The sequence below is a fragment of the Periophthalmus magnuspinnatus genome, chromosome 6, assembly GCF_009829125.3.
Source record: "Periophthalmus magnuspinnatus isolate fPerMag1 chromosome 6, fPerMag1.2.pri, whole genome shotgun sequence".
Taxonomy (NCBI): domain Eukaryota; kingdom Metazoa; phylum Chordata; class Actinopteri; order Gobiiformes; family Gobiidae; genus Periophthalmus; species Periophthalmus magnuspinnatus.
Genome location: NC_047131.1, coordinates 3596962 through 3718857, shown reverse-complemented (window position 1 = coordinate 3718857; position 121896 = coordinate 3596962). Strand labels below are relative to the sequence as shown.

At 39.1% G+C, this 121896-nt stretch overlaps 4 protein-coding genes across 4 annotated transcripts in view; 2 read left to right on the top strand and 2 right to left on the bottom strand.

Moving 5' to 3' along the window:
* Positions 1 to 794: 794 nt before the first annotated feature.
* On the bottom strand, positions 795 to 80417 carry tmem117 (transmembrane protein 117). The gene is made up of 8 exons (XM_033968205.2): positions 80249 to 80417; positions 75790 to 76104; positions 58062 to 58194; positions 32923 to 33022; positions 28723 to 28820; positions 21096 to 21255; positions 12010 to 12139; positions 795 to 4798 (listed from the first exon to the last, which is right to left on the bottom strand). The coding sequence occupies exons 2-8, from the start codon at positions 76067 to 76069 to the stop codon at positions 4134 to 4136; spliced, it is 1566 nt and encodes a 521-aa protein (XP_033824096.1). The 5' UTR covers positions 76070 to 76104; positions 80249 to 80417; the 3' UTR covers positions 795 to 4133.
* Positions 80418 to 86932: 6515 nt separating this feature from the next.
* LOC117372235 (twinfilin-1-like) lies at positions 86933 to 103915 on the top strand. The gene is made up of 9 exons (XM_033968002.2): positions 86933 to 87034; positions 88334 to 88414; positions 89170 to 89348; positions 92827 to 92922; positions 93566 to 93670; positions 98101 to 98226; positions 100277 to 100427; positions 100912 to 101033; positions 101488 to 103915. Exons 1-9 carry the CDS (start codon positions 87010 to 87012, stop codon positions 101653 to 101655), a joined length of 1053 nt encoding a protein of 350 aa, XP_033823893.1. The 5' UTR covers positions 86933 to 87009; the 3' UTR covers positions 101656 to 103915.
* Positions 103916 to 108438: 4523 nt separating this feature from the next.
* On the bottom strand, positions 108439 to 116046 carry irak4 (interleukin-1 receptor-associated kinase 4). Its single transcript, XM_033968128.2, has 11 exons — positions 115463 to 116046; positions 114275 to 114420; positions 113773 to 113925; positions 112636 to 112796; positions 112015 to 112079; positions 111612 to 111726; positions 111423 to 111532; positions 110673 to 110859; positions 109569 to 109631; positions 109206 to 109370; positions 108439 to 108744 (listed from the first exon to the last, which is right to left on the bottom strand). The coding sequence occupies exons 1-11, from the start codon at positions 115621 to 115623 to the stop codon at positions 108691 to 108693; spliced, it is 1380 nt and encodes a 459-aa protein (XP_033824019.1). The 5' UTR covers positions 115624 to 116046; the 3' UTR covers positions 108439 to 108690.
* Positions 116014 to 121896, top strand: part of LOC117372336 (aldo-keto reductase family 1 member D1-like) — a 7183-nt gene continuing 1300 nt past the window's right edge. Inside the window, exons 1-7 of the mRNA XM_033968129.2 lie at positions 116014 to 116295; positions 117461 to 117628; positions 118319 to 118435; positions 118604 to 118681; positions 119281 to 119403; positions 120465 to 120574; positions 121439 to 121604. Of these exons, the coding sequence (XP_033824020.1) occupies positions 116203 to 116295; positions 117461 to 117628; positions 118319 to 118435; positions 118604 to 118681; positions 119281 to 119403; positions 120465 to 120574; positions 121439 to 121604 (855 nt within the window). The 5' untranslated portion in view covers positions 116014 to 116202. The remainder of the gene's footprint in view (positions 116296 to 117460; positions 117629 to 118318; positions 118436 to 118603; positions 118682 to 119280; positions 119404 to 120464; positions 120575 to 121438; positions 121605 to 121896) is intronic.

The following is a 121896-nucleotide window of genomic DNA, read 5'->3' as shown; positions in this document are numbered from 1 at the left end:
GGAAACAAGAGCTGTGTACAGTTTCAGTGTAGTTAGCTCCTTCCTTCCGACAGATAAGGCAGTGTCCACCAGAACTGAAGAAACGGCTTGGATGAGCAGCGAAATATCATCACTTCTACAACGATTTGTCCAGTTGACAGATTTAACTTCGGCCTTTGCTATGGATCAGACCTGGACGACTGAGACATTACACAGACAAGTTAAAAACTACACAAATAAAATGCTTCACCAGAGACACTTCTGTGTTTAGAGGGATATGTTTGAGTCTTAATGCTAATGCTAATTCTGAGGCCTAATAAATATTAAAACACTACCACAAACTGAAGTATTCTATATATACAATTATCGGGTAGTCTTTATTTTAATTAAGTAGAATTTTAGCAGGATGTTTATTTTATGTTTTCCGACTGTTAGCTTTGAGACACAGTGAGCTAGCTCCATGGTGATAGAAAAATATATTGTCATATTGTGGAACACTCTTGGCAAAGCAATCACCTATTCATAAATGCAAACAGCTAGCAGAACCTCCATCAGAAAAGTTACATAGTGCACCTTTAAATCAAACTTAAATGGACTTTCTCTGACCAAAATATGAGCAAACCCTGACTAAACCAGGACTTAACCAGGACTGAACAATCGTACAACAATAATACTACAGTTAAACACGGACTACAATGTGACTAAACCAGATCTAAACCAGGACTAAAACTAGGACATAACCCCGCCCCCTCCTCTGTGGGATTACATAATGAGTTCAGCAACACTGGGCAAAAATAGATGGAAAGACAACATCTGTAGGAAATGTATTTGTTTATTTGCAGTTGAACAGAAGAATATGCACACAAAAAAAAACACTGAAAAATGTTCCTTAAAAGCACAAACCAAATATAAAGCCTCAAAAGCACAAAACACAATGATACTCTGAAGATAGACCCTTTAACATCTGTAAACAACAGGGCTGCATTCAAGCTCAGCAGACCATAATGCATTTAGGATTTAGCATTAGCCGCTAACTTTAAACACACACACACACAAATTAAGAGGGTTTTGGCAAGTGACAACAAATCATCAATGTGCGTAGTGTCCACATTAGCGTGTATACTCCAGTTTGACCATTTTGTTTAGTTTGGCATTTAATATAATTTGTAGTAAAAGTTACATAGTACAGCTTTAAAGTAAGAGTATTTATACTTTTTTTTTTTTTTAACATGTATTTCACCATTTAAATTTACAGTGCATAGAGAGGTCAGACTATTATATATAACATGTCTATTTATTTATTTATGAAATTGAACAGAGGGACATAATATTTTAAAATAGGGTCAGCTGTTCATTTTTGGAGTATTGATACATGCTTTTTGATACCATGAAATAAAGTACAGTATTAGATATTATACCGATTTGTTGTCAGATCCAAATACTTTTACTGACATATTCAAAATGGTGGTTGGCCAGGCTGGTGTGAACATACTGACCACAGCGAGATCAAAGTGCAACGAAACAGAAAATCAAAGAATTTAATGATCGATATAATTATCTGTTTTGAAAATTAAGACTTTACTTACAATAAGAAACATGACGGCTTAAAGGATCACATAGAACACACCAGAACTAAACAGTCACACATGCTGGAAATAAATACACACATTTACTTGGAGAGTATTTTTCTTAAATAAATGACTACATTTGACAGTACACTTATTTGGTATCTTTGGTCAGTCAGTTCCATTCAGGTATTTTCAAATAGAGGTGCGGACTTGGATATAAATAATATAAATATGAATTCAAACATAAGACAACTATTGTCTACAGGCTGAGAAAAGTATCTCCCATTTGACCAGTAGTAGTAGTAGTGGTAGCAGGAGTGGTAGTAGTGGTAGTGGTAGTAGTGGTAGTAGCGGTAGTAGCAACAGCAGTAATAGTAGTAGTAGTAATAGCAGTAGTAAAAGTAGTAGACCAGTTCAAACCACTGAAATACATGACACATTTTGTTATAGGTATAAAAACAGGATTAGTAGATTAGATTCATATACCAATTGCAGAAGATTGTTATTTGTGAATAAAATAGTACAGGCTACATTAGTACTTTAATATGTCATTTTCCAAAAAGATAATTTGGTTAATAATAAAACCAGTATTTGAATATTATCGATTAGCATATTAAAGTTGAAGTGAATACAGTACAGGATAGAGTTCACTCTTTGTGTCAATATGTTGAAATAATTATTGATATTCAAATTAATCAACATTCATAATAAATTAAATCAAATCAATTTGTATGATAATGGACACACAATACACACAAAGAAAGCAGAGGACACAATACAGAGACAGAGAGCTGACAACCTAAATTTAGCAACATTCAATTCCAAAAAAATTCGATGCATTTTCGATACCTGCACAGCTCTATTTCAAAGCTGTTGTGGTATTTTCTGAGCTGAAAAAGCAGCTATAGCTTTGGAGGAGCTGCTGTTTACGCCCAAGGCAGATCTCACAGTCTGAGTTTGTATGCAGACCAGGTGCACAGGACAAATCATCAGGTAACGTATGCATAACTTTCCCATCCTCTGATTACATTTATGATTTGTGCAGCTAATATGAGGAGAAGGGAGGTGAATAGGTCGTTAGCGTACACGGGGGTTCATAATCATTTCATCGAGATGAGCAAAACTCACAAGGACCAATTAGTCTGAGTGCGTAATGAGGCGTAACACTTGTAGCATAAGACATGACTTACATAAAGGATACAAGTAAAGCAAGCTATAAATAGGACATCTTCAGTTTGCTGCCTATACGAGGTAAGTCCAGGAAGTACAGATCTGAGACAGTGTTGACAAACTAAAACACCTTTAATAAAAACACTGACTGATTTTCAATATGAATTTGAAGTTGTTGTTTTTTTTAATATTGCCACCATGTGTTCTCATATTAGCTTAAAACATCAAGAAAAGATTATAAAACTATTCAAAAAAGGTTCATTAAAACAAAACTATAAAACGATACTATTGTTTTGTTTCAATGGACCTTAAAACAAAACTGTAGTATTTGTTTAAAGGTCCATTAAAACACATAAATGTGCCCTGTTTATGTATTTCTTTCTTATCTGCTGATACTACTCCATTACAATAGAATCTTTTTGGCCAATTCTATATCACGACCCAGAATTTTGCAATTTTTCAACAGCTTCCATTAATAGATTATAGACTATAGTTATACATTGATTACAGTTCTTTTTGTTCCATTAAAAAGCATTAAAAAACAAGCATCCTGACTGTGAGCTGGCTCGCCTCTCCACAGACCCGACTACTAACTTACCATTTAAACATTTTTGGATCTCTCATTCTCATTACTTCCTGGACTGACCTTGTATAGACTAATAAGGTTTACTCTTGTGAATTATCAAGGCACTACTGTAGCTATTACATACATTAAATACAATGTAATAAGAGGCACCAAAAGTGTTGTCAAAAGTCGATTGTTTTTGAGTTATGAAAGTGAAAAATCGCAGGCAGCACCATGTAGACTGATAGAGACTGTTTGCATTCGACAGAGCAGTGGGGTTTGGACTTGGTACCACTTTGGAACATTTAAAAAGGTTTATAAAAATAGATATCATGTCATAACATATACGTCTGTAGCTAGGTCCATAGTAATGAGGAATACACAAGTTCAAATGAGTTGAATTTGCAATATTAATCTGATTTTAGTAGTAGATACATTTACTTATAAACTTACTTAAATTGGTATTTGACTTATTTAAAATATATTTTCTTAATTATGCAACATTTTGAGCCAGTAATGTGTTTTTTTCCCTTTAAAAAAATGTATTAACAAATTGTAAAAATTCAAAATTCTGAAATGGAAGCAAAAGTGAAGTGGAACATAACGTGATTTCAATGGTTATAAAAAAATATACATAGGTTATAGTCATGCATTGCTACATAGCTTTTAACCCCCATTAAAAGTTGAGAAATCAGATAAAACTGTATTATAATGTATATGTATTTGTTCAGTTCTAAATAGTCCCCACCCAAACTGCTAAAAGATTAATATTCTGAATTCAAGTCATTTTAACTCGTGTGAATCTTCCTTTGTAACAGTGCGCTCATAGGACTGAAAGTTTCAGTCATTTCTTACGGGGACAGTTTGTGTACATCAAAAAACACGGCTGGCTCGTCCTGCTCTGTGCTGTCAATCACGATACTCGGATGCGTCTCTTGCGTTTCCATGGAGATCGTCGAATTGGTCGAAGGAGTGGCCCCGAAATTTGGTCCATCCACGGACAGCAGCATCGGCGTTCCCGACTTTTTCAAACTGTCCATCATCGTCGCGTGCAGTTCCTCGGGCGTCGTCCCCATGTCTTTAGAGCTGTACTCCGATGGCGATTTCCTCTTTATCCTCTCGTAAGATTTATCCGGGTTTTCCGTAAATGTCTCGCTGTCCTGGAATCTCCCAAACAACCAAATGAAGAATCCAAACAGTACAAAAGCGGCTAAACTGGGGATGAACGCTAAACATTTGACGTCCAAGCTAGCCCCCACATAGCGGCTGTGCAGGAACATGTCCCGGGTTACGTAGGTTTGGTTGGTGCGTGGGTCGATGTTGCTATAGCGCCACTCGTAGGTGAGAGTGGAGTGGTTGAAGTTGGCGAGTGTCTCCGGTTCTTCGACGGTGTAGATCTTTTCGCCCGGACCCACGTATTGTCCGTACTCATAAGGCTTGTAGAAGATCTGGTTCTTCCACATGTTTAAGTCCAAGATCAGGACGAGGAAGATGATGCCATAGTTGAACCACTTTCCTGAAACGAGAGAGGAAAGCAAACACAGACTGTAATAAATGTATGTGAACCTTTTATTCTAAGGCTTAAAGATGTATTCTGCCCATCGATTTGTCAATAAAAAAGGGGGTGTGGCTACAGATCTCAAAACATATCTCTGTATCTGACCCAAGTTGCACGCACAAGACTACAACTGCACTGGGAGAAAAATGTACCAGGAACCATGGATTTATACAAACACTTAAGACAAATCATGAGTTCAATCTGCCTTTTTAAATATAAATATCACAAAACACAAATTCTTCAGCTCATTCACTCACTCCTCTGTACTGCTTTTGTCTCATATGAACCCTTATAATCAAAATAAAATGAGTAGTCCACTAATACAAGTTTTGGTTGATTAATCGACTACAGGAATAAAGGACGAAAGCCCTGCCTCCTTTCTTCACTTATTCTATTTCCAGTTCAGCAAACTTTCTGGAGATATAATATAAAAGCAGACTTCAGCTTTAGATTCACTCTTTCACTCAGCTCTTCGTTTCATAACAGGTGATGAATTTAAAAAACATCACTGTTCACTCTATGGAAAAGTAGAATGAACATCATCGCTATTTGACAGAAAAGAAAAACACTGTGTAAAATGTTTTTATAAGGGACTACGACGATAGACTCACTCAATATCTCACTTGTTTGTTGAACTTTGATAGAGGAATATTTAATACATGATCACATGACTGTATAAGACCAGGTGACCACCAGAACTGAGATGGGAAAAAGGGCTTTTGGCTGCTTTGCTTCTTGACAAATGTATACAGTTGTCCCTCGCTATACCGCGGTTCACCTTTCGCGGTTTTGCTGTTTTATGGATTTCAGCCAAATTTATATAAATGTTCGATCGGCACCAGGACAAAGAGGCACGGTCAGAGGAACTGTGAAATACACGTGAGTCACTATTACTTAATTAAACAAGAGATAAATGTGAGAAAATGTTAATGCCTGTGTGAGAAAAGTGTATAAAGTGTGTGGTGAGGGGTTTTACAGCAAAAAACATATAGAATAATTGTGAAAAATAAAGCTGATACTTCACGAATTTCGCCTATTGTGGGTAATTTTTAGAACACAACCCCCACGATAAACGAGAGACCAGTGTATATTTCAAGGACAAGCAGAACTGTACACTTTGGTGCCACAAAAGCTTTTTAATAATCTGGTGATAAACATTTTCAATCACATTTTTTAATGGACTTATTTGTTTTGTTTGTATTATACTGTATTATAACATGAAAAAGAGTCTGAGTGCTCTCATTGGACTCTTTCTGTAGAAATAAAGATAAATCCAAATTTGGTCAACCAATTAATAAAAGAAAACTAACAATGTCTTTGGTATTAAAAACATAACACCCTAAACCCCACAAAAAAAAAAAAAAAACGATTTGAATTGACAACATTTCAAAAGACCTTTTATGCATTCTGCCCAGACTCATTTTTACTTTATTTACAAATCCCCAAATCTAATATTTAGTGATATTGGCTTCAGCTTTGAAATGGGAATTGTCACTCACGACACAATAAATGCTCAATTTTCTGTCTATCAGTCAATCTCCCAACAGGATACTAGCGATGCGGCAACGGTTTTGTAAGAGCTAGAGTTGAAATAATTAGCCTCAGTTACCGCACCTTTAAGATATCTCCCTGGTTTCACATACAGCTTCATGAAATGTACATGTGTTTGTATATTATATAGTACATCATATATTATAACATGTAGTCCTCTAGTTCTTTTCCCGTATAGAACAATGGGCACATTTCTTCCCAAACGGCTGATTGATGCTGGAGTCAGGCCTGTCTAAAACATGATTTAAGAGTTCAGAGCAGACAGACTGATCCACCATCACCTCCATTTATCACACAGCCTCCTCTTTTACACTATGACTTATGCACAAAGAGGGAACTACAAGAATTTAAATGACTTACTTAGGCCCGGAGTATTTGATTTGACTATGTAGCTGTAGTCGACTGAAGACACTTTTTGGAAGACTGCCCTGAGCATCAAATTATCAACTAAAAAGGGGTGTGGCAACGTGCAAAACATTATGATTATGATCTAATGCAAAAATATAGCACTTGTAAATGGCATCTTCATAAGTGAATAGGCAGATTAAAGTGTCTAGTCACTCCCAAAACTCCAGCTAACTCACTCCACTCACTTTCTACTGTTGTCCATGGAAGTGCTTTCAACTGTAATAAAATAATTGGTCCAATAATACAAAATTTGGGCAAATGAGACACTAAATAACTTATGGATTAAAGCCCTACTACCCAACTGGCACTTCACTGAGCTTGAAGTATATTCAAACCAATCGGAAATAAAGAAGTTGTTTTAATTATGGAGTTATAATTTCCACAGTGTTATACAAATAAAAGTTCTCTAACCTTAAATATTGTGTCTTTATGTAAATGATCACTTGTAGTTCTATTTAAATATACCATATTTTCTGGACTATAAGTCGTACTTTTTTCATAGTTTGTCCGGGGGTGTGACTTATATGAGGAATTATTAAAATATATAATTTCACAACTTCATTATTGTCACACTAACAGTCACGTGAGGGCGGTGCTTTATTTACTTCCAGAGCAGGTGGAGTTGTTCAGAAGCGACATAATTCAATGGATTAAGTGATTTGGAGTGAGATCCAGAGTAAACTTGTTAGCTTTTTTATGCTTTAATTATCTGATTAACTTTTAATATCTTACGTTAACCTACCAGACATGTATTCAGTTCTGTCTAAACTTCATGTACGTGTTTATGTATTATATATTATATATTTATGTTACAGTTCACTTGTTTTACCACTAGATGGTGGTAGTGTTTGTAATACCTGTAGGAAAATTTACTTGACTCATTTTCTTTTGTACATTTCAAATTTAATGTCCCCTTATTTATTTTCTTTTCATTTATAAGACCATGAAGGTGATCATTTTTCATTTGGGACAATATTGTAAATGTTGCGTTTATCATAAGTCTAGTTAAAGGTCGTGAAAACTACTTTCTGTTTTCTGGTTTAACCTTTTACGCTAATGTGAAGTCTTACCTGACAGAGCACTATTTAAGAAACAATTGAAAAGTAAATATAAAGTTTTGGGTTCACTGGTTTGTTTACTCGCAGGCCAAAGTGGTGTGTATATTTTCCATACGTTCATGTGCAGTTTTGTGTGTATGTGTGATATGAGCCAGAGCTTATGTTATATTCGATGTGTTTGCTTGTTCTACGGTGTGAACTGTGATGAAGAAGTAAGACCACAGTAAACATCAGAGAAAAGAACTCTTGTGTCTTTAACTGTTAATATCTTACATACCAGACACGTATTCAGTTTATTGTCTGTGTTATATTAGCGTGTTGTGCTGCTATTCAGCCTGTTGTTCTCTATTTTATTGTTATTATTATAACTTACCTTTAAAGATAAAATATCTGTTCTCGGATTTTGTGAAATAAATTTTCCAAAAAAATGCAACTTATAGTCCAGTGCGACTTATATATGTTCTTTTCTTCATTATTGAACATGTTTTCGCTGGTGCATCTTATACTCCGGGGCGACGTATAGTCCAGAAAATACAGTACTGTTTTTATGAGCATAGGAAGTAATTGGAATCTGTCCTAAAAAGAACCAAACAGGAAAGGCTTAAAGAAGATGTATTGTGCTTAAGTCTGCTACATAGTTATAATCTATGACACCCATGGATCATAATGTAATTTGGACATTTTAAATCGCAATATTCATCTAAAACGACTTAATACAAGAAACAAATCTGCTGTCTTCCACGTTAGAAAACTGTGGTGCCCAATGGGAGCTGATGTCGCCATAAACGTCATCACAAACACAACTAAAAGTCGCAGGGTTGTCGGCGCCTGTGATGTATAGCTGCACATCACACTAGCAAGTTTTTTCATTTGTACCAAAATAATCTCTATTGCTGTGTTAGAGCCACAGCTATCTTGTCTTTGTGATATACATGACACGATCCTTCCTCCCCCTTCAAGGCTGTGCTGATAATAAACTTTTAGTTAAACCAATCACATGGCAGTACAGCTATCTTCATAATGTTTAATGGGCGCGCTATGCATTAGGGTTAACAACCCCTGGAGAATCACAGAGCGTTTCAATGACTCTACATGTAATAAAAGCACACAGCTTCACTGCTCCTGTGCACAGGCCAGGGACCAACTGTGGACGCAAGGAGAGGGGGTTTTATTATGATTATCTTTTTAATGTTTTATCCTGTAAGAAAATGAGGAGAACACTTCCTGACCCGATTGCCCCCACTTGCAGGGTTTCAGATGACATCACAATATTATAGGACTTTATTGCTTATTGAGGACGGAGGAAACGACCATTGTTGATATGCAAGTTTTAATGGAGGGGTTTAGTCATTTTCATCAATGAATCAGATTGAACATTTGTGAATTTTCTTATATTGAGATATTTCTCATAATTAATAGGATGCCATGTTTGAGGATTTTGACCATTCAAATGAAAGATTGTTTTGCTTTAAATTGTGAATTGGTCCTATTTTCATCACTGTGAAACCCAGAGCTACGGTGCATTCCAGGCAACTGGTAACTGAGATATTTTCCACCTCTGATTAAAAAATTAAACGCACTGGAATGTTGCTCCAGTTGGTAATAACCACTTGTGACTGGGGAGATGTTCGAGGTACTCCCACTTTACATATGCGTTACACTGTGAAATATTACAGTGCTAATTATCAAAAAAGTGGATCTGAGGTGTCGTTCATGAGTGAGGGAAGAATGGAGATTGACAGGTGGATCGGTGCAGCATCTGCAGTGATGCGGTTGCTGTATCAGTGATAAAGAAGGAGCAGAGTTGAAAAGCAAAGCTCTCGATTTACCGGTCAATCTACGTTCCTCCCTCACCTATGGCCATGAGCTTTGGGTAATCACCGGAAGGACAAGCAGTCAAAATGAGTTTCCTCTGCCGAGTGGCTGGGCGCTCCCTGAGAGATAGACTGAGGAGCTCAGTCACAGTCCTGGTCCCACCAGATAGAGGCCCCGGGAAAGACCCAGGACACACTGGAGGGACTATGTCTCTCAGCTGGCCTGGGAACACCTAGGGATCCCCTCGGAGCGGCTAGATGAAGTGCCTGGGGTGGGGGAAGTCTGAGAGTCCCTGCTCTGACTGCCCCAGTGACCCGGGCCAGTATAAGTGGAAGAAAATGGATGGATGTTGGATCTGTGTTTACCAACCACATGAACAATGTAAACAGGTTAAATCTGAAAATTTTGATTTGTTTATTATTTACATTTAGCCTTCATTTTAGCATATTGTTTACACACAAGTGAATTCAGCTGGAACACTCTGAGGTTGGAAGTAGTAATGTTCAACTGGGACCTCCCAGTTGCCTGGAACAGAACATAATACATCATAATTAGGTCAGGGTTTTACACATATATGTTTCACAAACCAATCAGGAAAGATCATTTCATTGAACTTGAATATAATTTTTAAATTTCAATATTTCAATATTTTTGGACAGATAAGGCAACTATTATGCTGTCAGACTTCTAACCTATTGCCATTTCAAAGCAAGAATTTTTTATGATATTTATCACTAAGAGTGTTTATTGTTCCATGTTTCTAATATGTTTTGGTCTGTGGGCAGGGAGATTGTTAGATTGAGCACACGTCTTTGCTTTATTATTTTAGTATTTGTGGAGCTGCATATTCAACATCATTATAGGACGCACTGGTGTGAGAAGTGATGAGATCCACCACAGGAAATAAAATGACACAAACTCCAGTACAACCACCTGCTCGTCATATCACACACACTACACACACACAGACACTGCACACACACACGCACATACACACTACATACATACGCGCACACACAAACGCACAGAAATATTACATATGCATTGTGGGGTTCAGCCATCAAACCAGCGCCAACCAGAAACGGGGACAGTGGAGCAGCGAGCCATGTACAATGATCATATGCAGAAATAGGCCACACTTCGTCTCCCGCCTGGATATTTTTATATTTTGGTGTGTTTTCCTCCACTACATCAGTTATCTGCAGCCCCTTTGGTTCATTTTGTGCAGGCACCACATGGAACAATGAATGGTGTTTTGTCTCAGCCATAATCCTAAATATAGACCATAGTAAAACACTGACCTTTATCCTGTCATTAGTCATGGATGAGCTTTTCTACTTACACTTGTATTTTAGCACTAATACTACACGAAGTCATTTTTAAGAAGGTCAAATCTGTATGTAGCTTTTGTATCTTAAACATTAGGAAAGGGTTGGGTGCTACATTACTTAAAGTGACAGTTTGTAACTTTTTAACTGAAATACATACTAAAATAAACACATATTTTTTTGTTTTGGTTGTTTTTATTGCGCTGAAAAACTTGCTTCCTTACTGCGATCGGGTTGGAGTCTAATTGGTATGAAGGATGGCCAAAAAATGCTCGTTTCCATGGAGATGTTCTTCCTTTGACTATAATATTCCACAGTATAGGATAAAACATATCTACCTCCATGGGGAATGTTCTGAAGTTTGGTTTTAACCTTCTTTTTACACAGAATTGTGCTTTACTGTACCTTTAATACAAGCATTGAGTGTAATGTTTCACAGTGTGGAATTGAACGTATCTATCTCATGAAGAAAGAAGGTGACGCTCTCAAGCCAAGTTTATAGGTCAGATCTGTGGAGAGGTGATCGCTCTCACAGAAAGAATGCACTTAAAAAAAACATGTATTTGTGCAAGTTTCTTTTACTTTACTTGAGTGTGAATCTGTATTTGAGTTTGTCTAAGTGCCATCACTGTCCCCATTTCCCTTCATGAATAATAGTGATTCCATTTCCATTAGCTCTCGAAAGGCCTGCATGTGAGGAAAATGCCATTCGCACCATTGTAAAAGCAGGTTTTTGTGAATAATATTGTTTTTTTTTATTATTAAGACCATAAAGTAACAGCCTGATGCAACACTCCACTTTGTCCATTCAGGCACATAGTTAGATATGAGTTATGTGGCCCTGACTATGTTTCTCTGTCCTTCCTCTCTATATAATGTTGTGCGATGGCAAAGTGGACCAAGCTGACAAATGTTCTGCACTTTGAGTCACATAATGATGAGGAAACACCAAAGCATAAAAGTCCATTTCACATAATATGCCCCTTTAATGTCAAATCCGCTGCTGTACCTGTGATGTGAATGTGGTACTCGTCTTTAAAGATCCGTTTGCACACCGGCAGTTTGACTTTCACGTGAGTGGTGGACATCCCGGGAAGGTTCATGTCCAAATCCCCCATAAAGTGTGGGAACTCCCAGTCCTGAAAAACACAGGAAAATGATCGTCAAGATAAGGTAAAGCGGTACAGTACGCCGCTTACACTAAAGTGACTATATATGTTGAGAACACTGAGTGTGATAATATTTTGATGTGGTTTCAGGATAACAGAGCTGCTGCCAGGCTCATAAGTGAAGCACTCTGGATGGGTCTTGCTGCAAATGATGAGGAAAAGGTTGAAGCGTCACAACAGGGGAACAGGCAGAGAAATCAAACTTTATTTAGATCCAATTGAGAGAAAAGCACAGACATCTTTCCTGTTCACAAATGCACAAAGCTCTTCCCTCTGCAGGTTTTTCACAAACAAAACAGTCCATGTGTCTCTCTAAAATATGAGCGACAGTAGCTCAGTTGGAGTCTTTGTCCACTGATCTGAAGGTTGGTGGTTTGAATCCCGCTCTCGACATAAACATCATTGGCAGAGTGGTCAGATCCACTGACCACTCTGCCACTCCGCTTGGCAGTGTGATTTCGGCTCCCACAGATGAATGCCGTTGTTGTGTCCTTGGGCAAGACACTTAACCCACCTCGCCGCCAGTGTCTTTGTACACTGTGAATGAGTGAGTGGTTAATTGATGTAAAGTGCTTTGAGTGTCTAGAAGGAGGAACACTATAATAAAATGTGTCCATTTACCATTTCAAACAGGCTGAAGCATGTCTGTTGGTGCTGCTATGTTTGTTTTGGTTTGTTTAGGCCACAATGCCCTGCCCTGTGATTGGTCTGAACTGGTTAATGGGACAATTCCAACAGCTCGAGCCGGGCCAGATGGATTCTCGGGGGTTTGTGAACTCACAGATATAGAGGATTCATTTTGCTGGTCAGGTTAATTTCAGGACTCACATTTCCACTTGTCATTCCTCATTATTTAATTCTAATTTCCCAAACAATACGTTCTCCTTTTTTCAAGCAGCAACCCCTACTAAATAAAATAAATTAGCTTGTGACAGCTAATAGCATTTTAGGACTGCATCTAAAAACCTGGCACAGGTAAAATGATGATAAAATGACCTTTAGATCAGTAAAGTCATTTCCTTCACCTAATTTTCCATGTTCATCTTCAAATATGTTTTCAAAGAATTTGGGAAAGTACAATTGCAATTGCAATTAGATTTGTTCAATTTTAAACCAAAATTCAGTTGCACTATATAACCCCAACAAAGAGGATTCACACTTGAGAGAAGACTGAAATATGAATACAAGAATCCTATGCATATTGTATATTTCAGTACAAGTGTGTAGAGGTCTAAACTATGTGATAAGGAGGTCTAATACAGAATAAGGCCTCACAGATAAACATGAACTTGTTGATCTCTGCAGAGGACATATCTAAATATTATAATGTATATAATATATCTAAGTATTATCTAAATAAATGCAGCTTTTACAATAGGTTGCATTCACATGACACCATAACATTCTACAATCCCCATAGTTTAAAACTGAGTCAGAATACTATGGTAGAATCGGCTGATTCTTGTCAGATTGCAGGTTTGTTGACTTGGTTTATTTATATATGTAATTATTACAGGCCTATTCCATAGACTATTTAAAGAAGTGCCAAATGGGATTGTGATGTCACCCACAGCATTCAGCTCCAGTCAAATGAAGCTCATGGAGACTAGAGCAGTTATAGGGGACAGTTTGGAGCAGAGGTCCATGTTTGTCAATAAAAAGTGAATTGGAAAGAGTCGATGAAGCTGGAAGTGCGTTATCCTGTTTGGAACGCAGTAGCTAGCAGGTTAGCTATGTCCATTTATATACACAGTCTATGGCCTATTCACATGAAACAAACACTGAACTTGAATGTCTGTCAGCATGGATAAACAAATAGTTTCAGAAGAATTATTCAACACCAGAGACAGGAGTCACATGGCAGGTTTATAGAGCAGACCCCTAACACATAAGGGTCAACATTTGTGAATTATACGTTTGGACATTTCTTCCAAAAACAGTGATCTGGCATAATCCAATTCTACAACATGAACACAACCTATTTGCTATTCAAATTGTGATTTAGCTTTGACTTTAATTAATACACACAACTTCCTCTTGTTCACATCTCCCTTTGGTCTTCTGCTCCCCTGTTTGCTGCATAAATTCACCACATGCTCGTATCCTCCTGTGATACCGTGAGAGGGTCTTGCGTTGGTTTGGTAACAGCTTGGCGATGCCCCTTGGATATTAATTAAGACTTCTTGTCCAATCCCTAAGCTCAAATATCAGTAGCTGTAGCACTAACAGCCATCATGGCATTTACCGCGTGAACTTTTGCTTAAATAATGAGTCTTTTCCCATATAACAAGAAGAGCAAAACTAGCAGAAAGGATGAGCCGTGCATCTGCAGCATATGTAAATGTACTGACACACAGGATTAAGAGGGGTACACTATAGCAAGGATAATATATTGTAGAAATGAAATATGCAAAAATGGAAAATGTAGCTCGAAGTGGAGACTTAATTCACACGGGTCATTATTCCAAGTATTAATTAGACCGAGAACAAAAAGAAGTGTGTTTTCTCATTGATTAAAACTGAAATAAAGGATTCTGTTAATGTATTCCAGGTTCTGTGACATGAAGGTGCAGTAAAGAGAAGCCAAAACGTAAGGGGCTCATATCACTTTATTTCCTGATCTATGTTATAATGTTGTTTCCTCATCACAAACAGACCTGGAGTTGTGTTTTGTTTCATTCACACATGTTTAACACACAAAAAACTGCATATTTAGGCTGAGTTCTTCTCTCAAATTGAAAACACTCTGTTCCACCTTGTGATGTCATGTGGTGATACAGTAAGTGCTCTTTTCTCTTTCTCTTTCTGATGATGGGGTTTGCCAGCTGTTTGTTGCAATAGAGGTGTTATTGCTTTGCCTGAAATGTTCCACCATATAGTATTAAATTCTCTATTCAATTACAGGTGTTTTAGAGCAAAAAATAAGCAAACAGGGGTCGCCTCTCCACAGATCTGGCCAGATGATGTCACCTACTTTATGGGGATACATCATTTTAATGCCGTACTGTGGACTTGCACCTTTAAATCTCTGTAGATTTCATTTTAATTTAAATTGTACTACTAATTATTTCAGGATACAATTTGCTCCAATCGATCCATGAGGTTTCAGAGTGATGGAAAAAGAATTAATTCTATCGTCCTCGAAATGTCAACCCCTTTAAACAGGAATCCATGAATATAAAAAGGTAGTTGCAGTTTGAGGAGGTGACTTGTGCTCAGTCAGAAGTAAAATGTGTGAGAGTTCATCCCTCACTCTGGAGTGCACTGCTCAGAGGCACATGGGCCGTGTAACAGCACTTAAACACATCATCAATAACAGCAGCAAATGTGCTGCTCTACACATGACCACACCAACAAGGAGAGGGGGAGGAGGACAGGAGGAGGAAGGAGAGGAGAAAAGAGGAAGAGAAAGGAGAGGGGGAGGAGGAGGAGGACAGGAGGAGGAAGAAGAGGAGAAAAGAGGAAGAGAAAGGAGAGGGGGAGGAGGAGGAGGACAGGAGAGGAGGAGGAAGAAGAGGAGGAGAAGAGAGGAGAGGAGGAGGAGTAGAGGAGAGGAGGAGAAAGAGGAGGAGGAAGAGGAGGAGAAGAGGGGAGGAGAGGAGGACGACAGGAGGAGGAGAAGAGAGGAAGAGGAGGAGAGGTGGAGGACAAGAGGAGAGGAGAAGAGGAGGATGAGAACAAGAGGAGAGGAGGAAAGGAGGAGAGTAGGAGGGGAGGAGAGGAGGAAAAGGGAGGACAAGAGTCGGAGAGGAGGAGGAGGAGAGGAGTGGAGGAGAGGAGCGGAGGAGAGGAGCGGAGGAGAGGAGCGGAGGAGAGGACCAGAGGAGAAGAGGAGAAGAGGAGAGAAGGAGGAGGCCCAACCTGCTATGTTATTTGTTTAAATTATTTTTTTTACAAATTTTTTTTTTCAAATTTTACAATTTTGCATTGTATTTTTGAGGTGTCCGTGCAGTTTTGATACTGCCCTGTGCTCCCAGTTTGTATGGTTATTTATTTACGTCTTTGATCAAATGAAAATACATTAGACTGATATTTTTGCATCTTCCAACAGTTTTATATTTGACAGCTTTTGTAGTTTAATATATTATTTAATGTATGGTCTGCAGCTATTTCCACAGGGACAGTGCACAGCAAATACAGAATTACAATAAAACAGGACGAATCAACCAACTGAAATGTTTAAATGTTGTTGTAAACAGAGCCACATCCTTCACATTCTCTTCATTATTATGAGTTCAATAAGATGAACTGAGAAATGATCATGGTTGGTTTGTACAGATAGTTTCAGGTGTTGGCCAAATGACACAATATGGTATTAACACTGTATAATTGACTTAGAAAATGTTTGTGCAATATTATTTTGTAAGTTAGAAAAGAAATCTAGTGTATATATTGTAACCAGTGGTCTTAGTATTGCATTCCCATCCTTTTCCAGGGAATGACTTGGTCTCCATTCTACTGTGGGCTGGACTGTTGCTATATTTTCATACAAAATGACAATTATTTTCTAAATGAGAGAGAAAAATAGCTCCATGTGAAGTAATTACTGGTCAGTGCAGCCATGGGCCCCTCTTTAAAATAATAAATAGTTCCGGTAAACACGAGCAGAAATCATGTTCAGCGGTGGGTCTAATAAGCATTACCAGGGGATTTCTAATGGAGTTGTTTGCAGGCTTCTGTGGTGCAGTACATTTGTAACACTAAAACAAGGCTGTTCTCTGCAGAGGGTCAGTCACTAGAATAAGTGATATATAAACACGCACTTAGGTAGGAAGTATTTGTCCTGCAATATGTACACTAAGTGGTAGCCAGATCAAAATAAGATAATGCATGTGTTAGGCAACTACTATGAGGACTAAAGAAGGAAAATCCTAGCACTAAAGTTGGTTTTCCAGGCAAAACAAAGATAATACATGACTAAATAGGTGACTACGAATGAAGTATAAATCAGGACTAAACATAGACTGTATATATAAATGGACAAAGCTAAACTGCTAGCCTCCGCGTTCCAAATAAGAAGTGAGCATTGGAGCACTTCTGGCTCTATTGACTCTGGCCCCAATTCACTTTACATTGGAAAATTGTTGCCCAACTCTCCGTAACTGCTGCTGTCAGACTCGTCATTTTGGTACTGACCCACTCTACGTGATTCTGGTATTTTTATTTTGCTGTCAAGTCCGTAACTCAAGATATGAACATTAATAAGAGACAAATCAGGCGCCTTCTTTCCCCGTGGTCGCTCCCGCTAGCGTTAACAACAGGTTTGACTGACAGCGCTGCCAAGTGGTCACTCTCTGCTAAACCAGCAGTGTGAGTGAGAAGGGGCTTTACCTTCAACAGCTTCTCTCCAGATTGGCTCTTTGGTTGCTATAATATTCCAAATCTGGAACTCGGCTCCAAATTAGCTGCTATAACTGCTAGCCTCGATGAGCTTCATTTGACTGGAGCCGAACGCTGTGGGTGACGTCACACTCACTTAGTCCATTTCTTTGTACAGTCTATGGGACTAATCCTTGTCTAGAACAGGTCTAAACTACTATCAATGAGCATCAGCACTAAACCAGAATGAACAAAAGTTTAAACCTAGATGTAAATTGCAAGCATATTTTTGGAAAATAATAAAAAAATAAATCACTTGAACTAGGTATACAGTGGTCCCTCGTTTATCGTGGGGGTTATGTACCGCAATAACCCACAATAGGTGAAATTCGTGAAGTAATCAGATTTATTTTTTACAGTTATTATATATGTTTTAAGGCTGTAAAACCCCTCAACACACACTTTATACACTTTTCTCACACAGACATTAACATTTTCTCACATTTCTCTCTTGTTTAATAAATTAATAGTGTCTCTCATGTATTTCACAGTTCCTCTGACCGTGGCTCTTCGTCCTGGCATCGCTCCGCTGTAGTGTCGATCAAACATTTATGTAAATTTGTCTGAACACATTCTGTACTGTACAGGAGACACGGCACGGAGGAGACTGATGGACAATGGTCTACAGTCCAACAGCCAATCAGGACGCAGAACACAATGCACGTTCATACCATGTAAAAAAGCATGTGAAATTGAACTAAATAATCTACAAAACAGCGAGGCCGCGAAAGGTGGACCACGATATAGCGAGGGACAACTGTATGCCACTAATTGCCCCCAGCAGCACTTTAAAATACAGACCGTGGCTTACTAGGTTCTTACGTTGGTACTTGGTCGATACTTCACAGGTCATTCCAGTGTGAGCAACAATGGTAGTAAGGGTAGTACTTTGGCTGGGAGAAACAACTGTATAGTGAGTGTTGAAAGGTGCAGTGCGTAACTTTTCTGGTGGAAGGTCTGCCAGCCCCCTATTTGTCTCCATAGAGATGCTTTTTGCCTAGAATGTTCACCATTAGTTCATGTCTTTCCTCATTGTTTTATCAGCAAATGAACTATCTGCACTTGCATAAATGCCAGACAGATTACATACAGTTTAAAGTGAGAGTATCTGGTGTTATAAAGTGACAGGTGTTATAGAGTGACAGGTGACAGTGACAGAAACTGTTCTTGTGGTGAGAGGTTCTAGTCCCCATGCGCTGTAGCCTCCTGCCCGATCTCCATGGAAACAAAAACAGCACAGAAAAGTGAAAAGTTCCATAGTTTTCTTTTAAATGAGCCTCAAACAAAACTATATTCTGTTGTTTTGGCTTCTATCTCACACTGAAGAAAACAAAAACTCCATTTTGGCTCAATTTCATCAATAACCCTCAATAAAAGTGTGTATTTGTGGGTAGAGCTGGTTATTTGCATATTCATGAGCTCCTGACACTATTATTGATGCATTCTGCTCCTTTGGGAGGAAGGACATCGTGCTGAAAAAAAACTAGGTGAGGGAAAAGTGAGAAAAAAAGCATTTGTTTGAGTCATCATTAGCAGAAACAAACTCAGAGGAGCAGCAGAGGGCAAGGGATGCATAGGGTCTAAGGAAAGGGGCTAAGACTGAGATGCAAAACAAGTAATAAATATGAGGGTATATACAAGCACAATGTCCTACAAAATTACCATTCTTCAAGGGGACTACTTTTCACTAATAATAATAAGGCATTTATCTTACATTTCTTGCTTTTCCAGAGGCTCAGTCTACACGCAATGCTGACAAACTACTGTGGCCATGAGGAGAAGTAGATCTGAACAATCTGAATGCTTAGCAGTGCCCTAGCAAACTGTTTTCTCTGAGTTTTCAAGATGATGTGATAATGATGTAATTGGTTCTTTATAGCATCCTCTCCCTTTTCTCTCAGCTTTCTTCCTCTCTATCCCCATCCTTTTCTTTCCACTTGGATGTAGGTCAGGTGTGGGAACATCATGCAACAGCCTACACTCTAAATATATACTGTATATACTGTATACAAAAGCGGTAAAGAAAGGATCACAAAAAACGACTGTAGCCACAGCAGCCCTGGGGCAGCGTAAGAAGCGAGGCTGCCAATCTGTGCCATGTGTTGTGCTGTCTGAGGAGTCTTACTGTGAGTACACATTGTCTAGTACATGACCATTCCTCTAATGTGTGACCAGCTTCATGAAATCAATCTTTCCGAATGAGAAAGTAAAGCCGACATCACAGTTTTCTTGAAGCCAGATCACGTTTTCAATTTTGTCACAATTCAGGTAAAAGTTTGTATCTTTATATTATCTTGAAGAGGTAACTAAAGTCATCTACTTCTTCTGACGGTTCACTCTTCATTGTAACTGGCTGAATCCACCTGTCACTCATTGCTTTGGGTGGGAAAAGTGTCTTGCATTCAAGTTGCATTCAAGAGAAAATGAGTGAACCATGCATCATCTCTCCTGTCTGACCTTTTCTGTTCTCTTTGTACAGAATAACAGTATGTCTGGACTAAACACATATTTGAGAATATGAGAAGTAAGAGCCATCAGCGGCCCTGTACTGAGGCCTGTCCCGTTGATGAATTGTTGTGTGGGAACAGGAAAAGGTGAGTGGAGGAGATTGGTGGAGAACCACTCCAGGGGAGTCCTGGGTTAGTTTTAATTGGCCCCAGGGGGGAGGGGCTGTTCCTGCAGAGGGAGGAGGGGGAGGGAGGGGTACCTGCTGAGAGTGTTACCATGTCCAATTTTAATTCATGTCAGTTACGATTTTAGTGAAAAAGGTCATTTTAGGATTGCTCTAACTATTGACTTGAGCACAAAATCAAACTTTAAGTTATTTTGCTCATAGATTTATTTAGTAGTTTTGTTTAGATAATTGTTCACAGAGTTTTTAATTGAAACTAAAGTCTAGTCATTATAAACCTAAATTAGTAAAAATGCATCTCTTATCTCAAAGCGCTTTACATCAAGGAACCACTCACCCATTCACTCACTAGTTCTGACTAGAACCAGGAAGTACTTCACACATGTGTCCTGTGCTCAGGTCTCTGGCTCCTGTGGCTCAGAGAATAGACTTTAAAGCAGCTCTGTGTGAACAAGTCTCTCCATGGACCAGCACCAAAGAACATCTCCCACATGAGCCACATGAACCATCTCACATAAGGAGGACTTCAGGGACCAGCCTCCTGCTGGTCTCAGAGTCAGGACTAAACATGGAGAATCAGCAGTTGGTTTTATGCAGCTAAAACCTGGAACAGTCTTCCTGAAGATGTGAGACAGGCCTTTGTTTTTATTGTGATTTTAATATCTTTCTTATTCTGTAAAGCATTTTGAATCGCTTTGTGCACAAATGGTGCTATATAAATAAACCTGGCTTGCCTTGCCACATTCATACACCAGTGTACACAGACACTAGGGGTTTACACAGCAGCAGGATTCATCTGTGGCAGCAAACCAGCGGCCTGTGTGTCTCTCTATATGTATATATGTGCATTATAATTGCATGATTGATGGTGACAGTGCTCCCTTACACACTGGGGGCAGATGAGGAAGTGTATACCTGCATGACGATGAGGAGGTCAAACACCAGGATGAAGGAAGCGAGGAAGGCCCGTGAGACCTCATCACTGGGCAGAAAGCCTCGGTTCAGATTGTCCCAGCTGATCCAGTCTGTGCTGATGACCAGGACCACCACGGAGGTCAGCGAGATCAGTACTGCCCTGAGGAATTCACACAAAGATTTCATTCCTTTCATTGTATTTACATGATTCAATTATTGTCATTATCACATTAGTATGGGACATTTCCACAGCACATGTTGTGTCTCTGGGTAAACTCCATATTACAATCAAACAAGCAAATGCATATCCTTCATTCTTTTCATATAATAACCATTGGATGGATTGAGCCTCTTCTTGCAACAACAGCAATTAAACACAAACTAATAGTATCACCTGAGTCGAAGTGTATTTCTGAGCATTTTATGAACCACAATATCCTCCAGTTAGTGGGCAAACACGTAGCTCACTGCACCACTATTTTAGTCATAGTATCGTATTTTCTGGACTATAAGTCGCACCAGCCAAAAAAATGCATAATAATGATGAAAAAACATATACAAGTTGCACTGGACTATAAGTCACATTTTTTGGGTAAATAGTAATAGTAATATTCTATATTTCAGAAAACATGGTTGTGCTAGTGTGCCTTTTTGAGAAAACATCTACAATATGTTAAAAATTAGGCACTGTATTGATCCACAAGTGAAATGACTTGGAAACAGTAGGTTCACACATTACATATAACAACAGCTCTTCCTAATAACAAAGAGCTAATAAAAGGTAGTAAGACTCAAAATAATTAAAGTAGAAAAAAGTTCAAGAAAAAAATGTATATATCTACATTTTATACAAGAGAAAAGATAAGGATACATTGCAAAGATCTCCACTATGTGCTCGCCCAGGCACAGCGGAGGTCGTCATGTGTTTCAGATCACATCACAACACGCTATAGACCCATAGATTTAATACTGACTTTTGCTGTAAAATAGTGACATCATGGGCCCTGGCATTGATAAACATTATCAGGTTCAACATTTGTGCATTTACCTTTTGAATATTTCACGACAAAGCACAGTGTAATCTATATGAAAAAATGTCTGTTGCCCCCGTCTCGCAGTATGACATCATCACCTTAGAATCTGAAAACCACTGATGGCGCACTTTCACTCGCACTGGCCCACCGCACAGATAGAACGGATCCAGCTAATATCCTCCTTCAGTAGCTCACATATTCTTTTAGATTTTATTAGTCAACATTAGACTTGTTTCTCTCTTCTTCGCGCGGTCGGCTCTTGGCCTGTGTCTTTTTATAATCCGTCACAAAGCTCACGGCTGTATTGACACGCCGTACCAAATAGAGCGTTTATCAATCACATTTCAAAAGGAGGAATTTCATACAATGCCTCATCAAATTCGGCATTGATCGTGACACAGCGAGACGCAGCGGCCGTCGATAACATGAAGAGCGGGAGAAAAAGTCCCACGCCCACACGCACACTGCATTTTAATCACAGGTAAATCAATCCAGACACACACATCTCCAGAGTAAGTCGTTTAGACCAGACAACGGTATGGATGAAAGAGCTCGGAATGCTGTATTCACACTTGTCCTGGGGTCTTATTTATAAACTGAGTACGTACAAAAATGTTATGTGTGTGACTTTGTACACCTGATTTGTTCACATATATTTGAGTAAAATCTGGCTTGCAGTACAGATATATTGTATACGCAGCTCTTGAGGTCAAAATAAGTATGCCGTGTGCTGTCTACATCTAATTAGAAAGCATTTTATTGTCCGATAATCAGGACGTGCGTGTTAGCATGCTAGGTGTTGTGATGAAAAAGTGCAGAATAACTGTGATATATGAAAAAAAAAAAAAAACTTGCTATGGAAATGTTGCGTATGATCCAAAGACTAAACATTTTGCTTGCTGGTGCTTTCAGAGATGAGGGAAAAGACGATCTGCACTCAGAGACGAGATGTGAACTGGTTTGAAGAAGCTTCTGTCTTGTTTGTGTGTACAGTTTTCGGAAGAATTCTGCTGAAATGTTATTGTAAGTTAAGAAACATATGTATTTCAGAACACCAGGGTTGGCCATTTTTTTTTTTTTTACATAATAAGACATAACCTCAAATAATCATGGGTTTTATGACTTCATGTTATATGAGGTATTGTGAGGACTTTCCCATTTTAAAAATTTTATATTTTGTTTTAAATATTTAATCGTTGGCAACAGTGCAAATATTTCAACATTCTGAACCCCATTAACTGTGACTATTAAACTTGCATTTGACTGATTATAATTTTGCAGCCCTAAATGCACAGGTGGTAGAAGTACTTTCTGGACTATAAATTGCTCCGGAGTATAAGTCGCACCAGTTTTTTCACTGGTGAGACTTATACTCCGGAGCAACTTGCATAATGATGAAAAAATGATGAAATGATGAAGAAAAAAAACATACAAGGCGCACTGGACTATAAATCACATTTTTTGGGGGGGAATTTATTTTACAAAATCCGAGACGAAGAACAGACATTTTATCTTTAAAGGCAAGTTATAATAATAACAGTAAACTTTAGAAAGCATAGACAGAACTGAACACGTGTCTGGTTTGTTACCGTAAGATATTAACAGTTAATCAGATAAATAAAGCAGAAAAAACAAGCAACAAGTTTACTCCGCCTGCTCGCGTAGTAGATGAAGGGCCGCTTCCTCTTCCATGTGGCTGTCAAGCCTAGAGTGCCCTTGTGCAGTAATAGTAAAGAGACAAAGGTCAAAAGTAACTCAAGTAAAAAGTATCACTTCAAAAAAAAATCTACTTATTAGTACCCATTTAAAATGTAAAAGTAAAAGTATTTCAGTGTTGTTAATTTGTTAAAGTGTTAAATGTAGTGTTACTGATTAGGGTTAAGGTTAGGATTAGGATTAGGGACAAATTATAAATATTTTGGTCAACTGTTGCAATATGAATCAATTTCTTATTTTTTTCTTATGAATTTTGTGTGTTTATTTTGTTTGCTCAAAGCCAAAGCTGAAACTCGAAAACTTCAGAATGTTACCACAAACATCACAAACATAATAAAAACTCCCCTCAAATCATATGAAAAGTACTTTTTACTTTTCAGTCTCCTTAAAAAATGTAGTAGAGTAGAGAATACAGATGCTTAAAAATTCTACTTACGTTTAGTACTTTTACTTCATTACATTCCACCACAGCCTAAATGTCAAAAGAGGCACAGAGGCTTTTGGAGATGTGGGAAGTTAATAATTAATGCACAAAATTGTGAATCATCTGCAAAAGTGCTAATAAGACTTATGCATAGTGATTAAGTGTTGATATAGACTCTAAAGTGTGCATGAAAGATTACAAAAATCTTGAAATTCCTTAATAAACCCTAAATGTACCACTACAGTGCCAGCATTTTAACCATGTATCTAGGTTAAGCCCTTTGCATAGTGAGCAGTTGTCAACCTCTGTCTTTTCACTTGCCCTTCATGTTTCCCAGTGGTCCTTAAACGCACCACAGGAGACCCTCTGTCTCTCATGTCTGATCTGACTGACAGCTCTGTGTGCGGCTGTGAAAGAAGACCTCTGGGAGATAACCCTGGTCTATGAAACCTATCTAAACATCTACAACACGAAAGCACCTCCTCCACTGCCTCCTGTGAATGTGTGCCAGTGTGTGACACGTGTGAATGTGAGGACCAAACCAGGACTAGACCAGGACCAAACCAGGACCAAACCAGGACCAAACCAGGACTAGACCAGGACCAAACCAGGACCAAACCAGGACTAGACCACGACCAAACCAGGACTAGACCACGACCAAACCAGGACCAAACCAGGACTAGACCAGGACCAAACAAGGGCCAAACCAGGACTAGACCAGGACCAAACCAGGACCAAACCAGGACTAGACCAGGACCAAACCAGGACTAGACCAGGACCAAACCAGGACTAGACCAGGACCAAACCAGGACTAGACCAGGACCAAACCAGGACCAAACCAGGACCAAACCAGGACCAAACCAGGACCAAACCAGGACCAAACCAGGACTAGACCAGGACTACAACAGGACTGGACCAGGACTAAACCAGGACCAAACCACGACTAGACCAGGACTGTAACAGGACTAGACCAGAACTACAACAGGACTAGACCAGGACTAGACCAGGACTAGACCAGGACTACAACAGGACTAGACCAGGACTAGACCAGGACTGTAACAGGACTAGACCAGATCTACAACAGGACTGGACCAGAACTACAACAGGACTGGACCAGGACTAGACCAGGACTACAACAGGACTAGACCAGGACCAAACCAGGACTAAACCAGGACTACACCAGGACTACACCAGGACAAAACCAGGACAAAACCAGGACTACAACCGGACTAATCCAGGACTAAACCAGGATTAAGCCAAGACAAAACCAAGACAAAACCAGGACAAAACCAGGACAAAACCAGGACAAAACCAGGACAAAACCAGGTCTAAACCAGGACTAAACCAGGATTAAACTAAGACTAAACTAAGACTAAACTGGGTCTAAATCAGGAGTAAACAAGATTTAAACAAAGACTAAATTAGGACTAAACTGTGTCTAAATGAGGAATAAACCAAGTCTAGACCAGGACTAGTCAGTTTAAACTAGGATTAAACCAGGACTAAACAAGACTAAACAATAAATTAACCAGGTCTACACCAGGACTAATCTATGTATGCAATTTGGTTTCAGAAAACATTACTCTACAGAAACAGCCGTATGCTTTCTTTTGGAAAAATTAAAACTGAACATTGACAAAGGAGGCGTTATTGGAGCAGTGTTCCTCGACCTCAAGAAAGCGTTTGATACGGTCAATTGTCAAATTCTGCTGGATAAATTATCTTATTTTAACCTATCCTCAAGCACTGTGCAATGGATGAAATCATATTTAACACACAGAAGACAATTTGTTAGAGTGAATAACTCAGCATCTGCAATCTGTGAAAACCAGCTTGGCCTTCCTCAGGGCTCAGCTCTATCTCCGTTATTGTTTTGCCTTTACATTAAGGACTTTCCACACAGTTGTCCATTCAATGTACAGTGTCAGTTATATGCAGATGATGCAATTATTTATGTTCATGCAAAAAATAAAACTCTTGCAGCTCAGGAACTAACATCTGCCATGGGCAAGGTTTCAGAATGGTTACAGAGGTCACAGCTAGTATTGAATGTATCTAAAACGGTTTGTATGTTCTTTTCTAAGAATGCCGTTTATGATGATAATCCTCCTGTATTGATAAATGGAACAATAATTGAAACAGTTAATGAATTTAAATATCTTGGAGTAATGATTGACTCAAAACTTAACTTCAAACAGCATTTAAAAAAAATAGTTAATAAAATGAAATTTAATCTGTCAAATTTTAGACATATTAGAGCTAATTTAACACTGGATGCTTCTAAACTATACTTTAATGCAATGATTGTCCCTCATATGATGTACTGTATGACAAGCTGGACTTCAGCATGTAAGACCACTCTGAAACCTGTTGAAACGGTTTATAAACAGGCCCCCAAAATTTTAGACAAAAAACAAAGTCATATCATCATTGTTTAATTCTAAAACAACATAACATATTAGGTTATGACAATATGATCAAACTGGCAGACTGCACGCTTGTGTATAAGATTCTGCACAGGTTGGCTCCTACAGTTCTGCAAGAGTTTGTCAAAAAACGTCAAATTAGATCTACAAGAGCAGGTTCCAGAGGTGACTGTATGATTCCATCTAGAAAAAGCACTTTTGGACAGAATGTTTTCTCTTTTCGAGCTTCACAACCTTGGAATTCTATCCCAGTAACAATACGTGAGCTGCCCACTCTCAGCTCATTTTCAGAACAACTCAAGTCATGGCTGTTCAATCAAACTTGTCCACACAATCACTAACTTGAATGGATTTTAGTGGTAATGCTGTGTTTTTGTCTGCACAAGGCATTGTTGTACATGTACTGTATATAGAATTGTAATTGTAATTGTAAGTTGTATAGTATTGAAATGTATTTTCTCATGAATGTATAATGTTTAGCTTATTGGGGTGTAGGCTGTGATTATAGGTAGAAGTGGTGTATGAGTGGACTGTATTGTGAATGTATGTACTGTAAGTTTGTGAGAGATCTGGTGATCTGAGGGCAGTGGTCTATGGATGGTCTATGGAGTTTTAAGATATGAAAGAGGGTTTGTATTTTGTACGTATTGTTTTTATAAGCTGTGGTGTGGCTGGGTGGTTTGGGGTTTTTTTTTTTTTTTTTTTTCTAGCAAGGGACAAAGGATGAAAATTAGCATATTTATCCTGCATATTTACAGGTGTGGGATTTGTTCCCCATGCCTCTGTTCTTAATATGCATTGTCCCTTCATTAAATAATAAACAAACAAACAAACAAATGTCTAAACCACTTCCAGGACTTAGACTCGACTTAACTGGGGCTAAACCAGTACTGAAATGGAAATGGAACAAAATCCAAACCAGGTCAGGGTCTAAACATGGACTAAACCAGAGAACGAGAACTGAGCCAAGACTGAAGCAGGTCTAAAGGCAGATGAATACAGGGCTATGTCAGATCCAAATATATAGAACCAGGACTGAACCAGGACTAAACATGTTTAACCCACATTTACAGCTATTGTTAACTAAAACTACACCAGGGATACTAAACCTGGACTAAACTGGGACCAGATCTAGAACTCAACCCAGACTTAACCAGGACTAAAAGCAGGACTAAACCACTGCTCAGTATTTGTGGATTTTCCTTTTGGATTTTCTTCTAAAAATACTATAACATTGACACAGGAATATGGGCTCATTCTCTCATTAACAAAACAGACAGCACATTCATTTAGCACAATCTGAAAACGAGCAATAATGATGCATCCTACACACTTTTCATCGTTTGTTTAGTGCTTATTTAAGGAGGGTAGTTATCTAAAAGCTCCCACCTCGCTGTGTTCATTGATTCCTTTACCCTGTCCGTCTAATTAAAGGTGAGACATTGAGTGAAGGAAGATTAACACAGATATTGATTGTGGACAGCCGAAGACACACAGCCCTCTTGGGAATACATTAAGGACACTTCAAACACGCAATGAGAGAAGATGCAGTCTGATGCTGTTTTTTACATAAACACAAATTAGTTGATGATGTTATTTTTATACAAAGCTAATGGCATGAAATATAGAATAAGAAATGAACTGCTATGTTTTTAAATGCCATGACATTGGTATAGTTCAGCAGAGTAAGATCAAATATAATTTTAAAGGTCATATATTACACAATATGGACTCTTGAAAATAGCGTAATATGGGTCCTTTAAATATGGAATTTCACTTTTGACGTTGTTGACGAGGGCTATAAAAAATCTGATACTAATACTAAAACTTATATCAAATCTATAAATACAGGTTTGAGCATAAACATAAATAAAGTACTGTTATTATGTAAAAAAAATTACATTACTATTATTATTACTCAATTCTAATTATTGTGATATCATTGGTATCAAGTATAGAACCCATTTCTTAGTATATCGTTTGAAATTTCAAGACTACTTTGACCTATAATAGTTGTGACGTCTTACCAGAAGAGGACGATGCGGTTGTTGCCCCTTTTCCAAAATTTCCTTGCAGCTCGGCCCCAGTCTGGGTAGTGCGTGTCCTGCAGCATCATATCTGTCACCTGTGGACACAACCAGGACACAAAAATGACTCAGTGAAGAGGACAAACTCAGTACATGTAATACAGGAGTTTTAAACCACTTGCATCCTGTCATTTAAAGCTATTCACCTTATTCCAGAAGTCACTACGGTGGCCGCCATTATCATTCCAGTGCTGTGATTTAGCATAGAGCTGCCAATCTCAACAGCAAATAAGATACGGACTACAAAGACATTTTCAAGTCATCCAGAGAAAATAATGGATGCGCCAAAATTATGGAAAGTGGGTTTGTAGCAGCCAGAAGTAAAAGTGGGTAGAGCAATAAGGTGGACAGCTCCTCAGTTTATCTTTCACGAGCAAGGTCCACGGAACAAGAATAAGATGCATTGTGGGACAGTGGCACAGTGGTTAGAGTTTCAGTCTCAACAAAAAGCACTTTTTTGTTTGTTTTTTTAATCAAGTTTGAGATTCAAAGTATCTGAGGATCTGAGGTCTTGTTCAAGAGTGAGGGAAGAATGGAGATTGACAGGTGGATCAATGCAGCATCTGCAGTGATGCAGTCACTGTATCAGACTGTTGTGATAAAGAAGGAGCCAAGTCGAAAAGCAAAGCTCCCGATATACAGGTCAATCTACAGTTCTACCCTCACCTATGGCCATGAGCTTTGGGTAATGATCAAATGGACAAGATCACAGATACAATCGGTTGAAATGAGCTTCCTCTGCAGGGTGGCTGGGTGCTCCCTTAGAGATAGGATGAGGAGCTCGGTGTAGAGCCACTGCTCCTCCACATCGAGAGTAGCCAGATGATGTGGCTTGGGCATCTGTTCAGGATGCCTTTTGGACATCATTTCAGTCATTTATAATTGTCAATGAGTCAATGTTTTGTGTTAAATGGCAAGACTAAAGGTTCAGGTTCAGGTTTGTCTCATGTCACCCTAGTTTGTTGTAAGTCATCAAGTTTGTAGACATCTAAACGACAGGGTTAGCAGGTTTTATACACTGCAATGATTTCGCAATCTATACAGTTTTCCAAAAGTAAATGTGGCTTTTGTTATTTTTATTTTAGCAATCTTGAAGCACTAACTTTTTATTTCCCTGTCCATCTGCATATTAGCTCCATCTCCTTAACCAGGAATTATACTAGGACTTAACCAGGTCTAAACCAGGACTGAACCAAGTGTAAACCAAGTCTAGACCAGGACTAAACCATGTCTGAACAAGAACTAAGCCACGACTAAGCCAAAGTTAAACAGCAAGTAAGCCAAGTCTAAACCAGGACTATATGTCTATGCCAGGACTAGGGCTGAGTGTGGACATAACCAGGACTCAAACAGGTCTAAACTAGGACTACTTAGCCTTGTTGCTCTGTCTCCACCTTTTAAATAGAAAGTCTAATTTCTGTTGTTTGCTGTTCACTTAAAACATGTCGGATCGCAACTTTTCTCTGATGAATTTCTTATGAGCCTATGTGAAAATATCTTGTTCAAATATTTATAGTGTTTATGCGTTAGTGCCTTAGCTGTTTATATAGTCACGTTTAATACGCACTTTTTAGTACAGTGATTTAAGATTGTAACACACAGGACGTGGAGACAAAGTTGTAAACTGCAAAGACGAGGTTGATTTGTCAATACAGCCTGCAGTGTAATATGACGGAATGGATACTGTGCGGAGGTGAGCGCTGAATAGAGTAATGTTATAAGCACAGACGCCTTCTATAGGGAACTCAAAACAGCAACGTGTAGAAAGGAAATGTACTGCGTTTTAGTCTGAGGAAAACTGTTAAATCACATCTTGATACATAATGGTTGTATTAAAGGTGGCATATGTAACTTTTCTAGTGGAAGGTTGCTAGCTGCTTGTCTCCATGGAGATGCTGTTGCTTTTTCCAGGAATGCTGCAAAGTACAGCTCTAAATGTATATCTACCTTGCGCTACTTTTTTATGCTCAGAAAAATGCACTGTCACTGTGAGTGGGCTCGCCTCTCCACAGACTTGACGTACAAATTAGCCCAAAGTCTCCAGAGAGATAGATAAGGTTATTGCCATACTGAGCAACAATCCAGACAACAGGATTTTAGACACAAGTTTTGAACACTGCAAAAGAATAATCTTGCCAAAGACCAAAGATCTTGTAGAGACATGTGTTTATCGGCCCTGAGCATCACACTACAGTTAATGAATAATTAAATAATGTTGACTGCTTAGTGGTTGCGATCAAAACAACACTAAATATGGGCTGAAATGAAAAGATTGAGTCTAAAATGTAATAATTCTAAGATCTAAAATATCTCAGTGAAATTGAAAAACATTGAAATGCCTCGTGTTATATTAATTTTTCTCAGTAACAATACTTTTTTGTTATATATTTTTTTTATTACGGTGCAGTCCTGGTGCCTTGTGAATGAAAATAAGACATTTTGAGTATTTCTGGATCTCTCTCCTTTATTCACCTTCCTCTCCTGATCTCGCTTTGGGCCAGGCAGGTACATTTCCTCTACCCCTCTTTCCCGTCTCCCCTCCCTCCTCTCCCTCCTCTCCCTCTTCAGTCTCTCGTTCTGTCTCTGAAATGTGTGTGATGGAGAATACTAATAACTGCAGTCAGAAGGCTTTATCTATCCATATAGCTAACACACTGGCCCCTCCGGAGCTACAGGCCCTCCCAGTGATCCAACCGTCAAGAATACTATACTATTCTAGCCATAAAATCCCTTCATATTTTTCCGCTCAGTACGGCTGGTAGGAACAAAATAAGATATCGTTCAAGCACCCATTAAGTTATTCAATTAGGGTCAGTAGTCTGATTGCAGTTTAGACCAGCGCAGTGGAAAGACCCTTCTTGCTTTTGTTGTGTGTGGGTGAGTAAAACACTCTGGAGCTCCGAATCACTAAAACCATTGAATTCTTCATCCTCGGTGTCACTTCTGAACCCCGCCTGCTCAGGAAGTAGATGAAGCACTACTTCCTTTTCCGTGTGGCTGTCATCAGACTCAGCAGATTTATGATTTTTTAGGGGGCATTTTTGTTCAGTCTTTCTCAGATGTCTTTTGAATTACTGTATTAATAAGGGGCAGTACTAGTAAGCAGTGAGTAGTAATACTGGTACACAAGCTTAGAGTGCCCTTGTGCAAGTTGTCAGTGTGACAATAACAAAGATGTGAAATTATATATTTTCATAATTTTACATACAAGTGCCACCCCTGGCCAAACTATGAAAAAAAGTGCGAGGTGTAGTCTGGAAAATATGTTAATGTCCCCAAAAAGCACATACATAAGTGTGCGTGTGATCGGTGGTTGGTGGGGCCGATGGTGCAAATTGGCAGTCACGCTTCTGCCAGTCTACCTCAGGGCGGCTTTGGCTATAGGAATAACATTATGTATGAGGGAGCGGATAATTAATGCATGAAATTGAATAATGATTTTGACAAGTATAACACTGCAGTATACGATGAAGTAGAATACTAATGTTACCAAAGGGACGCACTTGTCAACCCTTCCACTGCCCCAGCACAGGTGTGGAGATAGACCGTCCCTGTGGAGTTGTAGCCCCTCTTATGTTGACAAATGAACACGGAAGCCCCCTCTCTGCTGTACCCCGTCCATCTGAGACCCCAAGGACTCACCGAGACCCTCTTTAGATCTCACACTGACAACTGGACCGGGATCATTAGAGGGTCTAAAGGTAATACAAGAAAAAAACTGACCTATACAAGTAAGGATTGCACAATGAAGTATATTATAGATATCTATCTCTATGGAAACAAGCAGGTGCAACAATCAGCCCATATTAAGGTCAGATCTGTGGAGAAGCACCCCATTCACACGATGAACGATGCATGTTTTTCAATGTGCGTCTAAGCAATAAAAACACCTATCACTGACAAAAAGCATGACAAGTTTAATGCCATACCACAGATCATTCAGGGGAAAGCAATAGCATCTCCACGGAGACAAGCAGCTACAGCGGACATACCAGAAAAGTTGCATAGTGCACCTTTGATGAACTCATTCAACAACTAAGGAGAGCTATCATTTCGACCTTTCGTGAGTGTGTATAATAACAGCCATAAATAAAATATAAATGTCACAGACCTCGTGTAGAACTCTATAAATTCTCTCACCATCCAAGCAGTGACAAAATCCCCCATCCACGTCCCGACTGCGGCGATCTTCATGAAGCTCTCATTACGGATGCCCATGTACTCCGTCACCATGTGGGGCCTACAACCAAAACGTACAATACTATGTTACAACGCACATCAAATAAGGCAGGAAAATACACATCTATAAAGTAAGGTACGGCTTTATTGTCATCTGCTGGTGCTGGAGCAATCTGTCAGTGGAGTGACCAGGGACCCATCTCCAGATCCTGAGCTAGTCACGTAGGTCAGGACTAATTTAACTGGAGGATTTTGCCTATGTTGTGTGTATTGGGTTGACAGGGGAAACAAGAGTGCCTGGAGGAATCCCACCCTGAACATTCTCGCTAGTCACTCAGCCACCATTTCACTAAGGGAAATGGAACCAAATATAAAACCAGACAAGGTCAGAATATATTCAGACTCAAAAAGGATTTATTTCTTTGTATCTATGGTTTGGATGGTCCTCCGTGGATTTGTACAGTCCAAAAGAGTTTATACAGTACAGAACAAAAAAATTGGATATTTGTTTTTGCCAAAAACCTTCTTCTAGACAGGACTGAGAAAAACAGGCAGCCCAGGACAAAATGCTCACTAAGTATCACACTCCAGACTGACAGAGCAAATCAATATCAATCTAAACCAGTGAAAACAGGAGGGCTTCGACATAGAGGGGACATGGGGGGACATGAAGGGACAGTACACAGTTTAGCAGGAGCACGCAGAGGGACATGTAGAGGTACACGCAGAGGGACACGCAGAGACACCATTTTGTTTAATGCTGTAACATTTGGAAAAGGAGCCATTTGTTTGGTAAATTTGCTCTGGGTTCAGTTGATTTCAGAGCAGAGGGGGAAGCACTGTGCTCACTGCAGGAGAAAAGAGGAAAGTGATCAAAATATAACCTGTAGAGACGTATTGTATAAGCAGGTCTCGAGGTCAAAATAAATCAGCTGTGTACTGTCTATTTAGAAAGCATTTTAGGACGATCAGAATGCATTGGTAAATGAGGAATACCTTTGAACCACTGCAAACTGTAAATAGAAATAAAAATTCACGTTTTAAGGCAGTAAAAAAACAGGTACAGCACCTTTTACGTATTTTTGTGAAATATGAATATGACTTTATTTGTTTAGTCGATTAATTGGCTGATGGCATCTCAGTTGGCCAAAATTTGTGTTAGTCAAATTATTTAGATTTTTTTTTTTATATATATACATAGGAGAACATCATGGTATAAAGTGAGATTTGGAAGTGCATGAGTTTAATCTGCATTTTCTTCATATAAATAGTTTCAGTACACATCTGTATGAATGGTGAATTTTGCATGAATTCTCAGATTATAACGACTCCTTGCCACGCCTCCTTTTTAGTCAACGGCAAATATTTAGTCAACCATGAATTTCTCTATTTGACTACAGCCCTCAGCAAAACACAACAGCACACAACTAAAGCACAACAGTACCTAAGTGTCATAGTGCCTCCCCCCTCCCTCCACCCTCCCTCCACCCTCCCTCACCCATTTCATATATTACTCCATTTTGTTGAGGGAGTACAAGTAGGTCACTCTTCTCCTCTCCTTCAGTCTCTGGTCTGGAGGGGGTTGGTTACACCTGCCCCTCTGGTCCCATGTGTATTTGGATGAAGCAGGTGGGCCCCCCTAACCCCCCTCTGTACCCCCCTCCCTCACACCAAACACCCACAGGTCACTCTATCCACTATTATAGAAGGGGATAAAACACGGGGGATCGAGAGGTCACATTTCAAGTCAATGGCATCATTCGTCACTGGTGTTTGTGGGTCATTTTCTGTCCACATAAACCACAAAACAATATAAAAACATATTTATACCTTTACAGCCAATAGTAAATCATTTTATACATTACTGAACAAAACTATTACTCATGTAACAAGACCATACATTCACAGACTATAGAGATCAAGTAAAAGTACAGGGGCTGTTACAATAAATGGGAATAATCATGACAAGTCGACTGTTAAAATTAGGGATGTACTGATACTGATACCAGTATCGAGTATTGGGCCGATACCAACATAACTGTGCTGCATCTTATTTGACGTTCACCACTCACCTCTGAGCTGTGCACTCAGCTCTGAGCTCTGAGCAGAGGTGACCATGAAGAAGCACATTAAATGTCGTGCACATTAGGCTCAGCTTTACTCACATGTGTCACATGAGCTATGGAAATGTTTAGGACTCTTAAAGCTCTTTATAGTTCACAAAGGATATGAGCACAGTGCTTGTGTTTACATAATAGCAGGCTAATGTGGCTAAGTGGTGCTGGTGATGTTTACTTGTGCATGCATAGGGACTTGTATATGAAAATTATATTGGTCAAGTGTGGCCGTGGTACAATTAAGAGAAACTTCACTGTTCTACTAAAAGTGGCTCGTTAGCCGTTAGCACGGAGTGCGGTCTGCAAAGACCAATATTAAAGGTACTTGTCTAAATTATATTGAAAGTAGAGCTAACTAACTACTAGAGTGATTTTGGTATAAATTTAAGACAACCCCTCAAATAAGTATCCCAGTGAAAAAGTAGGCTATACTATAATGAAATGAAACTATACAATGAAAAAATGAATAGGATAAAAATAACACTGGATAATAAATAATGAAATAATACACTGGATTTACCACTGTAACAGAACCTCTGTTTTGGAAAGTGCTATTGGTGCATCCCTATATTTTCTATTTGGTAGCTCTCAGTCACCATACCTACTACCTACTAAAATGTATTTGAAAATGCACAATAGAAATAATCACATAACTACAGCTGACTAATCTAAAATGTCATTGCTGACAATTTGATTGCTAAAATAATTCTTAGTTCCTATAAAACCACTCACAGCCTGTGATGGTTTAGTTTTCATCTAATCTATTCTTAGCCCCTTTTTATTGGCTCATAATTTGTTTTGAAATGAGTATCAAACCCGTCTAAACGGTTAACAGCTGCCGAGGCTAATCTGTTTCACATATTAGTGAATGATGTGGTTTTTAATACACATTAATTGCTTGTGTGTTTTTATGAATGAGACCAGGGCTGAAAAGGATCGTAGGGAAAGCAGCAAAGTCAAAGCCGAAATACAATGACTGCCAGTTTAAAGGTTTTACTTCAATACTGAATGTGTCATGCATTTTAATAGAGACCAGGAGTGTTTCGCCCTGCTGTGGAGGTAAACAAGACTTCAATAACAACACACACCAAAGCAATATCCATCATATTAAACAATAATAACCGGTTACTTCATTTGGAGCTGAACACTATGGGTGATGTCACTCTCTTAGTCCACTTCTTTATACAGTCTGTGGTTCACACTTGCACACGTCAAAAGTGGTACTGGTGCTGCGGTCTATAGTCCTGGTATAGTTCCAGGTTTTGTTTCAAGACCAGGACCAGATCTACATCAGGACCAAACCAAGACGCTCCCAAGAGCTCTTTGAGACCTGTGAGAGGTGCTGACGAAAACAATTTTGTTATTTTAATGAAACATAGATAATGTACAGTGCAGGACAAACATTTCACTCTATCGTATTTGTGTAACTCTGGGGACCTAAGCTATTAAAAATGTGAGCCAACAAAGCTGTGCAGACTTTCCCTTGTTAAGCTATTTCATTTAATCTCACACACAATCTTATATAAATCTGAAAATGACCAACTGAAATCTGTGGTCCTACAGTAGATTACACACAATTGACTCCTGTGAGCTTTTATCTATGTCATAATGTTATTACCTCCTCAAAAACAGACCTGGAGTTGTGTTTTGTTTCATTCACACATGTTTGAGTAACACTTTGTTATAACTCTGTGCATCTCCAAAGCTCAAAACGCTCTGTTCTGCCTCGTGATGTCTTGTGGTAGTTTCCAAGTTAACAGCTACACTTTACCTTTAGTTCAGTGGAGACTGGAAATTCCAGGGCTGAAATCATCTAACTGATACTAGTGAAGGTGTGTGGAGTTTAAAAACACAGTCCAGTGCTTCCTCTATTACCACATGACATCACAACGTGGAATAGAGCCTAAATATGCAGGGTTTGTGTGTTAAATGAAACAAAATGTAACTCCAGCTCTGTTTGTGATGAAGAAACAACATTATAGCATAGAAAATAGCATAATATAGGCCCTTTAATAATGGGAATTTTATTATTATTGAGTAAAAAAAAAAATAATACAAAAAAAAACAAACAATAATTTATTTAAAATCACTTAGCTATTGTACAAGGAGGACATACTTAAAATATGAAAACGTAATCTATTCTATATATTTCTCAACAGGGAAGCCCACAGTCAGTAAGTAACAGGACATGCACACTTCACAAGTTTAGTATGCACTAAAAGTCAAATCGGACTCTAGCCAAACTTAACTTTTGTCCATACCGTAACATTACAATTCCTTGCATATAATTCCACTTTGAAAGGAATTACAAAGTCCTTGAACATTACTGAACTGAACAAGTGTGTGAAAACTGATAGCATTTCCTCTGGGGGTCAAATATTGGCAGAACGGGCAGAACTTGGCACTGGCTCTGCGACTGGCTCCGCGATTAAACCACGAGGCGGCCATTTTGTGTCTGATTGGTCACAGCGCGGTGCTGTACCGATGTTCCACTAGACTGAACTCTCTCATTAGGTCGACCGCCTCTAAAGGGCATTACATTTTCACTGGGCCTGAAAAAGTGAAGGAGTCCTGCTTTAGATCACGCCGTGCTACAGTCCCCAGACTCATCACAGACGGAGGGGGCAGTGAGAATTGTTTTTTTTGGTTAGTTACATTTACTGGTCACACAGTACATGCTCAGCACAGTAATAGCATCATAGGATAGACTAGAATGAGAACTAGAATAACTATTTACCATGCTAACTAACTGTAAACTTACTTTGAAGACTGGGTATTACACTTCTATGCGATATTATACATTTTACATATTATATTATACATTACAAACATATTTAGATGACCATGTTACCTTTTATTGTCTTGAAAAAGCTATTTGCTATTTATGCTAATGCTATTTAATGCTTTTTGGCACTCTGAGTTTTCCCTCCCTTTGCTCTCCTTCAAAACACTATCACAGCACAATCAGCATACACTCTGCTAATGGAATGACTGCACATCACATCAGGTTTGTGAAGTTGTAGTGTATTGTTGTATCCTGCTTTTATACATTTATGGAAAATTGCTGTGTGAGAGAATGGATGACGTATGGGCAGAGTCTTGGACAGGATGGTACTGTGAGCCTTAAGGAGGTTTCGACTAGAGCCCAGGAGAGATCGTACACTTTAAGAAAAATGAGCATTAATATACGGTAAAGAGCTGGAAGCAAAATGTGCCTGTACAAAGCCGTATATTTACGGTAAGCATACAGTAAATAGGAAAACTGCTTCGTGCTATATACAGGTGGACAGTATTTTAGTATTATTACTTTTATTTTTACAACCCACTACGCTTGGTGATTTTACGGCTTCTTTACCGTTAAAGGTTATTGTGCTTTTCAAAATAAAACTCCTTTATTCAGAGTAGCTTACAAACAAATGATTTTATTAAAAAATGCAAATCCATGCAACAATTATATGACAAATATGACAATTAAACAATTTGGAAGAACAGGCCAATTTAATCCTCTGACCCCTTTGTCACAACTACACAATTGTCTTATTATGTTAACAGTTAAAACACATTTGAAACAATGCAATGCATTGGACAGTATTATCCTTTTTTGTGACTTACAAACAAACACAAATTAAAAGTTAACTACTTAATTAACTACCTCAAGTCCATTCACATAGTGTAAAAAAGGGCAGTATTTTATCTCTGTAGAAGATCTAAGAGGCTCTGGGCACCTGAAAACAAAAAACACACATATTCATCCAATTGTTCCTATTTCAGAAATAAATACTAGCTCAAAAACAAAGTCAAACGTAGCTCATTTCAAATATTGACCTCTTACATAAACTCCAGCCTCAGGCTCCTCCACATGTGGTTTAATGGGAAGTGTCAACCGCAAACACAAATTAAAAATAATCTGTATGTCCAATTTGTGTTTAAAGTTATTAAAAATAATCATGAGTTAAATTAGGGACATTACAAAAGATTTGTCTGTGTAGATAGTTTTTTGTTTGATGCAAATATAATGACAAACATCCCCTAAAACCAAGTGGAAGGGTAATGCAATCGTTAGGATGTTACTCACCAGTAAGTCTCAGTATGAAGATGGAAGTACAGCTGACCATTAACAGGAGCAGCAGATATCTGGAAATCAACAACACAATCAATAGTTTGGCCCTTTTCAAAAAGCATGATGAGAGCTTTGTAAAAAAACAGTACTAATACAATGTTCAGGTGTTTCTCTGAGCAAATATGTCTGACAAATTACACTGCTGCCAACAAAGTGTTGGCAAAGGTATAGATTATTAGTTATAAAGTTTACCAGCCTATTACTAATATGAATACAAAACCCATCCCAGGCGTGGTGTATGGTGACTAAAACGAAAACATGCATTTGCGTCTAATGTAAAAAATTACACGTACCTTTTTACAAATGGAGACACAAAGCTAGGGCCACGAGTATATTTGATGAGTGAGAGACCTTCGCTTCCTTGTTTTTCTCAGCATAAATTCAGTGAAAATGCATGTGCAGCATTGGTAAAACCAGAGCTGAACGTAAATTCAAACTTGGGAGTCCTGCCCAGACTGTAAGGGCTTTACCTTTGGTAATATACGGTGCTGCTTTTAGTGAAAATGATTAAGTACTGTTGAAAATGTATGTATTTTTACAGGGTTTAAAATGAGTAAAACATGCATGGATGTCATATCAACAATTATTAAATACTTTGCCTTAATTCTGAGTATCACTACTTTTTACACTTGTACTTGAATAATATTATTTGGTTACAGTTTGTGTCTAACTGCACTTCTTGTGTAGTGCAGTGTGGCTCTCTGAGGTACTTTCCTGAGTTAAAGTCTAAACTGTGTGATGCAGACAGCCTTCCCCAAACTATTGATTGTAATTTCTGTGGGGTAAATGACTCCATTAGATGTGCTGAGTAACTGGACGAGAGCCAAGCCTCTGAATGTCTAAGTGACTTAATGCTTGTGTAAATCGCCATTTCCAATCAAGGTGGTTTTTATTAGCTGCCTGCGTCATCCTGGTTCCTGTACACTTGTCCAATAAAACCCAGTCAGAAGATGGATAGACATGTGTGGTGCACTCATCATGTGGAATGAACTGTGGTTTTAGATGGTTTTATATCCCTGCTGTTGGTTGGGTCACTGCTTCTTGTGATTAATCCCGATTGATCTGTTTGGTTGTCAATACATGGTTTGATGATTTCTCTAAAAAACACGGATAAGGGATTTTCTTTCTTTTAAAACAAACTTTAGACTAAGAGCAAGGAGAAGAACTGTTTACTTAGCCTCCAAATGTTGTAATAAATGACATCAATACAATACATGGCAAACGATACTGAAAATGTCATGATATGTCCATGCTTACACACTAACTTAGATCATCCATCGGACATGATGTTTTACGTTAGAACAATATATTTTTTTAAACAATTACAAATCTTGACAACAGTATTTCATTGTAAAATCACAATCTGCACAAGCATGTAGAGCCAACAGGCCAAGTTACAGCTCAGATCTGTAAAAAAGGTGAGCGCTTTGTGTGTATTAGCCGTAGACTGTAAATAGAATTGAACGTCACCCACAGCGTTCAGATTCAGGGAGAATTTGGAGCCCAGTTCCATAGCAACCAATGAGCCAATCTGGAGAGCGGCTATTGAAGGTAATGGCTGTTCCCGGTGTCACTAAGCTCCCATCCCCTCCTTACCAACACTGTCAATCAAACCTGTCGCTAACACTAGCAGGAGCGACCTTGGGGAAAGAAGACGCCTCATTGGTCTGTCATTAATGTTCCTATCTTGATTTACGGATAAATAGCCAAATAAAAGCACCGGGATCATGTAGCCTGGATTGATACGAACATTTTAAGACCAAAATGACGAGCCTGACAGCAGCAGTTATGGAGCGGGGCGAGAGTTTTTCAATGGCAAGTGAATTGAAGCCACAGTTGATGGAGCTGGAAGTGCGCCCATGCTCACTTCCTATTTGGAACGCAGAGACTAGAAGGATAGCTATGTCCATTTATATGTACAGTCTAATATTAGGTAACAAAAATACCTCTAAATGAATAAATGCAAGATAGATGCATTTAATTTTAATACTATACTGTGAAACATTCCAGGCAAAGCATATCAATGGTGAAAAGAAGGTGGCATATCCCCCATCACAACATATACAGACATTTTGACATTTTGTCCTATTGCTAACCCACAGCTTTTCTTTACCACCACATTTTAGCCTCTTTGCTCTGCGGGTGACCTCTAGCGCCCCATAAACGGCGTTCTTGCTCGTTGCGTTACGTGGCGACCTTGGTTTGTCCACATTGAAATGCAGCTGCTGTCTCCTGCTCTGCTCCTCCTCACACTTCACAGCACCGTGGCTCATATTTACAGTGCACACTCGTTACCAGGGAGCATAAAGCTGTCACTACACACTCTATACACTGTCACTTAGGCACTCCCAAGGCAACTTAAAGCCTAAAACCTATTCATCATCACATACACAATAAGCCCACATGTTGGATTATCACAGCAGAGTTATTTAGTTCTGATTGCCTTCAGCTTGCAGAGGTAAATCTTAAAGCATTGTATTACGGTCCACATTCTTCACAGTGTAAGTTATTCCATTAGCAGTAGCAAAACCAATCACTGAGCAGTTGTGGTTGCAATTTCTCAAGGTAGAACTGACTAGTTGGTTTCAATTGTGACGATAAATACTATAGTAAATGTAGCATAAGTTGAAGTATCTCCTCGCTTGGTTCTGTCCTTGCGTATGGTGTCTCTTAAAGGCACACTATGCAACTTTTCTTGTAGAGGGTTCACCACTTGTCTCATGGAAATGTTACTGCTTTGCGTCCAATGTTAAATGGTTGATTTTATTACTCAGAAAATACCTTGAAAAACATGTATTCTTACTGAGAGCATGGTAACCTCTCTACAGAATTGGTAAATGGTAAATAGTCACATTTCGATATAACGCGTTTCCAACTTCAAGGCACTCGAAGCGCTTTACGTCAAAGAAGCACTTATCCATTCACACACACATTCATAAACCAGTGTACACAGACACCGGGGGCATGGCGAGTTAAGTGACTTGCCCAAGGACATAACAACAGCCTTCATCTGTGGGACCAATCGCACCAATCTCCCTGTTTTTTTTTTTAGGTCGAGAGTAGGATTTGAACTGCCAAAGAGCATAATGACGAGCCTGACAGCAGCAGTTACGCCAAGACGAGCGAGAGTTTTTCAACGGAAAGTGAATTGAAGCCAGAGTCGATGGAGCTAGAAGTGCGCCCATGTTCGCTTCCTATTTGGAATATCGAGGCTAGCAGGTTAGCTATGTCCATTTATATATACAGTTTATGGTATTAGCAACAAAAATACCTGTAAATTAATAAATGCAAGCTAGATACACTTAATGCTGCACAGTGGAACATTCCAGGCAGAGCGGGATTCGAAGTGACAACCTTTGGACACTCGACCAAATGAGCTACTGTCGCCTGCAACTTGACCTGATGAGAGGACAACCAAGAAAAAAATAAATTCATGATAATTATAATACATAAAAAGAAAAACGGCTGGAATAAACTCATTTCTAATTAAAAAAGAGAAAGGAGAGAGCTCTGACTGGCTGAGCACGAGGACTACAGCCAGCCTTCTAGACCTGCATATTTTGCGCACCACCCAACACGCCAAGTCCATCTTTAAAATGTGGGTTTGTGCAAGAAAACTGGCAAAATCAGGCCCCAAGTCCGTTACTACATGTGCAGCATATATCTGCGCATTAGGTACATATTTACTCGCTTCACTGATGAGTTGTTGGACTGTCGTGCGATCAAATCTCGTCTCCCTGTTGCTAAGAAACAACAAAATTAATTGATTAGAATTCCTAGTGGCTTGCCTCCTATAGTGTGTGCTGCCAGTCAGTCTTGAGCATCACTCGTAACATTGATGAGGTCCACTTGTGTCAGAAGAGGTACAAAAAGACATTTTAATCTACGGCCTTAGGGCTTCAAAAACTGAATTAAATCAAGACCACTCCAGCTTTTCTGTTCTCTCAAGTACGGTAATTTTCTTTCCATGTCATCTGAGCGTCCCTGCATCTGTCTCAATGGTCCTTGTGAGTTGTCATGGGGTTTTATATTGTTGTTTTCAAATACAAGAAATGGACCAAAACAACCTGTTCGTTGCAAAATGTACCATGATTTTTCTATGTAAACACATCTTCTGTTATTTGACGCGGTTCGTTGAGTTCACGTTTTATACATATTTATGGGGAAGGCTTCTATTTTTCACTGTTATAAAGCCAAACCCTGAATATTGACATTAAAAGTACACTGTGTAACTTTTCTTTTTAACAAGCCCACAAAAGCAGAATATATCTTGGTTTTACCGTGAAGTCTCTTGAGATAAAATCACTTTTTTGATGGAGATGGGCCCAAGAGGCGCATCTGGTGTGTTCCAAGCAACTGGTAACAGAGATATTTCCAATCTCTGACTTGAAAAAAAATGCCCTGGAACGCCGCTCTGACTGGTAATTAGCATTTGTGAACTGGGAGGTGATTGGACGACTCCGGCTGATAAGAGTTAAACTGTGACGCATTGACAAAAAATGGATCTGAGGTTAACCACCATAAACAGTGTAAACATATCAAACAGGTTCAAACTGACAATATTCTGTGATTTAATGAGTTTACATTTATTCAGCCTTTGGGTTAGCTATTAGAATTAGCCATACTGTTTACTTTACAAACAAGTAAATTCACCTGGAACACAAAGGGAAAATATTTGGCCTCCCATTTGCCGGGACTGTGAGAAAATGTGTACTCTTTCCGAGACATTAACAGTTATTTTTGGTCTTTTTCCGGCATGAAAAATATGCATTTTTTCATTCTAAACAGTAAACGCAGTAAACGCAAATTTTATGCAACTATAGTAAGTATAGTGTTCCCTCATTAATCACAGGGGTTTATCACGTTCTAAAAATAATCCGCAATAGGCAAAATCCGCTTTATTTTTTACAATTATTCTATATGTTTTTTGCGGTAAAGCCCCTCACCACACACTTTATACACTTTTCTCACACAGGCATTAACATTTTCTCACATTTCTCTCTTGTTTAAACTCTCTCAAAGTTCAAACCTTCGTAGGCGCCTTTGTCGGTGCAGAACGTTTCATCGACATTGTGGGTTTTGTCGGGGAGAAAACTTGCAAACATACAGCACTTCAGAGTCACACTGCGATCCGACATTTATGTAAATTTGTCCAAACACATTCTGTACTGTACAGGAGACACGACACGGAGGAGACTGATGGACAATGGTCTACAGTCCCTCAGCCAATCAGGACGCAGAACACAATGCACACTCATACACTGTAAAAAAGCATGTAAAATTGCACACAAAAAATCTGCGAAAGGTGAACTGCGATATAGTGACAACTGTATCCATTTTTCCAACCATGTATGGTGTGGTGTATTTAATTGTGAGTCACCCTGTTTATACCAGCCTTGATGTTTAGTCTCAATGGGACTTCAGATAAAAAGAATAACCTTGTACTACAGTTCAATGGCAAATTACATTACATTACACTTCTATGCATTTTCCAGTCTGGCCTATAGGCACGTATATATAATAATATATAATCTCAAAGCTGAACACCATGTCAACAAAACTATTGCAAAATTCATTGGCTCTGCTCCAACACCTGTCTTTTATGTTTCTTATTCATATGTAGTAAAAATACACAACCCGCTACTGCTACTGTCCCAAGGGTTCCACAGCCATCTTTGCCATGATTCCCAATGTTTACTACGACTCCTGTTTGTTCTGCGTGACAATGACATACGAATAAGGCCACAAGCTGCTCCCGCCTTACCTCCTTTTTTCCCAGAATGCAATGGGGTTATGTAATGTAATGTAATAATGGTACGGGGAAATGAATAGCCTTGTCTTGCATATTCAAAAAGACTGGCTGGGTGCATTACTCTGGAGGCGAAGCTTACAGTGAAATAAATGCTGGTAATTTGTTCAGTAAGTAGTGAGTCATTTGGGAGATGCATGTTGTGAGTAGGAGTGCGAGAGACAGCAGGAGATATGATTAGAAAATAACTGTGGGTGTGCTGTAAATATATGGGCACAGTGCATGTGAATCAGGACCAGGCTGCACATGCCGTCGTAATGAAAAATGACTTCAGATTTATGTCAAATATACAGGAATAAGATACTGCTTTAACCAATCTAACTTCATGTCTTACTACATCCATAAACCTACAATATATTCACTGTCCCTCCTCTGTACCAATCACTATCCATACTGTTATAAGTATTGCAAAAATGTTAGCAAAGGTAAAAAAGAAAGTTGCAGCTACACATTTAATCAGTCAAACACGCCATTGTTGAATTCAATGAGCATTTTGTCATTTAGCATTAAACTAAAACTCCACTGTAGGTCCCTCCTTTTCCCAAACTATTTCAAAGAGTATTACAAAGCCAACGTTGTTAGCGCTTTAATAACCTTTTTATTTTTCCAGTTCCATCTTGCCCGCCCTTAAAATGACAATTCATTTAAATGTAAATAACAAAGTATACATCATTCTGACATGCATGTTTTTTATGGCCACATATTAAACAATCTTGTCGCTTTAATGACCTTTTTAAACATGATTTTGGTCACAGTTGGAGCTACATTTCACATTTTCGATCTTAAAATTATGTCTACATTTGGAAAACACATTTATAAACTCCTCCTCATGTCACATTTAGGTGTTGGACCTCCCTCTGCTGTAAGCAACCAAGTCCAGTGATGACTTACAAACTTAAAAACCATGCAGGAAAAGACAGAATATTTGCCTGTGACGAAACAATCTGGAAAAATGCAAACTGAGCATTTTTGAGTGTTCAAATAAGACAACTTTGGATTAATGGAGTAATGAAACAAGCCTGAATGAAGTAAAATACAGCTCTAGGTATGTTTTTGACAAGGACAAGACAACACTATAACCTGGAGCTTAAAAAAGTCAATTTTGCATAATGCGTGCCCTTTAAATAAGCCGCCTATCAATCAATCAAACTGACAACCATTTTGTTAATAGCCCCGGATCACTAACCACTCTGCCACTCTAATCTCGAACATGTCTGCTAATGTTTAAACATGTCTTTATGGGTCAACAGCTCCCCGCCTGGTACCTGCCTTCTGTCATATTGTCCATTCCTCCCCGAAGCTGTAATCCGTGCGTTACTGAAGCATCACATCTGTGGCTATTTGCATTTTAATGTATGTGTCAGATTAGGAGCAGGTAAAGAGGAAGGGGAGGGGGTGGCTGTGAGCGAGTCCCATTTACCATGATATAAAACGCCTTTACGAGCAAAAACAATGTCCTAATTAGACGGTTATTTAATTAAGTCAGCCCAAAGTGGATCAAACGCATTAATCACGAATGATTTAGAGAAAAGGGAAGAAGAATCCAAATAAAGTTAATAGGCAAATAATTAAGGGATGTCATCTGTTATATAGTCCTGGTTTAGTCTTGGTTTTGTTTGGCACTTGTTAAGATTTAGTTTATAGTTTAGACCTGGTTTGAAGTGTATACATGGTATTATTTTTGTCTAGGTTGGTTGTGATTTAGTCATAGGCCTGGTTAGGACCTGGGTTAGTCTTGGTTTAGACTTGATTTAGTACACAGTGAGATCACCTGTTTAGTCCTAGTTTATTTTAGACCTTGGTTCAGAACTGCTTGATTCTGTCCTGATTTACGCCATAGATGTGGACCATTAGACCATGTTTAGTCCTGGTTCAGTCCTGGTTCAGTCCTGGTTCAGTCCTGGTTCAGTCCTGGTTCAGTCCTGGTTCAGTCCTGGTTCAGTCCTGGTTCAGTCCTGGTTTAGTCCTGGTTTAGTCCTGTTTCAGTCCTGGTTTAGTCATGGTTCAGTTCTGGTTCAGTCCTGGTTTTTGTTCTGGTTTAGTCCTGGTTCAGTCCTGGTTCAGTCCTGGTTCAGACCTGGTTCAGTCCTGGTTCAGTCCTGGTTCAGTCCTGGTTCAGTCCTGGTTTAGCCCATGTTTAATCCTGGTTTAGTCCTGATTCAGTCCTGGTTTAGACCTCCTTAAGTCTTGGTCTAGTCCTGGTTCAGTCCTGGTTCAGACCTTCTTAAGTCTTGGTCTAGTCCTGGTTTAGTCCTGGGTTAGACCTGGTTCAGTCCTGGTTCAGACCTTCTTAAGACTTGGTCTAGTCCTGGTTTAGTCCTGGTTTAACTTTAGACCATGTTTAGGCTCAATATTACTCAGTACTATACTCTCCATCTTCCTATCCCTTGGTTTAGACCTGGTTTAGATCTTGGTTAGACCTAGTTTAGACCTGGTTTAGTCCCGGATTATAACATGATTTGATTAGTCTTGGTTTAGTCCTTTGTATATTTTCCAGAACATTCCCCATCTCCCTTTGGCTTACTCCTCGTTTGGTGTAACTCTTCACTACTATGACAACCATGAATCGGATTAGAACGCTGCAAGGTCTTTCCTCTTTGTTACTCATGATCCTTTGTGCTTTAGCTTCTCCATTTTGTCTTTGGTGGTGTTTGTTTGCCAATCTGTAGCCGTGGTAATGCTATAAACAGGTAAATTTAAAGGGAAATGTGACATGAGTTATCGTACAGCCATCTGAAATATAGGACTCACTATTCATGCACAGTTGTAGTTTATTTACAGTGTATTGTGTTTATGCTTTTCAAACAAAACCAAACACTCTGTGAACAAGCAAAAGCAAACATTTCATTCTAACGGAATTCTCTGACATTAAAGATGCGCAGTGTAGCTTTTCTGGTCGGGGGTCTTCTACCTGCTTGTCTCTATGGAAATGTGATTACTTTTCTCAGTATATTAAACACTAAAACATACAATCTTACAGCAAGCAGGTAGCCTCTTCACTGAACTTGATCTGGTAGCGCCACCTATGTAGTTAAATGCTAAACTATGGAACATTCTAGGCAAAGTAATAACATCTCCATGGAGAGAAGCTGGTGGTGGAACCAGAAACACTACATAAAGCACTGTAAAGGTGCAGTAGCCTACTTGATTTTTACTGCCTTGACAAAACAGAACTAGTACGGAGTCCTGCAGATGATGGAAAGGAGAATAATTATAGTTACAAAATAAAAAATAAATTATCTTGAGGGAACGAGATATTATATTGAAGGAACGACATAATTATCTTGAGGGAACGACATCATTTTCTTGAAGGAGGGAGATATTGCCTTGAGGGAACATGATATTTTCTATACATATATTTTCACAAAAGCACAAAATATTTAACTTAAAAAATAAAAATAATAACTCGTTCTGTCGTGATAATTAAGTCGTTCCCTCAAGATAATATCGTGTGAGATCTAGTGGCCATGCATTAGTATTATATTTTGCAAATGTCCTATGCCGGGCTCCATAGATTAGTTTATTTTAAGATCAGAGTATCGCCATCAAGGTAAAGCTTTATAATCAATTCAATTCAGTTTTATTTATATCGCACATTTAAAAACAACTTTAGCAGCCCAAAGTGCTTCACATAAAAGTAAACAAACAACAAATGTACAGATAATGCAATACGTAGAAAAAGTACAATAAAACACCAAGATATCCTGGGTTAGCAAGTATTAAATGCCAGGGAGGAGAGGTGGGTTTTCAGTCTAATCTTAAACTTCATTAAGGACTGAGTGAATCTGACAGGCAGAGGGCGCTGTTCCATGGTCTGGTTGCTGCCACAGAAAAGGCTCTGTCACCTCTGGTCAGCTGACCTCTGACCTCAGGGCTCTGGGTGGAGCATAGGGCTGGAGTTACTATAAAATAAAGAGGACCCATAGAGTGCAGATGTTTAAACACTATAACATAGATGCAGACAGTACACAGAGGACTTATTTTGACCTTATCCTATATATCTGTACTGGTGCAAGACAGTATTTGCTTGCTTAAAAGTACAGGCCCTTTAAGCCAATATCAAACCAGAACAAAACCATAAATAAGACTAGGACCAAACTAGGTCTAAACCAGGACTAAAATGCAGTTTCAATGTTTCATCTTTGCAACAATAAACTCACCAAAACCACATTTAGTTAGTAGAAGTGCCTCTATATACTCAGCCACAACATTTGAATAAACAGCAGAGGACAAATACAATGAGAATAGATGACTCCTCTCCGCCATGAAGCTTTGATGAACACATTTTACACCAGTAATCACAAACAAACAGCTGTCATTCAGGCGACAGACCCGGCCTATCAGATCTTGTACTGTGCTTGTTTGTGGCAGGGTCTGTCTAATGTAGCATTGTGAGCCTGTAGCTAGTGTTAATTAAGTGAAGCACTGCTCGCACCAGCTAAGGTCGGAGGAAATTAGTGAATATAAATGAGAAGAGGGAGAGGGAGGAAGACAGGAGAGGGTCAGAGAAACAGCAGGGGGGAAGACCTGAATGCAGGAGGCAAGAGGGAGAGAAAGATGGAAGAGAGAGAGGGAAAGAGAGGGAGAGAGGGGCAGAGACAGAGATGACAAATAAGAGAGAGAGAGAGAGAGAGGCAGACAGGAGAGGGTCAGAGAGTCAGCGGGGGGAAGACCTGGAAGCAGGAGGAAGCAGGAGAGCGAGAGAGAGAGGGAGGGAGGAAGTCAAGATGGGGAGGGAGCGAGAGAGAGAAAGAGAGAAAAAGAGAGAGGGACAAGAGGAGGGAGAAGGCAGGTGAGGAAGGGAGAGAAAGAGAGGAGAGGGACAAACTGGTGAGGGATCTGAAAGCAAGAGAGAGGGGGAAAGAGTGTGAAAGAGTGTGAGAGAGAGAGAGAGAGAGAAAGAGGGGGGGGGGGCAGACAGGAGAGGGTCAGAGAAACAGCAGGGGGTAAGACCTGAAAAGCAAGAGGAGCAGAACAGAAAGCGAGTGGGAGATGGGGAGGGGGAGAGAGAGACAGGAACAATATGGCAGTATGAGGAGGGCAACCTAAGAAGGGCACCCCACTGTGTAAAATGAAGGTGAGATGTCAAACCTAGAGGCAAAAAACCTCGCCTTTGTATAGCACAATAAGCAGAATAGATGCGAAAGAGATACATTTGCAATGTGGAGAAGGTCTAGAAACAATGTGCAATAGTGAGCTGCATTACTATACTTAAAAATCATTTGAAATATACAGAATTTTGTCAATATGCTCGAAACAAACTAAGGACTAAGCCAGGTTTAAAACAGGGTAAACCCACGGTATATTATAGAATAAACTACAGTTTAATAAGCCCGAAAAAAATCTGGACTAAACCAGAACTAAACCAGGACAAAACAAGGACTAAACCAGGACTAAACTAGGACAAAACCAGGACAAAACCAGAACAAAACCAGGACTAAACCAGAACAAAACCAGAACAAAACCAGGACTAAACCAGGATTAAAGCAGGACTAAAGCAGAACTAAAGCAGGACTAAACCAGGTTTACACTCAACCAGGTCTAAAGAGAGGTACAGTCAGGTTTAAACCAGGTCAAAACCAGGTCAAAACCAGGTCAAAACCAGGTCAAAACCAGGTCAAAACCAGGTCAAAACCAGGTCAAAACCAGGTCAAAATCTGGACTAAACCAGGACTAAACCAAGACTAAACCAGGACTAAACAAGGACTAAACAAGGACTAAATCAGTACTAAACCAGGACTAAACCAGGACTAAACCAGGACTAAACCAAAACAAAACCAGGACTAAACCAAAACTAAACCAGGACTAAACCAAAACTAAACCAGGACAAAACCAAAACTAAACCAGGACTAAACCAGGATTAAAGCAGGACTAAAGCAGGACTGAACCAGGTTTACACTCAACCAGGTCTAAAGAGAGGTACAGTCAGGGGTAAACAGGTCAAAACCAGGCCAAAACCAGGCCAAAACCAGGCCAAAACCAGGCCAAAACCAGGCCAAAACCAGGCCAAAACCAGGCCAAAACCAGGACTAAACCAGGACTAAACCAGGACTAAACCAGGTCAAAACCAGGTCTAAAGCACTTCTAAACTAGGTCAGTGCAGTGTCAGTGTGAGACAGGACCAATCTGGCCGCCTGTGAGGAGGACGACCCCAGTGCAGGACCCCAGAGCAGGACTCCTGTGGTGCAGCATCAGGGCAGAATGTCACAGTTAGTGCCAAAAACATGTCCCTGCAATGACCAACCCCAGACCAACAATATTGTGAGATCAGATATTCTACATTTATGGTCTAAGCCAAACTCAAATGATGTGATTAAATGACTTCAATATAAAACGTATGTAATGGACCAGAAAGGGCTAACCAGGACTAATCCAGGCCTAAACTAGGACTAAATCTAAATGTAGACTAACCCAGATCTTTTGGTTCACACATTATTCCATTTTTTAAGCAATAATTGTAATCGCTCAGCCCTGCATTAAAGGTGTACTGCTCAACTTTTCTATTCAAAAGGACTGTCACCTGCTTGTCTATATGGAAATGTCATTGTTTTGTCAAACTTTTAGACTCTAGAATGTTACGCAGTACAGCTAGAAACTTATCTATATTTGCCAACTTCACTATTCGCAACTTAAGTATTCAGGAGAAGTCCAAATTTGTCCTGTGTTATTATTTATTTATTTGATATTATAAAAAAAAAAACTGTTCGTATCTGCGTATGAGCTTTATTTGATTATTTTAGGGAGCTTTCCAGTTCCTTGCGTGATAACCCAGATCTAACGTGCTGCTCTTGGACTAAGATGTGAACGCTAATGGCTGTTGGCAGGGCTCCGGTTCTCCACGGACGGAGGGATGCTGGAAAAGAGAGCAAAAACAGAAGGGAGGAGGACAAGAGAAAGAGAGAGAGAGGAACTACAGGAATATAACATAAGATTCAACAGCACTACAACAGCGCCATCTGTCTGGAAGTATGTGTACGGCAGGGTCTTGTTGATGGATTTGAACAGGCTTACACAACAGATGCACGGACTTTCTGTGAGCAAATTACGGAGATTTTAAATTTTGTTTGTTGAAATGTTGAAAATCAACGGCTCAGTGCACTCAAATCCATTATGTTTGTCGCATCCTGAACAATGGCTCAATCTAAACCAGGACTAGCCCAGAACTAAACCAGGACTAGAGCACTACTAAACCAAGTCTCAAGTCTCTGGACTAAATGGGCTCGAACCAGGACCAAAACACACCAAGTAAAACAATTCACCCTCACATTCAATCAATACTCTAAAGATCAGTTTAGACGCACCAGAACCAAGAAGCCATAACACAAGAATGACATGGAAATACTTGAACATGTTGATCTAAATCTCTAATCGCTATAGTAACGCTGACATATTTTATAAAACAGGTCTACAGAGATGCTCCTGGGATGTGTTCTTTCTTTAATTATCATCTAGTTGCCATGTTAACACGGTTACAAAAGCCATGATGGAAACAGTATTTGAGTTTCACTGCTGTTTCAAGGCCAACGATCTGAAGTAAAAAAAAAAAGACTTAACCACTTTGTGACCAAGGCACTTAAAGCTGTATATTATGTGTTTTATAACTACTGTGGACATCTTGAAAAGTCTTGTGGTGTTACTTAAAGATGGGGTATTACACTTTTATGGGGTATTAACAGGTAACGCATTCCATATTTAGAGCACCGTGTTACCTTTTATTGCTTTGAAAATGCTATACAGTGGTCTCTGGTTTAACGTGGGGGTTATGTTCTAAAAATAACCCACAATAGGTGAAATCGGCGAACTAGTCAGCATTATTTTTTTTTTAACAATTATTCTATGTATTCTATATGTTTTTTGCTGTAAAACCCCTCACCACACACTTTATACACTTTTCTCACACAGGCATTAACATTTTCTCACATTTCTCTCTTGTTTAAACTCTCTCAAAGTTCAAACCTTCGTAGGCGCCTTTGTCGAGGGTTGACGTTTCATCGACATTGTGGGTTTTGTCGGGGAGAAAACTTGCAAACATACAGCACTTCAGAGTCACACTGTGATCCAACATTTATGTAAATTTGTCTGAACACATTCCGTACTGAACAGGAGACACGGCACGGAGGAGACTGGTGGACAATGGTCTACAGTCCCTCAGCCAATCAGGACGCAAAACACAATGCATGTTCATACACTGTAAAAAAGCATGTAAAATTGCACACAAAAAAGTCTGTGAAACATCGAGACCACGAAAGGTGAACTGCGTTATAGTGAGGGACAACTGTATTCGCCAAAAACAATGTATTTAAATCATTTCATTTTTGTTTTTCAGTCCCCCCTCCCTTTGCTCTCCACGCTAAGTCACTCCCTCTTCAGAGTGCTACATTACTTTCATGAAACTACTGCACATGTCATCAGAGTTGTGAAGTTGTAGTGTATTGTGTTGTATTCTGCTTTGCTGCTGTATATTTATGGATAATTGGTATGTAGGAGCCTCAGTGATATAGATTTATGAGCTGAGTATTGAACAAATCACTGTAAGGAGGGTTCGAATAGTGTTTGGGAAAGATTGCAATATTACTCAAACATGCATTGATGACAAAAAAAGTAGATTTTTCATAAAAGGTGCACTACATTATTAGTAGAACACTTGCATATTCCTCCCAGTGTCTGTGTGGGTTTGCTCCAGACACTCCAGTTTCCCCCATCAACCCAAAATATGCACAATAGATGAAATCCTCCAACTAAGGTGGTCCTGACCAAGCCTAGCTCAAGAGCGTTGTGCAGCAGTAGCTCAGTGCTCCTGACAGGTTGCCCCAGCGGCTCTGGTTGAAGGATGGGTCAAAAGCAGCGAATGAATTTTCCTCATGAGGGATTCATAAAATATACCTTAACCTTAACTTAGTTTTCAATTTTCCTCCAAACTTTGAACCATGTCTTAGGTAATTATGCTAGGAGGCTAAGGAGAATTTCTTCGTAGATTTAAGAACCTTTACAGTAACAGTCATCGCACATGTAACTCATCCCTAAGCAGGAAACATTCATCGTCTGGACAGAGCAGCTCCTTCATTCAAGCATTCACTTATTCTGGACAGACTCACAAAAAGCAGACAAGATGGATGCCGGTGTCAGCGCTGTGGCCAGTGACAGATGGAGCGATTATACAACTCATCATTTTGGCACCGGGAAATACACAAAACACTACCACCGGCTAACAGCCTTATGCTCTGGGCTTATCACTGATGTAACAATAACCAGAATATTGTGATGTCTAACTGCCAAAAGTTTCACAATATGGAACTACAAGGTCATCTGATTAAATGTATTGGTTTGCTGCTGCGGCATAAATAACCTGAGGAAACTAGACCATGATCCTTTGCTCCGTGTCAGTGCAGACTACATGAAGAAATAACTCACTAAGCACTTTTAAATCTTAATTCTTTGGATTATGACAGTAATGATTCAAAGTCTTGTCAAGACATTTAAAAGTAAAAAGTTCCATATCTATAATTCTGTAAATATCATACTGTGAGATTTGGCTCTAATTACAGTTCCACTTGTTAAGCATTATAAACAAATATATTTATAGGGTAGATTTATAGGGTTTTTTCCTTCCTTCAGTCTTGTTTACCAGATGCACTTCCTGATACAGACTAGAGTGTGCAAGTCACTACGTCAGAGTAAGATAAGATAATTGACATGTTAGCAAAGTGTTGTAGAAGTAGAGCCACTGTAATAGTGTGTAAATTATACTTTATAGTTCTGTGCAAATGTGTCCTCTGCAGTTGACCCATCCTTTATTTAATCATTCTATTTATTTTAAGAGGACTAAGAAACAGTGTGGATTTCTGCAGCAAAGCACTAAACTGTTCTTTAACTTCTAAGTTTTATATATTTTTTCTGAATGTTATGAAAATTTTCTAGAGTTGTCTTCTGCATTTGAGAAACACGTGCTACAAATCAGCGGCTGTGGTTGAACGGAGGTTTTTTACACTTTATTGTCCGATTCTAGACCCTTCTAAGTCAAGTCCACCTTAGCTGAGTGGATTCGTCAATTGAGCATGTTTTTAGGTTGATAGGGGGAAATGGGAGAGGCCAGAAGAAACTCAGACACAGGAGGAACACGCAAACTCCACACAGCAAACCAGAATTTGTTCTCAGCAGCCCTGGTTTGATTATATTCAAAGTACTTTATACCACTGACACAAGCATCCAAAAGCAGGATAATCCCACTGAGCCATGTTGCAAAAAATGTGCCCAGCAATACATTACTGGCACAATTATTTATATATAGTGTGTCATACATATTAATTATCCAACCAACTACAACTCAAATGTTATCATATAGGCTGAATACCACAAAAAAGTTTTAAAAAGGTACATGTGATAATGATTGAACCTAAAAAACAGTGTTCTTTCTCTCATGTATCGAACAATAATTCAATATAGTAATTATTGTGATGTCCCGGGCCCTATTTGTTACACTGAACAGAACATTGTTTCAGATCTGGTGTGAACGCAGCTTCAAGGGCATGTTTCCTCTCCTCAGACAGACACTTTGCTGATACTCAAACGGATTCCTGTCAGGCGTGATGGGTGGTGTTGGTCTGTACACGCTCAGTACGGCGTCACGCAGCAGGTGGGGCAGTAACATGAGGACGTAGTCTTTTATTTGTGTAATGTTTTATTTTGTATTGGTTATAACGTTCAAAACAATCAATATGCAGAACAGTTTCGAAACTGAAGGTAGTATTGAAACTAGATACCCAAATGAACAAGTATACAGTATAAAGAAAAATAAAAAAATACATAAATAGGACAAAGATGGAGATTTTGTGAGTAGTTCTAGAGCGCCCTTGATCAATATCATAACCAGTACTACAATATAATATTAAAGAAACTACTATTATTTTGTGTTGGAAATTATGTTCTATTGTATAAAGAAAAACATTTTTTTGTTGTTTTTTTAAAAAAAATTTTTATTATCCCTCTGGTACCAACATCAGTACGGAGTAATGGAGTAATCAAGTTTGGAATTTTTGTTTCGTGACAATATTAGTTATGTTTTCTCTCTACCTTTTGGACAAAATGCAATCTGTGGCCTTCCCATTCATCAAAAATCACCCATTCATCACACATTCACACAGATAAGGTGGGTAAAGAGTCTTGTTCAAGAGCACAACAACAGCTTTATGTACAGGTCACAGCTGGGATTGAACCAGTGTTCTGTTTCAACCTTACCACCAGCATCTGTTGGAATATTATTATTCCAGTTTTCATTTTGTATTTTATTTTTTTTGACCTTCACTCTGTAAAAAAATTATTACATTTTCAAAGAGTTATTTTTCATATTTTTCCTGTTTTCATTTTTCTACAGTTTTTCTGTTTTATTTCTTCAGCATTTATTTATTTTCAGTATTCAGACAAATACTGTTTTATAAAATCCATACTGCTCACTCTTTGGTCGGCTATGGAAAAAAACAAAGAAAAATAAATTTAAAAAAGGCAATAAATTAAGGTTAGGGCAAAAGAAATAGCCAAGCCTTATAAATGGTCAGCATCAGGCCAGCTCAACAGAGTCTGTGAACAAAGTAATAAATCTGTGAACAGCTCCAGGCTCCTGCAGTACCTGTGTTTTACCACCAGGGCTGATGGATTATTAGGGCCCTGTCACGCTGCTGCTCAACCAAGACGTATAAGATCAATCACAGGAGAAGAGGGAGAGCACGTGACACATGAGGAGGAAGAGGAGGAGGTGGAGGAGGAGGAAGAACAGGGGGAACAGGAAGAAGAGGAGGAAAGGGAAGAAGAGGAAAAGGAAGAGAAGGAAGAAGATGAGAAAGGGAAGCAGGAGACAGAGGAAGAAGATGATGACAAAGAAAAGGAGGAAGAGGAGGAAGAAAAGGAGGAAGAGAAGGAAGAGTAAGCAGAGGCGGAGGATGAGAAAGAGAAGGAGGAAGAGAAAGAAGAGGAGGAAAGGGAGAAAGAGGAAAAGGAAGAGAAGGAAGAAGATAAGAAAGGGAAGCAGGAGACAGAGCAAGAGGAAGAAGAAAAGGAGGAAGAGGAGGAAGAGTAAACGGAGCCGGAGGATGAGAAAGAAGGAGGGAGAGGAAGAAGAGGAGGAAAGGGAGGAAGAGGAAAAGGAAGAGAAGGAAGAAAATAAGAAAGGGGAGCAGGAGACAGAGGAAGAAAAGGAGGAAAAGGAAGGGGAGGTCAAGAGTAAGCAGAGGCAGAGGATGAGAAAGAAGGAGGAAGAGGAAGAAGAGGAGGAAAGGGAGGAAGAGGAAAAGGAAGAGAAGGAAGAAGATGAGAAAGGGGAGCAGGAGACAGAGGAAGAGGAGGAAGACAAGAAGGAGGAAGAAAAGGAGGAAGAGGAGGAAGAAAAGAAGAAAGAAGTGGAAGCAGAGGCGGAGGATGAGAAAGAGAAGGAGGAGGAAGAGGAAGGGGGGGATGGAAGAGAAAGAGAAATAGCAGGAAGAAGAGGAGGAAAAGAAGGAGGTGGATAATGAGGGAGAGGAAGAAGAGGAGAAAGAGGAAACGCATGACCTGCAGGTTCTCAAACTGTGGTTCTGGTAACACTAGTGGAACTCCAGCTCCTTCTCAAAGTACTGGTAAGACTTTTGCAGTTTTAGTGCAGTCATTTCTGTAGCTACAAGTTTACACAAGCAAAAAGGGTTAATATAGGTCAACTGGGGGAAAACTAAGGAAAACTTTGCAAATGTTGTACCTAGTGCAGAGTCTTAAATATAGGTTTTAGTGAAATGTCCCACCTGCCATATGCGCTTTAGAATAATGTATGTTTTAACTCTAGGCCTTAGTCATGAAATTTTTAGCGCAGCAGATGTTAGCTGTGGAAAAGTACCCGCATGGGTTTCAACTTCTTTTTATAACTGCATCATTTGGAGGACTTTTTCCCCATTCAAAAGATGTAATATTTACTTTTAAATCATTAATCGCCATGGCAACAGTCCTTATTTTCCTTCACTGTGAAACCTTTGGAGAGAGGAGCAGACTGAATTTATTTGATGAACAGAAAGACAGATAGATAAAAAAGTCTTACTCCATGCTGCCGGCCATGAGCAGGAACAGGTTGTAGATGTGGGAGAAGATGAAGAGGAAGAGGATTGTGCTGAAGAACATGGTCATCCACGAGCCATGGTCCTCACGAAACATTTTCAAACGGAGATATCGGCCTGGAGAGAGAGAGATGAGAGAGGAGGAGAGAGAGGGAGGAAGAGAGGCGGAGAGAAGAAGTAAGGGCTACATGTTAGTGAAGAACAAACCGCAGAGGTCAGGAAAGTTAATAAGGCCGAATTCTGAGTATATACTGCAAATACACAGAGCGCAGTGAACGTATATGAGCTGATAGGATAAACTGTATCAAAATATACTGGGACTAAATCCAGAACTAAACTAGGACTAGGACCAGGACCAGAGCAGAGCCAAGTTTATTTTCAGGACCAAACTGGGCCCAAACAGGACAAGCGTGAACACATCCTAACAGAAACTGACAATTGACAAATAGAATGCACTACCTCCATTTATTATCTACGATCTGACAAAAGAAGAAGATCCACTCCTCTGTCGAACACATGACCTTTAAGAGCACTTTTATCATATCAGATTGAGGGGTGGGGGTTTCTACGCAAGAGTCACTGTTTTTGAAGGATATAACCAAACTGATAAACCACAAATAATGAATCTTTTTTTTTTATTATTATTATTATTATCCGAGATTGGTTCCACTAATAACATTTTTTTTTTTTAATAAGGCAACGATTTCTTTTAAAGGGAAGGCGTATTAACTGTAACGCAAAACATATTTAGATCACCATGTTTCCTTTCATTGTTTTGAAAATGCTATATATTCGCCAGAAAACAGCGTATTAACATGTTTTATAAGTTTCATTTTTTGACGCTGCATCTCCCCTCCTTTTGCTCTCCATGCTATGTCACTCCCCCTTCAGAGCGCTATCATTTTGCTAAAGAAACTACTGCTCATCACGCTGCTGTGTACAGTTTTGTATCATATTTTTGTATATTTATGGAGAATTGTCATGTGGGAGCGCGGGTGACGTAGGCGTACGAGTTGAACGCTGCGCAGAATCTTACCGCTAACCGTAATCGTCGATAAATGACCTCTTCAGGCATGATTTTGATGAGGAAACATTATGACAAGCTAAAAACATCTAATACCTCTTCATAATACCTCTTCTTTGAACATGCTCTTGAGCACCTTCATCTTCTAAATATCTACAGACAATAGTAACCAGACTATAGTTCTCACCAACTGTATACGACACAATAATGGGGCAGGTTACCAGATCGTTCAAGCAAAAAATAAGATATGCGGATCTTCTGTTTCAGTCTAAAACAGTGAATAGTTTATTTGAGTTCTACAAGCCCCGGCCCTCCATCTGAAATGATTCTATCACATTTCAGTATGTCACGAACCTAACCTATTGCTTTTCTAACAGTTTAATCTATTCCCTAATACATCTGCATTATTTTCATGTCAGCAGTTACGCCTTTGGAGATTGGACAGGTGATGTTAACATTTGTGACCTGTGTTTTTGAATACGCTGCTGTTTGAGTGTAATTATGTAGAAATATGTCCCTGACAGAGCTACAGATTGATTCAAATCCTCTGCTCGGGCACAGAATACAAAATGTCCTCTGTACTGGAGATGTTGGGCACAAAGTACAAGGAATATATTAGCTACAGAAATGGTCTACGTTAATGGAGTTTGGTTGGTGGATTTGCTTTTCATAATTCTATAAACAGATTTCCAATTTAAATATGTTCAGTTTGAGATGTGAATGTCTGGTGTAGTCAGTGTAATATCTCCTGTGAAATTATCCAAATGAAATGGACAGATTAAGTGGGATTAGGGCTGATATGACAAAAAAAGTGAATAACATTTTTCATATATAGAGTGATCACGACGATGGATGTGATTTTAAAGAGGAGGTATGGGTCTTCTATGTGGTATTAATGTCTAACAACATATTTAGATCAGCATTTTATTTTTATTATTTTTATTTTTAGTTTAATTTTTGACATTCCACCCGCTGTTTCGTGAGGCGAGGGTGGAGCAGGGAGGGGCCGTGTGGTGGGAGGATGACGAGGGCTGCAGAGAACTTCCTGTTATGTATTATTATTATTATTATTATGTTATGTATTCCCTGTCACGATAATTACTATATCGACTTGAATATGTGATACAAGGAACAATAATTTTTGGGGTCAGCATTTATCGCGTGTCCCTTTTCTTTAAACTACTGAGAACATTTTGGTTATCTTTTGGCTTTATGATAAGATTTGAACTACAAAAGGTTAAATTCATAACTTCTATGTCTTGTTGCAGATGGAAACTGAGTAATAAAGTGTTTTATTCCGCTGTAAAAACAAATAAAAATGGCTCTTACTCTTAACTTCCTGGACACAGACTTCCTTCAAATTCCCAACTCTGTTCCGAAGCTCATGTTTTTACTAACAGAAGGCTGGCTGTAGCTCTCTTGATTAAAAAGACCCACGCATATCACTGACGATTACAGAGATGACCCAATCCTCATTAGACTTTGATTAATTGCGCAGCCACAAGTGAGGTGAAATAATCATATACGCAATTAGTTTCCGGCTACTTTGGGTGACATCTTACTCTAAACAGTATTTAAAGATTGCATTTTGAATTTGGCGAGGTGTCGGCTCAGTTTTTTAAGACTAGATCACTCATCCACTGGAGGGTTGACGTTCGATTCCCGCTTGAGTGATACTGTGCATATTGTTGTTGTGTCCTTGAGCAAGACACGCCCCGATTCCCTCTCTACCACGCGCCCTTGAAGAAGAGAAGCAGTGCAGAGCTCAGAGAGACTCCAGCTGTTTGCAGGCAAATCCACTGTCACTTCATTCTGGACCCGACACTCGACACTTTGTTCAAACTCCCCTCTCCTTAACCCCCTCACACTCTTCTTACTCCTCCTCTTTCCTTCTCTCTTCCCCCTCCCACTTTCTCCCCAACCCTCAGACTCTCCCTCGCCCTATACTCTCTCTTCCTGTGCATCCCTCACTCTCCCCTTTTTTTCTCTCTACCCCACCCTCTGCCCACCTCTTTCTCTCTTTCACTGCATCCCTCCCATCTTTCCTCCCTCTTTCTCTCTCTGCATTTTAACTACACTCTTTCCTTACCACTCACCCTCCCCCTCCCTTTATCTTCTCCTCCCTCCCTCTGCGCTCCATCTTTCTCTTGCCATTTCCTTGCATCACATCTTCTCTTTCCCCTTTACTTCTTTCTACCCCCTCTTCCTCAACCCCTCTGTCATTCTCTCTCTACTCGCTCTCTTCGCTTGCATAACCCATCTCTGTCTTCTCCGTCTTTCTCTACGCGTCTTTCTCCCTCACTCTCTCATCTCTCTCCCCTTTCTCTCCCTCCCTCTCCTCTCTCTTTCCTTGCATTCCTTACCGCATTTTAACTGCGCGCTCTCTCTCCCTACCGTTCATCCGTCTCGCTCCCCCTCTGCATTATAACCCCCCCCTCTCTCTCTCTATCACCCCGTCTATCTCTCTCTCCATCTCTCCCTCTCCTCTCTCTGATCCGGTGCCAAACGTGCCCATCTTCCTAAGTCTTTGTTTTCTCGCTACCTCCGTCTCCATCAGCATCGCTTTGAGTTAGAGCTCTACCGAGGCCTCATTGTATAACATAAACATAGTCACACACACATGTACACACACACACACACACACACACAAAGCACAAAACAGCATTTATTTCCCTATTAAAGGCCGACTGTTTACCTCCAATAGTTTCCCGTGTAGTTTAGTCTCGCAGTGAGCCTTCTGGGACGCGCTCATAAACCGACAGATGTTATCTCCCCTCTGGTGCCAAAATACTGTTAAACTAATCTGAGCTTTTTCTGGCTGTATCAAATTATTTATAAGTACAATTATGATATCGAGATTGTCAATCATGAGAAAACAAGGCGCACGCTAATGTTTCGTTTTATGTTGCAGGTTTGTGTAATACTCAAACACACAAGATTATTATATTTAAGACTTTGCTCAAAATTGTTACTTTTTCAAACAGTTTGGCCATTTTTTTAGGTTTCAAATGTTTTTCATGTGTTTGAGCAAAATGTGTCTTGCCCCAGTACAGATATATTACATAAGCAGCTCTTGAGATTAAAAAAAAAAAAAAAAAAAGCCTGCTACAGACTGTTTGCATCTAATTATAAAGCCTTTTATTGTCCGTTAGCATGCTAGTTGCAGTGGTACTCCATTTTGTTACTTGAGTAAAAGTACAGATACCATAGCAAAAAAAATGCTTAAGTAAAAGCAAAAGTGACATGAAAAAATCTACTAAAGTAAAAGTATTAAAGGACCTCTTTAAAAATGTACTTAAAGAGTAAAAAGTAAAGATATACTATAAATATTTTGTGGTCTTATAAGGATTCAAAGATATTGTGCCGAAATTTGTTTAACAGTAACAATTAAATAGATAGTTGTTTTTTCTTCCTAGCTGTTTTTATCTATATATTTTTGTTTGCTCAAACTACGAATGTGTTAAAAATAAAGCCTTCAGAGTTTTCAGCAGGTCTCAAACTCTTATAAAAAATACTTCTACTCTTCAGTCCAGTAAAAAAAAAAAAATGTAGTTGAGTAGAAAGTACTCATATCTACTCTGAAATGTAGAGAAGTAAAAGTAAAAAGAATCCACTTTAAAATGTACTTAACTTAACTTTATACTACTTTTAATTTGTTACTGGACAGTTGTCAGAGCTAAACTCCACTCTGGGCTCTGACAGTTGTGAAAAGCACTTATAAACTCATCAAGAAGAATAACTAGGATGTTCTGAATGCATAAAGCACGTGAGGAATAACTCGCAAACAGTTTAAAATGAACTAGCTCTGTTTCTGACATTTTTAAGAGTAAAAATCAGGTAGAGCACCTTTAAGTCTGTCAAGCTCCACTCAAACGGTGTGATATTTCAGGCCTCATCACGGCTGCATAATTGAATGGACTTGCATGGCTGAACTTAATTGCCTGTGGTGCCAATGAGCCCTGACCTGGACGCACAGGGCACACGCCGTATCGGCACATCTGACTCAAGACCAGTGAGAGGCGCCGCTGAGCACAACGAGCCCTTCACACAGAGACACATTACTAACCAGACCACTGCCCGATAAGAGTGATTTATGTGAGACGCCTGCGGTGCAAGAGAGGGGTTTAGTGTAGAGGAGGTCTGAAAGATTTGTGTTGTGTTGGTTTGAACAAAAAACAAGATAAATATACTCAAAATTGAGATTAAGATTAAGATTGTGCAGAAAAAACACTCATGACTGATGTTTGACTGATTTCTAGATAAGTTATTTTCACTTATAACAAAGTAGAATTCTATAATAGTTGTATAAAACTTAATCATATTAATTGTGACACAAAATTACCATCTCAGACCTAGTTTGAGTAGTTTTGTACAAATACTTAGCATAGTACTTTTACTCAAGCTATTTTATTTACGGACAAAATGGGTTTGTATTAAAATAGTAGTGGCAGCAGATACTAAAAGTAGCATAGTCCAAAATACTGAAATACTTTGTTAATATTTATACTTTTTAATTATGATCCATGAAATATATGGTGTAGAGGTTGTGTTCTATGCTGTGTCTCTATAAATGAGGGCTTTAGGGGGCTTTTTCTGTGTGGTCTGTAGCTACAAACGTGTGGCTCTGTCTCCATCTAGTGGTGACTCTTGGTAGAACAGTGATGAGTTGTAATTACAAAACACAGTACAGTGTGTATACTTTGAATTGACTTCCAATATCTGTGAAGCCCTACAGCTAAATCTGCACCATCAGCCTGTCAGACTGTCCAACTTATCCTCACATCTGCACTGAACAAGTGAAAAATCTACTGAAACATAAACTACAATTACCTACAATTCAGGACCCCAGAAGTCAATGATTCTTTTTGATGCTAAATGCTACACCTCCCTCCTCTTCTTCTTCCTTCTATTTTTCCCTCCTCTTCTCTTTTGCCTTCTTCTATTGCACCTCCTCCTCTTCTTCCACCTCCCTCTTCCTCTTCTTTTTCCTCCTCCTCCTGCTCCTATTCTTCCTGCTCGTCCTCTTCTCCTCTGTCTCTTATTTTTACTCCTCCTTACTCCTCTCTTTCTTATCCTTCCTTCTACTTTCTCTCCTCTTTCTCCCCCTCCTCTTCCTGCTTTCCCTCTTATGCCTCTTTTTTCCTCCTCCTCCTTTTCCTCTTCCTTCCCTTCCTCCTCCTTTCCCTCTTCTTCCTCCTCTTCCTCTCTTGCTCCTCTTCTTCAGCCCTCTCTCTTCCCCCTCTTTCTCTTCCTCCTCCTATTTTTCCTGCTCATCCTCTTTCCTATTCCTCCTCTTCCTCTTTTTTTACTCCTCCTCTTATTCCTTGCTCTTCTTCCTTTTCCTCCTCTTTCACCTGCTCCTCTTTCTGCTCTCCCTCTTCTGCCTTTTTTCCTCCTCTCCTTCGTCTTCCTCCTCCTCCTCTCCCTCTTCTTCCTCCTCTCCCTCTTCTTCTTCTTCCTCCTCCTCTCCCTCTTCTTCCTCCTCCTCTCCCTCTTCTTCCTCCTCCTCTCCCTCTTCGTCCTCCTCCTCCTCTTCTTCCTCCTCTCCCTCTTCTTCTTCTTCCTCCTCCTCCTCCTCTCACTCTTCTCCCTCCTCCTCCTCTCACTCTTCTCCCTCCTCCTCCTCTCACTCCTCTCCCTACTCCTCCTCTCACTCTTCTCCCTACTCCTCCTCCTCCTCTTCCTCCTCTCTCTCTTCTTCCTCCTCCTCCTCCTCACAGCGTGTAATGAGATCATATGAAATCATTGAGCGGGACGTGATCTGTAAAGGCTAAAGATTTACACTGGTAATCCACTTACAGGACACACAGAGGAGCCGCGCTGAGTCACACAGACACACGAGTACACCAGCCTGCTGTCACACGGGCAGGATTACAAGTGAGATTTTGAACAATGCTGAGGTTAATTGAATAAGTTTACCCTCTCACTGTTTTATTAACTTGCTTTTGTGAAATTAAACTATGATTTTGGTAGGAGTGAAAGGTTTTCTCTTCCTGTTCTTGGAGCCTATTAGCTTAAATTAATCTTCCAGGCTGCATTTAAATTAAACTGGAGTACCCAACTTTGTTCTTGTAAGAGTCGCCCATAGTATATTGTAAAAACGGCAGCTGCGCACAATCTGTCTGTCCATCCGTCCATCCGTTTTCTTCCTCTTATCTGGGGCTGGGTCGCGGGGGCAGCAGTCTAAGCTACTCCCTCGCACCTACAACACAGGACAGGACGTTTCAAACACTCTACTACCTGAGCCAATGTCGCCCCAGATATAATGTTGTGATGTGCAGTATACCGACGCTTTAGGTCCATAGATGCTGAGATAAACCCGTCTAAAATGTTAATTAAACTAATAAAGAGATGATTCATTAACATGTTTGTGCAGTGACACTCTGTTTTCCAGCTCTGTGCTAAAACACATTTGGCTGGTGTTACTCAGACTCCAGTATCCATATGTGCTCACAGCTCAGAGAAGCAACATTAACACACTCTAAAATGTCTTAATTACAATTTTGGCAGCCTCCTCGCTCTGTAATCCCGACTGTAGCACATTTTTAATTTAATTTATGATCAAACATGGAATAACTGATGAAAGGAGTCTTGCCGTTTTTACTAATGCAGTGACCGTGACCTCCGCAGTTCTAGGTCTTTGGTGGGAGACTTCACTTAGTTAAATGTGAGAATAAATGACTTGTACGTAATTAATTAATCTAATTTAAAGAAGCACTGTGTCACTTTTCTGGCCCGCTTCCGGTTTGACTCCATGGTGACGTTACTGCTTTGCCTGAATATTCCGCAGTATGGCGTTAAACAAATCCATCTCCATGTAGACAAGCAGATTCCAGGTCAGATCCGTGGAGAGGAGATCCCACTCACAGTAAGAATATATGTTTTTAAACGTGTTTTTGAGCAGTAAAAACACTTCTCATTTAAATATATGCAAGATAGATAAGTTTTAATGCCATACGTCAGAACATTCGACAAGCAGGAGACACACCGCGTCAACTTACAGCTCAGATCTGCGGAGAGGCAACCCTGCTCTCAGTAAGAATGTATGTTTTCAACTTATTTCCAAACTATTACTGATGTCATAGATTGATGTCAAGGTAGGTAGAACTGGCCAAATGAGGGGTTATAGTTACACTAACCCATTCTAGGGACAAGCACGTGTCAAATCCCCCTAGAGAAAAGTTACATAGTGCATCTTTAAGGATAGATAAAGACACATTTGGACTTTAAATCTTCAAACAGCGACATGTCCTGTTTTTATACACACAGCGATCTACTCCCACCCTTGCAGTTTGTCGTAGTAATAGTCTCGCTAACACGCGCTATGCACACGTCCCCATATTTACATGTACTCTAGCCCCTCACGCGGCGCTCTCATTCATCACAGCTCTACAAGGCTCCATGAGGGAGAGAGAGGGACCTCCACCCGCAGCTCAGAGTCCCCCAGGGCCAAACCGCGCAGAGCCAAGAGTCTACAGCATAAATCAGGATAATACTGAAACACTGACAGCACAGGACTACGGAGAGGCTACACACAAGAGTACTTACTATTCTATCTCTATTCTAGGGATGTGTAGAAGATGGGACAGAACTAGGTCTAAGTTAGGATTAAACAAAGTCTAAAATAGGTTCATCTAGACATAACCAAGACTTAGGAGGTCAGAAATCAGGTTTATAGGGCCCACATATGCGATTTTCTGAGTTATGTTTTAATGTTTCTTCATCACAAACACACCTGGAGTTGTGTTTCATTTCATTCACACACAAACTCCTGCATTATAACATGGATAAAAGCTCACAAGAATCAATTTTGTGTAATATAGAACCTAAGATGTAAACAAGAGGCAAACAGCGACAAAAGAAGCAATTATGAAATGTATTTTAAATTATGAAAATGCAAAGCCAATTCTAAAAAAGGAGGAATTTAATCAGGTCTAAATCAAGCCTTATTTGGGTTTATATTTGTAAAAAAAATTAGGTGAGTAAAATCAGGAAAATCAGGTAAAAAATGATTTAACCAGATCAAAACAAAGCCTTAACCAGGCAGAATACAATGAAAACATTTCTAAAAAGTGCACATTTGGTTAAATGGTGCACCTTTCAGTGTGATTAAACTATAAAAAGGTTCCTCCAAGACACAGCGAGTGGCTCTTATTACTTATTATCACTGAAGAGGCACAAAGTTCTAGACATGTAGGACTAGACATGGGACCATATTGAAATGTGTCATGATCACGATTAACGATTACATCACGATAATGATTAAAGTTGATGGCGGTTTAAAAATGTTCTGGACATGAATAATTATAATTTTTATCATGAAGAGGTTTATATTCAGTGAATTTCAACTGTATTTGCCGTAATGTGCGGTAACATTTAAAACAACTTCCGCTGCCAAAAGTATTTCACATAAAAGTCAACAAAAAACAAATATACAGATATGAAGAAATAGGAAAGGAACAATAAAACACCAACATATATTGTGTCTAGCTAGTATTAAATGCTAGGGAGAAGAGGTGGGTTTTCAGTCTAGTCTTAAAATGTGTTAGTCTGAGATGATCTAGTATCGTACTTATCATGATTATATAAAATGTCCCATGAAAGATGATTGTCAACCCTTTTAATCACGGTAAACGATATTATTGCTAACTGTCCCATCTCGACGTAGGATCATTTAGTCATTTTTCACATTAATTAGCATTTTAAGAATTAGCAATCAAATGAAGTTGATTGATCTCCCAGCCCGACCTCATCGCAAGCAAGAAAAGTTACACCTCTACATTCTCTACTATTCAAATGATTGTTTCAAAATACTTATATACTTATTCTAATGCGTCATAGCTCAGACTGTACATGGTTCTATAGTATAATGTTGTACTTATGTCCTGGCATCAAACCATAGCCCTTTACAGAAATGATACACCATTATTCCAGCTGCTCTTTGTTGGTGCTGTCATCATTATTATTGCTTTGCCTTTGTGTCGACTCCACTGAGTACACAACCTGTACTTTAGCCTTTATTGAGAGAGCTAGACAGGGGCTTGACTTCAATAACACATTTAATAAGAGAATGGACCAGCCAGAAATAATAAACAGTGTGTTCCATGTGATAAATACTACTAATGCTTTTGAAATGGCAAAACATCTCATCTGAGCAAAAGTCAAGCAGACCTTACCAACTGTGGGTCAATTTGAAATAAAGGGTATATTGAACAAGATTTATGAGATTCCACGCTGTATCGCAGTGGTGGAAGGTAAAGGAGTACAAGCAGCAAAACACCGTACTTAAGTAAAGTACAGATACCTAAAAACTCAACTTAAGTACATTTTACAGAGGATATTTTTACATTTATCTGTTCTTTCTACTCCACTACTTTTTTGAACTGGACTGAAAAGTAAAAAGTACTTTACATATGATTTGAGGGGTTATTTTTACCATGTTCGTGGTAACATCCTGAATAAAGATTTCCAGTTCAAGCTTCGCCTTTGAACAAACAAAATAAATACACAAAATTCATAAGAAAAATTAAGAAATTGACCAAAATATGTATCACTTTTTAATCCACGTCACAACTTTTAACACTTTAACAAATGAACAACACTTGTGTGAAATACTTTTACTTTTTACTCTTAGTTCATTTTCATACAGGTACTTAAATACTTTTACTTAAGTAGATTTTTTCATGTGATACTTTTAATTGAGTACCTTTTTACCTGTGTATCTGTACTTTTAAGTAACAAAACTGAGTACTTTATCCACACTGCTGTACCGAGGTCACTCATTGTCAGCTCAGTCCTCGTTATCTTGGCCTATGTCATCAGAGGTATAACACTCCCTACAATAGACACATAGACTAGACTGTGACCAGACTGGAACACTATCACAGTGTGAGGAGGGTCCATGTCTCCAGGTCCTGGGTTTCGTACTGATGGTAAAGAAACTTCTCCTGTGTTCAAACTCCAGTGTCAGGCCTACTTCAGTTTAGTCTGCAACATGTCTTTGTTAAAACATAAAAAATACATTTCAGATTTCTGTTATTTCGTCAGGTCACTAGCAAATCATGTCATGAAGGAACGGCCAAAACTCAATTGGTCCAATCAAAGCTGAAGCTGAGGTGGGACAATCAAAGCTGAAGCTCAGGTGGGACACACATAACCACAAAATGGCATCTCTTTTTGATCTATTTTGTTCTCGTAAATTAAAAACAAAGACATATCATCTGCCTGATTGAATCCAGGCAGTGACAGTGACTTGGCTCAGGAGAAAGAAGCAGTGAATCGATGCACGGAGGTGGAAAAGTGCTTTGGTGGCACACTCATTCATTATTCACATGACGAGGTTAACCCGAGGGCCGCTCCTATAGGCAGGACACATCTGCGTTAAACACCGTCGAAGCTGAATTATAATCAGGAAGCTCATCACAAAACATCAGAGGTGGGGAGGTACTTTTACTGGAGTAACCTTTCAAAGATGTTCGGACACAGTATTTTTACTACCTGAGTGATATTTTACAGTAGTCTTACTTGAGTTGTGACTGTGGGTTCCTGCTGTGAGTAAATCTACAAGTGACAAAAGCTTTATGTTGATAATATGAAATGATCTGAACATTTGTGTTTCTTGAGGGTCTAAAAATCTCCAGCTGACTCACTCCAAATACTGTCCCCTTTCTGTTGTTGCCCCATTAAATTCTTTGTAATCAAAATTAAATCATTTGTCGACCAACATAAAAACAACCCAAGATGCCAATGAGCCAGTAACCAGCTAAATCAGCCCTGTTTTATTTCAGTCTTTTCTCAAATGTTATTGCTGCGAGATATATTCAGAAAATGTCCTAATGTAAATCCATACTTGTAAGAAGAATTACAAGTCAATTACACCAGATTAGGGCTGCAAGATGAATCATAATCAATTATCTTTTTGTCAAATCTTATTCTTTAAAATGGGAACTCTGCACAAAATCCTATTACTAAAACACAGACTGCAAATATAACCACAACTGCAATGCTTGACAGGAAAACTGAAATGAGATAAATTTCTGAAATCCTTCAGCGCTCCATCATATTATCTGCAAGACCTCTTGTTGTCCTTATGTAAACAGCAGTCCACTCCTCCTCCTCCTCTCTGACCCTCAGCTCGCCCTCTCCTCTGCACAGACGAGTGAGTGGACATGACAGGCCGCAGATGGCATCCTTCAGGGCACACAAAACAAGATGGAGGCCAACGGACCACAGTGTGACCAATGACACACTCACACACACGCGGCGCATACCACAGGTTACTCATCATGGCTGTGATTGTAGTGCAACATCACACACGGGCACAAAGGTTGGACCTAATCATTGTTTGTTTGGCTTCACAAATTTTCTATTAATATTATGGCTTAAAGTCCACTGAAAAAAATGAAAAAAACCCACACAAAAAATCACATCTTTGGGTTTAAATAATGGCACCACTTTTTGAAGCTATTGTGAAAAAATAATTTACAATTATTTAATTTGTGTTGACATTTGCACTGGATTTACCATATTTTCCGGACTATACGTAACTCCGGAGTATACGTCGCACCAGCCAAAAATGTATAATAATGAAGAAAAAAAACACATTGCAGCACTGGACTATAAATCGCAATTTTGGGGGGAATTTTTTTTTTTTTTTTACAAAATCCAAGACCAAGAACAGACATTTTATCTTTAAAGGCAAGTTATAATAATAACAATAAAATGTCGAACAACAGGCTGAATATCAGTACAGCACGCTAATATAACACATTTATATTTATTCAGTGACATGAAGCAAAGACAGAACTGAACACGTGTCTGGTTTGTTAACGTAAGATATTAACAGTTAATCAGATAAATAAAGCAGAAAAAACAAGCAACAAGTTTACTCTGGATCTCACTCCAAATCACTAAATCCATTGAATTCTTTGTCCTCGGTGTCGCTTCTGAACAACTTCGCCAACTTCCGTTCCCGTGTTACTAGTACAGGTCTAGAGCGATCTTGTGCGGTTGTCAGTGTGACAATAACGAAGATGTGAAATTATATATTTTAATAATTTCACATATAAGTCGCATCTGAGTATAAGTTGCACCCCCGACAAACCGACAAACTATGAAAAAAAGTGTGACTATAGTTCGGTATACAGCACCTTTCAAAACACCCAGAGTGTTTTACATTATCATGGACTGATTATTCATTCACTCCATAGTTGGTGGTGGTGAGCTACAACTGTACTGATGGAAGCGAGGCTGCCAACCACACAAACTCACACCATATTCATACTAGACAATGTGGGTGATGTGTCTTGCCTAAGGACACAACAGCAATTTCCACTGAAGCCACTACTGTCCCACTGTGGCACCTGGTGTTCTCAGTGGTCTCCCATCCAAATACTAACCAGGCCCGGCCTTGCTTAGCTTTGAGGACCTGATGAGATTGGGCGTTGGCAAACAGGCACGGCAGTTTAACTTTATGCCAGGTGTTGTTTCAGGTGGACAAGCCCAGTAATTATTTATAACCAGGTCAAAACATTAAATTAAACAGTTAAATAGCAAATTCCACTAGAGGATGATAATCTGTCCTCAAGCTCAATTAAAACATTATCTGTCAGCAGAAAAAAAAACACGGTGGCATTGTTTTTTGAGAATAGCTTGAAAAACTGTGGCAATATTCAAGCATAAAAGTGTAATTCTTGTCCATTTTTTGTCAGATTTATAGATTTATTCAAGGATAATGTTTACTTTAAAAATATCCCTTAGGTTTTATTTGTACTACTCAAGCATAATGTATTCAGATGAGTCTATAAAATCAAATGTAGTGAGAGATGGGGGCAGTCAGGTTTGTCTAATGCACTTCACCAGCCTCTGAACAGATGGTTAGTCACCAGAGTGTTACAGAGGAGATATTTCCACTCCCATCGTAAATCTACTTCTATAAACTGCATCGTGTGAACAGGGCCGCACTATTTATAGCTGAAACATTGGGTGTCGGGCTGAGAAATGATTGATGAAGTAATATTGAAAAGTAGAGACAAAATCTGGAGGTTTTACACAAAATGCTGTCAACGCAAAAACTCTAAACTGCAGAGTAATCTTGTCGTCTATAATGCATCTGTCACATGCGGTCTCATTGGTCAGCTCACTTTGGGGACAGAATATTGTTTTGTAGTGTAGACCAGAGAAAGGTCCAAGCTGTTGTTATCGGTTTCATATAGTACTGTGTATTAAAGTAACTCTGACTTTTCTAGCGGAGGAGCCATCGCCTGTTGTACATGTGTGTCCATGGAGATGTTGATTTGCCTGAAATGTTCCACATGTTATTGAACCCTCAGTAGTAAATGCACAAGTTTGGGGTCTTTGTAAAGGTAACACCCTATAGTTTTACCAACAGGTGTCAGAATCACTAAGTTTGTCTGCTGAGCATTTATACACTTTGGAACACACATAAAAAAAAATAATAATCTCATCCTCGCCTAAATTTTTTGGTGAAAATAAAGGTGTAGAAAGCTGCAGTAGGAGCTGGGGACAAAATACACTATATCTCAACTGAATATCTTGTTGACCACTTACATTTTAAATTTGAGGTCAATACCTATAAAAATGAGAGTTTTACACTCATTTTATCATGAGTAAGTCCAGGCCTCTCCAAACCTATCCAAATGGAGACATTTGGAGAACATTTGGAAAAAGTGCAATAACTTTTGAATGTTTCAACCCACAGACACCAACGAAGCTCTAGTGAAAGCTCACACTGAGAGGAATCTGTATCTGCACAGCTGCTCTATTACTGTACATTTATATATCATATCAAAACACAATATAAAATGTATATTTGTATATGAAATATAGTCAAAACAAGTGGTATGGGTCAAAATAAATATATATTTACAAACCACACACTGCAAACAGTGAACAAACACACACTGGAAACTTAAAACACACTGTACATGATTGTACAGTGAGACAGTCATTCTGCAACAGTGGCTCAGTGGTTAGAGCTTTGGTCCCCCAACCCGAAGGTTGGAGAATCGAGTCCCACTCTGAACAACTTCTGTCATTGTGTGAACAGCATCCAGTCCATCAAAATATAAGGTCCTCTGCTCCCCAGTCCACCATGAGATCTTCACCACGAACCGTCCGAGATGCCTCTAGTTTAAGTTGTACAAACATCCACGGTGTCCTCGGTCGTGTACTTCCTTTGATTTGTCTGTTTCGTCATGTTTAAAATGCAAAACTGCTGCAAAACAGTGCGTAAAATCACGCAATTACACACGCTTAATTTACACACGGATCTTTGTATCCAGTCTCCTCCTTTTACGCGCGCAGCATAGTCCGTCTGTTTACAGTAAACCACTGCATGTCATGCATCTTGGTGTTCCGCTGTTCATTGGCTTTAAGAGGAAAACATCACTAAATGTGTGTGATGTAACAGCTTGATTCATTTACTGTCCGCAGCTCCAGTAACCCACAACCCCCACCTTATTGGCCAACATTGGTGTCAATCACAAGTTTGTTTTGCACTGAGGAACAAAGTTGGCACTGTCAGAAGTTTATTATGCTTGAAATCGACAAAAGAAATGCAAAGAAGTGACGAAACAGATTTCACTTAACTGCAGCAGATTGGACATGGAGGATCTAACTTCCTTTGTGGACATAATTTCTTGCCTGGATTATATTCTCTGGACCTTTACGGAACGAATGAGACCAACTTTGAGTGAATATGTTGATGTTTGACAGAACCAGAGCGCTCAAAGATAAGTGAAGTCCAAATCCACATTTCTGACTTCTCTGTACAAACGGCTTTCCTGTCAGCACTGTGGTGATTAGAGGTGTAAATGATTTACATATTCAGAAAGATGAATGCCGTAGCTTTCATTTGATGTGTAGATTGTTTGTGTGGGTGACGCAGAAATACATGTACATTGATGTAAATTTGTAACATAAAGGCCGCGGGCCATCGGAACGTCAAGTAGACGAATGACGTCACATTCTGAAAATGGAAACACACAATCCAATAAAGTCTTGATATTTGATCAGATAGAAGCTCTGGCGTTGTACCAAGTCTACTCACTGCTCGATATGTGCAGGAAAGCCACGGCACTCAAGCCCACTTACAGCCCTCTGTTTGAAGAGGGTCACTGTAATACAAGATGTGCCCAATGCATGACTCACAAATCAAACACATGTGTGCTATCACAAATGACACTTAATTACATTACATATACTAATTCTTTCTCTAAGGATTTCTCCATACCACCTAATCAATGCCCGAGCTTATCTGACTTCAGATGCTAAGCAGCTTTGGTCCTGGTTCGTACTTGGATGGCAGACCACACAGTCAGGTGACAACTAAACTGCTGGTGGGTGAAGTGTCTTGCCTAAGGACACTTGTCTAGTTTGAATGTGGTGTGTGAGTGAGGGGTTGGAGGTCGGAGGGGCCGCTGTTGCAGATTGGCAGCCTCACTTGTGTCAGTGTACCCTGGGCGGCTGTGGCTAGGATGTATTGTACAGCTGTAGCCATTTAAAAATGCTCAAAATGTTATGCATTATTCCTATATTTATTCAATAAAATACAAGATTATAGTGTAACCAAAAAGGTGTTTTTTGAAATACTCAATAATGTATTATTATCGGTTATAAAAGGAGAGGATCGCAAATGTATTATACTCAACTATTATACGTGAGTGACTAATAAAGTGCCAGAATAACCAAAAATGACATGAAAAATGAATTCAAATGAAATGTGTGATTAGACTGTGGACTTCAGCTGCTTTAAACTAATGATCCTCAGATGAGATGAACTAATGATTTATGAGCACGGCAGAAAGGATGTGGTTTTGAGCAGAGGTGAGAATCATGACAGATATGCATCATGGAGATGATAAAGCGGAGGCACGGGGCCCTTCCCCTTTAACATGAGGCTGGCATCTATAAGACGACTACATCTGCATCATTATAAAGGATATTTGGAGGATATGCCTGAAAATAAATATGCCAAGCCAGCCAAAACCACGTGATTTGACAACAGCAACTACAGCTACTGGGTCTGGAACTGTAACCCATCTACCCAGTTTCAGGTTGATTAATCTGCCTGTCAGTCAAGCCTAACTGCATGGTCTGTGTCAAAACAAACATGGTGGCTTACAAGTGAAAAAGGAAGGAAAAACACGAAGAAATGAGCAACTGCAGAATCAACAATCGATGCACTGAACTGTTATGTATGTGAAGTAAAATAAGTTATATACTTGGTTCGGGATGTTATGATATTCAAGAGAAGATGTCTTTTGCATTGAGAGACATGTGCTACAAATAAGTGGCTGTGATTAGACCGTCTCAAAATTTGACACAAGTTAACACAAAAGAGGGACTGGTTTGCCAGGCTAGATTACACATCATGTTATGAAAAAAAAAGTTTTGTTATGTAATAATAAAATTACTGCAGTATTTCAATATACTTTTTGACACAATATGTTAAATTAATAGACTATATTAAGACTAGCATGAGCTTTTAACAGAAGATAACTGATTAGGATTTAACAAACTCATGATTCAGTTTTTGTTTTCATATCACTCTCCTCTAATTCTAACTGAGACGACTACCAAGATAAACACGCTGATTGCTTATTCATGCTTTCAGAACAGACACATTCCTCTGTGTATTCCTCGGCATTCTTTCCCACGTGACTTACCAAAAAGCTGCCGGTGGAATATAAACTTCCCGGCTAACAGTCCGGTGATGATGGCAGCGATCCAGCAGATGACTTTGAGAATGTTCCAGCCCAGGCCCGGATACTTGTTGAAGAGGAAGGAGAAGCAGTTGCCCACGACGATCATGTGAGCTTCGGTTTGGCTGTGGGAGACCGGATCCTCGGCAAAGATCAGGAAGTTGAAGAAGGTGACGAGGTAGGCCACGATGAGGCGCGACCATGGGTGCTGGAAGTAATATCGAAAACAGGCATCTATATCCATCCTGTAGGCACCCCTCCACCACAGCCACTCTACACCTGGAGGAGAGAGGGAGTGGGAAGGAACGGAAAAGAGAGAGAGGAACGGGGAGAGGGCCGAAAGGAGGAGAGGGACGGGGAGCGAGACGGGGAGACATAGTTTAGGAGGGTGAGGAAGGGAGAGAGGGGAGTGAGAGAGAGAGACAAAAATGGGAGAGAGGGGGTGAGAGAAAAGGAGGAACAGAGAGAGCGGGGCAAAGGGAGGACGAGAGAAAGACAGAGGGGGAGGCAGAGGGGGAAAAAGAGGGGGAAATGGAGGAGAGACAGGAGAGTGAGAGGGAAAGAATGGGGGGTGACCGGGTGAGATAGGGACAAAGAGGGAAAGGGGCAGAGAGAGATAGAGAGAGAGGAACGGAGAGGGGAGAGAACAAAAGAGAAAGACAAAAAGAAAGAAGGAAAGAAAGAAAAAAAGTGAAAAGGGGAGAGAGGTCAGAGAAAGATGAGGAGGGAAAGAGAGGGAGAGATAAAAAGGGGAGGTAGAAAGCGGGAGAGGAATGGAGAGGGGGAGAGAGAGAAGTGGGGTGGTGGGGAGAGAGGGGGAGAATAAAATAAGTAAACAATTATCAGCAGAATAAATGAAACCTGACACCACAGATCAGACTGGTGATGATAACCTTGTGTTATTGTGACTCCAATGTCACATCTAAATCTTGTACATATTTAACCTTGCGCCCAACTTCTCCACAAAATGAATTCAATTCATTGTTGCAGACCTAATAGAATGAGATAGCTCACTCATCCAAGACATTTATAGGCACGTTGAAGCACATGTTTGGATAATACATATGCCAGGCCCTATTGTAATCCATATGAAAGAATAGGGGCAGGGAGAATAGCCTTTAGTGAAGTGGTATTTTGCAGGATCAGCAGGTCAGACAGATTAGAAGTATCACACAGGCTTTGTACATTTAGGATTAAGCTTTATTCAGATAAGTCACTGAGTTCAAATCAAATGTGGGAGAACAATAAGATATCCCACTAATCCTGTTACAGCACTTTGTACTGATGAAACAGACAGAGCCATTACTGCTCTCTGCCTTGTGCTTTTCAACGGGCTGTATTCTGTTAGGAAGGACTATATTATTATTATTATATATATATATTGTTTTTACATCTTTTATTAGCAATCATTATTGGGTCATGACATGTAATAGTATTTGAATGTTGTTTTTTTTTGTTTTTTTGTTTTTTTTTGTAGAAAATGTGTTGATGACATAACTTGAAAACATGTAAGATCTATCAAAAAAAAGAAAAAGAAAGAAAGAAATCAAAATCACAATTGTTGTTTTGGATATGTAGTAAATTACAATAAACTTTAGTAAGAAAAATAGGAACTGTAACAGTGTATACAATAGGGTAACAATAGCAATTACTGTAGTCTGGGATCCAGACAGGTATATTCTAACAGTCTTGCAGTCTGTTCAACACCTCCCCCTCAGGGCAAACTCACAGAGCCATTTAATCAGGTTTGTTTATTTCAGGGACACATGGGAAATGGAGGAGTTTTTTTGGGAAATGGAGGAGTTCATTGGTCTTGAAAATCACACATATCTCACCTCAGTTTAACAATATTTATTGCTTCCCTCATTGACTTCTGCAGACGTCTACAGTGTTTTTCAGTCCTACATTTTTTCCCTTTCTTTTTTTGTTGTAAGTGGTCATATTTGTTTTGATACAGATGGACCATGTGTGTCTCTGATTTACTGTCAGCCACACAGTCCAGAGTCCAGACCACACATCTTTGTAAAACACATACAAAGCACATATTCTTGGTTAGCTAGGCAAATATTTCTGTACATGGATGGTTAAATTTACAGTCCATTGTCACTGTGATAATCCACAAACATTTTGAGATGCTCATTTTGTCAATATCACTCTCCCATATAATACAGTTTTGATGATAGTCATTTAAAAACATGCAAAACTACACAACATTAACCTTCACATACAGGCTGTCATTCCCAGATCCTCCTCCTACCTGAAAAGCCCCTTTCAGCTTAAATCTCGGGTTTTCTTTGGCCTTATCCGCTGCCCCTGTCTGCTCAGAGCTCCCTTTAAAAACTGTGACAGAATTACACTTGTACTGGGGACACCCACCAGGCAAAGTGTTTGAGTAGCTCCACAATGTCTGTCCAAACTGATATTTTTAAACTTGACTTAAATTCAGTCCTGAATCACCTCTGACGCTCTCTCCACCGTCTGCTGCGAGAGTTCCTTCACTTTGACACAGTTCCTTTAAATAACCTTCACTGGGAATAGGAAGAAATGAAGTAAGTTCAAAAATAGCCCTCAATGTGGAACAACCACTCTAATAATATGAATGTTTAGATTAGTTTTATGTTAAAGGTGCACTACGCAACTTTTCTGGTGGAGAGTCCGCTACCTGCTTGTTGCCATGGAGATGTTATTGCTTTGCTTAGAAAGTTCAAGAGCATTGCATTAAACTGAACCTGTAGTTTTCGGTAGAACTTTCCAGACAAAGCAATAACATCTCCATGGAGACAAGCAGGTAGCGCGAGAAAAGTTACATAATACACACTCAAATAAGAGTAAATGTTCTAAACGCAGCTTTGACACTTTTATAGTAAGCCTCAGAAACACGAGATAAAACCGATTTTAGCACACCTTTAAATGACAAATCATACTAGACCTCAAAGTCTTGGATATGTGACACTAATTGCTGAGCTGGATTGTAAAATATATTTCAGAAAAGACAGAATTGTGTCCATTTACTATAGAAATCATATATTCCTACTTATTTATTTATATCGTGTATAAATAGGATATGTTTTGGAAGTCGTCAATAGAAGTAGACGGCGTGTTCAGAAATAGCCTTCTCAAAGTGGAACACCCGCGCTGCTATTACATTACACTGCCTGTTGTTTATCTGGACTTTACGACTGGCTAATGTGAACTGCGCTGATGAGAATGTGGTGATTTCTGCAAAGTTTGGAAGCAGTTTTGACAACAGTAAGCAGCTTTCCGGTGCACCAGGGATCTGCCCCAAATTCAAAATAGGGTTGTGTGAAGAGGCTTATCATTCTGAGGCATCTGGGGTGGGAATTTAACATGGGGGAAAATATTAAGCACATAGTTATGTTGTTTAAATCTATTCTTTGTTTATTTTGTGCTATTGCTTAGTTTAAATATATGTTACATTTTCAATTTACGTACAGACAAATGATGGATATGGTTACATAAATATATTAAGTAATGAGCATCTTAAAGTCTCCATAGGTTTAATATTGTCCTATGACATCACATATTGTCCTATGTATGACAACACAATCAATCTCGATCTCTATTGGGGAAACCTGCCTCTTCATTGGTCATGAAGGATATTTGAGAAATTATTACAAATTTGGCAAAACTTCTTAATGCACTAAAGAAGCTCATATGAAACTAACTCCATTCAAATAAGATTGGCATGATAAACAATGGAAAATGTTAAAATCCAGCCAACCACAGTTTTCATTGTTTTAGAAAGTTAAGATCCTGATTTCTCCAGCACCTGTTTTCTTTCAGGTCTATAAATCACATTAAATTAGCTACTATTGTTTAAAAAATGCTGACACTGAGTAAGCCACCTATGCTCGTGTAAGAACCTGGAAACACAAGTGGTAGATTTATTTATTTTTTTGCCTGCTGTACTTTGCCTAGAGGCTGTGTTTTGGGTAAGAGATTAGCCATCGATTTGCATCTTTAGGATGCAAAGTTGTATTTCTTAAGCAACAGAGCGAACATTTTATGTATGGGAGCTAAAAATATAATCAAATAAGCTGTTATAGTACACACATGGTCTAGTACTACTAAATATTCTTAGCTTATTTTGTTATTTTTGTCATTTTACCCAGTCCTAGGCTACTCCACATGCCCTCCTCCCTGCCACATCCATAATCCACATCCATATGACATTTATCCAGGCTGGGTATTGGCACAAACTATCTTGTATGACCCTCTGTGGCTACCATACAACAACATGTCATGCCATTCTTGGTCATCTGTGCCCTATAGCCTTTGCCTTCTCTGACTAATATCACAGCTGACGCCTCTAACACGCATCATAAGCGATTATTCGATTACACAACACGATCTTGGTTGTACTTATGGAGCATGAGTGTGATAATACTAAATGTGCACGCACCTGCTCCTCCTCCAGTCCAGGGCTGAGCTGCCACATCCGCGCCCCCAAAACGTGTCCCAAACCCGGCGTGCTAGAGCGCTGTTATCGGGGGTTTACCGGTGCGACCTGTTGTTGTGTGGAAACGACAAAACAGTGGAATAATCCTCCTCTGCCATCGTCCCATACAGAGGCCATGCACCGCGCGAAGGTGAGGAGAGCAGAGGTAAAGCGGCAAAGTAGCCGAACACACCAGCGGGGTGTGAGCTGGAGGTGTAGCCGGAGGACAGCTGCTGATGTCGGGGAGGAAGAGAGGAGACTGCCGCTGCTGCTGCCACTGCTGCCGCTGCTGCTGCTGGAAACCCAGGGATGGAGATGTAGCTGGAGGCGCACAACACGCAGAGCATCACGTTTTTAGCACGGCAGGCTAGCGTCAGCGCGTGTAGAGTGCTTCCGGTTAGGGGTTTCAAAATAAACTTTATTTATTTTAAAATGTATTTTATTTTGGTTTAGTTTAGTTTAGTTTAGTTTACAGTATTTCTTTTATTGTAGTTTAGTTTAATTTAGTGTAATTGATTTATTTTATTTTTGTTTAGTTTGGTTTAGTTTAATTTAGTTTAGTGTAGTTTCGTTTATTTATTTATTTATTTGTTTGTTTGTTTGTTTATTTATTTATTTATTTATTTATTTATTTATTTATTTATTTATTTATTTATTCATTCATTTACAGTGGGTCATTGTCTGTGTAATTGCTCAGTGATCCTGATCTGATCCATAGTAAAAGCCAAAGTTAAATCTGTCAACTGGACAAAACGTTGTAGGAGTGAAGACATTTCTCTTAGCCAGAGAATATAAATGATGGTTTGAGAGGGGAGTTAAAGCTATATTTGTTAGAAAAGATAATCCTTCCTTGAACAAAAATGGGGGGCACCACCTCTCCCCAGTTTATAACTCCATCCCAAAAGCAAGAAAGGAAACAAAGAGAACAACAGAGCAAGCTAGTAGGGCCATTAAAGGTTGAATGTAGGCCATTAAGGCTGAAACTGTAAACAATAGCTGTTTACAGTTTCAGTGTAGTTAGCTCCTCCCTTCAGACACATAGAAGGCAGTGTCCACCAGTAATCTGACCAGAACTGAAGAAGCAGCTTGAATGAGTGGCGAAACGTCTTCACTCCTACAACGATTTCTCCAGTTGGCAGATTAAACTTTGGCTTTTACTTTTTATGATGGATCTGCAATTTGAAGGTCATGTCATAGTGCTTACTGTGCAAAATACCCAGATTGTTTTATTTTGTATCTTCTATTACGTTGTTTTAGATCAATATTGTGATTTAAAATGTCCACGTTATCACATAATGATCTATGGGTGTGTGCAGACAAAACCACAATAAGTCTTTTTTAATGCATTCTTTCCAACACTAGCTAACTCCTTTTTGATAGTCAGACAGCAAAAATACTTATGTAATATACACGGAGTCTTCCTTTGAATACCAGAATTTTTTTAATCAATAAATCCAGATAAAGCTACACTGATACAGTTTGAGGTTAAGGGCACAAATTGCTAGAGCTGCAATTAATAGTTATTCTACTAATCGATTAATCTACAAACTGTTCCTTCAATTAATCACTTAGTTGCTTAGAACGCAAAATATAAGATTTTCAGGTAAAGCTGAAGTGAAGTGACATGAGGACGTCTTGGTGGAAAATATTTACAGATAAAAGAGTGCTTTAATCATTTGTTTGTAATTCCTGATCTGTCTGAGTCATAAAATCTCTCTCTCATGGCATGTTTTGGAGCCTAAGTCAGGTAACGATTATTTGTTAACAACTATTTCAATAATCGATTAGTTGCGATTAGGCAGTAAGTAAGGTTCAAACCTACATTATAAAGAATTATACTATTCCTGAGAAAAACATGTTTGAAACTCTAATCACCTGCAAAATTATGAAAAGCTATCTCACTGTCTCCACTTCAATTTCTATCTTTCGTACTTATTTATGATTCTCACTATACGCTGGCTGCTCTTGTACATTGTGAATGAAGCCAACTCATCACAGCTGTCTCTGTCGTGCATCACTCCTCCAGTCACCTCCTCCTCCTCTGGCTCTCTGCACCCATCTGCTCGTGGCCTGCATGTGCCCCTCTATTTGGGCATATGCAAAAACACTTGTTATGTTATATTTCCTCCACGACATCCAACCAGGTTCTGCCCATCATGAGGGAGCACCTGCTGGAGAAGACTGACTCTGTAATGATGGGCCTCTTCTGCTGCTATGCTGATGAAAAATGAATGTCTAATGAATGTGGAATATTAAACTCCCTGGAGTGTGGAATATTAAACTCTCTTGAATGTGGAATATTAAAGGTGGAAAAGCACAATATAAAATGTGACTTTTTACCATTGTGCACCTTTAATGCAGGGAACGTAGCCTAGGTCTAGTTTTGACTGAGCATTGTCTTCTAATTAAGACAACAAGAATTCAAGAATTAGGCTAAATAACTCTAATGAACAACTCTCTTCTACAAATGAACAACTCTCTTCTCCAAATGAACCACTCCTTTGATGTCTTCCAGTCAGGTTTTAGACAACACAGCACTGAGACTGCTCTTATCAAGGTGACAAATGACATCCGTCTGAACACTGATGCAGGCAAAGTCTCAGTGTTGATCCTGTTAGATCTGAGTGCTGCATTTGACACTGTGGATCATGGGATTCTCTTACAGAGACTAGAGGACTGGGTGGGCATCTCTGGTACGGCACTAAACTAGTTCAAGTCCTATCTAGAAAACAGGAAGTACTTTGTTGAAATTGGAAAGTGTGTCTCGGATAAGGTGTCCCTGACCCGTGGGGTGCCCCAGGGGTCAATCCTGGGACCCCTTTTGTTCAATCTCTACATGCTCACCTCCAGTCTCTCTCTCTAAAACCTTCAAATAAGGCTAGAAATCTAGGGGTAATAATGGACTCAGACTTGAACTTTAACAGCCACATCAAATCAGTAACCACCTAAAAAACATTGCAAAAATCAAAGGTATACTGTCAAAGCCAGACTTAGAGAGACTTATCCATGCATTTGTCTCCAGTAGGTTAGACTAGTGTAACGTCCTGCTCACTGGCCTCTCCAAATGAGCATCAAGACAGCTGCAGTGCATCCAGAACACTGCTGCTGCTCGGGTCCTGACTAGAACCAGGAAGTACAAGCACATAAGTCCTGTACTCAGGTCTCTGCACTGGCTTCCTGTAGCTTAAAGAATTTGGGTTTTAAAGCAGCTCTGCTTGTGTATAAGTCTCTCCATGGCCTAGGTCCAAAATACATCTCTGAAATTTTAGTGTCATATGAACCATCTCGCACTCTGAGGACTTCAGGGACTGGCCTCCTGCTGGTGCCCAGAGTCAGGATTAAACATGGGGAATCGGCGTTTCAGTTTTATACAGCTAAAACCTGGAACAATCTTCCTGAAAATGTGAGACAGGCCTCTACTTTGACAATGTTTAAGTCCAGGCTCAAAACAGTTCTGTTTAGCTGTGCATATGACTGAAAGGTTTTTATTCTGCACTCTTCTGTTTTAATGTTAAATTTATGATGATTGTTTGTGATTATTTATGTTTTGATTTGTGTGATGTCCTTATTCTGTAAAGCACTTTGAATTACTTTGTGTACGAATTGTGCTATACAAATAAACTTGCCTTGCCTAATGTGCTTGCTTGATTTTGTAAGTAGCGCAACCCTTGATCAGAAAATGTGCTCATGTTTTCTACGTCTATGACCTTCATACCATCATAAGACAGACACACATGGGTTAATTCATAGGCAAAATATAGGCCATAGTGTGTCTTGCCAAGAACATAACATCAGTGCAAGCAGAGATTGGGGGATGAGCCATCTACCTCAGATTCATAGCTGTTTTATACTATTGGGGAAGATATTATTCAATGTTCTACTACGATCTTGTTATTATGTTCTCACTTTTACTACTCTATCCTTAGACACAAAACTAACAGGAACAAAAAGAACAATAAGCGGCCATTACAGGTTGAATAGGGTCGTTAAGGCAGAAACTGGAGTCAGTCACTGGTGCGGGCCGGCTTAATTTGAGATACAAGCAAGACTGTCCAGTGGAGTAACAACGATCCAGGTGAAGGGCAGAGGACACCACGAGGTCCCTGGACGGAAAGCTGTGTCCAGTGGAGCTGCAAAGGTCACAACGAGGGGCAGAGGACCCAAGGAGGTCCCTGGACGGAAGGTGGTGTCCAGCGGAGCTACAACGGTCTTGACGAGGGGCAGAGGACACGAGGAGGTCCCTGGGTCCCTGGACGGAAGACGGTGTCCAGCGGAGCTACAACGGTCCTGACGAGGAGAGGACAGGTTGGGAGTGGACCGGTTGGGACAGGACAGCAAGCAGGGAACAGACAGGTAAGCAGGGTAGGCAGGTCATGATGACTCCATGATGAGAGTAAACCAGACGGAGCGAGGAATCCGGTCCCGAGTCCGTTTGGTCCATGTTGGCCAGATCGTTCTGTCGTAATGACTGGGAAAGCGGACCAAGCAACGCGAGACTCGGGAATGAGTTACAGTGTTTATTTACAATATGTGAATAATAGTTCAACAAAGTCAATAGTTCAGGCGGGGAACAGGAGACGGGATGCGGGTCAGAATCCAGGGGCGGGGCAAGCGGCGCAGCGAGGCTGGCAGAGCGGACAGCACCGGGGTAGGAAACCGAGAGCGAGCCGGGGTCCGGGAACGAGGAGTGCAGGGACGGAGACAAGGCAATCAGAGACAGAACCAGGAGCAGGGAGCGGAGCGGGGTCCAGAGACATAGAGAGCAGTGAACAAGATGAGGCAAGACTGTACCAGGGTGGAGAGACGAGGCAGGAGCAGAGCCGGGTGCACGGGAGCCGGGAAGGTCCAGAGAACCAAATGTGAGACACACAGACGATCTGGCCCCAAGTGTCTGGTCCGAGACGGTCCTGGGAGCAGGATGTAGACGAGCAGACGATCTCGCCCCGTGAGCAGGATGTAGACACGCAGACAATCTGGCCCCGAGTGTCTCGTCCTGGCCCCTCTTATCCACCGCAGGTGGTGGTAATAGCACTGATGGGCTGCAGGTGCGTGCGGGAGGAGCCAGGGGCTCAGCCCAGCTCCGGCAGGGAGCTGAGGGAGGGAAGGAGCAGGACAGGAGGTAAAACATGGAGTGGAAAGTGCGGATCATGACACAAAATGTCTTCACTTCTACAGAGATTTGTCCAGTTGACAGATTTAAATTTTGCCAAATTGGACAAATTGGAACAAATTGGATGTTGTTAAACTGAGAGGAACTTTTCAGTCCATATCTACATTTTTATTTAGGGATGGATGGCATTTTAAGCAGCCTTGTGTTTGCATACCACACTCGTACCAGGATTTTTTGTGAACTATTTTGATTGATTCTTGAGTTTTATCCCACTGAGTTGTAAAATATGTACAAAAAGTAATGTGAAATGCAAAGTCTAGTATTGAGTGAGTGAGTTTTTATTTCATTTTAGCATTGCAGTGTTGGCTTAATGAAACACACTTGCCTGTTTTAATGTGAAATGGGGATGCATAATGTCTGGCTGTAGTCTTTGTGAACTTGACACCATGACACTCACGATTCCGAGTAGTGACAGAATATTTTGCTGCTGTAAAAATCAATTGATGCTGTTATAATCTGACGAGAAGAGTGTGTGTGAGCGTGAGAGAGAGGGAGGGAGAGAGAAGAGACCGGAAACCCTCTGACATCCAGATGTTTCAGGATTTCAGCCAAAATCTGTGTCAAAGCTGTAATCCAACCATCATCTTGTGGATCAAAAAACAAAAATAGATATGCACCAAAATACAGTAAATCTCTTCCTGCCATTAATACAATTCAATGAGTGTATGGAAAAGTCCTAATGAGCATTGTGGCCATGTATGCCTAGAACATGCTAAAGTATTTCAAAACAAAAAGCCAATAACCCATCGTCCATGTTGGCCTCTTATATTGTCAATGGTAAACTGCACCGTACCATGTAACTTTCCTGGTGAGTGGTCTGCCATCTGTGTGGAATCACGGTTGTTATTGCTTTGTCTAGAAGGGTCCACAGTATGGCATTAAACTTATATGGAGACATGCAGATGACAACCTGGCTAAGTTATGGAGATGGGAACATGCTCAGAAAAAGCATGTTTTTCAAGCTATTATTAAGCAATACAAACCTGTAATTTAATAGTCTAAATGCAAGATAGATATAGGCCTAGCAATGCCTTACAGTAGTTGAACATTAAAGGCAGAGCAACAGCATCTCCATGGAGATAAGCAGGTGATGGACCAGAAAACACCACAAACGTTACATAGTGCACATTTAAATTGTGATGCTGTCTTTTAAGGCTCATAGGTTTCAGAAAGATGACCAAATAGGACCATTACCCTTGTGATTGACAATTTAAACCAAAATATTTTATAGTTTGAGTTGTGAACTGTGCTCAAAATGTAGACTAGGTTATAAGAAGCTGACATTTAACGTCATTTAACATGTTTAAATCATTTTAATAACACACAGTGGAATACAATAGAACAAAGACAACACTTAAATTGATCAATTAACGTCAATTACAATGTTTACTTCCCTTGAATGGATTAAAATAAACCTTTGACACGCTCACTGTGCTGTCATGTGACAGATGTTGCTGTCGTCATTCAGGGGGCGGGGCCTGTGGATGTAGTCCACTTCCTGCTTCTCTGCTCGCGGATCAGCTGCTGCATCCACCCTTCTCCCTCCTCTACCACAATGTCACATCAAACGGGCATTCAAGGTAATTTACTAGTCTTTTTTCCTTCGTTTAACTGAATTATTCTTTATCGTAGCGCTATGTTTCTTCTAATATGTGCTTTGGTAACTGGGGATGGCTCATTGTAACGCAAAGCTAGTGTCAATTAGCCGCGCTGTGCTAGCTCTGCCGACCTGATCTGCGCCTCCCGCTCTGTTGAAGCAGTTTTAGGACTCCGCAGCGTAAATCCAGGGGTTTTATCCTCTGCTTAAACCCAGAATAACATGGCTTTTTAATCTCCTCCACGGGACTGCATGCGTTTTTATCGTTCTTGCATTCAAACGTGTATAGTAGTAGGGCTTCCCTCACTGCTGAATGGATGGATGGGCGACGCCTTCGTTTTATACAAACTGCTGGCCTTGTAGTTTGGCAGGTTTACACATTAATAAACGGATCGCCTAACCAGCCTCTGTGTGAGTCTAACAGTAAGTCTCCATTGACTCACAAATGTTCCCTTATATGGGCAGAAGTGATACTCCGGTGTTGACAAAGCGCAGAGTTTGTTGACCCATTTAACCAAATTCACTGTGATTACTTCTACTCACATGCAAAGTGTGATTGAACAGTATCTTTGCAGTTCAGCAGATATACATTAGCACATAACCCCTGTATAACGTTATCTACATGAAAGAATGAGTTTAGGCCAAATAAATGCATTACTACTACTGCTACTTCTCTTACTACTACTACTATTGCACCTATTGAATGGCGTCAATCATAATTTAAGTAAATGTTTGACTTGTACTTTACAATTTATTTTAGATTTTGAGCCAAGAATGAGAAACATGTTTCAGTTTGATCTGTTAGCTTAGGGTGCAAATCAAAATTGAGACTGAACCTGGACTAGACTAGGCCTAAAACAGGACCAAACCAAGTCCAAATCAGGAGTATTGCGTTCAAAGTAGGACCAAATAAAGAATTACTTTCTTCCGTTGTTGTTCATGTCAGCAAAACAACTGTAATATGGGATACAGGCTGCCAGATGTTACCATACAGCTTTCATCCAACAAAATGCCTTTTATAATACATGTGTGATATACCAAATAGCATATAACACACTGCATAGTGCAAATGGGCCTTTCCTTGACTAGAGCAGTCACAAGCCAGGTTCAGAGCTTATCAAATTTTGTTACATTGATAGAATATTACTTTATCTAAACAGTATTGACATCTTTGAATACCCTAATACAGACTTGAGTTCACACCAGTAATTTTTTGTAAAAAGCTTGTACAACAATAATGATCGCAAGAGATTATTATGTTGCTTTGTCTTGTTTCTTTTAGCGGGGAACGATGTAAAGGACATGTTTGCCAGTGCCAGAAGTGGAGATGAATATCGACTTGTAAAAATTGTAATTGAGGATGGTATGTTATTATATTATTTACACTTTAATCTGCTAAGGCCACACTCACTAACACGATCTTGATTGGTGATAACTTGTCACACTGTGGGAACTTCACAGAGCAGATGAACAACAGCAATTCAATTTTGTCATAAAATTGGCAGTGTTAAAATAAAATTGTGTCTCTAGCAAGAAAATGAAATAATGAATGATTTTTCCTAGTTTATTCACAGCCGCCTTGAGGCATACTAATGGAACTGTGGCTGCCATTCCATGGCTACCACTACTGCTTTTATTATTGACATTTATTCCTTACTTTGTCAATGAGGTTAAAGTTTTTCATAGTAATCTTCAAATAAAAACTTATTGGTTAAAGGTGCACTGTATAACTTCTCTGCTGGATGGTCTTCATGGAGATGTTATTGCTTTGCCATTAGTGTTCCAAAGTATGGCATCAGATTCAGGTAAAACGTGTCTATTTCCATAGAGACAAGCATCAGGCCAAGTCACAGGTCAAATATATGGAGAGACAACACCGCTCACTGAAAGAATGCATGTTTTTCAAGGCATTCTTGCAATAAAAACGAACTAAATAAGTGCTAAATAGGCAAAAGGGTGATGCTATTACATCTTCTTGGAGACAAGTAGGAGGTGGCCCTCAAGTTACAGAGCACACATTTACACAATCTGTATTTTCTAAAATCTTGTTAATTATATCATGACCATGACAAATAGCTGGGTTGAAAATGATGTTTACATGTTCGGCCTCCTTTACAGAGCAGTTGACTTTGGGCACATCTCGGAAAGCCTCTAAGTCGTGGGACAAAGACTATGACCCTTTAGTGCTGCCCCTTTTGGAGGACGATGTTCCCTGTTACATCCTGTACCGTCTGGACTCCCAAAACAACCAGGGATATGAGTGGATCTTTCTGGCTTGGTCTCCGGATCGTGCCTCGGTAAGAAAAAACTCAAATCTGTACAGACTATAATGAATAGCCTTCAGTACAACATATTATTTTCCTCCTCGAGTTTGGGTGACACAGGGTGGAGTTGACCACATCAGGGCAGGGTTTAGCTTGTTGAAAATCTGGACCTATTTCAATGTCTAGAAGGCTGTATTATATTACATTACGACGTAGCAGCATTTTGCTGAATGTCTAAGGGTGCTTTCACATTTGACCTGGTTTTAGCCCAGTTTAATTCTGATGTAGTCTTGGTTTGATCCTGTTGTAGTCCTGGCCAAGTCCAAGTGAGGGGGCTTTTGTTCCTGGGTTTAGTTCCCTTATAGATGGGTTTCAGAGAGATGAAAAATAATCACAGTTGCCACAGCAATTAACAATTCACAACAAAAATAATGTATATTTTGAATGGTGAAAAGCCCCAAACAGGAATTTGAAACCCATGAATAGACCCAATTTTGATGTGGTGTGCGCATGTGTGTGTGTGCGCGTGTGTGTGCGTGCATATGTGCAAGTGTGAAAGCACCCTGGATGTAAACTTGGACTTGACCAGAACTAGACCAAAGCCCAGACTTGGCGTAAAGGTGCCTTCACACGTGTACATTCATCAAAGTTGAAACTAACCTTGGACTAAATCCAAAACTAAACCTACTCTAGACCAGGACTAAACCAGGACTAGACCAAGACCAAACCAAGTCCACATCAGGAGGACTAAACTGGATTAGTAATTAATAAGTAATGGTCTAGTCCAGACATGGGCAAACTATGTCCCTGGGGCCACACATAGCCCTTTGGACCTATTAATCCAGTCCGCCGAACGTGACCAAATTATATTAAAATAGGTAAGGGTAAATCTTGATCAAAATTTTTCTGGAGTGTTTATTTAACTGAAATTTCATTATTAATTATTCATTTAATTAATGCATATTGAAAACAATTTGTACAATGAGCCTTGCATATTCATGGTTTGCTACATGTCACAGGCCAAATGTCTAATGTAATATATACATTTATATATATCCTGGCCCGGCCCCTCTGTCAAATTTTAGAACCCATTATGGCCCGTGTGTCATAAAGTTTGCCCACCCCTGGTCTAGTCACAAAAAATAATAGCCTTGTTAAACAAAAATACATTTTGCTATAATAACCAATACTATAAAGGTATATTTGTTTATATACCTCAAAGTTGTAGTAGTGTAGTAGTTCATAGTGAAGATAGTTAGAATATTTTATTCCACAAAAAAACGAAAAATCTACAAATATTATAATTTTTATGCTTGTGAATAGATACAAACCAATTGTAAATAGTTCTGTAAGAAAAAGCTTACTGTACCTTTGAAATTTCCCTTTTTAGTGACGAAGACTTAGCTCTTGGTGTTGTTTTTAATCATATGCAAATATGTGTTTTGCATGGAGGCTGTGTCATTCATTTTACTTTGGATGAATCCTAATGAAGCTGTAACATTGTCGGTCACTGATATTCAAATGCAGCAAATATATACAGGCATGTTGTGACAGTATTGGCCAATGATTTTTTACTGTCTCAATAATGCGAGAAACAATTGGTTTATTTTACGGTTTGCAGTGGTCCAAAGTCATTCGTCACTAACATTATGCATTCTGAGCGTCCTAAATATTTAGCATGATGAGTTTATAAGCCCTTTTCACAACTTTTAGAGACCAGAGCAGAGTTTTGCCATCATGGTTAAGCTAATAACAACTAGCATGCTGGCGCGAGTTCCAGATTATCAAAGAATAAAGTGCTTTATAATTGGATGCAGGCAGTACACAGCAGACTTATTTTGACCTCTAGAGCTGTTTATACAATATGTCTGTACTGGGGCAAGACAGTTTTGCTCAAATACATGGAAAAAAATCTGTAAATATACAAAAAGCTTAAAAGGGGATTAATCTATCAATTAACATGGTATAACTGTGCTTAGTAGTTTGTATGACTGTCAGTATGTGCAGCATTCCTGGCTTTGCGCTCCGAGTGCTTTTAGCTTTTCAAGTTGAGACGTGCCCTGATGGTGAAAGGCATTTTCTGAAGTATGCCATCAGTTACACTTTAAGCTGTGCTGTGTCATTACTTAGTCTATTAAGGAAATGTATGGTTGTGTCAGTTTTTAACTTGACTCCAAAAGCTACAATATGTTGTCCATCAAAAGCTCAAAATAATGTTCATCAGTGTTTAACAAACTATAACTTTTATTTGATAAGAATATTCATTATTGGGTAGTAGCACGTTTGGCTGTGTTTAACAAAGCATTACTGGAATATATTGTTGTATAACTAAATGCATTTGTCTTTGAGCATGTGGAAAAGCTTTATATACTATTCATTTATACACTATTCATTTACTGCATACTCCATATTGTTACATTAGTCAATAATCACAGCTGCCCTGAGCTAGACTGATTGAAGTGAGACTGTGAGCCTGCACCACTGCTGGCCCCCTCACACTACTAGGCCTGTCACGATAATGAATCAACTTATAATTCAATATATGAAAGTTGGAACAATATATTTTGGGGCTCAGTATTTAACATGTGTACAATTTCTTTGCAATGGCTGGGAGATTTTTTACCATTTTTATTTAATAGCGCAAGGTTTGAGCTGCAGAGTGTTGAATAAATAACTTCTATGGCTAATTATGGGTTCATTCTGTTATTTATTTGTTGCAGCTTATAACTGAGACTTTATTTAAACATGGTTTACTGGGATTATCCTGCATTATTGGTTGTGTATCTGTGGTATTAAGTAGTTTCAGTATTATTGTTTATCTCAGTATACCTATGTGCCACTATGTTGTGTTTCAAAAATGTTTATCATGACAAACCCAACCACTGCCAATTACTCATTCACACAAGGAATGAAGTGTCCAAGGACATAAAGTTGATATGCACTGAGAGGGGTTTGAATTGTCAACCTTAAAATTTGGTGGACAGGTGCTTTAACCACTAAGCCAATGCCACCTCAATCAATACACATATATATATATTTTATTATATTACTTTATGATGAAAGGGGGCCCCCTATAGCACCACATAATGAGAGATGGATCTAAAATTATCAGTGGTGTCTACTATCAGATTATGGAGCTACTTGTTGCCCAGTTGGGACCATATTTGAGGAGCTGCCTATTTTGCTACTTACATGACCTATTCTTTATCCAAAAATCTATGTTGTACAATTAACCAACTTAACATCTCAGAAGACACTGACTAATGACCGGATAAAATATCTAAACATTTCTGCTTTGTGACTGCAGAAGTTGTACTGTCTCACATATCAGAACCAGCTTTATAGGGCCCATTTCATAATCAGTTCAAGTAAACATCCTCATATGGAAATCATTAATCAAGACTAATGATGGACAAAGCATAGAAAGACTGATGCCTAAAAGTAAATATGAAGTAAAGGAAAAAGTATGTTCTCCTTGTACACTTTTAAAATCCTTTTTTGTGTGTGACAGGTGCGACATAAAATGTTATATGCTGCTACTAGAGCTACACTGAAGAAGGAGTTTGGAGGAGGACACATCAAGGAGGAGATCTTTGGAACAGTGAAGGTAACACTGCATTTGAAATGATCTCTTTTTTTTCATGTTTACTTCTCGTGTTAGTTCCACATTTATATATTTAAACAGCTGCAGACATAGACATAGAAACTGTTCCACTGTTCAGTCACTGCTCCATCATTTGCATTCACCCTCCCCAACATCTTCTCTCGCGCAGCATTGTCCATCATCCTCTCCTATCACATTTTCCGTGTAGGAGTATTAGGATCCTGCCACACTTTTTAAAATTAGCCGGGTGCATGTCACTTGTCCAGTATTTCTCACTCTGAACACAGGTTTTGCTAAATCTACTTCTACAAGCTTTTAACCATGTTGCTGTCAGTATTCTCTTAACGTAAACTTACTGGATGTATTCTTACAAGTTTGTGTGATCCTGTACTTACTGGCTCTGCTCTGTACTTACCTGAGATTATTATAAACTTTTAGACTCTGAGAATGGCATTTTTTAACCCTATGTTCGACCCAGTGATGCAAACACATACAGTATATCAATGTTGCTATTTACAACAAACACAATGTAAGACAATGATCTACATATGTTATTGTTTTAAGTACCCTGAAAAAAGCACAGTATATTGTGTCAGAATTGTCTTAGCTTGTTGTCTTGTGCTAAAATGTGTTGTTTTTGCTTAAGGATGACTTGAGTCTGAGTGGATACAGGAAACACTTGACCTCTCAGGCGGCACCGCTGCCCCTCACCGCCGCAGAGGAGGAGCTCCGACAGATCAAGTTAAGCGAGGTACATGACCACTGCTGTTTACCTTCACAAGTTGTATTAGCTTAAGGTCAACTGCTTTAAATAATTTATAATGGGAACTTAAAGGGAGGTTCCGCAGGTATGAGGTAGACATGTTCAAATTGGCTATTGTTTGTGCTGTTAACACTTGTAATGCTGCCCAGTTTCAGTGCAGTAGGTTCAAACCTCTCTGATCTGAATCATCACGACGTTAACTCCAGCACCTGCAGCCATCAGTGCTAGTGCAGCCTCTGTAGCTCAGTGAGTGAATCTGGAGGTTTTGAGCTTTCACATGGCCTGTCCATATACTGAGACAAAAAACATCTGTCCTCCATCTGCAGGTTAAGACAGATAATGCCGTTTCACTTGTGACTGTAGTTACTTTTTTTTAAACTAATAAGGGTTACATACTCTAAGTTATTCTGTATGTTTACAATGTTTAAAATTCTGTATGTTTAAAAAATCCAGAAATGGGTCAAAATGAATGATGTAAAATGTACCTTAGGACATTCCAAGTACCGGTACATATTTTTTTAGTAAATACATTTGCAAAGTGAAATGGTTTTACTGCATCCAATTTAAACTTAGACTTGTGACTTCCCTTCCTCTCATATCCATTTATGTGTGCACTGTAAACCACTGAGAGAAAGTAGTATCAGTGATGCCACAGCACAAGGTCAGCTCTGGTGTTAAGTGTAAAGTGCTGCTCTGGCTCCATAGACAAAGTGCAGAGATGCTGAAGCGTCAGAACTGCAGGAAGTGATGGGGCTTTTAGTGTGTCTCCTCCTGGCTCACACAGACACTAAAAATCTATACTTTTAACTGTAAATCCCTGCTAATCAAGTCTGCTTTGTTAAGATGGCATAGTGCAATAGTTGTTGGTGTGAATGGTCTATATTAAAAGGTTAGGGTTGTCAAACGTATTGAAATACAGAAACTAATCGATACTTATTTGAGCAGGTATTAATACTAAAAAACTCACATTGTCAGGACAAAATTTGAGCTTTCCTGAAGTTTTCTTATAATTTTGAGCTTTATCAGAGCAAATATTAGACCTCATGCTAAGATAAAGAAAGTACAGTTATTTTATATATAAAAATTACTTTCTATCACTAAAAAGGAGCATGTTTTATGTCATTGTAGTGTTGTAATTAAGTACTGCGATCATTCTGAAATAGCGTATGAAATTTTAGTACCGTGGTGCAACATGTCAGAACATCATCTTTGAGACAAGATCACAATTTTGATTTAGATTTTCATATCTTGATTTACAGACACAATAGCTAAATAAAAATATCATGTCAGGATCATGTAGAGCGGGTTAATGTGAACATTTTAAGACCAAAATTATGAGTCTGACAGCAGCAGTTACAGAGAGAGGGGCAAGAGAAAGTGAATTGGAGCCAGAGTCGAAGGAGCTGGAGCCATGCTCACTTCCTATTTGGAACGTGGTGGCTAGCGGGTTAGCTATGCCCATTTATATTTACAGTCTATGTGTCCAAACCAATGCTTTTACTAACAGGGTTTGGTTGTTGGCCGTCTCAGTTGAAAACAACAGAGCGTATTATTGTCAATCATATTCTGAAATGCAGTTAAAATGTGATTAATTACACAGCCCTTGAGTCATGTCAATAATAGTATGGTGCAAATAGACTTAAAGGTGCACTGTATAACTTACATGCTGATGGTACGCCACTGACTTGTCTCAATGAAGATGTTATTGCTTTGCCTTGAATATTCCACAGTATGGCATTAAACTTATCTATCTTGCATTTGTTTAATTACAGTAATAATGCATGTTTTATAGTTACAGTAAAATATCTGTAAGTGAGGTCGCCTCTCCACAAATCGGACCTGTAACTTGTCTCTATGGAGATGGATACATTTAATGCCGTACTGTTCCAAGCAATGCTGTAACATCTCCAGTTCTCTGTGGAGATGAGCAGATGGTGCTCTCTCTTCCTGAACCTTTAACTTTGAACTTTATTACTTTATTTATTTGGACACCTCCACCCTCATCAGTTTGGTTGGTTTGAAGGACTGGGATAACACAGAGGCCAGGTAGCTTTGTGCTGGTGCAGAGATTAGATAAGAAGGTTGTAAAATGATCCGGTGTTGATTGGACTGTTTTGCTGTAATGACGTCAGCCGTGTTTGTTCTGCAGTTATAAAGACCCAAGCAAATCCTATGGTTCTCGCAATTTATTATAGGGCGAGCGTAATAGTGCACTTTATTGAACACTGTAGAGAAAGCCATATGTGCACTGCATTTGACCCATCCTTCAACCAATACCTCGGGGTTATCTGTCAGGAGGGTGACCACAAGGGCTGTGCTATTAATCAAATTTTATCAAATCAAGATCTAATCATTTGAAAAGTCAATGATTGTTTTTTACTGACAGTCCTCTCGTCAGTAAAAGCATGTGGTTTAAAGCAAAGGTCGGAAATATAGTAGAAATTTGGTGACATTTTGGAAAATGGGACTGAAAAAAATGATTATTATTAGAAAAATAAAATTGAAAAGTGTGATTAATCAAGGAAAAATGATTGATAAAACTGAGTTACATTTTTAGCCCAGTCCTAGCGATCATAGTGCAACTGACGTTATTGTATTGCTCATGGTTCTGTCCTGGTTTAGCTTTAGTCCTGCTTTAGTCCTGCCTTAGTCCTGCCTTAGTCCTGCTTTAGTCCTGCCTTAGTCCTGCCTTAGTCCTGCCTTAGTCCTGCCTTAGTCCTGCCTTAGCCCTGCCTTAGCCCTGCCTTAGCCCTGCCTTAGCCCTGCTTTAGCCCTGCTTTAGTCCTGCCTTAGTCCTGCTTTAGCCCTGCCTTAGCCTTGCTTTAATCCTGCTTTAGCCCTGCTTTAGTCCTGCCTTAGTCCTGCCTTAGTCCTGCCTTAGTCCTGCCTTAGTCCTGCCTTAGTCCTGCTTTAGCCCTGCTTTAGTCCTGCCTTAGTCCTGCTTTAGTCCTGCTTTAGTCCTGCTTTAGTCCTGCTTTAGCCCTGCCTTAGCCCTGCCTTAGTCCTGCCTTAGTCCTGCCTTAGTCCTGCCTTAGTCCTGCCTTAGTCCTGCTTTAGTCCTGCTTTAGTCCTGCCTTAGTCCTGCCTTAGTCCTGCCTTAGTCCTGCCTTAGTCCTGCCTTAGTCCTGCCTTAGTCCTGCCTTAGCCCTGCCTTAGTCCTGCATTTCTTCTTGTTCAGTCTGTTACCTGAAAAGCCAAATAGTTATAGAAAACATGTTTGAAAGGACTGCCATAAATTTGCATAAAGGTTTTCCCACATTTTGAAATGACTTTGAAATCCTCATTATCCAACCTGCTCTGTTCGCTGCTGTGTCTGTGTTACCAAATAAGGAAACGCTTTGAGTCTTCCTCTAAAGTCTCATCAATTAGAGCTTTTGAGCAAATAGGAAGTCCACTCTTCAAATGTCCCTGTAGACCAGCTGAAAAAGACAGATACATAGAACATATGTCTACTGTCTGGGGACGGGTGCTTCAAAGCAAATGATGTTTAAGTAGTTTTTAGTAAAGATGTGGGTATAAAGCTTCGTGTGCTGTTTGGTATGCAGAGGTAGACAAAAATGAACTCAAGTTAGACCATTGTTACAAAGAAATAACAAATACTCAATACACATGGCCCAAGAAAGTACTCTGTATTTTAAACTTAAAGGACAAAACATTAAGTAATACACAAAAATAGACTAGACAAATTAAGTTATATCTGAAGGAGCAGTGCAAGAAACACAAATGTATAGAAAATTGTCAACATAAATCTTTTGTCACTAATGTGAGAAGAGGAGTAAGAGTACTGTTGCAGTCTAAAATAATATATTACTTAAATTATAAATAAAATGTAAGTTGTCGAGAAACATAAATACAATTGTATTTCCTGCAGTAGTTTTTAAAATAAATGTACCACAGGTAAATGTACATGTAATTACTCACCTCTGTTGGTATGGAAAGATACTGCACATCTGAAGTTGAACAGATAGTGGAGGATGATTCTAAAAATAGACCATCTGTTCTTTTCCTGTTTAAGTTCCTTGGCTGGTCTGTCTCTGCAATTCTCACTTCATACGACAAATTATCATTTATAATGTAACTTTTAAACGGTAAGGCCAATTGGGTCATGAAACAGGGTCATTTTCCCACAGATTTTTATTCAGAGATGAAGTATTAGCTGCAGTATGGATTCTTGAGTTACCAGTTCTACCATTTCCTAGTCTGTAGTTGGGCAGCCACTATGAGTCCTATATAAGATAGTACTATGTCAGTTTAAACTGGAGGTACTTTTGCAGTTCATGAGTTAATTGGTCAGTTTTCCCCTTCCCCTGTAGTTTTGACAGTTGCTGTTCCTGCTGTTTTATGTTTATTTGTGCACTTACAATCTCTATTAAAAGACCACAATATTAACATGTATTATTTAATGGTGTTGCGTTCAGGTGCAGACAGACGTCGGCGTGGATACGAAGCAGCAGACTCTTCAGGGAGTGGCCTTCCCCATTCACCAGGACGGAATGGCTGCGCTTGAGAAATTTAGAGACAAGAAAATCAACTACATACAACTGGTGAGACCCACAACCTCAACTTGTAAATTGTTCTGATGCATTCTTTAAAATTCAATATTTATATTTGGGCTCAGCTGATGATACGCAAAATGTTTGAATACAAAACGTTATTAAGCATAGAAAAAAAACAGGGCAGGTGAAGGGGCAAAATGGGATTCACTATTGCGATCTACTGATGTAAAAAAGGAGAGGTGATCTAATTGGGTTAAAATAGAACCTAAGAAGTGCTCAATGTAATGTTTCTAGTGGGGGTCTACTACCATAATTGTCTTTCATGTATTCATTCAACTAAAGGTGTTTTAAATGCTAAAAAATACCTTGGGAAACATTCTTGCATTTTTTTTTTTTTTTAGTGAGCTCACCTTTCCACAAATCAGGGGCCTCATTTATAAAAGAGAGCATCAAAATATACTTGAAAGAGAGCAATTTCCTGTCAGAGTTTGCAGTATGCAGCAGAAATCTGCACACACCTCGCCTCACACCACACCCCTTTAACGCCTCCATTTTCCCATAAAAAGACAATGCAAAGTAAGTTCTGAATGAGATTTTCCTAAACATTAGCCAATAATGAGCTGATAATGAGCCGATTGTCACACGGGGACAAAGTGGGAGGGGCTCAGGGTGAGACACTGCAGTGGAGGACACAGGTGCGTTGAACTTAAGTGGCGGCGATTCCTTGAACCAACATTTTAATATACAGACTTATCCTGTCTTTTAAGCATTTGAAAATAAGTGTTTTATTGAGACGTCATTTGTTTTGATGTTTTGGGGTGCCTCTAAGAGCATGAAACTTACGAGGGCAGAGGGCTGTTTCATTCTCTTATTGTGTTGTGCTCCCTCGTGCACGTACAGGACATGCCAGTGTCACAGTCCACCACTGTGTGTGTGGAGTGGGCATGGGGAATACATGGATGTGTTCAGTTAGTGTTTTGGCCTTGCTGTTGCCACATGCACACGGAGGTCCACAGGTTTGACAGAGGAGACGTGAACATGGAGCCCTCTCTCCTGTGTAAGGAGGGAGGGGCAGTGGAGCCGCACTGCCCTGCGTGTGACCACAGCACGACTTTGCTTGTCTTTTGACCTCGTGCTTCCTCCATGGATCAGCTGTACACACGTTTTTGACCTGGTTTTATACTTTATAAAGCTTTATAAAAGAGGTCCCCGACCTTTATGTGACTTAGTTTGATGTGTGAATCTGCTTGTCTGAATTTAAATATATACATTTTATGTCTTTCTGTGGAACTTTCCAGGCAAAGCAATAACGGCTCCATGGAAACAAACAGATGGCAAACCCTCTACTAAAAAGTTACGTAGTGCAACTTTAAAGTGCGAAATTGAAATGTTACGTCACTTTTGATAAATGTTGAAATCAGAGTTGTTTTTCCTTTGGAGGTGTTTGAAGGGCTGAAATGATTTTGGTGGAGCTGTTTTTCAGAACAATGGGTGACTATTTGTCCCAAAGCCTGTGTGTGTGATTGGATCTTATGAGTCTTTGTGCCCTGAATACAAAGGAGGATGGCGCAGACCTCTTTGTGCTTTGAACAACTGTGTTGGTAATAGAATGTTTTATTTTGACAGATTACTCAGCAGAGTTTTATTGTTTTCTGGACCTATAAAAAGATATTTCCCTTTCAATTACATACTATTAAGTGCGCCTTAAAGATGCACTCTGTAACTTTTCTGGTGGTGTCAATCTCTGTGGAGAAAAGCTTGTGGTGGTGCTACCAGACCAAGGTACAGTCAGATCTGTGGAGGGATGAATCTCCTTGGAGACAGGCAGGTGGCAGATCAGAACAGTTGCATTGTTCACCTGCAGAAACAATAGTGCAATACAATAGTACAACAGTAATGACGTGTAAAAATCTGATTAATTTTTGTAAAAAAAAAAAAAGCCCTATATTTTGATGTAAAAGTACTTTAACTTGAGTTCATATTCTTCAAAGTTTGTGATGTTTTTCCTTTTTCTTATTCTCAAATGGCTCTTAAATTCAAAATAATTCTTCAGTAAACCGCCCTTTAGATCTCAAACCGTTTGTATTTTGCTTTTCAGAAAATTGACTTTGAACAGGAGCTCATTAAACTGTGCAGCACTGAGCCCACTGAGATAAAAGACCTGCCGTCCAGGATCCCCAAAGATGTGGCGCGGTACCACTTCTTCCTCTACAAACACTCGCATGAAGGAGACTACCTGGAGTCCACAGGTACCAAAACTCCATGCTTTACTTTGCTATACTTTTAAGGTTTATATGTGATAGTCCAGTGAAGTTTTTTGGAAAATGAATAGATTGAACTAATATAAAGTGAATCAAAGCTTATATCATTATTGTTGTGGCCTCAAAGCTGGCCATCTTCACATAGCCCTCTATTAGTTTTAATTCCATTTTAAAGATGCATGTAATACAATTTTAATCCTCCCCTCCTCCTCCTATTAATCCACTGATATATCATTTGGTTGTTCTGAGAGCTCTGAAATAGCTTAGTTGCAATTTCCCCCAGATTATGACAAAATGGATCAGAAATGAGATCTTGCTTTTTGAAGTGTGTTTTGAAATAAGCCTGATATCTCCTATTTAAAACTGAAAAGGCAGTATTGGAACTAACTTGGGCGTAGAACAGATCGTAATGGAACACAATAATTATTACTATTTTTTCCCCATGCTAAATTTGTATGTCTCTGTGCTTCAGTTTTCATTTATTCGATGCCTGGATACAAGTGCAGCATTAGAGAGAGGATGCTCTACTCCAGCTGCAAAAACCCTTTGGTCGACATGGTGGAAAATCGCCTCAAGATGGAGATTGAGAAGAAGGTAAATAACCGTTTTAAAGATGGGACTAGCAGGTTTTGTACTACAGTGGTTCCAGACTGTGTTCATAACAATGATATATTTGATTTCTGAATTGTTTTTCACTGAAATATAACACGGCAAACAAAAAAAAGGCAGCAGCAATTTCTCTGAATAGAATATGTGGACAGTGAGATGCAGGATTGTATTCAAAATATCACATCAGACACGGCAATATCTCACAAAATATACTTGATACACACATACATATCGTGATACTTTATAATAAATTAACATTTTAAAGTGCCACTTAAACATCTGACCAGTGTATTAAGGCTCAACGCGCTTAGCTGAAAAGAGACATGATATTCAGGCCATTGTGGACATGAAATTCCAATGCATTTTGTCATTCAGCATAAGGAAAGCATTCATTTGATAAAACCCTCACATCCACCTTCTTCACTTCCTTGCTTTCTAGTTGGAGATTGAAAACGGAGAGGAGCTGACCAGTGACTTTCTATATGATGAGGTGCACCCAAAGCAGCACGCGCACAAGCAAGTCTTCGCCAAACCCAAGGGTCCCGCGGGCAAGAGGGGCGGGCGCAGGATCACCAGGCCACCAGGAGAGGGCGATGAGGAGGACTGAAGCGCCAAACCTCACAGCAAGCACCAACGCCACCTCTACTCACCGCGGGACAGTCCTGTGACAAGGGGGGACTAGTTTATGTTTTCTATTGAATGAATAGGTTGTGTTCACGTTCACAAGTTCTGTATAAATGTATCCCTGGACTTTACGGCGATATAAAATTGGAACCATTATCTTGCCATAGCAATTAAGGAATCAAAACAAAATATTAGTTTTTGAATGGTCAAAAGACCTCAAAATGGCATCTATAACAGGAAGCTGAAACCCATGAATAGTCTTTGCAGCTGTTATGGTTAACAATTCCAACTTGTTGGTGGTGAATTTGAAACAAAAACATTTTAATTTTAACAAAACACTTTATTATTTTGATGCAGCGGACTTATTTTGCCCTCAAGAGCTATTTAAATAATATATCTTTATTGGAGAAAGACAAATTTTGTTCAAATACATGAGAAAAAGGCAAGTATAGGACCTTTTTTAAATAACAAATTCTATCAATTTTTAGAAGTCCTCCATCTCAATTTCAGCATATGGGTCCAATGTTTAAATGTCAAGACCACGTGAACACAACCTTACAAGAACTGAATTGTGACCACCTCAAAAATCCCCCCTAACTATGCACGCCAAGGACACAACTGAGCAATGACTAAAAAAAACATGCTATTTTTCCATTTGTAGCTTGTCAAATGGAGGTTTATTCCAAACTTGTAATCACAATGGTCCAAAAAAAAAAAAAAAAACACACTTGCGGATTGTAACTTGTTGCCACCTAAAAAAAAAAAAAAAGTGAACTTGCGCCAATATGACTCCCAAATATTAAGTTCACATGCCCGAAACTCCTACCTAACTCTTTGCATTCCTTGTGTCAAATGAAATGTCTAATTGTACGTCTACTGTTGTTTTTGCACAAATGCGGTGCTCCAAAAAGTACAGAAAAAACATCGCCCACCCTCACTAGTGTCTATAATAATGATTCATTTTAACATTTTATATTGGAAATTTACTTTTTTGATATAACTGTGGTTTACATAAAGAGGATAAAAACATCTGCTGATATTAAACTTATTTTTCTATGCAAAGTGCTGTACTTGTACATACTGTAGCTGTGTTGGGTTTGCTCTGGTGATGTTTTGTTGAGGGTCTGGCGAAGAATATGGGCTTCCACCATAACATCTCATTAATGTCTCTTTAAAGGTCCTATATTATGCCTCATATTTCAGAAAATGCACATCATTATTGTCTTTAAGGTAACAAAATGTACTTTTTCTCTGAGAATCAACACTCCACTGTGATTGGCTAGATCCACCTGTCACTCACTCAGAGCTTGACAAAGCCTGACCAATAGGAGTAACTGTAGTAGGTGGTAAAAATTATGTTGTCACAAGATCAGATCATAATTAGATAACATAACATTGCCCAGTTCTACTTTACAATATAAAATGTGTATGAAAGACACAAACTTCAAAAACTTCCTGGATTACCACCTAATGACATCGTGCTGTGGGACAATGTATTGGAGCTCTGGAGATGGAGATGGCTGAAATATCAGGATCAGGCTACTTTTACATTAGTGAATGAAACAAAACACTTCTATAGATCAGATGTGGGAGAAATTTTGTTTCTCAAGATGCAAAATGAGAATACAGTTTTACTATAATGAAAATATACTTGATAAAGAGCAGCTCCTCTAAAATATTTGATAAAAAGAATAAAATGATTACACTCTGCAGTGTTATCTTTCAAACAAGGGTATGAAGTGATATTTCAGCACTTTCGAGTGTTTTGGTCCATTTACTTTTTGTGTGATGCGTGAACCTTAAGACATTTACAGGAACATTTTAGTTCATTTCTGACAGATTGCTAAAATATTTTCTGATATTCCCCTAAAAAAATCTAGATATTACATTTCTAATATTGCTCACACCTACTACATTTTTTTTTTCATTAGGAAACATCATAACCTTGCTTAGAGTTCAAAAAGTTGATATTATAGGACCTTTAAACCACATCTATAGGAAGCTTATCCATTGGTCCCATGCAACTTTGGAGGCCAAATGAACTGAAAGGGATCACTGTCAATAATATTAATCAATTGTTGCCACTATCTCCTGTCTACTGATTAATATTAGGCTCAAACTAAGCTCACCTCATGTAAAGGGAAATGCACCTTTACGTTCATCAATTTCATTATAACTGAGAACTGTTCAGTCTTATTTGTTTTCTTACGAATCATTCTTTTAAAGAATAAAATATTTAAATCAATGTACTGACTGAGTTTTTTTTTTTTTTTTTTTTTTAATGTAGTATCAATAAATTAAAGGTGGTTTGGCAGTTCAGCAGAGGCAGCAGAGCAAGAATATAGCAAGTTCAATTCTGTGACAATGCAAGCCCTTTCAGTTTAGTTTACATGTTCTTCCTGTGTCTGGTTTCCACCTCTCTATGTAAAATCTACCCAGGTGATCCTACATTTTTGTGCTCCTGGCCGAAATGTTTGCTTAAAGGTGCACTGTGTAACTTTTCTGGCAAGAAGATCTACCTGTTTTTTTTTTTTTCCTTGGTTGCTGGGTCAGCTTTGACCCATTCTTCAGTGGGTCAAATTCCACAGAGCAGGGACCTGTCTCTAGATCTTGAGCTAGGCGTGGTCAGGAGTACCTTAGCTTGAGGATGTTACCTATTGTGCATGTTTGCACAATAGGTAACATCCTGATTTATAAAACCCTACATGTGCACTCCACCACACAATCTGTGCTCTATAAATTCCACCTGCAGTTGGAATCTGTGCACGTGAACCCACGTGACGCCCTTTGCCCACCCCCCCTCACCCCAGAGGACCATAAAAAATGAATTCTCAATTCGGCTCATGTTTAGGTCAGTTTCAATGGGTTTGACTGAGACGCAGGGAACAGGGAGGGGGCGCCACGCATTTTTTAAGTATGCTCATGAGATGACTGTATAATCCCTCAGTTGGCCAGGCCTGATACATAGAAAAACAAAAATTAAATTCTGTCAACTGGACAAAAGTTTTAGACAAGACGTTTGGCCACTTATCCAAGATGGTCAGATAGATAGATAGATAGATAGATAGATAGATACTTTATTAATCCCCAGCCAGGGAAATTCACCTGTCCAGCAGCAAAACAGAGACACAACACAAATTGCACACAGTTATAAAATCACAAAGAATACAAAGATAAGAATACAAAGATAAGATAATAAAGTGCACCCAATCAACAAGAGCTGTTATACAGTCTTATAGCAGCAGGAATGGCTGATCTACTGAACCTCTCAGTTCTACAGTGCAGCGAGAGAAGCCTGGTACTGTGGCTGCTTCTCTGAGCTGACACAGTCTCGTGCAGCGGGTGTCTGCTGTTGTTGAGGATGGTCTGCATCAGACTCCTCATCCTCTTCTCCACCAGCTCCTCTACAGAGTCCACCCTCCCACCCATCACTGACACACACTTCCTGATTAGTTTATCAAGCCTGTTACGGTCCCGCACAGTAATGCTGTTTCCCCAGCACACCACTCCAAAAAACACAGCACTGGCTACAACAGAATGGTAAAAAGTATGCAGAGACTTATTACAGACATCAAAGGATTTAAGCTTCCTAAGAAAGAAGAGTCTGCTTTGTCCTGTTTTGTAAGCTGCAGTTGTGTGCGCTGACCAGGTCAGTTTGTTGTCAAGATGAACTCCGAGATATTTGTAAGACTGGACAACCTCAATGCTCTCACCAGCAATTACAACTGGATGATGGGGAGGGAGTTTCGGTCTACGGAAGTCTACAATCATCTCCTTTGTCTTAGATGTATTTAGAACAAGACCGTTTCTCTCACTCCAGACTGTGAAGGCAGTAATAAGGTCTCTATACTCCATTTCGTCCTCTCCTTTTACACATGCCACCACTGCTGTATCATCTGAATATTTCTGGATGTGACAGGATTCAGACTTATATGTGAAGTCAGCAGTGTAAAGAGAAACGGCGACAGTACTGTCCCCTGCGGGGCCCCAATGTTTGTCACCACTGTCTGAGATATTGCCACCCACCCTGACGTACTGTGGACGTTCTGTGAGGTAGTTGTGAATCCAAGTGATTAACATGGGATCCACTCCAATCACCTCCAGCTTTCCTCTCAGAATTTGAGGTTTGATTGTATTGAAGGCACTGGTGAAGTCAAAGAACATGAGTCTAACATGGTGGACACTGCCTTATGTCTGTCTGAAGGGAGGAGTTAACACCACTGAAACTAACACACTTTACATGTTCTGTTTGTTGGCTAGGTTTGTTGAATTACATTAAATGTGAACTGTCCCTGAGTGTGGTGTGATGTGAGAGCATCCATTAGGTTTGTTTGTTACACCTGAAAAAAGACAATCCATCTTTGAAGAGGAATGGGGGTCTGACCATCATTTATCTCTTTATCTATTTATAACACCATCCTCAGACTAAATCAAAACAGGGAAAACAATAGTGATAGGCAGTATGCTAATAACATCCCTTCTCTGTTGTTGGTCAATATCTACTTAAATGCTCAAATCTGAAGGTAATTGTTTTATTCAATCTATCCTATTCTCTAATGATATCACTATCAAACACTTCCTCAAACTCTCTTCACTTCTGCTTCTCTCTTCGAGTATCCTTTTTCCCTGCGTCTACAGACTTTGTGGGACGTCAACGCCAGGGTCCCAGCTGGCGCAAAGATAAGCAAAGTGCTGTGCCTAGGGCATAGAGAGCACCCTACTCAGACAGCGTCCTACTCAGAGAGCGTCCTACTCAGAGAGCGTCCTACGCAGAGAGCGTCCTACGCAGAGAGCATCCTACACAGAGAGCATCCTACACAGAAAGTACCCTACACAGAAAGTACCCTACACAGAGGCATCCTACGCAATGCATGGGTCGTAAGCAAGCTTTATTAACGAGGTCCCAGATGACTGCTGCTGAAACCTTCTGTACATACTTGTCACAATGAAACATTATAAAACCAAAGCTCTCTCGTAGTCAAGTTTATTTCCTCTTGTATTCTCCGCAGTAGTTTTTATGTGAGGTCAAAGGTCTCGGTGATGTGCACACGCCCATCCTCTCTGGCCGTCTCCTGAAGATGTGGTCTGTCCAAAGCCACCCCACAGCCTCTGCTTCAGCTCCAGTTTCTGTGTCATGTATGCCTGCAGTGAACAGCAGAGGGCAGTATGACAGGTACACGGGGGGAGGTAGCAAAACACATTGCAAAAACACTGATACTGCAATATGGGATGACGCCATAATCTGTATAGCAAAAAATTGTATATATTGCAAATTTTTCTTATGTGTGTCCTTAATAAGTCCAACATTAAAGATTTTTTGTTACCAGTAGATGGCACATGTGAAACCCCCTCCCCCATCACCTAGCCTGAGCGCAGGCTCACCTGTGCTCTCTGGTCTTCTTCTGTCAAGCCAAAGCTGGCGACAGCAGTAACATAGATAACATAGATAATGGTGTTATGTGAGAATGTGAGAATACAACCGGGGCCAAGTCAGACAATCTATTCATGGTAGCTTTAACTGAACTCATGCCAAAAATGTATTCAATTACTATATATTTAAAAGAAACGATGCAAGTTTTTAGGTGGAGGGTCTGAAAACTGCATGGAGATGTTGTTTTGCCAGGAATGTTCCACAATATTGCATTAGCTTAACTATCTTGCATTTAATCAATTACAGGGGCTTTAAAAATATTTCGCCTGGCCCTGGTAGTGTCATCTCCTTGTGTCCATGGAGACAGAGAGATGCCAGACTGTACATCATTCCAAGCAAAGCAATAACATCTCCATGGAGACAGCAGGTGGTGGACCCTCCATCAGTAAAGTTACAAAGTACACCTTGGTGCATGGTATTCTTACAGCGGGGTCGTCTGTGGGAAGAGCTGACAGTCAGGACGGAGTGGTAGAGCTCTCTGTATCTCTGGACGCTCAGACCGTGGAACCGGACTGGGTCTCTGTTTGGATCCTCCTCATCATCTTTCTCTGGACCCATTGGGATCCTCTCCACATGACGCCGCTTGTGCCTGGCCTTCAACTGCAGGGGGCGCTGCTGGTAGCTCTTGTGCCACCCAGCAGGGTTTCTCTGAGAGGAGGGAACACTTCTGTCTTTAGTTGAACAATAGAAAGTACCTGATATATAAAAGTCAGAAGTGCACAGAATTTACTACTAAACTACTTCATTTCTGACCATCACTAGATATACTATACTAATACTCAGGATCAGTGTTTCAATGCCTTTTTAGTTTAAATATCCCTTGTTTTTTGGCCTATTATAGCAATTATGTAGTCCTGTTTTTATCCCTAGTTTCAACCTGGAATAGTCCTGTAGTACCTGTAGTAGCCCAATTACTATCTTAGCTGGTACTTGGTGCGAAAAGTTTGAGATAAACTTGGTTAAGCATGGTATGTAACTTACGTACTCAAACTTTAAAGGTGCACATTAAAATACAACTTTACCATGTCCACCGTATTCAATGCTCTTCTTGCTTCGGACAGCAGTTTGAATTTCCACCTCTAGTTTGAAAAAATACAACTCCAAAAATGAAAGAAACACAAAGTGGTGCCATGGAAACAGAAAACAAATAATTTGGATTAAAATAAATATTAGTGTAGCTGTATGAAATTCTTATGGTAGCTGCAATAAACCTATTAGTAGTAGTATTAATTTTACTATTATTTTACTACTCACCATTCAAAAGACATTTTAAAATGATATGACAACAATCTTTTTGCAGTCATTCAAAACATTCCAAACAATAAAACAACAATTATAACCCTAAACTGTTTAATAATAGTATTATAAAAATACATTTCAGGTAAAAATACATACATTTTACATAGCACTGCTTCCATCGCCTACATAACATTCCAGTCACAACAAGTCACTTAAAGTTTTGGCTTCATTCAGTCATGACAGGATCACATACATCTGTTTAAATACATCATATTTTCATATTCTCATTCAGGCTAAATGAATACTGTCCAAATAATATGTTCAGTCCAGTGTAACAGCTCAGGTTTCTCACTTGGAGTCCACTGAAATGTTTTTGATGACGCTTTTCAGTTCGGCCACCACCTGATGAGAGACACAGGAGTTAGTGTCGAAAGTACAGTATACACACATTATATTATTTTTACACATTTTTACTCATTTGAAAAACCTGTGTCTTAAATTTTGCATTTCTATATTAAAAAGTAAACTGATGTTAAAATTTAGGTGCCTTGATTTTTTTTTTTTTAATAAATGAGGATTTTTTTTTTCTCTGCATTCTGTTATATGCAACAGTTTTCCCCGTTAACAAGATCTAAATTTTAGATTTTTGAAGCATTAAAAAGGTGTTGTACCTGCTTTTTACTGTCTCAAAAACGTGGAAAACTAGCATACTAACGCCACACATCTTAATTTTTGGCCAATAATATGCTTTATAATTACATGCAGACGGTACACAGCAGATTTACTTTTACAATAATATCTGTACTAAGGCAAATGTTGCTAAAATACATGGAAAAAAAATCAGGTACAGTCACTTTAAGTACCTGTGTTATGAGTGGTCGTCTATTCTTTTGGTCGTAGAGGCAGTTTGAGGCCAGAGAGTAGACTGACTCCACCTGCCCCATGTCCCAGTCACTCATGTGTTTGTCCAGGAACATCTGCAGAGTCAGCTCTTCATCATCGTCATCAATGTCGTACCTCAGCTCCATCTGCAGCACAACACAGAAATGTAGGTTTTTATTTACTTCAGTGAGTGGTCAAACATCCATCAACCATTTGCAATCCATGTCACAATACAGAACAAAGCATTTCTGACCAATAAAAACACTAAATGAACGATACATGGCTGAACAAACCCATTCCCAGAATAGTTACACAGTGTAACTTTAATATCAGTTATCTCTTACCAGGAGCGAAGGTTCTCTGTCCTCGTCGGCTGGAGGGAGTCCTGACAGGATTTCCAACAAAACCTGAAAATGCCAAACAAATTAACAATAAAACTGTCAAACAAAAAGAGGTTTCTGGGAAATACTTCTACTGCTACTGTAAAAAAAAAAAAAAAAAACTTAAGGAAAAAATACTTCATACTAGAGTAGTCCTACATCTTCCAAATATTACTGCTCAACATGCACATTAGGCAAAATCCTCCGAACAGATGGTCCCGAAGAAAAAAGAGTGAAGGGCAGGTCAAATATAGAGGACACATTTTAGGCATTTAATATTCTAGGCTTTGTGACACTTAACTCTTAAGCCTTTAGTTTATTATAATGTCAATGTTAAATATGAAGTGAACTGAAACTGCTCTGTGACTATTATGGGTCCTCTTCCTGTTACTACAACCTCTACAACTATTACAGGAACACTGGAAGATAAATATTTATTGCAGAAAAGTTGTGTAGTTCTTTCCTTCTTCCTATATGTGTTATATACATATTTATTTGTTGAGTGATTGCTTAAACTGTTTGCACTGCTGCCTTAAATGTTAATTTAACAGTTAATAGATAATAGCCTTAGTTTGCAGTAAAGTGATTTTGAATGGAAGCACTAAAACATGATACTCCCACAGTGATCTAATTTCACTACTCTGAAGAAATGTATCTTGCCGTGTTTACATCCTGCAATTTCACGTAATTCAGGAGTTTGAGGTTTGTACGAACAGTTAAAATGGGGAGTTGTGAATTGATTTTTTTTAATAGCGTCGCAGTATTTATATGTAGTATTTCAATATAAAATGGTTTTAGTACATTTTAGTCATTTAAAATATGATTATTCTGCTAACTGCATTTTTACAATACATGATTATACATGAATCACCTCTAAACCGATCACATAAATATACAGAAGAACCACAAGCCACCTCAGCCCATCCATCTCCTCTTTTTTTCATTTTTCTCCCTTTATTCTGGTCTTGAGGCTAAACCCTGCCCTGGAAATTTCAAAGTGCTACAGCAGGTAGTTAAAAACTATTAAATAATTATCAAAACAACTGCATAATCAGAGTGAGTCCGTACCACTCCAAAGCTGAAGATGTCTGATTTGGGGGTGATCTGTCCCCTCAGAGCCTCTGGGGCCATATACGCAGTAGTGCCGACGACTCTGCCGGTCACCACCGTGGACGAAGAGTTTTTGGAAGAGGCTCGAGTTAAACCAAAGTCTGAGATCTTTGCCACAAAATTTTCATCCAGCAAGATGTTCGCACTAAGGAAGGATAAAAACATATTATTACATTGAACCCCACATAATAAATCTATGTTTTCATTTCACTCCTGGCTAATTTGTCACAGTAAATAAAAATAATATAACACAAAATGTAAGTTTAATGCCATTCAGCGATTGTATACTTGTGGAATAGCACTAATACTGATTAAGGGTGAAAGAAGAGACATTATGCATTTGTCTGCTATATGGTTATAATATGTGACACCACTATTTTACATTTTGGACATTTTAAATCACAAAACTAGGATTTCTGGAGCAGTAGCGTCTTGATTACAAGTAAATAAAGATTGCCTATGCATGAATGACTCTAAATACAACTTTGAGTGGGTAAATGAGAAGGGAAAACAACTATAACACGCTTAAAACCTCTCAAAAGCCGATGTTTTCTTTCTTAACAGCTACTTCGGCTTACTTTCTAACAGCAGAAATATGAAATATGGAGTGCGATGAAATCATTAGTAAAACAAATTAATAAATCCTTCATATGACATCATACACAAATGTTCTTATAACAGGATTAGCATACAAGTTACAACAAAAACCTCTTAATGTCTCTGTGGACGTGGTGATTGGAGTGAAGGTATTCAAGACCCTGGGCTGTTCCTAAAGCGATGGAGCATCTCTGGACCCAGGACAGAGGACGACTGCCCTCCTGAAACCATGGAAACAAATATAAAGACATCTGTCATTTAATCCAATCGTAGAAGGTTTGAGTATAGCTTTATTTTTACCGAGCAGGCCAGTCTGTCCAGTAAAGACCCATTGGGCATGAAGGCATAGACCAAACACAGGCTAGGTCCATCGCTGGAAAATCCAACCATGTCCACCAGGTTTTCGTGTTTTAACCTTAAGAAAAATAATGATTAATAGCGCAATAGAGCTGTGATCTGTAAAGCTGTTACAGTGATAATTCAGACTCATCGCTGTAACTGAAAAAAAAAATAAAAAAAATCAGAGAACAAAGTAAAGACGATTGGGCATGTACAGGGATTTTCAGAGCAATGGCGTCTTAAATGCAGATTACTCAACATGCATAAATCACTCATAATTTCAAGTGGGTAAAAGAGAATAGAAGGCTCTATTTCCCTGGTGTCTCTGAGTTACATTATCATCAAAAGCAAAACAGAGCCTTACGTTTGCAGCGTCTGTATCTCTTGATTGAACTGAACTTGCAGCTCCTCCATCGTGACGTTTTCCATCTGTGCACAGGGAGGATATAGTCATGAAGAGTAATACAAAAGGAGAATAAAGTACGCACAAGCTCCACTCAAACAAAAGAAACTGTTCTGTTATTAAAGATCGACTATAACTTTCCTAGTGTAAGAAGTTATTACTTTGCTTAAAATATGGCACAATATGGCATTAAACTTATCTCCAAATCCAGACGTTTTAAATGGACTTACTTATATAGTTATTTCTTATTTGTTTGTATTTTTTCAGTATTTTGAACAGGACACCCATGAAAAAGAGTCTGAGTGCTCTCATTGGGTCTCCCTGTATAAATAATGATAAATAAAAGATAAATAATGATAAATAAAGACAAAATTTTTAAAAGCAGGTGACTCTCCCAGGCCAAGTTCAGATGGTCAGATGAAGAGGACGTTTTGGCACCTTTAACTGAATAAATGCAAGATAGATAAGTTCAATGCCGTACTCTAAGCAAAGCAATTACATCGCCAAGTAGACAAGCAGGTAGTGGACTCTCAACATAAACTAAATAGTGTATAAGATAATTAAATAATTTTCTTCTCTTACAGGGTTGAGTTTTTTCACAGCTACAGCTCTGTTGCTCAGAAATCCTTTATAAACCGTCCCAAATCCTCCCTCTCCCAGCCGTCTCCCTCCCTCTGACACTGGGCGATTGTCAAAGTCCCCGGTGAGCTGCCTCAGGTCAGCAAACAGGAACCTGCAGAGGCCTGGGATCAGAACACAGGGAGTCAAAGAGTGCCACCTACTGGGACATGTGAACAACAGCAAGATGAGGGAAATGATTTTGTAGTAGCAGTCAATTTCTCTGAAGTAAAATTGTGGGTTACACTATATAAAGCTTCACCTTCATTAGCCTTAATAAAGCATGAACAAAGACTTAATTCATAATGTACAAATAGTTTATTAAGAATTATTCAGGCTTAGTAACTACTTAATTAGAGAGTTAGTGTGGTAATTAATTATTAGAAAGCCTGAATCCTCCTTAAAAAATATTTGTGTGATTATTAAAAAGTGTTACCAAATTATTCTTCATTTACAGTAATAATACTCAAAAGGAAATACATCCTGTAAAAATGTAGTTACAATATATCCAAAATATAAATACTATTTAGCATCACCGCATTGACACAGGGAACTGTATAAAATGCATGTGTGTATCCATATTTTTGAGCAGGCAAGTAGAATTAAAAATAGTAATTATTGGATTTTATTAAATGTTTCATAAATATGACTTCAGATACAAATTAAACGTATAAGCAGTTACAGCTATTAACTACACAATGGACAAATAAGGAGAGTTGGAAAATGTGAAAATGTGTTCTCAAATTGCAAGATGAGTGATATAGCTAGAATTATACTCAAGTACATGTGTATCTTTTTTTAACTTATATATTATTATTATTATTCAGTGTTTTATGTTGCACTTTATCATCGAAGAAAGTTCCTAGTTTGTGAGTTGTGTTCACTGACAATGGCAATAAAAGTCTTCTGATTCTGATCTACTCAAATAAGTATAATTATGCCGAAAAAAGTAAACAGTTACAATAATGTGAGTATTTGGAATTTGTTACTTTCCACCTCTGCAAATGAGCAACTAATGCCTCTGGTTTGGTTATCAGAGGATTTAGTACAAGATACAAAGACGTGGTTCATAAGTAGGTTATAGTGGCATGTATATTGTACCTGTGTGGTCGGATTCCTCACTCTTCTGTTCAGTGTGTGTTTGCAGAACTGTAGTAACATCCTCTTTGGCTCTTCTACTTTCACCGATCACAACAGTGGCATCAGGGTCTGGCTCTGCAGCAGCGAGTGGGTCAGGCATACTCGAAACCTCTTCTGTGGAGGTGAAGTTCATGTAAATAATATCAAATATAATATTAGCTGGAATGGATATTGGTGGATTTCAGCTTCTAGAAAGTGATGCATGGATTCTAGGAAGTGATGCAAGACACAGTTTTCCCTGTTGATTACATTGTACTTTTTCAAATGTCCAAAAGGTTAAACTCACAAATGTTGAACCTGAAGATTTCTGTTAATGACTAGACACTTTAACACTATATTACAACAGAAATCTGCATTTTAACTATATTAACTTGCTAGCTGTCCACCATCTGTATTATTGGCCAATACAATATTGTGATGTCATCTGAAATCTAGCAATACAACTAATGTGACACGCTTTTACCTGGTAATAAAAGACTAGCAGCAGCCAGTAACTGTTGGCTCTTCAAAATATCCACCAGGTCTCTCACGGTGCAGTTTGTCGTTCCCCAATCATTCAGTAACTCTATCGTGGGACTTTTTCCTTGCTGAAGTAAAAGTTCAAACTGCCTAAAAATAGAATTATTAACAAATGCAAAGTTGCTCAAAACTTGTATTTTTTGAAAAGAATAAAATAAATGTAAATGTAAATGTCCTTGAGCAAGACACTTCACTCAAGTTAAAGGTGCACTATGCAACTTTTCTGATGGAGGGTCCATGAGTTGTTCCTTTGGCTGACATGACTCACAGTATGGCATTAAACTTGTATATCTCCATATAGACAAGTAGGTGACACAACTAGGACATGTTACTGCTCAGATCTGTGGAGGGGCGACCCTTCTCACCATGAGAATGCTTGGTTTTCTAAGATTTTTTATTTTTTTTTTAATCAACAAATCACTTCTAATTGAATAAATGCTATACAATTTAATGCCATACTTTACAGACATTACAGACAAAGCAGGTGACATACATACTTAAGTTATATAGTGCACCAAGTTCTAGTGTAAAAGTGTGACGTCTGATGGTGGTCGGAGGTGTTTGTGCAGACTGACTGGATCGGGACAGCTTTTGGCTTTAATCAAGTATTCAAAATGGTTGTCAAGTAATAGGAGTAATTACAAGTACAAAAGTAAGTCTATTTGGGAAAATGACTAATCAAGTGAGAGTACCTAAAGTCTCAGCATAACTCCTGATTCATAGAGTGAAATGAATAAGACTGGAATGACAAAATAAACAGAGGAGGGTCAGTGAATGAGAAGAAAAACGAAATCATAGGCAAGAAACACACATTTTAAAGCACTTGTGACAACATTTGTCACTTGTACACTACAGTAACCAAAACTTTGACTTAGTTAAGAGTGTAAGAGTGTAAGAGTGTAAGAGTGCTGTTACACTGTAGAATATGTGAATCAAGTGACAGACTCAAGTGTTCTCTGAAACTAATCTGAGAAGTAGACTATATTTTTTTTATTTCAAAACATGCCAAATAATCATAATAATAAGTGCATGTAAAGAGAATACCTCATTGAAAGGTAGAAGGCCTGGTGGTTTGTCAGTAAAACATCCACACAGTATGAAGCAGAAGTGACATAACATAAAGCCCCTTTACCTGACGTGGTGTTGACAGTACTTGAGCTCCCCACTCGGTTTCCGTATACACATAATCACATCTTTCCATCCTTCTTGAGGGTCTAAGAAATAAGATAATTCACGACGTAAAGAGAAACTAAGATTACGAATATAGGTGCTGGGAGTAAGCGGTTTATTCATCGTAAAACAGTCCACCCGTGAACGCGAGCTTCTGCGTAAAACTAATGCGTAAAACTAATGTCAGCGCGCGGACACCTGACGCCCAACGGACGGTCAGGACGGTTAATTAAGGTTAGTTTAGCTGGTTGACAAGTATCGGTCTGTATTTCCCAAATGAAGCAACTTCCTAAACATTGATGGGTGGGAAAAGCCAGTCTCCACCTCGCGGAAGTAAAACTAAAAGGCGCACGTAAAAATAAAAACAAAAGGCACGCGTAAAAAAAGAGGAAGGCAACGTGTTATACATTTTACAGTAAATAGTTCAAATATATAGAGCTGTAAATCAGTGGTAAGTCTGCATGAACAATTACTCTGTATATATATAGTTGTTTACACGTGTTACACTTAGTACATCGAAGCAGAGTCAAAATTCTCTGTTTTGTCACTTTTGGAGCATAAATTGAGTACGTCACTTCCGCTCTCTTGCTTCGGCTCAGTGGGACGTTCTTCTTCGCCAGAATAAATGACAGACATGGAGCAGACCGGGTGCAAAGTTCAGGGACGTGTCTTTGCGGTGTTCATATTTGTCAGTAAATCGCGATGAGCCTGACCGCGGAGAACCACTGCGTCCCACTGAGCGACGGGAGCCGGATCCCCCTGATCGGTCTGGGGACGTACGGAGACCCGGCCACGGTGAGAATGAACCATACACTACACAGCTCACTCAGATAACGGTTTAGTGTTTTTATAATGTAATATCGTCACTGTTATTACTTATTTTAATGTGTGACAGTTTAAGTCCCTAATGCTGGAGCCATTATAGCCCCTCAGACAGTCCCAGGGCAGCTGTGGCTACAGAAGTCTATAGAAGTGCTGTACACATTCACCTGGTCCCACTGAGCCCCTAAAGCTGCAGAAAAACGTTAAAGATGCATGAAACCTTTGAACTGGAGTGTCCACCACCTGCTTGTCTCCATGGAAACATTATTGTTAGATGTATCTCCAGGAAGACAAGCATGTGATGCCAGTAAGTTACAGGTCAGCTCTGTGGAGAGGAAAGAAAACATGTTCTTAAAACATCTTTAATTGAATAAATGCAAGAAAAGTAAATTTGATATATGCTGCTGTGGAACATTCCAAGCAAATAAATAACATCTCCAAGAAAAAGTACAGTTGCAACCAGAAGTTTACATACACTATATAAAAAGACACATGCGTTGTTGTTGTTGTTTTTTTTCCCCTCACTGTCTGACATGAATTCAGACTAAGCATTTCCTGTTTTAGGTCAATTAGGGTTACCAAAATAATTTTTATTTGCTAAATGCCAGAATAATGAGAAGAATTTTTTAGGCAATTTTTCATATATTTCATTAGTATTTGGTACCATTACCTTTAAAAATGTGTGACTTGGGTCAAATTTTTTGTATATCCTTCCACAAGCTTCTCACAATAGTTGGCAGGAATTTGGCTCTCATTATTCTGACATTTAGCAAATAGAAATAATTATGGTAATGCTAGTTGATCTAAAACAGGAAATGTTTAGTCTGATTTCATGTCAGACAGTGAGGAGTATGTGTATGTGTCTTTTTATATAGTGTATGTAAACTTCTGGTTTCAACTGTATGTACACCGAAAAGTACACAGAAAAGTTACAGGTACTATAAGCTACAGATGGGAGAAGAATCTTAAGGTCTGGTGAGATAAAATTGCCACAAGACTGTGCACATATGAGAAAAATGACATCAGAAGCATGAAGTGAAATAAATCAAGAAATGTATAATTAATAATCTTGTGGACTCAATCTTGGGTCTTGTCTTGTCTTGTCTACAGTGTTATGTTATGAATTGTGTTCTCATAGACTCCCAAAGGAACAGCATATGACTGTGTGAAGCTGGCCATAGACATCGGTTACAGACATTTCGATGGAGCTTTGGTTTATTTCAATGAACATGAGGTGGGACAAGCCATCAGGGACAAGATCGCAGATGGGACTGTGAAGAGAGAAGACATCTTCTACTGCGGCAAAGTAAAAAATAAATAAATAAATAATACAATCTCATTACAAAAATCATTTTACAATCAGGCCCACTAGACCCACATGGGGTGTATTGGCTCTAATTTAGGCATAAAACCAAGTTCATACCAGACTAAACCATGACTAAACAGGCTTAAAACTTGCTTAGCTCAATTGAGTTATACAAGTTTAATGCAGTGGAACATTCAGGGCAAATCAACAACATCTCCATGGAGACAAGCAGGTGGCAGACCCTCTACTCAAAATGTAACATTAAAAGTTAATGCAATTAGATTTGAATTTTCTCTCATGTAATAAGTTGGATAAAAAGGAGTGGACATTTTGTGTTAGTTTTCAACATTATCCTGCAGTTTATTTTCTTATTACATATGTATTTCAAATGGAGAAAAATTATGTGCATATTGATGTTACCCGCTATTTAAATGATAAAAAAGTTTAAAAAAATAACTAGTTGGGTTACAACTCAAAAAAGTCTGATTAATAGCATTATTGAGTGCTTAATAGTGACAGTAAACTAAATAAACATAACCTACTCAGTTTCAGGGCTAAACACAGACTAAACCAGAACTAGCATGGTCTTTATTAAACCATGATTCCTCCAAGATTACAATAGGGATTTATTTGCATTTATGTATTATTCACATGTTTATTTCTTTTTTATTTCTTTGTGAACATGTTTAGTTATGGTGCACTTTCCACCCTCCGGAGATGGTCAGACCAGCTTTGGAGAGGACTCTGAAAGCCCTGAAACTGGACTATGTGGATCTGTACATCATTGAACTGCCCATGGCTTTTAAGGTTTGTACAGAGAAGAGCTGGGGTTAAGAAAAAATATTGCACAAAATGTATCCTTAACCTCAAAAATAATTAAGGCATTGTACTAGGACCATAATGTTAAAAAAGGGGGAAAAAACTCTCCATACCAACTATTCATGTTTGTAAAGTGCCATTATGTTTTATTTTCAGCCTGGAAAAATTTTTTATCCCATTGATGAGAATGGGAAGTACATCTACCACCACACGGACCTCTGCGCCACATGGGAAGTGAGTGCGCGTTAATCATTGCTGCACAAACACGGTCAAGGCCAAACTTATAGATAAAACACTGGTTGGACTCATTTTATTTTATTTTTTATTTATTAGTTTATTTGAAAGGAGACGATGCATATTAATAAGCAATTTTAATAAGTATAAGTTTAATAAGTGTGCCAGTATTGGCTATACAGCTAGTTTTGAACTGTAGCCCCCAGACAAGATGTAAAACACCAGCAATAAAATGTGTGTTTGGAATTACAGCAGTAATATTATTGATACTGACAGGAGCTCATTTGAATAGATGCAAATTGTACAGTGTGAGTGACTAAAATAGGTTGACATTACAACATTGAAAATCCTATAGTTTAACATGGAGCTGGAGGGCAGATCAGAATTCTCTGGCAGAATTAGTTTTGACTTAGTTCATTGTTAATGTCTTTGTGCCACTTTTTGTTTCATGAGGACCCAGTAATTACAAAGTTCAATTTTTTACTTCAGTACAAATTAACTAAGGGTGGAACAAAAACATGAAAACTACTTTTGAAAATAATTACAGCAGGATTGCAATACTTGCAATATCTTTATTTTTTTCATTGTTTTATGGACAGGCTTTGGAGGCCTGTAAGGACGCGGGGCTGGTGAAGTCTCTTGGAGTGTCCAACTTCAACAAGAGACAACTGGAGTTGCTGCTGAACAAACCAGGGCTCAAGCACAAGCCTGTCTCCAACCAGGTATTGTAAAATCCCATGTAGAAAGACTTTGGACACTTGGCCTTTTCACTCCGCACACTCCTGGAATCTGGGCCCCACAGAACTAAGGCGTGTGACGTCTTTTCATAGCTTTGGTAGATGTGTGAAACAGTGGCTTCTGGACAATGAGACATGCAGCATAACATGGGCTAATCTGTGTTTTATCATCTTAACAAATGTCTCTGTCTAGTTGAGAGTGTGTGATTTTTGTCTATTGTTTTAATCTGTGTGCTGCGTGTGCTTTACTGATATGAAGACTGATACTGATATGTAGTCATGTTACTCACTGATCTTTAATGTCTTTGTCATGTGTATGGGCTGAATGTTCTATTCCTGTTATGTCCTCTTTTCTGTTTTATTATCAACCTATGAATGAAAATTAACTTGCATGGCTAACTGGCACAGCTACATGCTGTACTAACACATTTTAAGTACTTTGCACTGTCCCATATTTAATAAATAAACATCAACACACTGCGTATGACTTTAAAAGGCACTATTTAATATTTCTGGTGAAACATCCATGTTATTGCTTTGTCTAGAACATTCCACATTATGTCATTATTGTCTGTGTTGCATTTATTCAATTGCAGATGACTATTGTGCAGAAATACCATGAATAATCTCTCCACAGGTCTGACCTGCAACTTGATCTGGCTGTAGCACTTGTCTCCATGGAGATGGATAAATAAAATGCTATACTGTGGAATATTCAAAGCAAAGCAGTCACATCTCATAGACACAAGCAGTTGGCAGACCTTACATCACAAAGGTTAAATACTGTACTGCCCCTTTTAAAAAATTATGTAAAAAATTAGTGTAATGCTTCAATCACAGTTTTCATTGTACATCGTCTCTGTGTTAAATGTCTTATCTATGAACTGTGTTTTAAGGTAGTTAAAAGGTTGTAATTATCAAACTACACTGCAATTATTATCTGTAAAAACAGTTTTGAGATTGTTTACTATCTGTCGACACAGGTGGATACTGTTTATGACATACAAACTCTGTACATACTAGTAAGTTTCTTTCTCCTTCTTTAGGTTGAATGTAATCCATATTTCACACAGCCAAAGCTGCTGGAGTTCTGTCGACAAAACAACATAGTGATTGTTGGTTACTGCCCCATTGGCTCGTCCAGAGATGCATCATGGTAAATTGAATACAGATTAAAACTGCAGAGGAGTGTATGGTACTATGGTAAGATAAGGTCTGCCTTTATTAGTCCCACGTTGGGGAAATTCCAGTATTGCACCGCACAGTTAAAGAACAGAAGGAAAATGGTACATGCAATAAAACAAGATAATAGATAAATAGCTTAAAAAAAAAAAAAAAAAATAGACTTAAAAATAAACTAAAAATAGACTAAATAGACTAATAGACTAAAAATAGACTCTAATGTAACATCTAATGTAGGATCTGCATTTATCTGGTTTATGGTTAATATCTCTGGGTTACTGGGTTTATTACATGAAACGAAAAGTAAAACGAAGTTCAACATCTAAAGTGAGATTTTCTTTTCACAAAAGTTTCAGAAAAATGTGCCATTATTCAACACCTAAGATGTTGTTGTCATTTGAAAGGACTTAAAGCACAAGGTTAATATGACAAGTTTGTAGAGACGGTCTCTGATAGTTGTGTCAGCCCTAGCTCTGAAATCTGAAATCATAACATATTGTAGTAATTCTCTTTCGCTGTTGTGTCCACTAATCAATATTTTCCAATGTCATGATGTTAAAATCTGTACAAAGTCAATCAAATTCAAAAAGTTCACAAAAATGTTTCACTCTTTTAGGAAAAACAACGGAATATTACAAATGCATTTTATCTGTTTTTTGTATTTAACTTGTTGTAATTTGTATGAAGATTATGTAAACATGCAAACACACAATTCCCTTTCCATTAGACTAGTCTGTTTACACTGAGGACAAACTCAGAATATGACCAATACCGATTAATAGCACAGATATAATACCACAGTCCATCCCAAAATAAAAGTGTCATGTTTTTGCCATAGGGTAAACCTGAAGTCTCCTCCGATGTTGGAGGATGAGGTGCTGGTGTCCATTGGTAAAAAGTACAACAAGAGCACTGCCCAGGTCGCCCTGCGCTTCAACGTCCAGAGAGGAGTTGTGGTCATCCCCAAAAGCTTCAACCCAGACAGGATCAGAAGCAACTTTCAGGTACTGTGTGTGTGTATAAATTATTTAAAATAAAAGGGTCAAAACAAGAACTCTGGTTTTACTGTGGAAAGTATAACTAAACACTAAATCAAGTTTTTTGCTACTAAACTGTGTATATGCTGTTCCTTGTTCCTTTTGGCAGTTTTAGTGCAAACTTGATAAATTTGCAGCTTTCTGTTCAAAAGCAGTCAAAAGAGAGTGTGGCCACTGCAATTTCAAGTACACTGTTCCTTATACCTCTAGACCCCGCCCCTCCTCCTCCCTCTCTCCTTCTCTCTCTCCCTCCCTCCCT

Bases quoted from the DNA above. Each gene is read 5' to 3' on its own strand.
- tmem117 (XM_033968205.2), bottom strand. From the start codon at position 76,069: ATGGATATAGATGCCTGTTTTCGATATTACTTCCAGCACCCATGGTCG. The intron at 33,023-58,061 runs GTAAGACTTTTT...TTTTGGTTGTAG, and splicing joins CTCATGGCCGGCAGCATGGA to GCCCCACATGGTGACGGAGT. The intron at 28,821-32,922 runs GTGAGAGAATTT...TTGTGTCCACAG, and splicing joins ATTTTGTCACTGCTTGGATG to GTGACAGATATGATGCTGCA.
- LOC117372235 (XM_033968002.2), top strand. From the start codon at position 87,010: ATGTCACATCAAACGGGCATTCAAG. The intron at 89,349-92,826 runs GTAAGAAAAAAC...TGTGTGTGACAG, and splicing joins GGTCTCCGGATCGTGCCTCG to GTGCGACATAAAATGTTATA. The intron at 93,671-98,100 runs GTACATGACCAC...TGTTGCGTTCAG, and splicing joins GACAGATCAAGTTAAGCGAG to GTGCAGACAGACGTCGGCGT.
- irak4 (XM_033968128.2), bottom strand. From the start codon at position 115,623: ATGAATAAACCGCTTACTCCCAGCACCTATATTCGTAATCTTAGTTTC. The intron at 114,421-115,462 runs GTAAAGGGGCTT...TTCTATTTTTAG, and splicing joins TACTGTCAACACCACGTCAG to GCAGTTTGAACTTTTACTTC. The intron at 112,080-112,635 runs GTAAGAGAAGAA...CCCTGTGCACAG, and splicing joins CTGTGAAAAAACTCAACCCT to ATGGAAAACGTCACGATGGA.